The sequence below is a fragment of the Hippocampus bargibanti genome, linkage group LG10 (genome assembly GCF_051943395.1).
Source record: "Hippocampus bargibanti isolate YZ-2025 linkage group LG10, ASM5194339v1, whole genome shotgun sequence".
Lineage (NCBI taxonomy): Eukaryota > Metazoa > Chordata > Actinopteri > Syngnathiformes > Syngnathidae > Hippocampus > Hippocampus bargibanti.
In genome coordinates, this window is record NC_142743.1 from 5,677,413 (window position 1) to 5,821,591 (window position 144,179).

The window sequence follows — 144,179 nt, forward strand, 5'->3', positions numbered from 1 at the left end:
CTGCACAACATAGTGAAATTGACAAAAAAGAGAGGGGGGGGGGGGACACCAGATGAATTCGGCAAGCACATCATCCTATGCCATATTTCATCAACAAATCATGTGTTTTGATAGCATTTGGGTCGGCAGATGGTTTAATTGTTTTCTGATATAGTTTCATTTCATTTTGAAATATTACAAATAGGGGTTTCCTCCCACAAAATTTAGATTTATGAATATGATGTTTGGCAAGAAAAAGTAATAAATTAATAATAAAATATTTATCGTTGGTCTTGTTGTAATATCCAAACAGCATGTCTTTGTAATGAAATATGAACAGAGAAGTGACTTTACATTGAACGTATTTGACAAAGTGTTTCCAGAAGCGAGTAGTTTCGGGACAAGCCCAGAAGAGGTGAGTTGCAGTTTCAGGCTCAGCTTCACAAAATGTACAAGATATATCATGTAAGGACCGTATCTTATGTTTAACAGGATAGCAACGGTGCAAAAGTTTGTAGGTTATTTCTCTTTGTTTGTTTGTGATGAAAAATTTATATGGGAGGGTCCAAACCTTTTCCCATGGAATATTTGGGACATACGTTCTCCAGTGATGAACAACGTAGGGAACCGTCACAAAAGATTTTTGAAACAAATGTCGAATTGCACGGTTCCGATTTCGAGCAATTGATGAGAAACAGAGTTTCCCCAGGGCAGTTTCTGTCACTGGAATTGGCGGTGGTCTGTCGGGAGTAGCGGAGTGACCCTTGAACAGGCTTATGATACCACTTGGGATGGCATCCATAACGATGGCAAAATCCTTAGGGGTCACAGGGATTTGATGCGTATTGAGAAACTCAGCATAGTTCATTAAAACATTGTTTGTGTTAAAAAGTTGCTTTACATAAATGATACCCCAGTCAATCCATCTCGACAAAAACAGTGATTTGTTTTTGTCCAAAATATGACAGTTATTCCAGATCATACATGAATGCGGAGAGAAAGAATGGTTATACATTAGACACCAGGCTAATAAAACTTGTTTATGAAATTTTGATAGGTTAACAGGCAATTTTTCAACCTTATAATTACATTTCAGCAAGAAAGACAGACCACCAAGTCGGGAAAACATGGATTTTGGAATGAAATTCCAGATTGCATCAGGGCTACACAGATAATTACGCAGCCAGTTAATCTTAAACGTATAGTTTAGAGAAGTAAAGTCCAAAAAATTTAGGCCTCCCTCCTTTAACGTCCTGGTGATGGAGAATAATAATTTATCATGTTTAAAAGTGCCGTGCTTCGCTGACCAACTAAACAATGGGCCTACAGTCAAAAGCGCAGATGGCCACAGTAAATCTGAGTGAAACAGACATGGCAAGGTGAACTGTCGTCTCCATCTAGATTCTAGAAGGTCCGGCCTTGCACAGAATTTAGGGCTTTAGATACTCCTTTTTCCACCAAAGTTATTTACGGCTTAAACATCCTGCACAAGCGCCAGATTACAAACTTATCAGTTCTTGGAAAAGACAACCAATTAAAATGTCTTATGTTTTACTGCTTGCAGCTGTTGGTGCTCAGAACGCCCAGAGGCGTGGCATTATAATCAAGAAAACTGTGTTTTACTAATATATCACTGTAATTTGCATATACTCTCAATAAATAGCTTGGCAGAGGGGTGCACAATTCAGACGTATGTCATCTGATGACTGCGTCTCCTGCCGGCAGTGGGGACAATCTTTCTGGTTCTGAGTCTCTGTCCACGGTGTCTGTCTGTCATATCTCTGACACCTGGATATGACTGAGTTTCTTATATGAGTTTTATTTTTCCATACAAAGTTATACATTCCATTCCATTGTCCATTGTCTTACATGTGCTTGGATCCACATTTAAAGCCATTGTAGGATATACAAACCGAGAGATTCCCTCACTTTTTGCTAGCAGTATTCTTCCGTTTAGTGATAGATCCCTTTGTAACCAGTGATTAAAGCGCTTCTTGGTTTTATCAATTATTGGATCGAGGTTCAGATGACAACGCTCTTCGTCGTCTTTGGCTATGACAACACCGAGGTACGTCACTTGATTTTTAACAGGTATGTTGTATAGCATAGACTCATTACATGATTTCACAGCTAACAACTCACATTTATTTATATTAAGCGAAAGACCTGACGCTTTGGAAAACTCTTTAACCAGAGCTATGGCCCTTGGAATTTGCTCAGGATTTTTCAGGAAGAGTGTGGTGTCATCTGCCACCTGGCTAATCAAAACCTGCCTGCCCGCTACTTCAATCCCTTGGACCTCGCTTTCAGTGACCAACAGTGATAAGATTTGTGCTGAAAGTAAGAATAAATAGGGAGAAATGGGACAACCTTGACGGATGCCACGGGAGACGTTGAAGCGAGTCTGAAAATGAAAATGGCTCTGCTACAAACTCGCGTAACAAACTCACGTGACCAAGTCACATGACCAAGTCGACCAATGGCACGACCGATGGCGTGTATCGGTATAAACATAGCAAAATGGCCGGCGGCAGATGAAAAAGAGCACCGTAGTAACCGGATTATCGTAAAAACCACAAATCGTACTAAACGGAACTAATTATGCATAAAAAGACTAGAAATGTGCACGGGAAATGAAAATAGTGTCGTAATAAGCAGTATTATCAATATAAACGATATCGATATAACGAGACTTTACTGTACTTTGACTGGAAGATAAAGCATCTTAAAGGACTGAAGTTCTGTTTGTGATGTAATGTAAGGAAATTGATGCCCATTTCACGACAAGATCAGAGCGTTGTCATCAAATGGTGAGTATAGTTTCTGCTTTTTTGAATGTTGCTGTGCCGATTACCACTTTGTGTTTGGGAGCCTTTTCCTGAGCGAGTTGCTTGTTCTGTAGCCACAAAGGGACGTATGTCTTCTTGTGCCGGTCCCAAGCCTGGATAAATACAGAGGGTTGTGTCAGGAAGGGCATCCGACGTAAAAGCTTGGCCAAAACAAACATGCGACTCAAACCTCTAAAGATGGAGGACACTGATTTGCTGTGGCGACCCCTTGAAGGGAAAAGCCGCAAGGAAAAGAAGAAGTCTTTCATTTATGAAGACCAGTTTGACTAAGACATTGAAGCATTACTATTAATTACTTACTCATATATTTTTTTATTTATAAGCGCCTTACAAAGCTCTCAAAGACACTTCACAATCCCAAAACAAGCACATAAAATTATAAAGAGATAAAACCACACAGAGAATGCAATTTTAAATTGGTGGGTTTTGAGATGGGATTTGAAGGTGGGAAAAGAATCAATATTACGAATGTTGGGAGGAAGTGAGTTCCAGAGTATGGTGGAAGAGCGCCATGATGCTGAGATGGGCAGAGGGCACACAGGCAGAGGGAGGATGAGAATCTTTGGGAACAAGAGGGAACAGAAATTTGAAGGTCCCCCATACAGGTACTGTATGGGGGGAAAGGTTATGGATAGCTTTAAATGTCCATCCATCTTCTGCCGCGGGTCGCGGGGGCAGCAGCTTCAGTAGGAAGCCCAGACTTCCCTCTCTCCAGCCACTTCCTCCAGCTCGTCATGGCGGATCCCGAGGAGTTCCCAGGCCAGCTGGGAGACATAGTCTCTCCAGCGTGTCCTGGGTCGACTCTGGGGTCTTCTGCCAGTGGAGCATGCTCGGAACACCTTACCAGGGAGGCATCCAGGGGCATACAAATCAGATGCCCGAGCCACCTCATCTGGCTCCTCTCTATGTGGAAAAGAAGCGGCTCGACTCTGAGGGCCCCCCCCCCAGATGACTGAGCTTCTCACCTTATCTCTAAGGCAGAGCCCGGACACCCTACGGAGAAAGCTCATTTCGGCCGCTTGTATCTCCGTCTCGTTCTTTTGGTCACAACACATAGCTTGTGACCATAGATGAGGGTTGGGATGTAGATCGACGGGTAAATTGAGAACTTTGCTTTTTGGCTCAGCCCCTTCTTCACAGCAACAGATCGGTACAAAGTCCACAGCAGACGCCGCACCAATCCGCCTGTCGATCTTTCGCCCCCTCATACCCTAATTCGTGAACAAGACTCCCAGATACCTAAACTCCTCCACGTGAGACAAGATCTCCTCCCCGACCCAGAGACGGCACTCCACCCTTTTCCGACTGAGAACCATTGTCTCAGATTTGGAAGTGCTGATTCTGATCCAACCGCTTCACATTCGGCTGCGAAACGCTCCAGAGAAAGTTGGAGAGCTCCGCTTGAAGGCCTCAACAGTAGCACATCATCTGCAAAAAGCAGAGATGCTATACTGAGGCCACCAAAACGGAACCCTTCAACGCTTCGGATGTGCCTAAAAATTCTGTCCATAAAGGTTATGAACAGAATCGGTGACAAAGGGCAGGCTTGGCGGAGCCCAACCCGCACTGGAAACGATTCCGACTTACTGCCGTCAATGCGAACCAGACTCTGACATCGGTCGTATAGGGATGTATCAGGCGTTACTGTACCCCATACTCCCGAAGCACCCTCCACAGAACTCCCTGAGGGACATGGTCCATGATTTCACCACTCTAGATGTGGTCCTGACATATCTTATCCTGCAGCCAACCTTAATTGTGCTACCTGCAACACATATATTTTGAATATTTTCGAATCAACTCTTCAGGTTATTCAATGCATGTACCGGTAATATAACTAAGACCAACTTTCACAGTGGAAATGTTTTTCTCGTCACCTTCATCGAACAGTGAATTCTTAACAATGCAAAGAACCCACCACGGAAAAGCAGAGTGGGAAGAAAAAGAATGGAGAGGACATTCTGTGACCCACACCACACAACAGGATTCATGCACCTGTGTTGTGATTGTTACTTTGGCAAGCTTAACTCTTCGACAAATATAGAATGGTCACTGCTTGTGTATTATCTGTAGCTGCATGTGTTGTTCAAAATAAAGGTAACACAATATGACCTTCTATCATCTGTGTTTTTAAATTGTCCCTCCAATCAATTTTGTTACTTCCACAAGACAACAACTCTTTGTGTTTCAGATTGTCCCTGAACTGATGAAAACGTTACCAAAGATTCATTTTCAGTTCAAAACCACAAGTAAAGAAATGGTCAGAGAGAAAAACTTGGATTAGAAGAACTGGCAGCATCAGGTTTGTTATTTTATATTGCTCACATATGAAAAAAAAAACTCTTTAATTGTAGCCTCCAGAAATGGATGACCGAAAATATTAACAATAAAAAGACTTCTGTTGTTTATGCAATGTCCTACAACGGAATAATTAAACATATAATTTATTATTCACTGCTGTATTTAAAGAAAACAAAAAAGGTACATAGCATTTTGACACAGATGTGAATATTAAACTGAATTCAGTTTAATGGGAACTGATTTTTCATGTTGTAGCTTTTGATAACAACCTACACCGTGCCATGTGCTCGCCAAACCACAAGGAAAAGTCCGTCTTTGACTAAATGGGTGAGTTTGACATTGCAATAACACACAATCAATTTATCTTCATATATTATCATCATCATGAAAGGAATTTAGAAGTATAGTGGGACCTTGGCTTACGCACTTAATTGGTTCCCAGACAGTGTGTAAGGCGAAAAGTGTGTATCCCAAAAATTAATTTCTCATAGGAAACCATTAAAATGAGAATACTCCCATCCCAGGTCTCCATAAAATCAAAATTTCACACAATATACCTTATTCTATGTATAATAAATGTGCTATTGTATTGTAATGAAAGAAATACGCTGCACTGTATAATAGTCATTTTATTTACATTTGTTATGGTCGTTGATGGCCTGATGGAATGGCGTTGGAGGTCGAAGGGAATTGCTGTTGGGAAGGAGTCTCATTCCATAAGGACTATATTAAAGAAATAAACTGTACTTTATAATAACGTTTTATTTACCTTTGTGATGGTTGTTGATGGCTTATGGAAGGAGAGTCACCTTCCATGAGGACTGTTGGTAACTCAACCTCTAATGTGGCATCTCTTCGGACACTATCATTTTTGCTAACTAAGAACCTCTTAATTGACACCTGTTGCTTTTTTACTTGTAAGGTCTTACGAAACTGAGGCATCACATTATCATTCATCATGTTGATGATTCTCATAGCCACAGTCTTTTTTGAATGGAACTGTTCAATAAAAGCCTGCACATCATTCCACTTAGCCAACATTGCCTTGATGCTGCAGCCATCTCCTCCTCCTTCCCCTCAGATGACAACTCCTGAATGGCTTGCTTCTACTTGTCTTCTTGAAGGCGAATCAAATCCTCTGTGTTGAGGACCTCATTATGGTCAGCAACAAGCTCCTCGATCCATGACGAGTAACACACAGAATCCCTGTACGGCGTTTAAACTTCTCGAACTATCCGTTGCTGGCTTTAAAATCATCAATAAGCGCTGAACTTCCAGGTTGCCGCATGGCGATATCAGAGTGAATTTGTCATGCTTTCTCACATTTAATTGCTTTATTCATGCTGTCGCCGGATAGCTGCTTTTCGTTAATCCAAATTCACATAAGTTTTTCAACTTCTTCTATTGCCCAAGACCGTTGCTTTGACAGCACGGAAACACACGCACCTTTAAAGGACAACCAACATCACTTTTTTGTTTCCGAACAGACATCAGAAAAACATAGCATCTAAAATACTCAAAACACGCAGTATTTTATTTTTAGTCAAATGCAAAACACCAATAAAAATGACAAAGTGTCCAAAAACTACTTCTAATTGAACCCGGAAGTGGCCAGTTTCAGAAGGTCCCGCCCCCTTGTTCGTGGTGTAACGCCAAGACGTCTTGCCTTGCTCGAGAATCAAAACAATGGCTTCAGATTCGGAAAATATGCTTTCTTGTTACTCATCCAGTTATGAATATGATTCAAATATTTATGAAGAGGAAAGCATACAAGTTTGCAATCGATTAAAGAATTTATTCCGGTCATTTTGATGCATCTGGAGAGAAATGTAGTGACAAACTCTTTAGTACTCACAGTACCCAAAAAAAGCAGAAGAGGGTGACAACTCAGTAGAAATTGTCTCCTGGGACGTTTTGTAAGCGAACATCAAATACACTGTCAAGGTCTTGGCGCAACACACAACGATTCACCATCGTGTTATTTGTGTTTTCCTTCTAATTTTGCCATCAACACGGATCAACAAGAAGTTTTCAGACCAAACAAAGTACCGCAAAATGCATTGAGGTGATGCAATGTATGTCCTTTCTCGGTTAGGGGCGTTCCTTCAGTGACGTAGGGTGAGGACTTGTCACCAACTCAAAAACAAGACTTCCGGAATATTCAGCGCGAGTCTTGAAACGTAAAATATAGCTATATGCTGTGGAATCTTTGTAAAATACGCTCAGTAGAAGTCATTTGAAGCGATTTTACAAATTGTGGACACAACTTGTCCGGAGACGTGCAATGTCCTACAACGGAATAATTAAACATATAATTTATTATTCACTGCTGTATTTAAAGAAAACAAAAAAGGTACATAGCATTTTGACACAGATGTGAATATTAAACTGAATTCAGTTTAATGGGAACTGATTTTTCATGTTGTAGCTTTTGATAACAACCTACACCGTGCCATGTGCTCGCCAAACCACAAGGAAAAGTCCGTCTTTGACTAAATGGGTGAGTTTGACATTGCAATAACACACAATCAATTTATCTTCATATATTATCATCATCATGAAAGGAATTTAGAAGTATAGTGGGACCTTGGCTTACGCTCTTAATTGGTTCCCAGACAGTGTGTAAGGTGAAAAGTGTGTATCCCAAAAATTAATTTCTCACAGGAAACCATTAAAATGAGAATACTCCCATCCCAGGTCTCCATAAAATCAAAATTTCACACAATATACCTTATTCTATGTATAATAAATGTGCTATTGTATTGTAATGAAAGAAATACGCTGCACTGTATAATAGTCATTTTATTTACATTTGTGATGGTCGTTGATGGCCTGATGGAATGGCGTTGGAGGTCGAAGGGAATTGCTGTTTGGAAGGAGTCTCATTCCATAAGGACTATATTAAAGAAATAAACTGTACTTTATAATAACGTTTTATTTACCTTTGTGATGGTTGTTGATGGCTTATGGAAGGAGAGTCACCTTCCATGAGGACTGTTGGTAACTCAACCTCTAATGTGGCATCTCTTCGGACACTATCATTTTTGCTAACTAAGAACCTCTTAATTGACACCTGTTGCTTTTTTACTTGTAAGGTCTTACGAAACTGAGGCATCACATTATCATTCATCATGTTGATGATTCTCATAGCCACAGTCTTTTTTGAATGGAACTGTTCAATAAAAGCCTGCACATCATTCCACTTAGCCAACATTGCCTTGATGCTGCAGCCATCTCCTCCTCCTTCCCCTCAGATGACAACTCCTGAATGGCTTGCTTCTACTTGTCTTCTTGAAGGCGAATCAAATCCTCTGTGTTGAGGACCTCATTATGGTCAGCAACAAGCTCCTCGATCCATGACGAGTAACACAGAGAATCCCTGTACGGCGTTTAAACTTCTCGAACTATCCGTTGCTGGCTTTAAAATCATCAATAAGCGCTGAACTTCCAGGTTGCCGCATGGCGATATCAGAGTGAATTTGTCATGCTTTCTCACATTTAATTGCTTTATTCATGCTGTCGCCGGATAGCTGCTTTTCGTTAATCCAAATTCACATAAGTTTTTCAACTTCTTCTATTGCCCAAGACCGTTGCTTTGACAGCACGGAAACACACGCACCTTTAAAGGACAACCAACATCACTTTTTTGTTTCCGAACAGACATCAGAAAAACATTTTATAGCATCTAAAATACTCAAAACACGCAGTATGATATTTTTTGTCAAATGCAAAACACCAATAAAAATGACAAAGTGTCCAAAAACTACTTCTAATTGAACCCGGAAGTGGCCAGTTTCAGAAGGTCCCGCCCCCTTGTTCGTGGTGTAACGCCAAGACGTCTTGCCTTGCTCGAGAATCAAAACAATGGCTTCAGATTCGGAAAATATGCTTTCTTGTTACTCATATGATTCAAATATTTCTGAAGAGGAAAGCATACAAGTTTGCAATCGATTAAAGAATTTATTCCGGTCATTTTGATGCATCTGGAGAGAAATGTAGTGACAAACTCTTTAGTACTCACAGTACCCAAAAAAAAGCAGAAGAGGGTGACAACTCAGTAGAAATTGTCTCCTGGGACGTTTTGTAAGCGAACATCAAATACACTGTCAAGGTCTTGGCGCAACACACAACGATTCACCATCGTGTTATTTATGTGTTTTCCTTCTAATTTTGCCATCAACACGGATCAACAAGAAGTTTTCAGACCAAACAAAGTACCGCAAAATGCATTGAGGTGATGCAATGTATGTCCTTTCTCGGTTAGGGGCGTTCCTTCAGTGACGTAGGGTGAGGACTCGTCACCAACTCAAAAACAAGACTTCCGGAATATTCAGCGTGAGTCTTGAAACGTAAAATATAGCTATATGCTGTGGAATCTTTGTAAAATACGCTCAGTAGAAGTCATTTGAAGCGATTTTACAAATTGTGGACACAACTTGTCCGGAGACGTCGGTTGTCCTTTAACGGCTTCTTTGTTGTGAAGGATGGTAGCAATGGTGGACTTAGCATATCGGTACTGGGCTGTTAAATCAGACAAACGCACACCTCATTCGTGTTTCTCAATGATCTCCTTCTTCTCCTCGACTGTAATTTAGCTTTGTGTCTTCTTCGGCTGAAAACGAGCCTGTGGTGGGGACTATGTGATTGTCCGTCAAAAGAACATACAGGATGTCCTCATCACCCGTGCCATGCGTGGAGCCGAGTGTTGGACTGACCACCATATGGCCAGATCCAAACTCCTTATACGCGTACATTCCCGTCACCCAAGGATAGCTTCCAATGGAAAGCTGGACCAACCCCCCCCCCCCCAACCCCCCATCAATGCCACCCGTCAACGACTCTTTACTGAAAACCCCGACAAGATCCCAGAGGACCCGGTTGACTGGCAAGTTCTAGGTCAGGCTATTTACAGCACAGCCTCAGAAGTGCTTGGGCAGTCAAGGAGACGACACCAGGATTAGTTCAATTCAAACTCTGATGAGATTCGGTCCCTTCTAAAGGCAAAACATGACGCCAACAAAGCTCTCCTTCCCTGCCCCAAATCTCACACCCGGAAAGCAATCTTTACTGCAGCAAGGGCAGCAACCCAGCGGGCACTCAGTGTCACGGAGTACATACACCTGGTGGTTGCAGAAGGCACATGAGATCCAATATCGGTCATACTGTAACAACACCCAGGGATTTTACAATGCCATCCTAGCACTTTATGGCCCGAGAAAGTGAACACTTGCTCCAGTGCAATCTGCTGATGGCTTTGCGCTCCTTAAGGACTGCCGCTGGGCAAACTATTTTGAGTCTCTTCTCAACACCATCAACCCTGTCAACTCACAAATTCTGGACAATCTTTCAGACCTTCCGCCAATCACGGGCCTCGACACCCCACCATCTTTTTCTAGGACCCGGCAAGCCATCATGAGCCTTAACAACAACAAAAGTGCTGGACATCCCTGCGGAAGTTTACAAACACGGATGTTATCTCCCCACGCGCCGTCTGCACCTCCTCATACATAACATCTAGGAACATAGGAAGCTCCCACAGGACTGGAAGAATGCCAACATCATTGTAGTGTACAAAAAGAAGGGACAAAACAGCCTGTGGGAATAGCCGAGGAATCTCTCTCCTCTCCACCGCAGGGAAAATTTTGGCCAAAATCATGCTCAGCAGGCTGGTCAAGCATGTTTTAGAGTCTGCTTCCAGAAACGCAGCGTGGCTTCTGGAAGACAAGATTAACCACAGATATGATTTTTGTATTAAGGCAGCTTATGGAGAAGAGCAGAGAACATCGCCTGGACCTCTACATAGCCTTCATAGATCTTAACAAACCCTTTGACAACGTCAATCGTGAGTTACTATGGAAACATCTCTCCAAACTTGGGGTACCACCCAAGTTTCTCTGAATCCTCCAGCAGATGCATGATGGGATGCAAGCCAGAGTACTCTTCGGAGAGCTCCAGTCGGAGCTCTTCGGGGTGAACGCTGGGGTGAAGCAGGGCTTGTCTTTGGGTGTCTGGAGCACTGGAGCGTGTCTTGGCTCCAGTGCTCTTTAACATCCTCCACTCTACCGTCACATGCCTCTTTCACAAAGGCATCGGACATGAAGATGGCATCCGTGTGCAGTATCGCCTCAATGGAAACCTCTTCAACATCAGACGGCTCCAGGCCTACACAAAGACACATATCTGCCACATCTGTGAACTTCAGTATGCTGATGACTGTGCTGTACTAGCTCACAGCTCACAATCTATGCAGCATGCCCTCAACACCATTTCTAGCTTGTACCAGTCTTTTAGTCTCCAGATCAACATAAAAAGAAACTTGTGTTCCGACCTGTGTCTCCAACTCCCACACCACATCACATCAATGGCATTTCACTAAATATCGTAGATCACTTTACCTTCCTTAGCTCCACTTTGTCTTCCAATTGCTCCATTGTCATTGAAGTACACAAACGTATAAATAAAGCCTTGTTATCCTTTGGTCGTCTACGCAGCAGAGTGTTTGCGAACCGAAACCTATGAGTTGCGCAGGTTGGCCGACATGGCCGAGGAAGACACCTCTGTCTGTTGCCAGGAACATTTCAAACGTCGGGGTCACCGCAGTGACGCAGTTGAGGAACGAGCATACACGACTGACTGGAGCACATCTTTATTCCAACTGCTAACAAGTAGATCTAACTGAAACATGGAAAATGCAGTAGAACATTCTTAACTTAAGATACGCCTCCTGCTGTATACTTGCTGGGTGAGATGCATGGTCCTAGTGCCCGCCACATGATATTGTTAGTAACTTCAAATATGCACATCTAACTGCTTTTTTTTGCAGTTTAACAGCAAACTGTTGGATTTGCCAGCACAAGACACAGCGATGTACTTACGTCGTAATAATGTCACTGGTGAGGTGACAGTGACTCGTTGAAATGAAATGAAATTGAAGTGTCGCGAGAGGCAGCCCCGCCCCAGCTGTCAACTGACCATTTTGCGTGACTATTGACACGGTGTTCCGGTGTGTGTGAAAACACTAGCTCTGATTGGCTTACCATGACACATGACTCTACCCTTTAGCCAATCACAATCACTTCTATCGCATCTTGCCAGGGGGTGCGTTCAAGTGTAGCAACACAGAAACGTTGGCAAGTGTTTGTCCCAGCTCATTCAGTTAGACCAGGCATGGGCAAACTACGGCCCGCGGGCCACATACGGCCCGTTAGGCTTTTCAATCCGGCCCGCCGATCTTGCACAAATTATAGTACAAACAGTGACTAAAACTCATGACAAAAAGCTAGCGAACAACAGGGCAGATAACTGAAAAGTTGCCTGCCCCATTTTTCCCAACTTGAAGCAATATGAGACCAATCCCAATAAGAAACATTGTCACAAAGTATAAAGTTTTTTTTAAATCAAGAATGCACCAACTTCAAATGCTACCTTGCTTAATTTACATCAAATGCGCATGGCTGTAAATTTTGCTGCAGTAGTCGATTGTCATCGTGGTGCACAATGCAACGTTTGCATTGATTCCTACGAGCCATTAAGCCCCTTTCATAAGTCTCACGTACACTTTACAGTCACGGTTTAATGTAAATTTACGTTTTGTAGCGTCACATATGTTGTTAGCTTCTTTTGAATCTTTCTTCTAGTTTGAGGTTCTGTGCATCTATTTTGGAAAATGACATGCAATTGCACGACTTTGTAACGCTTGCGAAAGTCCGGAAGAAAGAAGCAGGCTTCTGATTGGCTGCCGAGCCGAGTATGCAAATTTCAACTGCAGGTAGTCTATGTTTGTGTGCTCGGCGACGGTACACGTGTATTGTTTGCGCGTGACGGCGAGAGCGTCAGTGAGGAGTTTGTTGAGCGCGCGGTCAGGACAAACCATCTATGATTTTGCGGAATTTAACACAAGTAGGTATTATTGAGCTTGAATATTTCGTTGTGTAATAATATGTTTTGAATGTTGAAAGTGATTCCATTTTTCAATAAATGTTGATTTCTTTGCCCCTTCGATGGAAACTTAAAAACAGACGCAATCTTGATAAATCACAGTGCATATGTTATTTTAATCTATTTCAATTTCCTCCTCCAAGTATCTGCGAAATAGTCTGTAAATGCCATATCTTGCAAATTCCTTGAGACAAATTTATTAACTGATCAGGGATATTTTTCACATTTGAAAGACAGTTAATAAATTGGGTTGTAGTGTTTTTACTGTGCTATGAGGTTTGTACATACTACATTTAAAGGACAACCGGCACCATTTTTTGTTTTTGTTTCCCACTGACATCAGAAAAACGTTCATAGCATCTAAAATACCCAAATCAGGCAGGCTGATATTTTTAGTTAAATGAAAAACACCAATAAAAATGACTTCAAAATGAATCCGGAAATGGTCAGTTTCAGAAGGTCCCACCCCTGTGTTCGTGACGTCACGTCAAGACGTCTTGCCTTGCTCGAGAATCAAAACAATGGCTTCAGATTCGGAGAAGATGTTTTCTTGTTCGTGTTCTTCTGAAGAGGAAAGCATAAATGTTTGCAATTGATTCAAGGAGTCCTCCCATATCAATTCGAGCCGTCAATGACAGCAATGTAGCACCCAGAAAAAGCAGAAGATTGCGCCCAAGCTCCGTTGGAAATGGGCTGATTTGTCAGCTGGGAATTTGTGTCAGCGAATATCAAATAGTTGTCTTGGTGCAACACACAACGATTCACCATGGCGTTATTTATGTGTTTTCCTTCTAATTTCGCCATCAACACGAAGTTTTCAGACCAAACAAAGTACCCAAAATGCATTGTGTGTCGCTTTCTCGGTCAGGGGCGGTCCAAACGTGACGTCACATGGGGATCGTCATCAACTCGAAAACAAGACTTCATATATTCAGCGCAAGTCTTAAAACGTAAACTATAGCTATATGCTGTGGAATCGTTGTAAAATACGCTCAGTCCAAGTCATTTGAAGTGATTTTATAAATTATGGACATAACTTGTCCGGAGGCGTCGGTTGTCCTTCAATGCTTTAGGTTTAGTATTTCCGGCCCAAACACTCCCTCCAAATGCTCCTGGCCTCTGTCAAATTTTAGAACCCAATGCGGCCCGCGAGTCAAAAAGTTTGCCCACCCCTGAGTTAGACAATGCTTTCCAAACAGCCTAGAGTCATAAGAAGTTGTGCGCTATTCTCGAACCAGAACGCACCCCAACTTGGATGACAAATAAACAGAGCAGAGTAGATGAGTATGGCTGGTAGTTTCTTCAATTTATTCATAGTAACACACCACATTTGACTGTCGGTATACGAAATGCCGACCAAAAAATAAGTGGGTATACGCAATATACCGGCGTATACCCTCGACTACACCTCTGGGTCGTAGAAAGTTACTCTCAGGGAAGTGACACACAGCGTGAGAGATGTGTCAGGCTGAGATTCACATTCATTCATTCCGGTCCCATAATAGTGAAATTATCTGCAAAAAGCTCCTCGGGGGCGATGGACGTGTGAATTCAGAGAGAGGGGGTGTGGAAAGTAGCGCCGGCTGGAGCGCTGTTCGGTCGTGTGCTTCCGCCAAAGATCACTCCGCCAGATCCGAGCGTCCTGTGCTTTGGTGTTCCAGCCGTGGTGGGTGTGAATTATGAAAATAGTGCTTATTATAAGGTTTAATTTCCATAAATTTGACGTTCGTAAGACGAAAAGTTCGTAAATTGAGGTCTCACTGTATAATTAAAGAAAAACTGTACTGTATTATAAAATCGTTTTATTTACCTTTGTGAGAGTCGTTGATGGCTTGATGGAATGGAGTGGCCGGTTTCATCAGCATTAAACACTTGAGGAATGTAGCCTTCTTTCACCATCTTGAGGAATGATCCCTTGGAGGTGCTTTCTCTGCGATAATTTTACCTTTTTCCTCATCAATTGTGTTCTGTTTAGCTGGGTTGATAGCTTTTTGCAGAAAGTGTACAAATGGCTTGTGCGGTTTGTTTGTGGAGCCTGATTGATGGGATATTTTAACCTTCCAGTCTACACTCTGCTTTTTATCAAAGTTGAAACGAGTCCAAATTTCACTGTTTGCCTATTCATTTTCTCAGCATTTCACTTTTGTTTTTTTTTTCACTTTTATTTTTTGTTTCCAGTTGTCGTCTCCCATTTGCGCACGCATTTTCTCACTCTTTCGTCTGCCTGTTTCTTTAATGTTTAACCCCCCTGACCCCTGACTGCTGCGTTCTTGACCAATCACGTGGCTTTAACCGAAGACTGGGGGCGGGGAATAGAGGACAAAACAGTCAGCCACCGTTTTCTTGATAGAACGACACATCACTCATTGTGGCAGCTCCGTGTGTATCCCGAAAAATAGTTCGTATGGTAAAATTTTCATAAATGTAACGTTCGTAAACGGAAAAGTTCGGAAGCCAAGGGGTGCGTAAACCGAGCTATCACTGTAGTTGGAATGTATTCAAATACAAAACATAAGAGCAAAATTATGTAGATGGACAACGGACGTTTTTGTTGAACCAAATAGCAAGCCTTCTAGCGTTAGAGCATTTCCAAGAGTGCTTTAAGTGGAAAAAATAAGTCTTCTGCACAGCCGCAACCCCAATAAATATGTAAAAAAAAACGCATGAATCAATAGATTACAGTAGGAGTCGACAAAGTTAAACTATTACAAAAACCTGGCATTTCAACTGCAGTGTTGATACTTCCTTTAATACATCACATTGATAACAAATCACAACTAAAAATGATCTTAGGTCTTCAATTTAATCTAAAACGCATGCGATAGATTAAAAATCTGACTGCTACTGTGCTGCTCAAATCTGTCACATCACAGAATAAAAGCCCCAGCTTCTGTTTATTTATTTTGTTTCAACAACAGTAAATGTTGCTCTGTGCCCTTCTTTTGAGTTGTGTTGAACTCCTTGGCTGGGTCATGAATCCCACGACATGAGTTGGTATGCTGATTTCAGTGTTCCAGAATATCTGCTATAATGTTATACTCCTAAACTAAGTAAATTCATGTCTGGTAAAATTGTATCGTAAAAAATTGAAAATTAAACACACGAAGAGAAAAGTAGCTTTCTAAAATTGTCGTGTGATGTATTTGCTGTCCTTCACCACAAGTGTTCATACTCACTTATTTCTGCTCAGAGGAATTTTGAAATGAACACACCAACAACACAATTTTCATATTTTCATGTATTTATGTACAAAAACCCTGGGATGTTCACATATCAAGTATACAGTACCAAGTGACCGGTAATATGAAACTTTTGAACATAAAATGGGTATTAAAGTACTAAATTATGTAGCCATAAAAAAATGCCAAAGCTAGTTATGAAGCAAAAGCCAGTGTTGTCAAAAACAATTAAAAAAACCTGGAACTGACAAAACTGTAAAAATGTTTAAAATCGAACAAATGGTTCCAAGCGGCAAAATGGTTTCAAGACAAAAATTAAATAAGAATCATCATGATCTCCCCATAAAATGTAGATTCTATGTGTCTTTCCAAAAGGCTTCTAATTGTTATTTGCCTGTAACAAAGCAAAAAGAAATACAATAATTAGTTTTCACACACTGTAGATACAGTATCAGACAGTGAATGTGAATAAAGCGAGTGTCAAATCAGTGCATACTGTACCATTGCATTGTAAGCATCCAACTGAGCATCCAATTCTTTGGCTGACAACTGAGGTCTGTTTCCTCTTCCTCTCCCTCTTCCCCAACCTCTTGAGCCTCCACTGCTGCCACCTTGCCTCCTTTCACTTCGGTCACTTCTGTCAAACGTAGGCTGACCAAGCCTACTCCTGTCAAAGCCTCTGTTGGAACTGTGGACAGAATAAATTTGTCATGGAGGATCAACAAGAATACAACTTGAGCTACACAGATGTTTCAAGGACAACCGACGCCTCCGGACAAGTTTTGTCCATAAATTGTAAAATTACTTCAAATGACTTCTACTGAGCGTATTTTACAAAGATTCCACCGCACATAGCTATATTTTACATTTTAAGACATGCGCTGAATTATTCAGGAAGTCTTGTTTGGGTACTTTGTTTGGTCTGAAAACTTCATGTTGATCCGTGTTGATGGTGAAATTAGAATGAAAACACATAAATAACGCAATGGTGAATCATGCTCAGACGAAGACGGAAGTAGACGCCGAAACATGTCAGGTATTTGAACACCGACAATACACTGTCTGTAAGATAAGAATCTGTTTTAAATTATTTATGCTTTCCTCTTCAGAACTATTTGAATCATATTAATAACTGGATGAGTAACGAGAAAGCATCTTCTCCGAATCTGAAGCCATTGTTTTGATTCTCGAGCAAGGCAAGACGTCTTGGCGTGACGTCACGAACAAGGGGGGCGAAACTGCCCACTTCCGGGTTCAATTTGAAATTGTTTGTGGACACTAAGTCATTTTTATTGGTGTTTTGCATTTGACTAAAAATATCATCCTGCGTGTTTTGGGCATTTTAGATGCTATAAAACGTTTTTCTGATGTCAGTTAGGAAACAAAAAAGTGGTGTTGTTTGTCCTTTAAGGCTTATTTAGTAGTGAATTATGTTTTATGGGGACCTGGGAACAGATTATTCTCATTTTAATGGTTTCCTATGGGAAATTAATGTTTGGGATACACACTTTTCGCCTTACACACACTTTCTGGGAACCAATTAAGTTCGTAAGCCAGGGTATCACTGTATACATTTTGTACTTTCATCTGAAGACTTGATTATTGAATACACATTTTAGTAGGATATCAAAATACAGTGGAACCTCGGTTTTCGAACGACCCACAGTTCGAACAAATCGGAGTCCGAACAAAATATTCAAGAAATTCTTGCTTCATAGTTCGAACAACAATCGGAGTTCGAACGCCGGTATGACGCGTGAGTGCGTACGCGAGGGTGGGATCCTGAGCGGCGTACAGGTGTATCGCTCTCTTCGTGACCAACTGTTGTCACTTACAGACGTGCTGCGTTTTGCTCTCGCGTTTAATATAGGTGTACGAAGAGTTTTAGCCCCTAATCATGCCTCCAAAGAAAGTAAGTGCTGCTAGAAGTGAAAAAAAGAAAAGTAGTGCGTACAACTATTGCATTTAAGAAAGAAATAATAGCAAAATATGAAGGTGTGTGAGTGTCTGATCTGGCTAGGGCAGAGGTGCTCACACTTTTTTCAGCAAGGGAGCTACTTTTGAAATGACCAAGTCAAAATGATCTACTCGTTATATTTATTGAACAATATAGTGAAGATTATTGCAATTTATGTTGATGTATATCCGCATATGTTGCACAACACAACATAATTATGTCAATTGTTTGCCATTACCTGAGTTCACTCTGATAACTGGCAGACGAAGACAACCGCACTTGAAAATGTCATTGTGAAAAAGTCATCCTCTCATTCCATATGAAAGTGATATGTTTTCTTTGTTCTTACTTGGTCCAGCTCTCCCACTTTTTTATACTCTCTTATGTTTAAGGGGGAAAACCGAGCGAAAAATTAGGATGTAACTAACGACATCATTGTTCACTTTGCAACAAAGGGGCGTTGTTTGAGCTCGCAATGAGATGTCATTTGATTGGTTCTCCGGTGTATCAATCAAATAAAGGGATGGCTGACTGGCTGACGTCGAGTTTTTTTCAAAAGAACTCCACTTGATTTGTTAAGCGTCAGTTCCTGACAATGTCACATCACCTTGTCTTGCGATCTACCAATAGTACCATGGAGGTACAAAGGTAAAAAATCCAATTCATAATTCTTTTCTTTACGAACGTACAATTAGCCTGGGTTACATTTATGTTGATGTTATTTGTGTCTTTGCCATTTTGCTTAACATTTTCTGAGATATACATTGCTTTTTAATTTAATGTGTAATTTCATGCATGAAATAATGTATAAAATACTGTACTATAAAGGTAAACATTCAGGGTGTTGGAACGGATTAAAACGATTTACATTATTTGTAATGGGAAAAATGGTTTCGGTGTTCGAACAGGGTTCTGGAAAGGATTATGGTCGAGAACCGAGGTATCACTGTATCTGATATTGCAACAGAAGATCCAATGACAATGTACAACTCTTACCTCTGTGTAAATAGTCTACTTTGCGAGTCATCATCTTGTACAATCTTCATTGGGCGACCTGAAAGAGTGACAATATAACTCCAGTGCACTTACAGATCAATTGGCATTATGAGGACAAGGGGTTGGATTAATGGATGGAGGTTGCTGTCTGAGAGGCAGATTGTCACCATCAAGAGGGACTCCATTATAGTGCTTCATGGCTTTCAATGCGTCTGCCGGATTTTCAAAGCAAATATCTGCACTTCCTTTACTGCGACCAGATCGGTCATAGTGGACCGCTACTTTCCTCAGAGGGCCGAAGTCTTCAAATAGCTCCTGGGGGGACAAGTTCAATGTTAGTCATTGTCACCGTCACACCGGCTCCGTGGAGATTAAGTGTTGTCAAAATTACTTGAATGTCTGTATCGGACACTCCAAAATCCAGATTGGAGATGAGCAGTTTAGTGCTATTTTCTGCTCTTCTTTCTTTTCTTGAGCTCTGTCCTCTGTATTCGCCAGAGTGCTGCTCAAACAGGTCGTGCTGCCATTTGTCTGGCAGCTCTCTGGGCTGGGAAGACATTGGCAGTTAAAACACAATAAAAACTCACACTACAGTCAATGGATGAACAACTACACTGAGCATGAACAAGTATGGCGCTCCTCGCCTCACATCACCCGGCCAGGGAGGGTCTGAAGCGGCCCTTTCCCGCATTTTTATCAGTTATGTCCAAAAAATTCCTTTGTCACATCGGCAAACCTGCTTCAATTCAAGTTGGAAGCGAAATGGGATGATTTGTAAATGGGATATGTCACTCACTGATGATTTGTGCTGTGATTTAATCTCATGACGATTGATTTTTGTCAACAATCAACAAACAACCCCCCCAAAAAAATGAATCAAAACCCCTGCGAAATCCAAATGTATTATGAGCTATCTAGGTCCGTGTAAGCTCTCAGTCGTACAGTAGTCCATCGATGAAAAGGTTTCTTCAGCCGTCAGCTGTACTTCTTTGAAGGTGTTGGACGTTTCGCTTCTTATCCAAGAAACTTCGTTCTTTAGGCCCTATATATATCCCTACCGTCCAGACATGGCGGTGCCAGACTCTGCTATGACAGGTCCCTGCTCTCAGGTTGGGGGGGAGCAGAGGACTACTCCCTGCAGCTCCACTGACTGTTCCTATTGTTCTGACTAACGACTGGCCTGATTGCCCCACTTGTTCGCTTTTTTATGAAAATCCCTTATTTTACTCCCCTTTCAAACTATCTATGTTCTTTCACTAAGATTTTAACCTCATTGTCGTCAAATGAGTGGTTGCTAGCTTTTAGGTGCATATGTACTGCCGATTGAGGCCCACTAGTATTATCACTGCGATGTTGATAGTCTTTTTTTGAGAATTTGTTTAGTCTCCCCAATGTACTGCTCTTTATAGTTTTCATTCTTACAATGTATTGAATAAACTATATTACTTTGTTTTTCATTTGCCAAAGGACTCCTGCAAGGAACTCCTGCAATGCAAGGTACTCCTCTCCTTTTTTGAGCTATCTAGCTAGCTATCTTGCTAAATATTTGCTATCTATCTCCCTGGCCGGATATCTAGCCATTAGCTATATAGCTATCTAGCTAGCTAACTATTAGGTATTTATTGGCCAGCAAGATAGCTTTCTATCGATTTGAGTTACTTCTGGGTTGAATGAACGCTGGCGCGTGTGGCTGCCGCAGCTCACCCACAGAAAAACTTATCCTGTGACTGTTAAGTGACCTTGAGAGTTTTGTAAGGCGCTTATAAATGAAATGTATTATTATCATTATTTAAGAATACATTTTGAAAAAAAAAAACTAAACCAAACCAAAATAAGGGGGAAGACACAATCCTTACATCGCACTCTTATTCTTACGAAGCAGTCATATTCGTGTACGCAAGGTGCAGATATTATTCTCCACTTGAGGATCACATCCTCAAAAGTACTGAATTGACATTTAGTTCCTATTGAAAATACAATTACATTTTTAATAAATAATAATATCTATCAATCGAATTATCCCTCACCGGAATAAAAACCCACACATTAAAGTGTTGACTGCCTTATTCCATTATATTGGAACTTACTTGAGCGGAAGTTATCGTATGCATAAACTGGAAGCAGACAGAAGCCGCAGTGCTTAAATTTAAGAGTGCAGCTCAACTCAACGGAAGACTCGACGGAAGAAACATGTTTGCTTCACCATTTTCCATTATCCGATCTGAAAGTACGACGTGTCAATGACTCTTGGCCTGCGTTTTACTGTAATTGCAACATACAGTAAAGTCTCGTTATATCGATATTCAAGGGAGACCGAAAAAATATCGATATAACCGGGACTATCGATATATCCAACCCTGTTTGCATGTAATTTTCTCCGTGCGTGCATAGAAATAGTATCGATATAACCGGGACTATCGATATATCCGATATCGATATAACGAGACTTTACTGTATATATAAATTAAACTTTATCCACTTATACCCTGTAGATTATGGCATCGAAACGACTATCTGCGATCACTGTGGAGCGAGTGAAATGCATCCGTGAATGCTTAAGAATCACCTGACATCAGTGATATATATATATATATATATATATATATATATATATATATATATATATATATATATATATATATATACACATGTGTATATATACACATAAAAGGATAAGTCCGGCCCGCCACATCCTTTTATTCGGCCCGCGAAAGCAAATCAAACTTGTTAAATTCCATGATGATTGCTAAAATCTGAGCCAAAATTTCATATTTTTGGATGTCAACCACAATAAAAGTCATTATTCTTGACTTCAGATTTGAAAACGAGTTATTCATTAATTTGCTGTGTGCTCTATATGTAATAATTGAAGGGATTTAAACATTCTAATGGGTTCCCCAAATTCATAACGGCCCTCAAGAGGAAACCATAACTACAATGTGGCCCGCGGCAAAAAATGACTTTGACACCCCTGAAATAATTGGTTTTCATTCAAAGGTGCATCCCTGGCAGCAACATGTGGAAAGGGGCAATCTTGAAACGTTCCCACTCACCAATAAATGGCAAGATGTCAATACTACTGCACTGTGTGAGTTAATAGTGAAACATCTCAAAACTCTTAAGGAGAAGATGACATTTTATTTCTCTTCAGCCTCCATGAAGCACCTTGGCTTTACAGGAGCAGGAGGAACTAACTGAACTGAGACAAGATCGTGGCCTCAAGCTAACCTTTGCTGATCTACCTTTGGACAGTTTTTGGTTGGCAGCTGCCAAGGAGTTCTCCGTGCTGGCTAACAAAGCTATTTTGACATTGCTCCCATTTTCCACAACATATCTGTGTGAGGTGAGCTTTTGAAGCCTGACTGCAGTAAAAACAAGACAGAGAAAGACTGAGTGCTGTGGTGGAAGAGGTTCGTGTGTGTCTTTCATCCATCCCGGCCAGGATATCAGCTCTCTCTTCGTCCAAACAGGCCCAGGTTTCACACTGAGTAAATATAAATATAAAAGATTATAAAATACTTTTTTCTTTGTGTTTAGTTAAATCCTCTCTTATAATAGAACATCATTCTTCAACGTTTAAAAAAAAGCTTGTATTACCAATACAGTAAAGTCTCGTTATATCGATATTGGTTATATCGATAGTACCGCTTATTACGATACTATTTTCATTTCCCTTGCACATTTCTAGTCTTTTTATGTATAATTAGTACCGTTTAGTACGATACCCGGTTATTACGATAATCCGGTTATTACGGTGCTCCTTTTCATCGCCCGCTACATCGGTCGCGCCATTGGTCGACTTGGTCACGTGTCTTGGTCACGTGACACGTCATCGGTCACGCCATTAGTTGACTTGGTCACGTGTCTTGGTTACGTGACACGCCATCTGTCGCGCCATTGATCGACTTGGTTACGTGACACGCCATCTGTCGCGCCATTGATCGACTTGGTTACGTGACACGCCATCGGTCGCGCCATTGGTCGACTTGGTCACGTGAGTTTGTTACGTGACCAGCACCTGTTGAGCAGAGCCATTTTCATTTTCAGACGCTAGCTCGTGTGTAGCAGACGAGATTGAAGTGTTTGTGTTAAAAGGTAAAAATGGGAAGCAGAAGAAGATTGATGACTTTTTTAAATTGTATACATAATACAGTAAGATGTAAGCGTTGCAGTTGCCCTGTTGTCTTATGTACATGCCCACTGTACTGTATATGAATGCAATCGTTTTTTGCAACAATGTTTCTTGTTTTGTCTGCTGAAGCGTGATGATTTTGAAAATTATTAACATTCCATACTGTGTATTAAAGGACAACCGATGTTACTTTTTATTCAAATGCAAAACACCAATAAAAATGACTTCACGCCAAGACGTCTTGTATTGCTTGTGAATCCAAAAATGGCTTCAGATTCGGATAATATGCTTTATTGTTACAAATCCAGTTAAGAATATGATTCAAATACACTGTAGTTCTGAAGATGAAAGCATCCATGTTTGCAATCATTAAAGAATTATATGTGCCATTTTGAGGCAACGTTGGGGGAACATCTCTCACCCCCCCCACCCAAAAAAAAAAAGAGGCACAAAATGGGAGCTCATGGCCAGCTCTGTTTCTTATATGGCGCTTGGCTGCCCTCTTTTGGCGGCTTTTGTTAATGCAGTTCGGGGCAGGATCGGATATATCGATAGTCCGGTTATATCGACATTTTTTCCAACTCCTGAGAATATCGATATAACGACTTTACTGTATAACATATTGTTTTATATATATATATATATATATATAATTGTTATTAACAATATGTTATGACCTGTCATATTGTGTTGCACATTATGTGTTTTGTGTATGCTGTGGCTGGGATATTGTTAATTATTAATAATATAATAAAAAAATGTGAAAAAAGCACACATTAACAGTTAATACTTTTTTCCCCACATTTTCAGCTGAGGGTGTACCCCGAGATAATTTCAACAGAAGAAATGTGCTTTGGCTTGAAAAAGGTTGAAAAACACTGCCCTAGCCAGATCACTCGCACACCTCCTTCATATTTTGCGATTATTTCTTTCTTAAATGCAATAGTTGTACGCACTGCTTTTCTTTTGTCACTTTTAGCAGCACTTACTTTCTTTGGAGGCATGATTAGAGGCTAAAACTCTTCGTACACCTATATTAAACGCTAGAGCAAAACGCAGCACGTCCGCAAGCGACAAGTTGGTCACGGAGAGAGCGATACACCCGTACGCCGCTCAGCACGCCACCCTCGCGTATGCACTCACGACGCGTATTGGCGTTCGAACTACGAAGCAAGAATATCTCGAATATTTTGTTCGAACTCCGATTTGTTCGAACTGTGAGGCGTTCGAGAACCGAGGTACCACTGGATATCTATATAGATAGATATCTATTTCTATAGATATATACAGATATATATGTAAACACACACACACACACATGTATATATATATATATATATATATATATATATATATATATATATATATATATATATACAGTGAGACCTCAACTTACGAACTTAATTGGTTCCCAGACAGTGTGGAAGGCGAAAAGTGTGTATCTCAAAAACAAAATTCCCATAGGAAACCATTAAAATGGGAATAATCTGTTCCCGGGTTTCCATAAAATATACTTTTCAACTAAATAAGTCTTAAAACTACACACAACATACCTTATTCTGTGTATAATACACGTGCTATTGTATTGTAATGAAAGAAATACACTGCATTGTATCATAAAGTCATTTTATTTGCATTTGTGATGGTCATTGATGGCTTGATGGAATGGCGTTGGAGGTCGAAGGTCGGATATATATATATATATATATATATATATATATATATATATATATATATATATATATATATATATATATATACATACACACACACACACACACACACACATATATATATATATATATATATATATATATATATATATATATATATATATATATATACACACACACACACACACACACACACACACACACACACACACACATATATATATACACACACATGTGTATATACACACACACACATATATATATATATACACACATATACAGTAAAGTCTCGTTATATCGATATTCAAGGGAGTCCGAAAAAATATTGATATAACCGGGACTATCGATATATCCGACCCTGTTTGCATGTAATTTTCTCAGTGCATGCATAGAAATAGTATCGATATAACCGGGACTATCGATATATCCGATATCGATATAACGAGACTTTACTGTATATATACAGGGCGGGAGATGAAAAAGAGCACCGTAGTAACCGGATTATCGTAATAACCATGAATCGTACTAAATGGAACTAATTATACATAAAAAGACTAGAAATGTGCACGGGAAATGAAAATAGTGTCATAATAAGCAGTATTATCAATATAAACGATATCGATATAACGAGACTTTACTGTACAATAAAGTGTCGTTATAGCGATATTCTCAGGAAAAAAAAATATCGATATAACTGGACTATCGATATATCCGATCCTGCGGCATGTAAATTTTCTCCTTGCGTTCATAGAAATAGTATCATAATAAGCAGTACTATCGATATAACCAGTATCGATATAACGAGACTTTTACTGTGTATATATATATATAGCCATGATTATGGAAATATTTTTACAGCCCCGATATGTGTTAGCCAGTGGTGGTGAGGTTGAACATGTTGCCCACTGTCTCCCGCGAGCTACACTACTACTATAATGACGTGATGAAAGGAATGACGTGAATGGGCGCCAGTTGACAAGGTAACGTGCGACCGAAAATCAAATAAAAAAAGAACTGTGGTCGTTCTCCTCCAATGACATTTTCCTAGCTCACGTCGACCACTTTTGAATCCTTGGTGACTACGCTTGTTTAGTCGGAAATTGACCACGAAGCACATGAGCACGAAAGTCTTTGCAAGATCTCGCTGTTTATTAACCTCCATCATTTGTTTCCCTTACCACGTCGCCTTGGGTGCACCGTACAGAAGCGTATACGATCTTCAATGAAGGTATATAAATTCATTCTTACTCTGGTGTACGGTGTGGGCCTGTTGACTCTCTCGCGGTTGAAATGATTCGGCCGACTCCGCTCCGACCTCGAGGACCCAACGGTGAAACCAGAACGTTCACCTCGGCCACGGCTTCCCTTGTTGTTCAGCTTGATAATGTCGTCCAGAGACATGCTCATTTTGTCAACCATGGTAGAACGTAAACGTGTTTCGGGAAACACGAGAGAACAAAGAAGCTTGTACAGAACAGCTCCAAATTAGTGATCAAGTTCCCCTGGTCTAGCTGTGTTACAATTAGCGGAATTACGTGCAGTTTACGGAAATGACGCACAAACGTAAAACGCAGCGATATTCCCCATTGGCTGTCTTCTCTACAGAAAACTTTAATTAAATTGTAAACGTACACATTGGTTTTCTTTTCCGACGGGGAAGATTCCCACATTGGTATCCATCATTTTCGGCACCCTTGTCGGGTCGCTAGCGCATCGGTTTTTTTTCCAATTCCTGCACAAAGCACTAAGGAGTTTAATCTTGTGAGTAAAAATACTGTAAAATGCATACAATTGGGGCCAGCTATTGGAAGTCAGCTACTATTTTGATGCGTCCCTTTATCTATAATCCACGTGAATCTTAATATATCAACTATAGTGTACTGTAAAACGTCACAGCCAGTGCTTCCAACAAATATGAATATTAAAGCTAATTTGAAGTGTTCCATGAACCTTTTTTAATGTGGGGTGGGAGGAAACTGGAGTACTCAGATTTTCAATTTAAAGCAGATTCTTTACTTAGTGTATTGCAGGTGTTCAAATACCTGACATGTTTTTGCGTATACTACCGCCTTCGTCAGAGTGGAGTACTCAGAGTTGAGAAAACAAAAACACTGCGATGATGATGATAATAATAATAATAATAATAATAATAATAATAATAATAATAATACATTTTATCTTAAGTGCCTTTCAAAGCTCTCAAGAACACTTTACAGTCACAGACAAGCATAGATGCTATAATAAGTAAAATACAATTACAAATAGAATACAATAAATAAAATACAATTATAACAAGAGATAGAGTTACACAGAAAAATCAATTTTAATTAGGTGGGTTTTGTGATGGGATTTGAAAGTGGGAAGAGAATCAATGTTACGAATGTTGGAAGAAAGTGAGTTCCAGAGTTTGGGGGCAGAGCAGCTGAAAGCTCTGTCCCCCATTGTGCTGAGATGGGCAGGGGGCACACAGAGGTGGAGGGAGGAGGAGGACCTGAGGAAACGAGAGGGAATATAAATTTGAAGAAGGTCAGATAGGTATTGGGGGAGGTAAGGTTATGGATAGCTTTAAATGTATAAAGGAGACTTTTAAAGTTGATTCTACATACACAATAATACACAAACTTTACACATGAGGGCCAGAGCTTAACGATGCCAACAAAATTGGGTTACTAAACTAGTAACTTACCTCTTATGCCAACAAGGGGAATTGGACGGGTGAATCGAGTGGTTTGCGCCTCAACCTCATAGTGCAGAGGTACAGTGGGGCCTTGACTTACAAACTTAATTGGTTCCCAGAGTGTGTAAGGCGAAAAGTGTGTATCCCAAAAATTAATTTCCCATAGGAAACCATTATGAGAATAATCCGTTCCAGGTCTCCATAAAATATAATTTTCAACTAAATAAGCCTTAAAACTACACACAATATACCTTAGTCTATGTTTAATAAATGTGCTATTGTATTGTAATGAAAGAAATACACTGCACTGTATAATAAAGTTACTTTATTTACATTTGTGATGGTTGTTGATGGCTCTTAATTGACACCTCTTGCTTTCTGACTTGTAAGGTCTTACGAAACTGAGGCATCACATTATTATTCATCATGTTGATGATTCTCATAGCCACAGTCTTTTGTGGATGGAACTGTTCAATAAAAGCCTGCACATAATTCCACTTAGCAGCCATCTCCTCCTCCTCGCCCTCATGTAACATCTCCTGAATGGCTTGCTTCTGCCTGTCCTCTTGAAGGCAAATCAAATCCTCTGTGTTGAGGACCTCATTATGGTCAGCAACAAGCTCCTCGATGCATCCACTTCGAGTCCCGTAGGTGCTGGCAGAGATTTTATGACAACAAAAGGCGTGAGTCCGATGATTCCACGGACCTGGAATAACGTGACAAAAGAAGGCCGGCGGGGGCGATCCGTCCAACCTATCAAGCTAGGCAAAATAAAATGGGACATGGGGGTGCAAAAACTCGTGATCCTGGAAACGTTTAACTAATGTCGTTTAACAAATGTCAGAAAGAAAGAATAGGGAATGAAACCAAAAATTCTGAAGACACAAAAAGGAGAGCAGTAGCAGTACCTTACATTGCAGGAGTTTCTGAAAAACTACAAAGAGTCCTTTGGCAACACAAAATTCCTACTTATTTAAAACCGATAAACACTTTCAGGCAAAAATTAGTGCATCCAAAAGATAGGCTGCCAAATGAAAAACAAAGTAATGTCGTTTATTCAATACATTGTATTGAATGAAAATTGTAAAGAGCAATACATTGGGGAGACTAAACAAATTCTAAAAAAAAGACTATCAACATCGCAGGGATAATACCAGTGGGCCTCAATCGGCAGTACATATGCACCTAAAAGGTAGCAACCACTCATTTGACGACAATGAGGTTAAAATCTTCGCGAAAGAACATTGTTTGAAAGGGGAGTAAAAGAAGCGATTTTCATAAAACAGCTAAATCCTTCACTAAACCGATATGGTGGGGTGAGGTTCAATTTGGATCGTTCGTATAACAGCCTGCTTCGGCATCATAGGATTAGTAATGCTGCTGAGCTCATACGGGAGGAAGTGGGGCAATCAGGCCAGTCGTTAGTCAGGACAATAAGAACAATCAGTGGAGCCGCAGGGAGTAGCCCTCTGCTCCCCTCAACCTGAGAGCAGGGACCTGTCATAGCAGTGTGCGGCCCCGCCATGTCTGGACAGTAGGGATATATATATAGGGCCGATACTACCAGTAAGACTTTAGTTCGCTGAAGTAGCATCTTGGATAAGAAGCGAAACGTCCGACACCTTCAAAGAAGTACAGATGAAGTCTGAAGAAACCTTTTCATCGATAGACAATTCCTGTAAGACTGAAAGCTTACACAGACGTTCGGTGTCATTAGTCACGTGAAAGCATCGAGGAAAGAACGCCTTTGTGTAAAGCTTTGTTTGCGAAGGATGGTAGCAATGGTGGACTTAGCATATCGGTACCGGGCTCTTTATTTGTAGAATGGTAGTAGAAAGTTGCTCTCAGGGAAATGACACACAGATGTCTCGCAGAGCTTGATCGTGGCGTGGAGTCAAGCAAGTCGTACTGTGAAACTCCATCCGATGCTGGGCAGGTCTCTGGGAGTTGTGTGTGTGTTTGAGTCCGAGATGATCTGATATTCTGTGCCGCGACGGCTGCGCCTTTTTACTATTTCCAAGCATGGCAAATGTGTCAGGCTGAGATTCACATGAAAGCCGTGGTGCGCACCTGTGACGCCACAAACGCATACTTCGTTCGTGTTTCTCAATGATCTCCTTCTCCTCAACGGTAATTTTGTTTTGTGTCTTCTTCGGCTGAACAGGAGCCTGTGGTGGGGTCTTTTTCGGTCCCATAACACCAAAAGTATCGTTGAAGTCGATCGATGTGTGCACTCATTAAAAGGGGGTGTCGAAAGGTAGGCCGGCTGGGGCGCTGTTCGGTCGTGTGCTTTGGTGTTCTTTCACCGAACATTACTCCACCAGCCGTGGTGGGACGGCGCTCCTTGTGTATCCTGAAAAGTAGTGCTTAATCCAAGGTTTAATTTTCATAAATTTAACGTTCGTAAACCGAAAATTTCGTAAGGCAAGGTGTTCGTAAACCGAGGCCCCACTGCACTGGGTTCAATTCCAGATCCGGCCTGTATGGAGTTTGAATGTTCTCCCCGAGCCTGCGTTGGGTTCCGCCCACACTCCAAAAACATGCAATACAGACTGACTGAAAGCTAAATTGTCCCAAGGTGTCCCAAGGTGAGAGCTGCCCAAAGACAGCTGGGATAGGCTCCAGCACACCCCACAGCAAAAATAGATGGATTGGAAACTAACTAAAAGAGAGGTTCAACAAAAATGCACATGGACAGCTAATATTTAGTATGACATGCAAAACATTCCTGCTGTGTGCACACAAATGCCGAAATATGTATTGTGTGATATTGTTGTAGCTTTTGTAGCTTCCTGGGTTATACCATTTCATTCTTTGTCACTCATCTGTTCCAAGAACAAAATGCTTGACAGCATCACAAGTTGTGGCACCCATATTCATGTGTCATTTTGCTGATTATCCTTCTGAACATGTGTGTCGAGCGTTGGGCTTGGTAGAGCTGCAGAAAGGAGCAGAACCTTATCGTGTATGTACATAGTCAGGTTTGGGAAGGGGAACAAAAATGTTTCATTAACATCCACCTGTCTGTCCCGTGTCACACCTCGGCATGGAACTGTTGAATGTTTGTTGGTTTTATGCTGGTAAACTTAGGTAACTGAATCCCAGTCACACGATCACCTGCTTGAAATAAATACACAACTGTTTTAATTTGAATGTATAAAGGAAGCACTTGATTGTATGTCATCTAAAACTTTGACATGTGGAAAGAAATTACCAGTCTTGATTCGGCTATTTCAATCATAAAAGTTGGACGTGTCAAATTCTGCCAGAGCCATCTCCCATTTGGTTGGTAATTGTTGCACCACTGTGATAGAATCTGGAACTTTCATGCACAAGTACAAAATCACACGCCTAGGGGCAGGACTGCCTCTTTGCACGTGTTACAGATGTGGGGCCGAAAAGAGGTTCGCCTCATCATGTGTTCACATGAGTCATGTATTAAAGACACATCACATGATCGGTTTTCCGTCGCCGCTTCATGTCAGATGATGTATAAAGTTTGACCCAGCTGATCTTTCTGCTAAAAGCCTGTTTTTCGTAGACTCTAGTGCAAGAGAAGAAACGAGCTGACTATTGCATGAACCAATGTGTAGTGCAGGGGTGGCCAACCAGTCAGAGACTAAGAGCCACATTTTTTACTATGTTACTGCAAAGAGCCACATCAAGATGGCAGTGCGTGAACACGCACCGCCAAGTTGGAGCAGCGGCTCCCCTCTCTCTCCCAGAAAATTGGCGTTTTTGTGTTTGTTTGTTAAAGTCATTTATAAGTGCCTTCCTTGTACGCTGGGTCCGAGAGGACAGTCATTTCATCTGTGCTGTATGTCATGCATATGAGCATATTTGACAAGAACGCTGACTTTGATAAACACGGGCACACATGAACACCCCATCACCCCATCTCTCACACACACAGACCTCTGGTCAGACAGATTTATTATAAGTATCACATTTTAAATACAAAATCAACAAATATCGGAAATTGACTCCGAGAGTACTAAAGGCAACAAAGAACAATGTCTTTACACACAAACTCAGTTCAACCAAGTTTACAAACAAAAATATGTATAATAATTTACAATAGTGTGCATGTTGCTTAGTGGGGCTTCTGGCATTCTTTGTCTTGGACAATCCTCATTAAATCTGGCTTGCATTCTGTTGTTGCCACTCGAAGCAATTCTTTTACATGAGTGTCAGTCAGAACCGATCGATGCTTTGATTTCACGTTTCAGGGTAGAAAAACAGACTTGCAGACGTATGCTGACCCAAACATTGACAGTATTTTAAGCGCAGCCGGTTTGACATTGGGGTATCTTTCCATTGGCACGCGTTTCCAGAACTCAATGGTCCCTTCCCTTAAAGCAGGTTTCAATTGATCTTCCTCACAAAGATCGATCATCTCTAACTCAGCCGCAGCTTCATCTGTGACTTGCGGGGCTTTCAAACAGTCCATCTCCGTATTAAACGGGTCGACAAGGAACGTAGACCACGGAATCGGGTCACAAAGTTTTCGTGCAAGTTTTCAACCAGTGTTGCATATCTGGCTCTGTGCTTATTCAGGGCGGCGCTGATGACTTGCCCGCTGGCTTTTAGCAGAGTGGAAAAATGTGTTAAATCTCCCTTTTGAATATGCGCCCTGAACAGCTTCAGTTTGTTGACAAACGCAAACACACTTTTCACCAAGTCAGGCAGAATTTTTGACTTACCCTGCAGGGTAAGGTTCAGTTTGTCCAAGTGACACAGCATGTCGACCAAAAAAGCCAGATCCATAATCCACTCGTGGTCCGAGAGCACGGGATAGTCCTTGTCTTTCTCTTCCATGAACAGTTTCACGGCATGATGCAGGCATTACGGTCTTTGGGTGCTTGGTAAATTTTCGGAAAAAAAATATCTGCTTTTCAGTCTGAGTTTTTAAGAGTTTGAGTTTGGGGAATTCTTGGTCGATGTTCGCGTGGAGTAAGCTGAAGTGGCGCTGAAAATTTGATGCTTTGAAATGCGCCAATGACGCCTGACATATAAGGCAGAATGGCTTGCCCTTACGCTCACAAAAAATATAAACTCTCCCACTCTGTTAAAAACGTCCTGTGTACGTCTTCATATTTTCATTTAGCTGTGCATTTTTTCCCTGCCATTTTGAGAGCAAACTTGACTGTTGTCAAGTTTGTCAAATGATTTGTTTGTTGTCAAGTTTGTCAAATGAATTGTTTATGTCGTAAACAATTTGTGTCGAGTCTCTGACTGGTTGGCCACACGTAGTTTACGACATAAATGATTGATTTTCATCTCACGCACATGCGTGTTAACATCACATGGTCAGCTTGATACCGTAATTTCACGACTATGAGGTGCACTTAAAAGTCTTCACGACTCTCAGGTGCCCTTAAAAGTCGTACATTTTCTCCAAAACGCGCAGCGCGCGCTATGATCGCGAAATTACGGTACATAGAGGATGAATGGCAGCGCCAGCGCCAAACATTTTTTACGCTTGTCATGTGGACGCCCCTTAAGAGCCGGCCCCTTAAGAGCCGCATGAAATCAGCCAAAGAGCCGCATGCGGCTCGGGAGCCGCGGGTTGGCCAGGCCTGGTGTAGTGTATAGTTTCAGATGCTAAGAGTTTTTATTTTGTTCATATATCATATAGGAAGTGCAAGCAAAATTGTTTTGAAATCTGCTTAATGGAGGCGCAAAGGTTTGACATTTCTGAATGATTTATGTAGGTATTTGTTTGTTTGTTTATTCATTCTAATAATGAAAGAACTTCCGGATTGAGTGAACGCTGGCGCATGTGGCTTCTGCTGATCACCCGCAGAAAAAATATCCTGTGACTGTAAAGCAGGGGTGTCCAAAGTCGGTCCTCGAGGGCCGCCGTCCTGCCTGTTTTCCAGCTCTCCCAGTAGCAACGCACCTGATTCAAATCATCAGGACCATTTTGATGCTGCTTCAGAGCTGGCTGATGAGCTGATCATTTGAATCAGGTGTGTTGCTCCTGGGAGAGCTGGAAAACAGGCAGGACAGCGGCCCTCGAGGACCGACTTTGGACACCCCTGCTGTAAAGTGTCCTTGAGAGTTTTTACTTAGAAATGAAATGTATTATTATTATTATTATTATTATTATTTAATAAAACCCTCCAAAAGTATACAAACACAGACGTATTAGATATACAGTACAAAATAATTTTCAAGTTATCATGAAATATAAAGACAGTCATCAAGTGGCAAAAATGGTAGCACAGCAACATTTTCGAGAACATGAATGTCCCTCTACAACTGATAAAAAGAAAACCACCAGGAAGGCTTCTAAGAAATTGACAACACGGAATAAGCATCAGGGATTTCTGGCAGGTATTTTTTGTTTTGTACATCTGACAATCACCATCCTCCACATGTCCTTTATTTGGCTTATTTTACATAATAAATGCACTCAAGCCCAGCTACACTTTGCAACAGTGCTCCACACGTGAAAAAAAATCTGGTAAATTAACAGTCCTAAAAATTGCTGTCGGTAAATAAAATTGATTGCATTTTAATTAATTGTTGGCTTGCCGTTATTTTGGCTTGAGCCTAACCTTCATGTACTAGGTCACTATCAATTAAGGTCCTGAAGATTAAGCACGTAAAAGGACTTTCCGAATCAGAACCATCTTTATTGCCAAGTATGTAGAACACACAAGGCCTAAGCAGGCTATTGTATGAACGATCCAAGTTGAACCTCATGTTCATACAATAGCCTGCTTAAGCAACAATAGCCTGCTTAGGCAATATAGGATTAGTAATACTGATGAGGTGATACCGGTCGAAGTGGGGCAATCAGGCCAGTCGTTAGCCAGTACGATAGGAACTATCAGTGCAGCTGCAGGGAGTCGTCCTCTGCTCCCCCCAACCTGAGAGCAGGGACCTATCATAGCAGAGTCCGGCACCGCCATGTCTGGACAGTAGGGATATATATATATATAGGGCCAGTAACTACCAGTAAGACTTTAGTTTGCTGACGAAGTTTCTTGGATGAGAAGCGAAACATCCAACACCTTCAAAGAAGTACAGATGACGGCTGAAGAAACCTTTTCATCGATGGACCACTCCTGTACAACTGAGAGCTTACACAGACATATTCACATGAACAGTATTTTATTTGGCAAATAATATACAACATTAAAAATAAACAATGTTTGTGTCACATGCCCAATATAAGAAAAATTATAAATATTAGGCTGAAGAAACCTTTTCATCGATATAAATGTTGAAGTTTGTGTCTCCAAGCCAATACCTCCTCCCCACCCCCTGTTCACTCTTTCAGCAACAGTTCCACATTTCTTTCTCCTTTCTTTTGTGGAGTACTTGAAAAGATCCGCTGAATGTTGGGTTGTATGCTGCGGTGTGATTCTTCTGTCTCTTCAGTCTGGCACCAACAGCACCAGCAATGTCCTCCACTTTATCCTTCTGATAGGGCACCTCACTGACATATCGTGGTCGGCTTGGGCATTTGGCTGACGTCTCAAAAAACATCATGTTGTGAGTCTTGGCAAAGTTTTTCGCCTGGTCCTGGCTCACCAGGCCATCGGCTTGAATGACATCTCGGAGATCAGTTTTGTTCCCAACCAGGAACCTGTGTACAAATCGGCACAAATCCAGTCTTCTAAAATATTAGCTAAAATACCTGCAAACCATATTAGATTATCTATATATATCTATCTATATATATATATATCTATATATATCTATCTATATATATATATATATATATATATATATATATATATATATATATATATATATATATATATATATATATATATATATATAAAGGACAACCGACGTCTCCGGACAAGTTGTGTCCACAATTTGTAAAATGTCTTCAAATGACTTCTATTGAGCGTATTTTACAAAGATTCCACCGCATATAGCTATATTTTACGTTTTAAAACTCACGCTGAATATTCCGGAAGTCTTGTTTTTGAGTTGGTGACGAGTCCTCACCCTACGTCACTGAAGGAACGCCCCTGACCGAAAAAAGGACACATTGTAGTAGTCCTTCCACCACGTCAATGCATTTTGCTTTGGTCTGAAAACTTTGTGTAGGACCAAAAAGAGGCAGAAGAGGGCGACAAAGCTCCATGTAAGGAATTAATCAGTTTGTGGAAACGGGTTGATTAATTCCTTACACGGCTTTGTCGCCATTTTCTGCCTTTTTTGGGTTCCCACCACTGATGCCTCAAAATGACACGGAATAAATTCTTTAATCGATTGAAAACATGTATGCTTTCTTCTTCAGAACTATTTGAATCATATTATTCATAACTGGATGAGTAACAAGAAAGCATATTCTACGAATCTGAAGCTATTGTTTTGATTCTCCAGCAAGGCAAGACGTCTTGGGGTGACATCACGAACAAGGGGGCGGGACCTTCTGAAACTGGCCACTTCCGGGTTCTTTTTTTGTTGTTGCAGATTTTGGGCACTTTAAGTCATTTTTATTGGTGTTTTGCATTTAACTAAAACTATCATACTGCATGTTTTGGGTACTTTACGTTTACACAACAATGTTTTTCTGATGTCAGTTAAGAAACAAAAAAGTGATGTCAGTTGTCCTTTAAAATACAGTGACCTATGTGTTTACAATGGGGCAGTGGTTCTTAATCTTGTTGGAGGCAGCAAACCCCACCAGTTTCATATGCTCATTCACTGAAGCGTTCTTCCAATGACTGTGCCTACTAACTGCAGTCTAGACCAGGGGTGGGCAAACTTTTTGACTCGCGGGCCGCAATGGGTTCTAAAATTTGACAGAGGGGCCGCCAGGAGCATTTGGAGGAAGTGTTTGGGCCGGAAATACTAAACCTAAAGCATTAAAGGACAACAGACGCCTCCGGATGTTGTTATGTCCATAATTTGTAAAATCACTCCAAATGACTTCGACTGAGCGTATTTTACAAAGATTCCACAGCATATAGCTATTGTTTACGTTTTAAAACTCGCGCTGAATATTCATGGTCTTGTTTTCGAGTTGATGACGATCCCCATGTGATGTCACGTTTGGACCGCCCCTGACCGAGAAAGCGACACACAATGCATTTAGCGGTACTTTGTTTGGTCTGAAAACTTCGTGTTGATCCGTGTTGATGGCAAAATTAGAAGGAAAACACATAAATAACGCAATGGTGAATCGTTGTGTGTTGCACCAAGACAACTATTTGATATTAGCTGACACAAATTCCCAGCGGACAAATCAGCCCATTTCCAACGGAGGTTGGGCGCCATCTTCTGCATTTTCTGGGTGCTACATTGCTGTCATTGACGGCTCGAATTGATATGGGAGGACTCCTTTAATCAATTGCAAACATTTATGCTTTCCTCTTCAGAACTATCTGAATCATATTCATAACTGGATGAGTAACAAGAAAGCATCTTCTGCGAATCAGAAGCCATTGTTTTGATTCTCGAGCAAGGCAAGACGTCACGAACAAGGGGGTGGGACCTTCTGAAACTGGCCATTTCTGGATTCATTTTGAAGTCATTTTTATTGGTGTCTTTCATTTGACTAAAAATATCAGCCTGCGTGTTTTGGGTATTTTAGATGCCATAAAACGTTTTTCTGATGTCCGTAGGAAACAAAAAGAAATGGTGCCGGTTGTCCTTTAAATGTAGTGTGTACAAACCTCATAGCACAGTAAGAACACTACAACCCAATTTATTAACTGTCTTTCAAATGTGAAAAATATCCCTTATCAGTTAATAAATTTGTCTCAAGGAATATGCAAGATATGGCGTTTACATACTATTTTGCAGATAAAGTCTCGTTATATCGATATTCAAGGGAGTCCGAAAAAATATCGATATAACCGGGACTATCGATATATCCGACCCTGTTTGCATGTAATTTTCTCCGTGCGTGCATAGAAATAATATCGATATAACCGGGACTATCGATATATCCGATATCGATACAACGAGACTTTACTGTACTTGGAGGAGGAAATGGAAATAGATTAAAATAACATATCAAGAGCCATATGCCATATCAAGACTGCGACTGTTTTTAATATGTTTCAATCGAAGGTGCAAAGTTAAAGAAATCAACATTTATTGAAAAATGGAATCACTTTCAACATTCAAAACACATTATTCCACAACGAAATATTCAAGATCAATAATACCTACTTGTGTTAAATTCCGTATCATGGATGGATTGACCGGATGAACCACACGCTCTACTAACTCCACGGACGCCCTTCACGCGCAAATAGTACACGTGTACCGTCGCCAAGCACACAGACATAGGCTACCAGCAGTTGAAATTTGCATACTCGGCACGGCAGCCAATCAGAAGCCTGCTTCTTTCTTCCGGACTTTCGCAAGCGTTACAAGGTCGTGCATTTGCATATCATTTTCCAAAATAGATGCACAGAACCTCAACCCAGAAGACAGATTCAAAAGACAACATATGTGACGCTACAAAACGTAAATTTACATTAAACCGTGACTGTAAAGTGTACGTGAGACTTATGAAAGGGGCTTAGTGGCTTGTAGCAAGCAATGCAAATGTTGCATTGTGCACCATGATGACAAATGACGACTGCAGCAAAATCTACAGCCATGGACATTTACCGTAAATTAAGCAAGATAGCATATTTACTGTAAATTAAGCAAGATAGCATTTGTGGTAGATACATCCTTAATTAAAAAAACTTTATACTGTGACAATACGTCTGTGTAAGCTCTCAGTCGTACAGGAGTGGTCCATCGATGAGAAGGTTTCTTCAGCCGTCATCTGTACAAAAGTGAAGGTTTCGGACGTTTCGCCTCCTATCCAAGAGGCTTCGTCAGCGAACTAAAGTCTGACTGGTCGTATCGGCCCCATTTATATATCCCATTTATATAAATGGGGCCGATACGACCAGTCAGACTTTAGTTCGCTGACGAAGCCTCTTGGATAGGAGGCGAAACGTCCGAAACCTTCACTTTTGTACAGATGACGGCTGAAGAAACCTTCTCATCGATACTGTGACAATGTTTTTTTAAAGTGATTAGTCGTCTTATTGTGTTTCAAGTTGTGAAAAATGTGGCAGGCAAATTTTCAGAGTTATCTGCCCTGTTGTCCGCTAACTTTTTGTCATGAGTTTCAGACACTGTTTTTACTATAATTTGGACAAGTTCGGCGGGCCGGATTAAAAAGCCTAACGTATGTGGCCCGCGGGCCATAGTTTGCCCATGCCTGGTCTAGACTGAGGGGTGGACCTCTGTGGCGGAGGATCCACCGAACTCCTGAGAATGACTCACCGAACCCCTAGGGTTCGATCGAACCCAGGTTAAGAACCACTGCAATGGGGCATTGGTCTATTTGCAGATTTTTTTTCTCTCCCGTTTTTCACGAAGCCAACACATGGTATTGACATGTTGCTGAGTGCACTTATTGCTGTTATAGACCACAGCAAACAAAAACATCCCAGAGAATTGGGACTGTGTTGTTAAACTTGAGCATACCTCCGGTAAATTGCCACGGTAAACTTTGGCTCATGGAAAAATCTTTTCTATGGTTAGATCAGTTTCAAGCACTTGACTGCCATCTCGTGATATCTATAGGCAATTACAACCCACTTTTTGTGGGGGGCGGGGTGTCGTCAGAAAGTCTCGTTCTCGATCCCTCAATGATAGCAAAGGTCACGGGAATGCTTATCTTGCTCAGGGTCCAAGGCAAACTGTGGCCAATCTCAACTGACGCTGGTTTGAAGGCAAAGTGCACCCTTGACGGATCACCTGTCAGTTTACCTTGGGACTTCCTGGCCGAGAGAATTCCGTCTGCACTCTTCTACCCAGGTAGTCAGGCTGTTGAAGCTAGCCCGGCAGCTGATGTCATACACAAAGAGAACTGCGTGCACGTTACGGTAGAAATGTGGCACCATAGACTTCCGGAAGCGCTCTTGTCCTGCTGTGTCCCAAAGTTGGAGCTGGTGATACAGAGAACACAAAAACGAATGGAACAGGTTCATTTTGATTGCTCTCTAGTTTTGCTAATCCAGAACAAAAGACATTAGGCATAAAGAGGATTTCCTGATTTCCAGCGAGAGGGTGGAAAAAGTGCAGAAAAGCATGTGTTGAAATACCCACTGCCTAGAAACTTGCATGACCAATGAAATTAATGAGTCACCATGATGGAACAAAGAAAAACAATAGTTTGTCGTTTCTTCTTAATAAGGAGACACCTATCCCGACTTTTGAAATCTGATCAGTTTTTTTTTAATGTGCAAGAGCCCACACATGGTGGTGGTGGTGTGGATGTTAAGAATTTGACTTGACTTTTACAATGTGAAATAAAACTAGTCTGTCATGGTGCTGAGTCTGAACTGTGAGAAACAGAATAAAAAACAGGACATAGACTCCAGGAAAATACAGAAAAGATCAAACTGTTGTAGTAGTAGTAGTAGTAGTAGTAGTAGTAGTAGTAGAAGAAGAAATAGAAGCAGGTACTGTGGGTTGATAACCAACGATTGGCTTATGCTGAAAGCTTTTTTTGTCATAATTTCTCCAGCAATGCCAATTTGTGAATATGTTTGGGTTCAGTCTACCCCACTTAAAACAACTTCCATTTAACTTTCCATAGAATTGAAAGTGGGATTATGTTGATGTCAGTGGTTGCTCGTTTTATACCAAGAACCTGCATGGCAGTTCATCAACCCACGCACCCTTTATCCAAAACTCTTGGTCTTCACAAGGATTGCGGGCGTGCAGGGGCCGAGCCTCGCTGTCTCCGGGCAGTGGACTGGGTACACAATTAACTGTTTGCCAACAAATCACAGGCATGTCAATTCAGTTGCCAGGTAAACTGATCTTCCTCAATTCACATTAGATTGGTTTTAGTCATGTTCCAAGGACGTAGCATATCTATTCTGTTGACTTTACATTAGGGAATCACTCATAGACGGAGCTGGAGCATATCCCTGCTGTGTTAGGGCAGGGGACACACTGAACCGGTTTCCAGCCAATCGCAGGGTACAGAAAGACAAACAATCATCACTGCCAGTGATAGTGTACAAAATATGCCTTTGGTCTAAGATCTGGATAACGACCCATCAAGTAATGTAATAGAATGTTTAATAGGTTAATTATGGTCACCGCCTTGTCCATCTCTTGCTTTTGTTATCATTATTTGATTCTCTCGGAGAAAAAGCATACTCACAGCCCTATCAAACTTTGCGATTATTGGTCAGTTACGTATAAGCATTTATTAAATGCGGGTGGCAACAAAGTGGTCTTGGTCTATTCAGGTAGTATTGTTTGTTCAATGGGTGACTGACAGTGTGACAGTACCAAACGCAAAACAAGGCATTTAAAACCATGTTTCCGTGCCATTTGGTGAACAACAACAAGAACCTACATATTGAATTTCCACCATGTAGTCGAAAGCTTGGCCAAAACAAACATGCGAATCAAACCTCTGAAGATTGAAGACACTGATTCGCCGTGGCGACCCTTTCGAGGGAAAAGCCGAAACGAAAAGAAGAGTCGTGTGTTGAGATGGCATTAGAGAAGTTTTAAATAATGTCGACCAACAACAAATCCGCACGTAAAAGTGGAAACTTACTCCTAAGGCAGCCAACTTCCTTCGCTTAACGGTTTTTTTGTCACGTTTTCGATAGGTAAAGACACACAAACAACTTCATCACACGTGTTGTTGAGTGAAATAACCCTGGCATAAAGCTGAATCGATGTTGCGTTCAGTTTGGCTTTTGTCGTCTTCAACTTTTATGATATGGACTTTTAGCCAGTATTTCATATAGTCCGTTTGGTCTTAAATTACCATATTAATGACAATGATTAATTTGACTTCGTACCTTGATCATCTCCCCGTCGATATCAAGGACTCTCTCTCGGAAGTCGACTCCGATCGTGGCCTCAACGCAGGTGGGGAAATGGGCAGCGCAGAGTCGGTGAGTAAGGCACGTCTTGCCCACCGCCGAGTCCCCAATCACAAGTACTTTGAAGGTCCTCCAGCCGCTCAACATAGACGATACACTACCCAAAGAGTTGGACAGCTCAAGAGAGGACTCCATTCCTCTGACGCTCCCTCGCTCTCACTGGAGTGGACTGCTCCCACGCCTTCTTTGCCTGCATTGTGCGCCCGCAAATTATGGCAATGGGATGCCGCCCTCAAAGAAATCCAAATTGAATACACTCCGGACACTTCCTCCAACACACTTGAGAGAGAGTGGAGGTCGCGACAGTGGCGACCTCTCTGCAGTGGAAGTACACAAATCTAAATAATTCGATAATAAGAATAATCACAACATGATGTATTACAGAAACCCAATTACAACGGAAAAACACACGAAAACTCAACACTCAAAAATGGGTGTTCGTTTAACAAAATTCGTATAGGTCTGCCATGTTGAAAATACTAGCAGATTCAAAGTGTAAAAATCGTATACATTTTTTATTATTTTTTTTCCCATACAACGTTTGTCATCGTAAAAGCTTGATCAAAATGTTTCGGATTAAACAAAATATTTTATGTATCTGCAAATTGAAAATGACCGCCATCCAGTACTGTACCAAAAAAACGGGCCACAATCTGAAAGATTGTTGCGACGGACAATTCATTGTTAAAAAAAGTAATTTCGATAGGAACATCCACGATGTTTTTCATTTTCCGTTTTGGGCACAATGATTAGAAATATTTAGTGTCTAAAATGTATTTCTAAAAATTTTAAGGCCAAATTATTCAGCGAAAAGGAACATAAAAATGTAAAAGAAGATTGGTAATCTCTGCAAATGAGATTTATTATTGTAATGTGATAAATTGATAACACACTGGAATGTTTTTGAGCTCATAAAATGCAGAAAATACCACACATTATACTATTCTGCAATTTCTATTTTCGTGTTTGACATCAAAAAAGAAAAAATATGGCAAACTTCTCACATGGAAAAATGTTTTAAAATGTCATCCATGGAAGGCGCACTTTAGAATCCGGTGCACCTTTATGGAAAAAAAGTCTTAAAATACCACATTCATTGTGAAGATGTGCTTTATAATCCAGTGTAAATGCTCTAAATGCTTTTCATACAACTGCTTTTAAGTGTTCCGCCATCAATTTCTTGCTGTGGTACCTTCGGTTGGCGCTCTTCAGGGTACCTGTATGCAGTTACAATATCTAAAACGTTTCCACATGATGACCACTAAAAATAAAAATAACATTGCGATCAATTGTAAGACTCATACTTTTATTAACATGTAGAGTGTTTATCCCTCGATCCTCAAACAAACCCAAAAACCTTTCAAACCATTGAGTTTTACACATTCTGTTGTGTAACAACAGATGATGTAAATTATGCACACAGAAACGGGACAGAGACAAAATGAGCTTTTATGTTACACTTAAAAGTTTGTAAAGTCATAAAATGTCATTTGTTCTTACGCCTGGTATACAGATGCAAGACAATGTATATTATTTCTCAATCTGCATACATTGGTCATTAAAAGTGATGCCATTTCAATTTAAGTCACTCATAATACAGTCTGCTTTAAGTAATATCACACAAGCAATATGCTCCAATGTATTTTTACTGAACACATTGTGTTAACACTCATCACTGAGCTTTTGTTAGTTCTATGCTTTTCTGGGTCATTGTCCTGTTGCATTACCCATCTACTATTACGTTTCAATTGGTGGAGAGATGACCTTGAGTTTCTGTCCAAAATGTCTTGTTAAACTCAGGAATTAATTATTCCTTCAACGATCACAATCTGATCAGGTCCTGAGGTATGGGTTTCAACCTAAACCATGATTCTCCCTCCACCATACTTCACAGTTAGAGTGAAGTTTTGATGTTTGTGTGTGCTGCTTGCTTTTGCTCCGGACAGTGTTGTGTGCTCCTTTCAAAAGACTCAATTTTGATTTCATCATTGATTAGTGCTGTGGAACAGATGATCTTTTGTAAACTTCAAATGTGCAGTTTTTTTTGGGGGGAGGGACATCGGTGACTTCCTTTGTGGTGTCCCCTCCCATGAAGTCCACTCTTGTTCAGTGTTTTGTCTCAATTAATGTTGGCATGTGCCAGAGACTCTGATAAGTCTAAGCTGACTCTCAAGGATTCTTCAGTTCTCTGAGCATTCTGCATTGTGCTCTTGCAGCCATCTTCACAGAACGGACTCTCCTTGTTAGAAGAGCAAGTGTGCTGAGCTTGTATCATTTATAGACAGAGTGTTTCACAAGGGACTGATGGACATTAAGGCTTTTAGAGATACTTGACCATACCAGGTTTATGCATTTCAATAATTCTTCTGAGAGCTCTTTTGTGTGAGACAATACATATTAATAGCCAAACTGGTGTTTTTGACAGGCCAGATCAGCTTTACCCAAAACCTTCAATCTCATCTCATTAAATGAACTCCAGGTTGCTTACTTCTGACCCCAATTAGCTCATTAGCCCAAGGGTTCATTCTTTTTACACCTCACACTGCAAATGTTTACACTGTGCTCAAATAACAGAAGAAAATTTAGAACATGCAATTGTTTGGATAGTATTAGTTTAAGCAGACCGTTTTGTCGATTGTTGCGACGTAGATAAAGATCACAACACATTTTATGTTCAATTTATGCAGAAATCCAGGTAATTCAAAAGGGTTCACATACCACTTTCTTGCAACTAACTCTTTATTAGAAAACTATGTTATTTGACAACGATGAGGATACCATCAGTCTGACTACATCAACAGATGTGATTACCGGTAATTGAAAAAGGAAAAAAAAAAAACAAGTTTACTTTTGTTTGGTTTTAATACAAAAACCCAGATATCTTACATTGCCATCTCAGATTTCATCTTTCACATTAACCCAAATTAGAGAGAAGGGCAAGAAATAAATGACATCGGTAATAAAACAAAATTGATCAACTTTAGGCTGCTGAAATAATGGCATCTTCTTAATGTTTGACCCGAGGGAATAGGTTTGGATGACAAATTATAACCTCCCAAAGAGCCATTTGGATTTTGATGGAAGACCCTTCCTGTATGAGTTAGAGTGTAGATGCACACAGAAAAAAATGATGAGACCACTTGACCCAAATGTAAAATCATGAATGTCAAATAATGGACAGGAGTCATCTATGATATTGCTTAGATCCAATACTTTCTCCTAAATGTGGACGATGTTGAGTAGTAGTAGTAGTAGCAGTGTATTTGAAACCAGACAAAACAACCTTGCAGTTCCCATTTTATGCTACGAGCTACTCTGTAGTAACAGACCATAATATTAAAACGACAAGGGGAATAGGGGCCTTCTTCCAGGTTGTGTTGTCGCACTATGCTGTACGGTGGTGAGTCGAAGGACTGTCCATTGGTGCTCAAATGATTGTTGCGGCAGATCCAAATTCAGCCGTGCTTGATAGATGTCCTTAGCATCTACTTCACGTCTTCATCAACTCTTTCTGCTTAGATTACTGGTGACCAGTTGAATCAAACTCACAGAGTGCATGATTGCTCCCAAGTGATAGCTGCGTCCCATTTTTATTATTTAAATTACCTTTGCTTGTAAAAGAAACAACCAATGGGCTGGTGGGAGCGGCAGAGTCAAACACCAGTGGTTGTCATCTCAGAGAAACCAGTCAGGTCAGTTTCACTCAAACATTTGCCAATAACTGTTCCCCCTCCTACTCAATTAATTAATATTCAGTGTGGTCGGTTGCGCTATTAAAAAAGTAAAATGGCCATTTTTAAATCTTCCTCCCCTTTATCACAAATAAACAAAAACGCATACATGCTCAAGACTCATTCAATCCCATGACACGCACACACACCCACACGAACACACACACACAGTCCTGATTTTCAGCATTTGGGAAAGAGCCAAGCCATGCCGGGTCAGACCCAATTTAAGCTGAGCCAAAGAACGAAACATCAATTTCGCTTCCCATGTGTCTGGCTCTATAAAAATTTGCCAGGCGTACCACAAGGCTCTGTGCAAGGCCCTATTTCTGTTCTCATCCCACTTTGTCTGGTCACGCTCACATCTCATTGGCTAGCTCTTCTGTTTCTGTAGAAACATCTCCATTAGCAATTTTGGTGTTCTCCTCGTATCCAGGGGGCATGAAAGCTAATGTGTAGGGGTAAAGCTTGTGACACTCTACACGATACGACTCAGCACACTCCTTCGAGTCACTCAAGTAGCCACTCCGAAGATTCTCAAGGATCTCTGTACAGATCTGAAAAAAGAAAACACCGATGTCAAACTCTGTTCATTGAGGGCATTAAATTGACACACAATCATAATTAGGGGACAGAACTCCATCAAGGCTTGAAAAAAAAAAGTATTTTTCTTGGAGGACCAATTTTAAAAATCAATGACTAATAAGTAATTTTTCTAATTTTGAGGTTACATTTGAAGTTAATAACAGGGACTAGGAGCTATGTTTTTAAATAATAAACAAATAAAGCAACAAAGGGGTTGAAATATGGCTTGAGTTATCAAATGTTTTAGTACTTGTGTATTATACTGAAAGTTAACACTAAATTAAACATTTTTGTATTTGTATAAACAAAATTATTTACCTCATACATTTCACTTAAAAACAACCAATGTTTGCTTTTTTTAACATAATCAACAAGTTTTCCTTAAATATACAGTATATTTGCTATGATGGCCTTCTGCTCAGCCAGTGATGTCACGAGCCAGTTGACAAAGTATGTATGATTTGTGGTTCGTTGACAAATAATAGTTCATATGTACGATGTGGTAATATGTTTCAGTTTGGTGTGAAGACAGGCTGACAAAAAATGGGGCTCTCTTCCCGTGGACCCATCAGGTCTTCTACAATCCCCACCTAACAGAGTCCCACACAGAGGAAAAACTAAAGTTTTCAGTAACAGTCGCCAATTTGACGGTAAAAAGAATAAAATATTCAGAACATTCACAACATTGATTTCCCTCGCATTTGGGACCTCTGCGTTTTGCCAAATAAACACACCTTACAGTTTTATGTTTTAAAGTGTTTGATTAAAATGCAAAAAGCGAATCAACTTTTAAAGTGCAAATTCAGTTGATTATCCACATATTTCAAGCTTTGTCCAATGAATTAACATACCTGAATAGATCTGTTGTTGAGAGACTCTTCAAGCGCGGTGGCCAATTCAACTGCTTTAGACAATGTCGACGAATCCATATACACCATCATCTTAGCAGCTGCAGGAAGAACAGGAGGTTGCTTTGTCAGCTGATTATGTCCATGTTAGTGTTACCGAAGCGCGATATAAAAACATCTACTGTACAATGCAATCCTCTATTACAGGGGCCGGGAACCTATGGCTCGCGAGCCATATATGATGATTGCATATGGCTCGCCGATGAATCTAAATACATATTCTCGCTTTTTTTCTGTTGGGGCTGTAGTTGGCGGAAAGTTGCCGCAATTTTGATTGGATGACACTGACCTAGGTTGGTAGAAAGCGCAATTTTGATTGAATGATACTGGCCGTCAGTTGAAACAGGTAAACGCCCCATTAAAGGAAAACGGACATCTCCGGACAAGTTGTGTCCATAATTTGTAAAATGGCTTCAAATGATTTCTACTGAGCATATTTTACAAAGATTCCACCGCTAATGAGCCGTGTGCAGGCTAGCTAGCAGTAACTTTGTGTATGGACCCGGCAAGTTGACTTTCATTCTGATCGTTTAGCTGGATTTTTACCAATCATGAGGAACGGAAAACCATTGATGTCAACGGTGAATACGATCACAAAGTTATTTTAAATAATACATTCTGACATTTTGTTGAAAAGTGGCCGCGCGTGCGTCTGTATACGTGTGCGTGTGTGCGAGCGCGCGTGTTGTGGCTCTCACTGAAAAACATTTCTAAATATTTCACTTTTATGGCTCTCTTCGTCAAAAAGGTTCCCGTCCCCTGCTCTATTATTTATTCAAGTCATTTCCCAAACCTAAGTCCACGGCCCCTTGACCGACACTACCTCTCTCACCCTTTTCTTTTTGCTGTGCACCACCCCTCATCCATTACTTTTTAATGCGCAATGTGATTTGGGCTGGATGAATATATAATTGAGAATCAGGTGCAGCGGAATAACAAAACAACACTATGCTGTCAGTTCAAATCAATTGAAACAAGATATTTTTTATCGCCAAATAATTGCGGCACCACATCACACCGGGTATTACGTTGCTTGAAAAGACTGGGAAATAAAACAACGAGTGCACCGCACAGATCCACACGCATGTCTGTTTGGCCAATCACAGTTTGAGCAGATGGCAGCACGAGACACTGAAAACGGAAACTTGAAAAAAGTTGTACTTCCCTATTCCCGCCTTGTTTATGACATTTGTAAAAACCATGCTTTGTACTTCTTAGACAAATCAACGCTCAGACACCGTAAAAGCAAGTACAATATTGGAGACTGGACTGCCTTGGAAAAATGTTGCAACTCCAAATCAAAAAGTGCTGTTGTGTTGGTTCTTTTTAAAACAAAGAGAGAGAGAGATCGCACGCATGTCAGCTTGCATGTTGTTGCATGCATAATCAGTCAGGACAATAGATGTAATCAGTGTAGCCTCAGGAAATAGTCCTCTGCTCCCCCCAACCATAGAGCAGGGACCTATCATAGTAGAGGTCTGGCACCGCCACCTCTGGACAGTGTGTGTATATATATATATATATATATATATATATATATATACACACACACACACACACACACACACACACACACACACACACACACACACACACACACACACACACACACACACACACACACACACACACACACACACACACACACACACACACACACACAGTCCAGTAAAAACAGTCCAAAGGACAACAGCTAATCAGCATGTCTGTGAGATTCTCATCATTTGTTTGCTACAGAACAACGTTGTCTAAAAGCGATCCTATTTGGACAGTGTATATATATATATATATATACACAGTAAAGTCTCATTATATCGATATTCTCGGGAGTCCGAAAAATATCGATATAACCAGGACTATCGATATATCCGACCCTGCGCGCATGTAATTTTCTCCTTGCGCGCATAGAAATAGTATCGATATAACCATCTATATAACCACTATCGATATATCCGATATCGATACTTTACTATACGAGACTTTACTATACAGTAAAGTCTCGTTATATCGATATCGGATATATCGATAGTCCCGGTTATATCGATACTATTTCTATGCACGCACGGAGAAAATTACATGCAAACAGGGTCGGATATATCGATAGTCCCGGTTATATCGATATTTTTTCGGACTCCCTTGAATATCGATATAACGAGACTTTACTGTATATAGGCAAAACTACCAGTAAATTTTAGTTCGCTGACGAAGCCTCTTGGATGAGAAGCGAAACGTCGGACACCTTCAAAGAAGTATAGATGACGGCTGAAGAAACCTTTTCATCGACGTTCTTTTAATGTTGTCAACGAATATCCGCATTAATTGTAGGCAATTTTTCCTCAATTTTCTGGGGGAATGTTCATGAAAATTTGACTACATAATTCGAGGAAAATACAGAGGACTTTCATGTCTGAGTAGATCAAGTTTTGTGTACATCGCATACATTAGATGCACATCTCCCCCCTTTTCTACCCCTTTTGGGAAGAGGGGAAAAAAAAACATACCAGCCAATCGGTGCGGTATGGAGTTTGAGTGTTTGGAGAGGTAGGCCTGGTTGAAGCTGTTTGCATTGCTGTCGCCAAACAGCCGGGTGACTTCTTGCTTCAAGACTGTCCGAACCACGTCAGGCAGCTCTTTGCTCTCAGAGACTGAAAAGAGGGAAGAAAGCAGTATGTAAGATTTGATGGAAGTTAAATCAAGAAGGGACACAATCTCCAACTAAAATATTGGAAGATGTTGTATGATGGAGACATTTGGCTTTCTGATAAAAAAGATGAAGAATATTAGACAAAAGTCCTGCTTTTATTTCATGTTATTTACATACAGTGAAGAAAAGTATTTGAACGCCCTGCTATTTTACTATTTCTCCTTCTTAGAAATCAAGGAGGGCTCTGTAATTTTCATCGTACGTGCATGTCCACTGTGAGATAAAATAAAAATAAAAATCCAGAAATCACAATGCATGATTTTTTTTAAGATTTATTTGTGTGATATAGCTGCAGCTGCAAATAATTATTGAACGCCTGAGAAAATGAATGTTAATACAGTAAAGTCTCGTTATATCGATATCGGATATATCGATATTCCTGGTTATATCGATGCTATTTCTATGCACGCACGGAGAAAATTACATGCAAACAGGGTCGGATATATCGATAGTCCCGGTTATATCGATATTTTTTCGGACTCCCTGGAATATCGATATAACGAGACTTTACTGTATTTGGTACAGTAGCCTTTGTTGCGCTTTCAGAGTTCAAACATTTCCTGTAGTTTTTCACCAGGTTTGCACACACTGCAGGAGGGATCTTGGCCCACTCCTCCACACAGATCTTTTCTAGATCAGTCAGGTTTCTGGGCTGTCGCTGAGAAATAGAGTTTGAGCTCCTTCCAAAGATTTTCGTTTAGGTTCAGGTCTGGAGACTGGCTGGGCCATGCTAGAACCTTGGATTGGATTTGCCTTTATTAGTCCCGCAGTGGAGAAATTTACATTTCACAGCAGCAAAGTTATGAAAGTTACGGTGCCACTCCTTGGTTTTCCTGGCTATGTGCTTTTGGTCGTTGTCGTGTTGGAAGACCCAGCCATGACCTATCTTCAACGCTCTAAGGCAGGGGTGTCAAAGTCATTTTTTGTCGCAGGCCACATTGTAGTTATGGTTTCCTCTCGAGGGCCGTTATGAATTTGGGGAACCCATTAGAATGTTTAAATCCCTTCAAATATTACATATAGAGCACACAGCAAATTAATGAATAACTCATTTTCAAATCTGAAGTCAAGAATAATGACTTTTATTGTGGTTGACATCCAAAAAAATGACATTTTGGCTCAGATTTAGCAATCATCATGGAATTTAACAAGTTTGATTTGCTTTCGCGGGACGAAAAAAAATGATGTGGCGGGCCGGATTTGGCCCGCGGGCCTTGACTTTGACACCTGTGCTCTAAGGGAAGGAGGTTGTTTCCCAAAATCTCACAATACACGGCCCCAGTATTCCTCTCTTGAATGCAGTGCACTCATCCTTTCCCATGTGCAGAAAAACACACCCAAAGCATGATGCTACCACCCCCATGCTTCACAGTAGGCATGGGGTAGGTATGGGGTGGACAGGTGTCTTTAGGCAGCTAACGACCTCAAACAGGTGTATCTGATTCAGGATGATACATGGAGTGCAGGTGGACTTCTAATGGGTGGACTAACAGGTCTTTCAGGGTCAGAATTCTGGATCATAGACAGGTGTTCAAATACTTATTTGCATAAATTGTTAAAAAAAAATCACGTTTAGTAATTTCTGGATTTTTCTTTTTAGTTTCTCTCTCACAGTGGACATGCACCTACGATGAAAATTTCTGACTCCTCCATGATTTCTCAATGGGAGAAATAGCAAAATAGCAGGGTGTTCAAATACTTTTTTTCTTCACTGTATGTAATGTCAATAGATGTGTTCAACAACTTGGGACTGAGCACCTTGTGTTTGATGCCCCCCTGTCAATAAAAAAAAGACATTACTAAAGCATGTGAAGTAAATCTCATTTAATATAGCCCTTACCTGCAATAACTGCATCAAACTTACAACTCATTGAGTTCACCAAAATGCGGCTTTCTTAATTGCAAAGGCTTTTCCAGGCCTTAACTCCAGCCTCTTTCGGTTCAATTTTTTCCCTGAGGGTTATTTTCTTCAGTGTGGGATTTGGAAGGTAAAATGCATGGGCTGTTGGGTTATGGTACGATTACAGATTAATCGGATGATTAATTAAAAAATAATAAGATGAAGGGCCAAAATCAGCTGAATTTTCGGCCATTTGATTAATTGTTGAGACCTAGGAATTGACCTTCCCGTTCTCATACTTGTGAAGGGGACTTTATAGACAGCTTAAACAGTTGGACAGAAATGTACCAGAATTGTTAATTGACTGATCTTACCTCCTTTAAAGAAGCGCACGAGACACTGATGTAACCATGGGTGATCTGGGTTGATAGCTAACGCCCTCTTCACTGATTGGAGCATCAACAGGTACTTTTCTGGAAAAAAAAAAACAACAACAACAAAAAAAATCATTCATATGTGCAACCAATGAAAAGAAATCTAAATATTGTGGCATAAACAACAGTATAATCTCTTTTGATAAGTTCAACGATCTTCCAAATACACCATAAATACAAAACAATTACGGTGAAATCACAAACCTTTTCTGAAATAGATTTCAAATGCCAGTAGATGTGTGTCAATCTTATCTTTGACAAGGTGTTTGAGAGGTATCAGAAACTTGACTGCTTCTTCCAGTGGATTTTCTACCTGCACAGATGATGTCATCACGACAGTCAATATTGTATCATCATGGCTTGCTGAGATGTCTTTAAATTCCTATTCTATAACGCTAACACCAACTTTAACCAATTTGTCAGGAATGAGCTCCTCTTTGGGGCCCCCAATCTCTTCGTCGTCATCCTCCTTCTTCTTTTTCTGATTCTTCAACTGCTTCTCCTTTTCTGCATTCTTCTTCTCCTCCTCCAGCTGGGCCTTCTTCTGAGCTCTCCGCTGCTTGTTCCTGAGCTTCTTCAGCTCTTTGTCTGACAGGTTAGCTGGAGGACAGAAACAACGACAAATCCTTGCACAGTTGTCAAAGCAGGATTTGTAACATTTGAGTTCACCAATGTAACACACATTTTGCTGATTTTCCACAAATGTACTATTTTTATTCAGTCCAAAATGACTGTGAAAATATCATGTGGACTTCAATCTCTCTGCATTTGTGCCTCACCCACTCCTTGTCAGTATTGCTTCTTTGTAAAAATTCAAACCGGGAATAAGAATTTCCCTGAGCCCTTTATTGCAGGGGTCAGCAACCTTGTTGAAACTGAACACTATTTCTTAGATACTGATCAATGCCAAGAGCTACCAGTTGGATCCATCCTTCTCAAATCACAAATCACTCTCACTAATTTTCATATTCTTGTGTGCCACTGATGACAAATTACATTCATTCATTTATGTAAAGACATATCAGTAAAATACTTTCAACAATTACAAGAAATAAATATTTTTATATGCCTCAAATGTGCGCACATGTTCAATGTTCACTTGTATGACATTCCTCAAGAAAAAAGATGGTGGTTTGTTCTTCGTTCTTGCTTTCAAGTTTGTACGGTCATTGCTGGATGTTTTGTTCTAAATTATGCTACGTAATGTTGTTTTTTGTGGGTTTTTGACCATTTAAATATATGTATATACCAGGTACACACAATCCACAGATAGAGTTAGTTACTTATGAAGAGTCATAATTGTCCTTTTGTAGAAGAATAATAATAAAGAAGAAAAAATAAAGAAGAAAAAAAATCCAGTTTTCTTTACCGGTGTCGGCCTGCAACTCTTTATTGTCATCAGTCAAGGGATTGTCATGAAGGCTCAGGTATATCTGGATGGCAGTGACGGCAGCCTTGTAATAAAAGGGATGCATCCGGAGCACATCCTCAAGTTTCAGCAGGTCTACATAAGAGCGCAGCGTCATCTTCCTCATGCAGTAGGTATGGAAATCAAACTGGTCATCTGTAATCTCCACAAAATGCTGGACAAACACAGGCAAGATGAATCAATGTGACATTGAATGGATAAGAACAGAGATGACAAAATGTCATTATCCTTGTTTAATCAAACCTACCCTTTCGATTTCATGGCACTTCTTGAGTGCCTCCCCATATTTGTTCATAGACTTATAAGCAAGTGCACACTCTGTCTGGAACCACATACACTGCATCTCATTCAGGTTCTCTACTGCTGATGCCCCTTCCTGAACAAATACCAAACACTGGAATGAATGACACATTTTGTGACCATGTCGAAGCCACAAGAAACAAGACATGCAGGTATTAGAGAGCCGTCCGGTGTATCTTATTTACAATTTATACTTTGAAATCACATATACATCTAAAAAAATAGTGACGTGTATGATTATAATTAGTTTCGATTAATAATTTAATGCCAGTATTAGATTGTGTGTTGGATTGGGATATATTTTTGTTTATTCTCAAAGCTTTTTTGTGTGATATGCAATGTAAAACCGACAATTGAATATAAGTCAGCTTTGCTTATGATGTTCTGCATTTTACACACAACAAAAGTGCATCACTGTCTCCCACAAAGTTCGCAAAGAATTTCATTTTTACAACCTGAGAGGTTTACATGCCATGCACATTTGTGAATGCAAGTGTAAAATGGCAGATCACGGCAAAAAATGTCAGGCACCCCAACGTAGAAGTATCACCAGAAAGCACAGTTGACTGAACAAGCATTTGTTCATGTAAGACGAAATGTTTATTGGTCTATCCCAAATATCTGTGTTTGTCCCAACACACGCGAGCGTGGTACATTTGTCACATTGAGGTTACTGAAGGGACGACTGGATGTTTTTCCTTTCATCAAGAGAGGGGGACTAACAACTTTGTCCGTGTGTAAAAGAAGTACTGTATTCTATAAAGCAATCGCAAAGCTGCTTTCAGCATGTACTTGAAAATGATTGCTCACCCGTGTGAACTTGGAGCACATCTCCTCCGCCTCTTTGATCATACCAGCCTTCAGCATGTACTTGGCACACTTTGAGTTGATGAATCTGTCAGCAGTGTCCAGGGCCTGTGCCTCATCCATCCACTGGGCTGCCTCTCGGATATTCCCAGCATGCTGCCAGAAGATAAACATTCAGCACCGTAACTTTATACAGGACCATGATACTCACAAACACAGAGGACAAATTGGCATTGCAGCAAAGGTTACCTTGTAAATCTTGGCTTTGATAAGGAAGAGTTCGATTAGGGTTGGAGTGCTCTCAATGGCTGTGTTGATGTATTCCAGAGCCATAGTCTGTTGGCCAACCATGTCGTAGTGTTGAGCCAGGAAGTACTGTACCCAAAGCAATGTGGTTGGTGGCTCCTCTTTACCATAATCTACGACACAGCAAGAAGATTTAAGTACACACAAGTAAGCATTAGACATCAAGGAGAAATTTCCATTGGCAATTACCAATTTTACCATTGGTAGAGCCATGCAACTCCAAAAGTAGCATCTCTCATTCGAGTACTGTTTCCAGATTGTTGTTGTAGTGCATTCATCGCCTAAATCCCACAAGATAAAAAATAAAATAAAACCAGCATATCTATGCCCAATAACTGCAGTCACACTGACTTGCAAATTCCTGTCTCTGATGGGAGGCATTTGCAAATTCCACACACAAAAAAAACCAACAAAAAACTAATTTTGGCCAACCAGCCAGCATCTCACTCTCGCACAGCAATCGACTGTGTGATGGCACCAGAGGGGGATGTTTGCGAGTCATTTAGCCTCTGAGTCTCTATTCAACATTTTGAATGGACTTCGAAATACGACCAATTTGACTTATGACCGTTTGGTCGGAAAAGAACCTGGTCTTAAGTCGGATGTTACCTGTACAAGTGTAAACCAAACACCATATTTAATTTGTTTTTTTAAGAAACCACCATGTGTTAGAACTACCCCATCAGACACGATGTCAGGCCGAAAAGGTGGAATTTGCCTGACAATCATGGGAAAACCCCTCTCACTTTTCATGAACTTGCAGGAAAAACATCAGAGCTGCCAGTGCCATTTAAGGCAGGGGTCTTCAATACGTCGACCGCGATCGACAAGTCGATCTCCAAGGTACTATTGGTAGATCGCACGGACAAGGTGATTGCTACTGTCATGAAGTGACGCCATACAAATAAAGGTTGAGTTGTTTTGGAAAAAAAGCTAGATGTCAGCATTCTTTCACTTGATTGATACACCGGACAGCCAATCAGGTGACATCTCTATTGGGTACACTGCGTGCTCAAACAACGCCCCTAAGTGTTGCAAAGTAAACAAGCTCTTTTCCACTTAAACACAAGATATAGAATAAAAATGAGTGGGGGAGCTGGACCAAGTATGAAAAAATGGATCATTTTCATGCAGAATGGGAGTAGGATTTTTTTTCTCATGATCCATCCATCCATCCATCTTCTGCCGCTTATACGGGGTCGGGTCGCGGGGGCAGCAGCTTCAACAGGGAAGCCCAGACTTCCCTCTCCCCAGCCACTTCTTCTAGCTCGTCCTGGCGATTCCCGAGGCGTTCCCAGGCCAGCTGGGAGACATAGTCTCTCGAGCGTGTCCTGGGTCGTCCCCGGGGTCTCCTGCCAGTGGGGCATGCTCGGAACATGTCACCAGGGAGGCGTCCTGGGGGCATCCTAATCAGATGCCCGAGCCACCTCATCTGGCTCCTCTCGATGTGTAGGAGAAGCGGCTCGACTTTGAGCCCCTCCTGGATGACCAAGCTTCTCACCTTATCCCTAAGGGAGAGCCCGGACACCCTACGGAGAAAGCTCATTTCGGCCGCTTGCATCCGGGATCTCGTTCTTTCGGACACAACCCATAGCTCGTGACCATAGATGAGGGTTGGGACGTAGATCGACCGGTAGATTGAGAGCTTTGCTTTTTGGCTCAGCCCATTCTTCACTGCGACGGATCGGTACAAAGTCCGCATCACAGCAGACGCCGCACCAATCCGCCTGTCGATCTTTCGCTCCCTCATACCCTCATTCGTGAAATCCCAGATACCTAAACTCCTTCACGTGAGAGAAGATCTCCTCCCCGACCCAGAGAGGGCACTCCACCCTTTTCTGACTGAGAACCATTGTCTCAGATATGGAGGTGCTGATTCTCATCCCAGCCGCTTTACATTCGGCTGCGAAACGCTCAAGAGAGGGTTGGAGAGCTCTACTTGAAGGCCCCAACAGTACCACATCATCTGCAAAAAGCAGAGATGCTATACTGAGGCCACCAAAACGGAAACCTTCAACACTTCGGCTGCGCCAAGAAATTCTGTGCATAAAGGTTATGAACAGAATCAGTGACAAAGGGCAGCCTTGACGGAGCCCAACCCTCACTGGAAACGATTTTGACTTATTGTCGGCAATGCGAACCAGACTCTGACATCGGTCGTATAGGGACGTATCAGGCGTTCCTGTACCCCATAGTCCCGAAGCACCCTCCACAGAATTCTACGAGGGACACGGTCAAACGCTTTCTCCAAGTCCACAAAGCACATGTAGACTGGTTGGGCGAATTCCCATGCACCCTCGAGGACCCTGCTAAGGGTGTAGAGCTGGTCCACTGTTCCGCGGCCGGGACGAAAACCACACTGTTCCTCCTCAATCTGAGGCTCGACTTTCCGACAGACCCGCCCCTCTAGAACCCCTGAATAGACCTTTCCAGGGAGGCTGAGGAATGTGATCCCACTGTAGTTGGAACACACCCTCCGGTCCCCCTTTTTAAAACCCACCACCCCGGTCTTTTTCATGATGACATTTTCAAAGTGCGAAGTGCAAAGTTGCAAGAATGATCAATATATTTCTCAATAAATATAATGGGTAGATCATTTTGACTTGGTAATTTAAAAAGTAGTTCAGACTTCCGGTATGCCAGTGAGACGGTAAGCAGCAAACAGACGGAGCTCCCGGCCAACGAGCAAAAAAACGGATAAAAGGCTGCAAAAAAACGAAAACAACTCGAACAAAATGGATATGAATCAAACTCAGACTGGAAAAGGAAAGGACAAAAAGAAGAAGAATGAGAAACAGAGTGAAAACACGTACGACAAAGTTGACATGATGACATTTTCAAAGTGCGAAGTGCAAAGTTGCAAGAATGATCAATATATTTCTCAATAAATATAACGGGTAGATCATTTTGACTTGGTAATTTAAAAAGTAGTTCAGACTTCCGGTATGCCAGTGAGACGGTAAGCAGCAAACAGACGGAGCTCCCGGCCAACGAGCAAAAAAACGGATAAAAGGCTGCAAAAAAACGAAAACAAACTCGAACAAAATGGAAATGAATCAAACTCAGACTGGAAAAGGAAAGGACAAAAAGAAGAAGAATGAGAAACAGAGTGAAAACACGTACGACGAAGTTGAAGGGGGGCGGCTGTTAGCGATTAAAGCTAACACAGCTCTGCCATGCGGAACCGACAAATCACCTGGCTGGACGACGGCACTCCAAGCTAATCTACAGAGTGGACTCGGAGACGTAAGAGCCAGAATGGACACGGGACAACACTGTTTGGATGCCAAGTTAGACAAGATTACAAGAGTAATAAAAGTTAGACAAGAAACAAATGGAGGAGATGAAACACGGACTTGAAAGCTTACGAGAGGAAACGAATAGAAAGCTCGAATCCGTAAACGCGGACATGCGGGCGCAAAAGAAGGACATCGAAATGCTGGAGGGAAGAGCCGTTGAAGTGGAGGAATGGAACACAGAGATACAAGAAATTCTCGCCGTCTCACTTGAACAACAAAGAAAATCAAGAGAAAGTGTCAAGTCAAGAAGGAATAACGTTTGGATTTGGGGACTGAAAGAGGGGGTCGAGGGTGACTCCGCAGCAAACTATGTGGATAAATTTATCCATAAAGAACTGGGAATATCCGAAGATGTTCATCTTGAGATTCAGAGGGTGCAAAGAACGCTGGCCCCAAAGCCACAACCGAATAAACCACCACGAGCGATGATCGTAAACGTCCTCAGATTCAACACCAAAGAGGACATTCTCAAGACGGCCTGGCGATCGCAGATTCAAGTGGAGGGAAACAGGGTGAGTTTTGACCACGACTATGTGATAGAGTGTTTATGCACATTAGTAAACATATTACGTTATTTCATGTTTAGATTAAGTAAACATATGTTTTTTCATGTTTAGCTTAGTATATATTATGAATTGTGCACGTTTAATTTCAGTCTAATTTAGTTAAATAAAACTATCAGTCTTATTAGTCAATAGTCGTGGAGAAAAAGCAACAGCTCCAACTTCAATCTGAGACCCGCCCAACGCTGAATTGCTCGTAACCGATTGGACGGGAAAGGTCGACTTGTTCGCAACTGATTGGACAACAGATCGCCACTCTGTATGTTTAAAAACTTGTCAGAGCGGGAGCTCTTTCTCTTTGTTCTTTTTGCTCGTGTGCTCATGTCTTCGTCCCACCGAGACGAGAAGTGCTTTCTCTGTCTCATTAGAATAAAGTAGTTTTTTGTTCACCATCTATTGTACTTGCTGATATTTTTATCAAGTGAACTCCAGACAATGCGCGAACCAGGAAAGACAAACGAAGTTTTAACCGGACATTAATTGGTGCCAAGAAACCCGTGCAAGTCAACCAGTCTTTGCGTGAGGACTACACTGGGCGACCAATCGAGGCGAGACGGGAACTAAAGAAGCTCCTGGTGGTTGACCCGTTTTATGATTTTTGACGGGAGGCGCGCATTGAGAGGCGCGTCAAACCTGCTCTTTGATTGGCTTCGACCTACGGAAGAAACAAAGATTTTTTTCGTTCTTCACTGAAGCCTGCTCGTGCAATCCTCCGCGCGAGAGACGGAAAGAATCACAACTTTCTGGTGGCGTTGTGGCTCCTCGCGTTCTGGCTGAAGGACTACACGGCAGCATTCAAAAGTTCACTAAGTAAGTAGCGCGCTAGCTAGCAGCCATTGTTTGAATGCATTGTGAGACCTCTTCTTGGCCAGAGACGGTCTATTCCACTTGACTCACGTACGGACCGGTGTGAAGCGATTTTCGTTAGGCAAGGTGGCCAAATGAGAATACGTATGCCGGTGGAGGAGTGCATATTAATGTGCACGAAATATCCACACGCCGAATTGTGAATCGGAAGTTTTCCAGCGAAAGAATATTGTTCACAAGGTGGTGATAGCTGGGATTCAGTTTGTGTGGTGGACCGCTTTTATTCTGAAGAGCGGAAGTGTTTTAGAGCAGCTGCTATAGTACTGAGTCGAGAGGAAAGAAATAAGATCAAAAATACATTCTTAACTTGGTTTGTCTATGCTAGCATGGTGGCACAGAGAAAGTTCTTTGTCTCGGAGAGAAAGACGGGTGGGGGCGAAGTCATTTGAGCCGTTGGTGTGTGTGTGTGTGCGTGTGTGCGTAAGAGCATTCCTTGTGTGTGTGCGTGAACGCGCATCCTGGCTGAGGATTGGCGCGAATCACGGCCTTTGTTCTTGGGTTTGAATCAACATCGCGAGGTGTGCTTCCTTTCTTGTGATAGCTAAAGAAGGAATTTGTTGTTGCAATCGTGAAAATGGGTGCTTTTTTTTCTAAAAAGACCCCAATTCATAGGGACGTAGAGTTTATGTCCAAAAAGTTCCCAGGTAGCGAACTTTATTGCAAGAAGTGGATGGACTGTAGTACGTTCTCTGGTGCATTGCAACTACAGCCTTTGACAGAAGTCATGTTTCGATTGAAACTTCAGGAAGCATCCGCGATGAAAAAATCTCTTGGAAAGATACGTGCCGAGATAATTGCCTGCGAAGCTTGGATTGCGCAAGCAAAAATCAGAGAGAGAGAAATGGAAGCCAAACGGATGAAAAAAGAGGAGAAAGCGATAGTTGCAATGTCTTCCAAAGTGGGCTCTGACGATGAAACTGTGGCTTCGTCTGTTGCACGTCCCAATGAAAAGTTGGTGGAAAATGGAAAGCAGCCATTGTTCCAATCCCCAGAGCTCCCCCACGGGAGGCGAGGGGGTGGGGCGGGGGCCTGCGCCGCCGAGCAGGCGCCACGACCCCCCTCCTCCGCAGGGCTGAAGAAAGGGGAGGACGCCATTTGTTCAACCCCTGTGGGGCGGGTGGGCCCCCCTGGGTGGGCCCCCCAGGTGATGACTCCAAATGTCTGTTGGGCAGACCAGCAGAATGGAGCGCTTATGACCCCTACTGGAGGAATACGAGGATTGCAACCTGATATTAAAAATCAGATTGCTGCTGATTGTGTCTCTTCGCGTACGAGGAGCAAAGCAAAGAGTGTCCTATAAATTTGTTGGGGAGAGACCTGTTACAAAAATTGCAAATAGCGTTAATACCAACAGAAGAAGGGTATAAACCCAAAAAAGTGAATTTTCTGGAGTCCTTCGTAGCTGACGCTATGGGGGACCCAGTAAAGGTCGATTCACTAGAATTATGACTGATGGCCACTTTAGGGGCGGAGGACTTTCCAGACGTCCCTGCCACCCTTTGGTCATCGGGAAAAACTGATGTGGGCTTACTTAAAACAGCGAAACCAGTTGAAGTATTGCCTAAAACGACTTATCGACCAAGACTTAAACAATATCCATTAAAACAGGACGCTATTATTGGCATCACCCCTGTAATACGGGATATGGTGAAAGCTGGTATTTTGATTGAAGACCCAACTTGTGAATGTAATACACCGATATTTCCTGTTAAAAAAGTGGAATCTGGAGTTTGGAGAATGGTGCATGATTTACGACAGGTAAATAAATCCATATAATCACGTGCTCCGTGTGTGCCAGACCCGCACACATTATTGAACAGTTTAAAACCTGACAAAAAATGGTTTACAGTGATTGATTTGAGCAATGCCTTTTTCTCCATTCCGTTACACAAAAATTCACGTCATTGGTTCGGATTTACATTTAATGGAAAAAATATACATATACAAGATTACCACAAGGGTTTACAGATAGTCCTACAATTTTTTTCACAGGAAATGTCTTCGTGTATTGCTGATTTTAAACATCCTGAATCTTCTCAGATTCTTTTGTATGTTGACGACATCTTAATTGCTTCACCGACTGAAGATGAGAACAAGACTGTATCAATAGCTTTGTTCCAATATTTAGCGAATACAGGTAACAAAGCTTCTTTGGATAAATTGCAGTTCTGTCAACAAGAAGTAGTTTTCTTAGGACATCTTTTGTCAAGAAAGGGAAGAGAGTTGACAACTAAGAGAAAACAGACAATTTTGCAGGTTCCTCGACCTAAGACGAAAAAACAGATGATGACGTTTTTGGGACTGTGCAATTATTGCAGAACTTGGATTCCGCATTATGCACAAGTTACCCAACCATTATTGACACTTATATACCAAGACGAAATGGCACTGAAAGACTCTATTCAGTGGACCGAAGAGGGCAGTAAAGCATTTACAGAATTAAAAAATTTGATAGCAAACACTAGCGTCTTAGCTTTACCTGACTATGACAAACCTTTTGTTCAAACAGTTGACTGCAAAGACAAATACATGACTTCAGTCCTGTTACAAAAGCATGGACAAAAGCTGAGACCAGTTGCATTTTATTCTAAAAGAATAATTCAGATCCAGGCGCTTTGTTGGCAAAATGGTTGTGTGAAATGTTGTACAACAACAAAGAGGTCCACAGCACGTGTACTGCCGCAGTCCTGTGTTCCCTTTGCAGGAACAGAGAGGCTGCTGGGCTCCCCGAAGGCGCTGATCAAGGTCTGCACCAAAGTCGGAGGGGCCATTCACCGTGCTGATAACCACGCCAACTGCCATCAAAATCGCCGAGAGGTCCACCTGGGTGCATCAAAGCCACTGCAAAATCGTTCACCAACCAGATCCGGAGCAGGTGGAAGAGAGACGGAGCCAAACCACTCAATAGCCATGGGTTTGGTCCACATCATCTTGCTGTATGAATTAGTGGAGGCAATCCAGATGACGCACGTAAAGCCTCCCATTCCATCAGCCTGCCAAACTCCACCATTGCAACCAACGATGACAGAAAAGTGCCCTAGCATGGCACATCCTGTAGCCTGCTTGCCACTACAAGATGCAGGAATCATCTCATTTCCTCTTAACATCCTCAGGAACGAAGCACGACAAACGGGAAGTGATTACCCTCATGGTTCTTGGTACGCTCGTATCAAGTCAGGGAAGACTTGGACCACTGGTTGGGACTCCGTTGTGGTCCATTCTGAGCCCAAAACAAAATGGGTTCAAAATAGCTGTGCCCAAGAAGCAAAACGAATTGTCAGAAAGGTAACTCAAGGGAACTGGTTAGGAACTGGAACTGGCACAATGACAGATATCCAACTCGTTATCGTAACCCACAAGGTTGCAGGATGCATGGACTTGAGACTCTGTCCTGATTTTCGTGAACATCACACTGGTTTTCCTGTAACTATATGCATGATGTCATCTTTGACAACACCAGTCGTGACATCGCCGTTCAAAAATAAACCACACATCAAACCGACAGCCTGGATGGAAACACCTGACAAAAAAGCCCAAAATTCAGATGTCATGGACGCATTATATCAACCATTTGCAGGAGAAAAACATGACTGGAATCCGTTGTTATCAAACACGTGGTATCGTTATGCTACATTAATTGCTAAACAAAATAGGAAAAGTAATTGCTTTGTTTGTTCTTTTATGCCACATTCTGTAACGCAACAAAGAGTGCATTCAAAGATATTTGGAGATAAAATGGCTCGAGCTGCGTATATGTTAATATCTTCGCATAAACCTGATCAACATTTTCCAGTTCTTCGCAATGCTTCGAGAGGAGAGATTGTTCCAAGTTTGGATACCATTTTGGAAACTGAAAATCAGGTTATGACCAAGAGCGGATTGCGATTACCAGTATGCGTTGCAATGTACGGTACAGGTCAAAATCTAGGTTTTATAGATGAGAATAGATGTTTATACATGCTACCGTTAAACACCAATGTCACTATTTTACCTGTATCTTCACATCTTTGGTGGTTATGTGGTTGGAAAGTATATTCTTTTATTCCTCCGAAAGCCTACGGTATGTGCGCACCTGTTACTGTGACTGACAATACTTTCATCGTTACCAGTCGTCCAGCACACCATCATGTGAAAAGAAGAGTGTCGTTTAAGCCCCACGATTCGATCTGGGGAACTGATGTTCCAGAACAATTCAAACACCATAGCACGGGAAGTAAGGTAATGTTAGCTCTTTTTCCACAAATTGGAGTAGCTAAAAACATGCTACGAATTGAAACAATTGACTACAGGTTTCAAGTGTTTGTAAACGCCAGTTTGGAAGTAGATGAAATGCAAAACACTGAAATTGCAGCAATTAGACAAATGGTGCTGCAAAATAGAATGGTTTTGGACCTTTTGACCGCGCCACAAGGGGGCGTCTGTGCTATGGTGGGTGATACTTGTTGTACGTACATACCCGAAGAAGCGAATTCCATAAACATGACTGATGCTCTGTCTGTTGTCAGGGATCTCAGAGATGCCATGGCCAAAGATCACCGGCCTGATCAACCGTGGATCTTTGACGGGCTCTTTGGGGGCTCTTGGTATAAGACTTTGCTCAGAATGTTTATCCCATTCGCAATTGTGATTGTACTTATTTTCTTAGTCATTGGTTGTATTATTCCATGCTTAAGAACAATGCTAATGAATATGATAACTAATTCCCAGGTGAATTACGCAAAGGTTTTGTATCAACAAATGCGTGAAGGGGACCCAGTGTTGTAGCTAGGGATAGTACACCATGGCCAGAGAGTGGTTGCTCCAAAGAACAAAAGCAAAAAAAGAAAACGGAGAGCCGAGAAGGAGTTTTCCTCATTAAAAACCCTAAAAAATGGAGAGGTTATATATCACAGCAGCAAAATTGTGATAGAGGTTTTTCGCCTTCTCCATGGTAAGTTAAATAATATTAGACGTTGGATAGATGAGATTAGAATGGCTCCCTGTGCAATTAGTATGACGTGCATGCATGAAATCTTTTGGAAATGTATGAACTGATGTTTAAATGTACAACAGGAGGGAATGATAGAGTGTTTATGCACATTAGTAAACATATTACGTTATTTCATGTTTAGATTAAGTAAACATATGTTTTTTCATGTTTAGCTTAGTATATATTATGAATTGTGCACGTTTAATTTCAGTCTAATTTAGTTAAATAAAACTATCAGTCTTATTAGTCAATAGTCGTGGAGAAAAAGCAACAGCTCCAACTTCAATCTGAGACCCGCCCAACGCTGAATTGCTCGTAACCGATTGGACGGGAAAGGTCGACTTGTTCGCAACTGATTGGACAACAGATCGCCACTCTGTATGTTTAAAAACTTGTCAGAGCGGGAGCTCTTTCTCTTTGTTCTTTTTGCTCGTGTGCTCATGTCTTCGTCCCACCGAGACGAGAAGTGCTTTCTCTGTCTCATTAGAATAAAGTAGTTTTTTGTTCACCATCTATTGTACTTGCTGATATTTTTATCAAGTGAACTCCAGACAATGCGCGAACCAGGAAAGACAAACGAAGTTTTAACCGGACACTATGCAACAGAAGAGGCGGCTAAACGCAAAGAATACATTGGACTAAAAAAATTACTGAAAGAGAAAGGCATTCGATTCCCATCCCCGATGGACACACTGAGGGTCCACTGGACCGAAGGAGTAAAAACATAACAGCGCACAGGACGCAGCAAAAACGATGAGGCTGAAAGGATGGCGGGTGCCAAACCCTGGAGAAGAGAGTCCGACAGCACAACAAAGATTGGAGTCAGCGCGCAAGTGGACAAATACTAAGAGATAAAGTCGAGAACACATGTAAAGACACGAGGAGAATGAAAGACAAAGAACTCGGACAGAAAGACAATTGCCTACAAAGGACAAGTGAAATCCACATAACTTGCTTTGAGAACATTTGCTTTAGATCTACTGTTGGTGAGTAAGAAATTAATCCACTGTGGGAATATTGTCTAAGGAATTTAAAGGGGGTTAACTGATTCATAATTGGCAATGTGTTGATCTTCTTCTTCTTTTCCTTTCGGCTTTTCCCCTCAGGGGTCGCCACAGCGAATCAATGTCTCCCATCTATCCCGGTTTTGTGTATCCTCTTCTCTCACACCAGCTACCTTCATGTCCTCTTTGACCACATCCATAAACCTCCTCTTTGGTCTTCCTCTCGGTCTCCTGTCTGGCAGTTCAAGACTCAGCATCCTTCTCCCGATATAGTCACTCTCTCTCCTGAGACATGTCCAAACCATCTCAGTCTGGCCTCTCTGACTTTCTCTCCAAAGCCTCTAATATGAGTTGTCCCTCTAATGTACTCATTCTTGATCCTATCCAACCTGGTCACTCCCAAAGAAAACCTCAACATCTTCAGCTCTGCTACCTCCAGCTCTGCTTCCTGTCTTTTCTTCAGTGGCACTGTCTCCAGTCCAAACATCATGGCTGGTCTCACCATGGCTTTATACACTTTTCCTTTCATCGTAGCTGAAACCCTTCTATCACACATCACACCTGACATTTTTCTCCAGCCGCTCCAGCCTGCCTGGACACGCTTCTTCACCTCTTTTCCACACTCTCCAGTGCTCTGGACAGTTGACCCCAAGTACTTAAAATCCTCCACCTTCTTTATCTCTTCTCCCTGTAGCATCACTCTTGCACTTGGATCCCTCTCATTCACACACATATATTCCGTCTTGCTGCGACTGATCTTCATTCCTCTCCTTTCTAGGGCATATCTCCACAGCTCTAGTTTCTCCGCCACCTGTTCCCTGTTCTCGCTACAGATCACAATGTCATCTGCAAACATCATGGTCCAAGGAGATTCTTGTCTAATATCGTCTGTCAGCCTGTCCCTCACCATAGCAAACAAGAAGGGGCTCAGAGCTGACCCCTGGTGGAGCCCCACCTCCACCTTGAATTCCTCAGTCATACCGACAGCACACCTCACAACTGTCTTACAGTCATGATACATGTCTAGTACCGCTCTAACATACTTTTCCGTCACTCCAGACTTCCTCATGCAATGCCACAGCTCTTCTCTGGGCACCCTGTCATACGCTTTCTCCAGATCTAGAAAGACACAATGCAATTCCTTCTGACCTTCTCTGTACTTCTCTATCAGCATTCTTAAAGCAAACATTGCATCTGTCGTACTCTTTTTTGGCATGAAGCCATACTGCTGCTCACAAATGTTCACTTCTGCTCTTAGTCTAGCTTCAACTACTCTTTCCCAGAGTTTCATTGTATGGGTCATCAACTTTATTCCTCTGTAATTAGTACAACTCTGCACATCTCCTTTGTTCTTAAAAATGGGCACGAGTACACTTCCTCTCTATTCTTCAGTCATCTGTTCACCATCTAAGATCTTGTTGAATAACCCAGTCAGGAACACCACCAAGACACTTCCATACCTCGATTGGTAAATCGAGGTATGGAAATACCTCGATATAAACCCGAGTGCCTTTCACCCCTTCATCCTCTTCAGCACCCTCCTCACTTCATCCTTGCTAATGCTTGCTACGTCTTGGTCCACAACATTCACATCTTCTACTCTTTGTTCCTTCTCATTTTCCTCATTCATCAATTCTTCAAAGTACTCTTTCCATCTTGCCATCACACTACTGGCACCTGTTAATACATTGCCATCTCTATCCTTAATCACACGAACCTGCTGCAGGTCCTTACCATCTTTGTCTGTCTCGCCAGCCTGTAAAGATCAGTCTCACCTTCCTTGCTGTCAGCCGAGCATACAAGTCATCATAGGCCTCTTGTTTGGCCTTCCACCTTTACTTTAACCGTGCGCTGCATCTCCTTGTACTGCTGTCTACTCTCGTCCGTCCTCTCAGTGTTCCACTTCTTCTTTGCTAACCTCTTTCTCTGTATACACTCCTGTACTTCCCCATTCCACCACCAAGTCTCCTTATCTACCCTTCTTCCACTCGATACACCAAGTATTTTCCGACCTGTGTCTCTGATTATGTTCGCTGTAGTTTGCCAGTCATCTGGAAGGACCTCTTGCCCACCCAGTGCTTGTCTTACCTCCTTCCTAAATGTCATGCAACACTCTTCCTTTTTCAACTTCCACCATTTTGTCCTCACTTCAGCCTTTGGGTTCTTCATCTTCCTCACTGCCAGTGTCATCCTACACACCACCAACCTATGCTGTCTGGCTACACTCTCACCAACCACTACTTTGCAGTCACTGATTTCCTTTAGATGGCGCCGTTGACACAAAATGTAGTCTACCTGTGTACTTCTGCCTCCACTCTTATAGGTCACCCTATGTTCCTGTCTCTTCTGAAAGAAAGTATTCACAATAGCCATTTGCATTCTCTTAGACAAGTCAACCACCATCTGTCCTTCAGCGCTCCTCATCTGGAATCCAAACGTACCCATCACCTCCTCATCATCTTTGTTTCCTGCGCCAACATGTACATTGAAGTCTCCACCAATTACAACCCTCTCACTTCTCGGGATGTTCTGTATGACTTCATCAAAGTCCAACCAAAATTCCTCCTTCTCCGCCAGCTCACATCCTACTTGTAGGGCATACCCACAAACAACATTGAACATCACACCTTCAATTTCTAGCTTCAGACTCATCATTCTATCTGATACTCTTTTTACTTCTAAGACATTACTAACAAACTCGTCTTTTAAGATAACCCCAACTCCATTTCTCTTTCTGTCTTCAACAGGCAATGTGTTGATAGATTTGGGATATTGTTGTACAACTAGGAATCACTGTCTCTCAACTGCAAGCCATTCTACTCGCCACGTGAGTTCGCTTCCTTTATTCTCGTTGCCGTGTACATCGCGCCACAAGCTAATGCTAACGCGTGTATACAAACGCTAGCGGACCATGTAAACCATCTCAAACTAAAATATCCAGAATCACCCCTGATCATTTTGGGCGATTTTAATCAAACACGTTTAAACCGTGAACTTCCCAAATATAAGCAGCATATTGACTGTTTCACCAGAGGAGAAAACATTCTAGATCATTGTTACACAGCACTCAAAGGCGCATACCGGTCTGTTGCGCATGCAGCATTGGGTCTTTCTGACCACTACTTAATCCACTTAATTCCCACATACAAACAGAAACTCAAATGTGTAAAACCGGTAGTCAAGACAGTTAAAACATGGACAGATGAAGCAAAGTTATCGCTACAAGAATGCTTAGACTGCACTGATTGGAGCGTCTTTGAAACTTCAACAGGCACATTGGATGAATACACAGACACTGTAACATCATACATCAGTTTCTGTGAGGACATGTGTGTACCAACAAAGTCCTTCCGCTCATTCAACAACAACAAACCATGGTTCACTCCCAAACTCAGGCAGCTTAGGAAAGAGAAAGAGTCCGCATTTAAAAGCGGCGATCGAGCAGTTTACAAACTCGCCCGAAACAGGCTGACAAAGGAAATTAACATCGCAAAGAAACGTTATGCGGACAGGCTTAACAAACAGTTCTCCGCTAACGACTCTGCATCGGTGTGGAATGGCCTGAAAGCAATAACAAATTATCGTTTACCTTCCCCCAAGCTGTGTACAACAATGGTATGGCTAATGAGTTAAATACATACTTTTGCCAATTTGAAAAGGACACCCCCATTTCCCCGGTCTGCCCACCATTACCAGAAACTACCGTATCTCCGCCCTCTGCCCTACAGATCCACGAACTGGACGAACGCCTCGTGCTGAACCACCTAAAGAACATCACCGGACCTCTGCGAGATCCTCTTCAGTTTGCCTACCGGGCAAACAGGTCTGTGGAGGATGCAGTCAACATCGGACTGCACCACATCCTCGACCACCTTGACAACACAGGAACCTACGCAAGGATCCTGTTTGTGGACTACAGCTCTGCGTTCAATACCATCATCCCAGAACTCCTCATCCCCAAACTTCTCCAGCTTGGTGTGTCCCCCACGATCTGCCAGTGGACCCTCAGCTTCCTGACAGGACGGACACAACAGGTCAGACTGGGGAATATATCATCCACAACACGAACCACGAGCACTGGAGCCCCGCAGGGATGCGTCCTCTCTCCATTGCTCTTCTCTCTGTACACGAACGACTGCACCTCAACGCACCCAGCTGTCAAATTCATATAGTTCGCAGACAACACCACGGTCATCGGTCTCATCAAAGACGGCGACGAGTCTGCGTACCGACAACAAGTGGAGCAGCTGGAGCTCTGGTGCAGCCGTCACAACCTGGAGCTGAACACGCTCAAGACAGTTGAGATGATCGTGGACTTCGGGAAACATCCATCACCACAGCTACCCCTCACACTATCCAACTGCCTGGTGTCAACCGTTGAGACCTTCAAGTTCCTGGGAATCACAGTCTCCCAGGACATGAAGTGGGAGGTCAACACCAACTCTATCCTGAAAAAGGCCCAACAGAGAATGTACTTCCTGAGGCTGCTAAATAAGCATGGCCTGCCACAGGAGGTGCTGCAACATTTCTACACGGACTTGCACACTGCAAGAATCCAAACTAGGGCGCGGAAAATCCTACTGGACCCTCCGCACCCTGCCCACCACCTTTTCCAGCTACTTCCCTCAGGCAGGCGCTACCGATCCATGCGCACCAAATCCAGCAGACATTTAAACAGCTTCTTCCCCCAAGCCATTAACTCTTTGAACTCTTTGAACTCTTTCAACAGTAGCCAAAATGGAACTGAATAGTACCACTTAGCAGTTTTTTTTTTTTGACGACGATACTAGTGCAGCGTGTTCTACCGGAAACAAATTCCTTGTGTGTTCTACATACTTGGCAATAAAGATGATTCTGATTCTGATATATAGAGAAACAATTCAACAGATAAGAGGGGTTTTTTTCTCTTAACTTAAACGGGGAACCCCTAAATGCTTTGGAAGTTCATGTTTGGAATGAAATATATATTAGTTTGTGTTTTACTGTTATTATTGTTTGTATTTGTATTGTGATCAGTGACACATGGGTAACAAAAGAAAAAGCTAAGAGTTACTATATGTGGTGGTGTCATTAAATGTGAATGGCATCAACAACCCAGTAAAAAGGGGAAAAGTGTTGACAACACTAAGAAAGGAAGAGTTACAAGTCATTTTGCTACAAGAAACATTTTGCTACATTTAAAAGACATGGATACATTAATACATTCTATAGTTCATTTAAAGAAAGCCACAGGAGACGGGTGGCTATAATAATAAAAATACAGTGAAATTTGAAATTGACAAAGAACTAAAAGATAAAGGAGGCAGGTATATTGTGGTCAAAGGGACGATGGAAGGAGAGAGTGTGACATGAATCAATGTATATGCTCCACCAGATAGTGACAAAAGCTTTTTTGTGAATCTTTTCAATGTTATCACGGTGGAAATGGATGGGATCGTGATATGTGGAGGAGAGTTCAACGTGGTGCTCAACCATAACTTAGATACAAGTACAAAGAAATCTAGATTACACATAACCAAATACATTAACACGCAAATAAAATAAAAACTCAGGATAACAGATGTATGGAGGGACTCACACACGTTGCATAGAGATTACACACATTACTCCCATCCTCACGCAATCTAGGCTAGAATCGACTATTTTTTCATGAACATCGAAGACAAACACAGAGTGGGAGAATGTAGGATTGGTGTCACAGACTTATCAGACCACAGTGCCGTTTATATGACAGTGATATTGAGCAGTAGAAGGAAATACACAACTTGGAGATTGAACACAGGGTTATTAAATGACAAGGAACTAGTACAAGAACTAAAGGGGGATATAATCAAATATAAGGAAGAAAATGACAATGGAGAAGTGAATACAAATATTGTGTGGGATGCGCTGAAAGCAGCTATAAGAGAGAAATGTATAGCACATGCAATACATCGTAAAAAGACAAGAGAAAAATTATATAAAACCTTAACAAGACAATTGAAAAAGAACTAGAAGACCAACATAAAACAACAAATAATACCGAGATATTAACAAAGATTACAGAAACCAAAAGGGAAATAAATCAAATATTATTAACAGAAGTAGAAAAAAGAGCACATTTTGTAAAACAGATTTACTATGAAGGAGGACCCAAAGCAAATAAATTACTGTCAAGAAGGTCGAGGACACAACAAGCGCTAAACACAATACACAAGATTCGGTGCCCCAAAACTAATACAATATTAAAAGAACCAAAGGAAATAGAAGAAGCATTTGAGCAATATTATGAAACTTTATATACACAACCGAAGGCAGCAGATGAGGAGAGAATTGCAAAATTTTTGGACGGTCTGAAATTACCATCGATAAGGGAAGAAGATAATGAATTCCTGAACTCTGAGATAACGGAAAAAGAATTGGAGGTGGCGATCAATGGAACAAAAAATGGTAAAGCTGCAGGTAGCGATGGCTTCCCCTCAGAGTTCTACAAGATATTTAGACAAGAACTAGGCCCACTTTTGTTATCTTCACTCAGATATACCATGAAGGAGGGTAAAATTCCCCCATTATGGAAAGAGGCAATCATCTCTATAATACCAAAAGAGGGTACAAATAAAGAGTTATGTAGTAGCTTCAGACCAATATCCATACTTAATGTCGACTATAAAATATATACTTCGATTATGTCAAAAAGATATGAGTCAGTCATGCCTGATATTATCAATAGAGAACAGACGGGTTTTATTAAAAATAGACAGGCCCAGGATAATATAAGAAAAACTATACACATAGTGGAGGCGATCCATAAGGCGGGAACAAGTGCAATGTTGGTGAGCACGGATGCAGAAAAGGCATTTGATAGTGTCCGCTGGTGCCATCTATACAAAGTCATGGGAAAATTCCGCTTTAACAAAGATTCAATTTGAAATATACAAACACTATATAATGGGCCAACTGCAAGAGTGAAAGTGAATGGCAGCCTGACAGACCGTATAATACTAGAAAGATCGACAAGACAAGGATGTTGCCTCTCACCAACATTATTCAATATCTTCATTGAACCCCTAGCCCAAGCAATCAGACAGAACAACAACATCAAGGGCGTGGAGATGAGAGAGACTGAACATAAACTCAGCGTGTTTGCTGATGATCTGATAATATATTTGACACAACCGGAAGATAGCCTCCCGATACTGATGCAACAACTAGAAGAATATGAACATTACTCAGGATATAGACTGAATGTGAGTAAAACACAAATCTTAGCATAAAATTACACTCCATCAAAATCAATTAAGGGAATATACAAATTAAGGTGGGATGCTGAAAGAGTAAAGTATCCCGGCGTGTACATCACAAAGCACATAGACAAACTGTTTGAACCAAACTATACAAAGATTAACCAAGCCATCAAAGCAGACAGGGGGAGATGGTCAACACCCATCCTAGATTTAAGCTCCAGGATTGAAATAGTGAAAATGAATATTCTTCCGAGGTTGCTATACCTCTACCAGTCGCTACCAATACCCATACCACAAAAACAATTTGTGGAATGGGACAAATTTATCACAAGATTTATCTGGGGAGGTAAGCGACCAAGGATTAGACTGACGACACTACAGTTACCAAAGGAAAAGGGTGGATTGGGGACACCAAATTTTAAAGATTACTACCGGGCAGCACAGCTCAGAGCAGTGACGTGTTGGTGTGATGGCGAGTATCAAGCTAAATGGAAAGAAATGGAGGTACCAAAAGATGTTACCCAATTCAAACACTGCTGATCAAGCTAAATGGAGGTACCAAAAGATGTTACCCAATTCAAACACTGCTGGGAGACAGACGACTGTTCCGGAAAATGGAGGACTCGATTGACCCATTAACAAAATTCACATTGAATATCTGGTATACCATCATAAAAGAAAATAAACTAGAAAAAGAGGCAAAAATTCTGAGGTGGCTATAATATGACGAGGACTTTCAACCAGGAAAAAACGAGAGCTTCAAGAGTTGGGAAAGGAGAGGTATCACAACAATGAGTATGATAATAGAAAAAGGGGAAATACCGACCTTCCATAAAAAAATACAGAGGTTTAACTTAGAAAGGTGCGACCACTTCCGATATCTACAAGTAAGGGATTACTATACAAAAGCAATAAAAATGGATATGCCAATTAAAAGAAATGACATAATAGAGATAATGATGGATGCGTATGAAGGAGGGAAAAACAAAGTAATCTCATCTCTTTACAAAGGGCTCCTGTTGAACAGAGGGAACTCAACCCACAATCAACAACCACTTTGAGACATTGGAGAGAATTTGGATGGAAGAATATCGTGAGATTTTTTACAACCCCGGAGATGACCGGGAAATACAAATCGGGACAGTACGAGTGCTGGCGGCTATGCGGACAGGAAAGAAATGTAGATCATGCACATATATTTTGGAATTGTCAACAGTTGAAAGGTTATTGGGAAGAAGTTTGGAGGGAACTGAAAAAGATAATTGGCTACGAAATACCAAAGACCGACTTGGTGATGTATCTAGCTGACCTAAATCAAGAAAATGTGCAAACAAGAGATGAGTACTTGATAAATGTGTTGCTGATAGCCGGCAAGAAAGCCATAACAAGAAAATGGTTTAAAACAGACCCACCAACAAAGAACCAATGGATCGGAATAGTGGAAGAGATATTTGAGCTGGATAGATTCACACACATATTGAGGGCCCAAGCAGGGAAGTTTAAAACAAGATGGGAAAAATGGGATGAATATCAAAAACAATCAAACAAATGAATGAACGAACGACACCACAAACCAGACAGTCAAGATAGCTAACAAATATAAATCCAAAAAAAGGGAAACTTGTCATTATCGATCACTTTTTTTCTTTGCTATATTGTTATTGCTGTGTTTTACTTTTGTTGATTGGTTGTTTTCATTGTTGAATAGTTTGCAGTTACAAAAGGATGTTGTTATACAATTTGGCCACAAGGCATTCTGTATTCAACTGTTCAATTTCAAATGTTTTTAAATGTTATAAAAATAATAAAGATGCAAGTTACAACAAAAAAAGTTGTGCTGCTGAAAAAGTGTGACCACCCCTGATTTCAAGCATCAGGGGAGCGAGGATCACATACTTATCCAGCACTTTTGCTTGCCTCAATTACATGTCATTGATGAATGGCAGCTTAGACGTTTCAGAAGAGATGCAGAACCAGCAACTTTGTTTGACAGGAAAGTTTACAATAAGTTTTAATTTCAATCTTTAAAACTAATACTCATCATATAGGGGGCATTATAGAAACAGCCCAACGCAAGTAATTAATGCTCCCAACAAAGCAGCCATGACTGCTCTAAAATTGACTTCTTTGCAGTGCACTTCACACAGTGCATGTTCTTGTGAATGTTCATGTTATTGAGGGGCGTGCCTTTCGTCAGAGATTGGAGAGGGGAGAGAAAGTAGCGAAGTGAGAAACACCATTCAAATGGTGCTAACAGTTGTAAAATTGCACACCGCATCCTTTATGTTGCTGATTAACTGAATATAATCAATCTGAAAGTTGGACAATTCCTATCAACACATCTCCATTTCAAATTCGCTCATGTGTTTGTTCTTACCGTTTTGGCTAAACAGTCTGGAGCTTTTTAAGGAGGTCTCAAAGCCGACCACCAATTCTTCTATAATTGACACCTGCAATTAAGGAGTTATAACTTTTAAAACAGAAAAATATTCAATAAAGATAAGACATGTTTGCTTGTTTTAAACTTTAGTGTAATATGTATGCTACGAGTCAACAGTTGCTATGCCTTTCTCAAGGTGTGTCAAAACGTTTGATTGGTAGTGTGTGTATGTGTAACAAGAGGAAGAAATGTGTCCTTTCAATATTTTGAGTTGTCATTGCTGAACTATTGTTATCACCTTTTCTTTGTCGTTGTAAAGAGATTTCAGGGTGGTGAAGACAGGTGGACATCCCTTACTGAAGTTCAGTCTCAGATATCTGTCAAGACACTCTCTAAACTTCTCACCTGCAAGATAAAGCATTGGTGTGAAGAAATAGATTATACAAGTGCAATATCTCAATCTACTAGCCTGTTTCCATAAATCTCATCGAGTTACAATTATAGTTACAATTAGTCTTTTACAAGAAAAGCGATTATTTGTCACACCAGAAAGAAAGTTGAGGGGGAGCCGGCGAGGAACAAGGCCTTTTGGAAACTTTTCCCAGGCATCCTCGTAGACCTTGAATCTCTCCTCCACACTGCCTAAAAGTTGCACAAAAAGAAATGGAGACTTATGGCATTGGCAATACAACTTTAAACGGTTTCAATTGCAGAATAATTATTTTATTGTTGACTATTTACATGGGGAAAATATCTTACTTGGTTTTAGTGCTTTTTCCAGACCATAATAATATGACCAATTCTCTGGGTTCCTCTTCTGCATGCGATGGTAGACATCTGTCGCCTCATCCAGACGTTCCAACTTTAATAGCAACTCCCCTAAAGGAGTAACACATACGCAGCAGAGCCCAGAAGTGAACTAATTCTAAATGAAGGTTTTTATAATAAAAACAAAAACAAACAAAAAAAAACACACCCACTGCAGCCACGAATGACATAGCCAGTACATACATTTAGCTCAAAGTACTAGAGCAAAAAGGTCAACAATTTCAATTGATGAAACTACAGATCAGCTGGAGGAGCATCAACTGTCCAGTCAGCGTGACATTGAGAGGCATGACTCACCCCTTGTCTCTTCCACAGCCAGTTTGTCACAAATCTGCTTTTCATAGTTTGACAAATGCTCCAAAGCCTCCTTGTAAAGACCCGCTTCTCTCAGCACCTGGTTCTGGTAAAGCAGCAGCTCACTGTACTCGTAGTCCACTTTGTCAGGAGATGTCTACATAGAGCAACATACAAAGAAAAGGAGAAAAGATACTGCTGAGTAACGTGCACAAGCCATGGTGAGCAGGGGGGTCGAATCATTTGAGAAAATGAAGCTGGAATTGCAAGCGAGCTCTCAAGCTTTAATTTCAAACCTCAATGAAGCCCAGTTATTGCTGACCTCTCAGAGCAGTATAAGCTAATTCATTATTATGGGGGGTAATTTTGCTATTCCTATCTAGTGACACAGTACACTGAAAGGTGGTGCACAGCAATGTTCATTTGAGCCACCCTGCAGTATGACTTGAATTTTAATGATATTCAATCATATTTTGAGCCGGTCAAAACACTCAATTTCTGTCCGTTCCTGCTATTGTGATTGGAGCAATATATGGAAAGCCATTTGACAATCACTGGCATGATTGAAAGTATGCAACGGAGCTGATACCACAAAATTGTTCTATCGACCCAAAGAAAAAGCTGACGGTACTGTGAGCATGTTTGTAATAGTGTATGTATGTTCGTAATAAGACGCCACTACTTTCATTCCTTTCATCACTTTGCTGCTGTGAAATGTAAATTTCTCCACTGTGAGACTAATAAAGGCATATCCAATCCAATCCAATCCAAACCTGCTGTGTTTTTCTGAACTCCTCAATGATCTTTGCTGCCATCTCATAGTCTTCCAGGAGATGATAAGCAATGGCATAGCCGATCCAGGAAGCTCGCTGAGCGGGGCGCAATTGCAACAGCTGGTACCGTGTCTCCTACAGGAACAATGAGCAACACAGGTTTACCGATCTTCATAGCAGAACTAGCAATGTAGTGTTTTGTTACTTCAAGCAACTCAAGTCATTAAACCTGGTGGGAAATTCTATTGAAGCTCTTGTTCTGAGTTACTTACCCGGTAGCCTTCCAGGTCTCTCATCTGAATCTGCAGCAAGGACAGATCTCTCAGGATCTGGAGGTTGTCCTTGTCCCACTTCAGTGCGTTTCGGTAACACTTAATGGCTTCATCGTATTTCTTATCAGAGCGCTGTAATAAACCGTATACGTGCCAGCCTGACAGGCACAGTGAGTTAAGGAATATAAATGTATATCAGAACACACACAACAGCTTTACATCGCAGCCATTTTCAAGGAGCAGCCATCGTCGTGAACTCAGCACCAAAAGCTGTGTGTTCAGATTTTGTTGGAATCCCAACATTTGATTGCAAAAACGTGGTTTCAATTTTATTTTTCACTGGGAGGTTCGGAGGAGTGTCTGATGCGGTTCTACTGTTAATTCTAAGCTTGAGAATAATAATAACAATACATTTGATTTATAAGCGCCTTTCAAAAACTCTCAAAGACACTTTACACTTTACAGTCACAGGATATTTTTTTCTGTGGGTTAGCAAAATTTGAGATCCGTTCTGTTTGGGACAATATAACAGGCTAGTGAGAACATTCTGTAATGTGCTCTCAAATGAGTTGCACTTGTATATTGCTAAGCATGATTATTTTGCAATCAAAAGCCATTGCAAAATATTGCTTAGTTGGCTTCGAGGCTAAAATCAGAATCAGAATCAGAATCAGAATACCTTTATTCGTCCCGCAATGGGGAAATTTGCAGTCCACAGCAGCAATTGAAGAGGGATGGGGTTGGGGTGGGAGTGAAAGGATAGAAAACAAGATATTCTAAGCATAACAAAATAAAAATGTCAACTGTATACTGTGCAAATGTAGATGTGCAAAAACCGTTCTATAAACAAGACTGTACATAGTGCAGAATCAAGAGATGCATTTAGATATATTGCAACAACCCATATTTACAAGTGTCCAGTTTTTTTTTTGTTTTTTTTTTTTTTTCACATGTGATCATTGGGAATTGTGAAGCCTGACAGCAGTCGGTAGGAACGAGCGGCGGTACCTCTCCTTCTTGCAGCGCGGGTGTAATAGTCTCTGGCTAAAGGAGCTACCCAGAGCTGTCAGGATGGGCAGGAGGGGGTGGGAGGGGCTGTCCGTCATAGCTTTTAGTTTAGCTAGCGTCCGTCTGTTGCCCACCTCCTCAAGAGAGTCCAGCGAGCAGCCCACGACAGAACTGGCCCGCTTGACAAAGCGCTCCAGTCTTTTTCTGTCCCGGGTGGTGATGCTGCCTGACCAGCAGACAATGCCATAGTGGATGGCTGATGCCACCACAGAGTCATAGAAAGTCTTTAGGAGTGACCCCTGAACTCCAAAAGACCTCAGTTTCCTGAGGAGGAAGAGGCGACTCTGTCCCTTTTTGATTAGGGCATCCGTGTTTGTTGTCCAGTCCAGTTTATTGTTGAGAGTAACACCCAGGTACTTGTAGGAGGTCACCCTCTCAATGTCCGAACCCTGGATGTTCAATGGTGCAGGTGACGATTGTTTCCTGCAGAAATCCACCACCAGCTCCTTGGTTTTGCCAGTGTTGATCTGGAGGTGATTCTGCTGGCACCAGTCCACAAAGTCCTTTGTCAGTCCCCTGTACTCCCTATCGTCTCCCTCTGTAATGAGGCCGACAATAGCTGAGTCGTCAGAGAACTTCTGAAGGTGGCAGGTTGGGGTGTTGTAGTTGAAGTCCGAGGTGTAGAGGGTGAAGAGGAATGGAGCCAGGACTGTTCCCTGCGGCGCTCCGGTGCTGCAGAGAAGCCTGTCCGACTCACAGTTCTTTACCCTCACGTACTGTGGCCTGTTTGTGAGGTAGTCTGTAATCCAGGATGTGAGGTGATGGTCGACTCCGGCATGCTGCAGCTTGTCCCCCAGTAGACTGGGCTGGATGGTGTTGAAGGCACTGGAGAAATCGAAGAATGTGATCCTCACCGTGCTCCCAGCATTCTCCAGGTGCAGCAACGCCGTATGGAGGAGGTAGATGATGGCATCCTCCACACCGATGCTGGGCTGGTAGGCAAACTGCAGCGGGTCCAGCGATGAGCTTGCCAGCGGTCGCAGGTGGGCGAGGACGAGTCTCTCCAGCGTCTTCATCAGGTGAGACGTCAGCGCCACCGGTCTGTAGCTGTTGAGCTCTTTGGGGTTGGCAATCTTGGGCACTGGGACCAGGCATGACGTTTTCCACAGCTGTGGAACTCTGCCCAGCTTCAGGCTCAGGTTGAACAAGTGCTGGACAATGTCACACAGCTGGTCGGAGCAGGTCTTGAGGAGTCGGGAACTGATGTCATCCGGACCTGCTGCCTTCCTCACCTTCATCCTCCTCAGTTGGTTCCTCACCTGCGCAGTTGTGACAGACAGGCAGGAACCAGGAGGCAGAGTGGCGGCTGAGGGTGTGGCAACGGTTGGGAGGGCAGTTGTTGGTTGCGGAAAGCTGGTCGTGAGAGGGGGCAGGGAGGGTAAGGCCACAGTGAGAGTTGGTGCAGGTGCAGCTACAGGTGAAGTTGACGGTGGGCCGGGGGCGGCTGGCGTCTTGTCAAACCGATTGAAAAAGCGGTTGATTTCATCTGCCCAGTCCTTGTCTTTTTCGTTCAATGTCACTGGGCTTTTGTGGCCTGAGATGTTTTTCAGGCCCTTCCAGACACCAGCGACATTGCTGGCTTGCAGCTGCTCCTCCATTTTCATCCTGTAGGCCCTCTTCCCCTCTCTGATCTTCCTCCTCAGTTGGATCTGCACGGCCTTCAGTTCCTCTCTGTTGCCCGACACAAAAGCCCTTTTCTTCTCCTTCAGGAGGACTTTTATGTCGGGATTAATCCATGGTTTGTTGTTGGCAAAACACCGCACAGTCCTGGTGGGTACGGTGTTTTGTTCACAAAAGTTAATGTAGTCTGTGATGGTGTTGGTGAGTGAGTCAATGTCTTCCCCATGAATCTCAGTAAAGAGCTCCCACCTGGTTGAATCAAAACAGTCCCGCAGAGCTTCTTCAGCTTCTGTGGACCATCTTTTGATCGTGCGGGTCACAGCTGGTTGCCTCTGGACAAGGGGTTTGTACACAGGCTGGAGATAAACCATATTGTGGTCTGCTCTTCCGAGAGGGGGGAGGGGGGAGGGTTTGTATGCATCCTTGGCGTTTGAATAAAATAGGTCCAATATGTTATTGTCTCTGGTGGCACAAGTTACATACTGTGTGAATGTTGGGAGGGAGAATTTCAGGGAAATGTGATTGAAGTCCCCTGAGATGATAAACAAGGCGTTGGGGGACTGGGTTTGCAGCTTGTTTACAACAGATATGAGGGCATCGGAGGCAGCGCCGCCATTTGCCGTAGGGGGAATGTACGTCGTCACGGCTATGACGTGTGAGAATTCCCGTGGCAGGTAATGCGGCCGAAGGCTAACGGCTAGCAGCTCGATGTCCCGAGTGCAAAGTTTTTCCTTCACCGTGATGTGCCCAGGATTGCACCATTTGTCATTCACAAATACAGCAATCCCCCCTCCTTTCTGCTTACCGCTGCCTTCATTTCTGTCCGCTCGTACGAGTTGGAAGCCCTCCAACTCTGCGTGGGCGTCCGGAGTGATTGCCGAAAGCCATGTCTCCGTGACGAGTAGCAAGCTGGCTTCCCGGTACTCCCTCTGATGTCGCGTTAGCGCCGCCAGCTCGTCCATTTTATTTGGGAGCGATCTCACGTTCCCCATGATGACGGACGGGAGAACGTGTCGGTATTTCCTCGTTCTTTTGCGGCGATCTTTCCCGGCCCGACATCCTCGTTTCCTCCTCTTCAATTCATCGGGGATGTCTGGTGCGGCGGCCGCTAGTCCGCTATTAGCCCGCCACGCTAGTAGCTGGTCTCGACTGTAAACAATGGGATTCCGCGTGCGCGTGGATTCCCCGTTCACAGGAGCGATGAAAAAGTAAAAAATAACGGCGATGAGCAAAAGAAAAGATGCCCATCTCCTCTCCGGAGGTTTATGGAGCGAGATCAGGCAAAACAAAAACGGAAAAGTAAAGAAGTGAAAAAGTAGACAAGAAAGGGAAAGAGCTGCTGTGGAGGCAGCCACACAGGGGGGCGCCATCTTACGAAAACGATGGTTAGAAGAATTGCCACAAAATTCACAAATCAATACATAGCATCTGTTCAACTGATTTGAAAATGGCAACTTTGTAAAGGTTGCGGGTGGGCATACAAACCTGATTGTGTTCTCGTTCGTGTTTACACAATGTCCCAAATTCAGTGCAATTGTGTTTGTACAATAACAGGGTGAATTCATTCCTATGTTTAATGACATTACAGACAAAGGAGAAGATGGAACAGCATTGGAGGATACAGACATGGCTCTTCAGGTCATTGCGCAATCCTCTTCTCACCAGGTCATAAGCATCTTCCTTCTTCCCCAAACAGTTGAGGGTCAAGCCCTTCATAGCCAAAGTTTCTGGAAAGGACAACGGGATGCTGAACAACAATAGCTACCACCCGTTAAAGGACAACCGACGTCACTTTTTTGTTTCCTGACATCAGAAAAACGTTTTATAGCATCTAAAATATCCAAAACACGCAGTATATTTTTATTCAAATACTAAACACCAATAAAAATGACATGACTGTCCAAAATCTGCAAAAAATTGAGCTGCGAATTGGGCATTCTCAGAAAGTCCCGCCCCCAGTTTGTGACGTCACGCTAAGACGTCTTGCATTGCTAGAGAATCAAAACAACGGCTTCAGTTTCGGAGAATATGCTTTCTTGTTACACATTCAGTTATGAATATGATTCAAATAGTTCTGAAGAGGAAAGCATACATATTTGCAATCGATTAAAGAATTTATTCCGTGCCATTGAGGCAACATTGGGGGTAAATGTCTCACCCAAAAAGAGGCAGAAGAAAATGGCGACCTCTTGTAGACATGACAGTGTATTGCGTTTCCACAGGCTGATAAATTCCTTATAGGGAGCTTGGACGCCCTCTTCTGGCGCAACACGAGGTTTTCAGACCAAACAAGCATTGACTGGATGATGATTGGAAGGACTGCTACAATGTGTCCTTTTTTTCGGTCAGGGGCATTCCTTCAGTGACGTCACGTACGGACTTGTCACCAACTCAAAAAGAAGACTTCCGGAATATTCAGCACGAGTCTTAAAACGTAAAATATAGCTATATGTGGTGGAATCTTTGTAAAATACGCTCAGTAGAAGTCATTTGAAGGCATTTTACCAATTATGGACACAACTTGTCCGGAGACGTCGGTTGTCTTTTAAAGAATCATGTTTTGATGTAGGCATCTGACAGCCACACATGCACTTTGACTACCAACCTCCATGCTCTGCAAACTTGGGGTTCGACAGGATTTGTTTGCAGAACTTGAGTCCATTTCTGTACTGCTTGCGCTCATAACATCGCTGGTGAAGAAGCAAAGAAAAAAACATGAAATTGAAAGCGAATGAGCACAGAAAAATCTTCAAGCGAGAAGTGCATTGCTTTTTGTTCCTTTTTTGACTAAATTGTATTGTCAATAGAATGAAAACAACAGAAATGCTCAGTCCACTTGACTCCAGCGTCTGAATTTCCCTCAGAGTTTGTCCAGCTATCTGTCAATTTGCACCCACCCACTGAGGGCCCAACTCAAAACTCTGAATGCCAGACCGTGCAGGAACAGGAAAGATAAGCTCTAGCCTGCTGCGATAATTTTATGTCAAAACCCTGACAAATATGCTCAATTTACTTTTGACCTTATGCTATCACCGATGACTAACATCCTTTTACATACTTGATGGCCCTATCCATTCAAATCAAAGACAAAGAGTACAATAATCCGCATTAATCCTTCACAATTCTAAACATTGTTACTTATGTATTACTTTGCTTTGTTCCCGTTTGTATTATGAGTGTGCATTGTATTCCATGAAACCATGACTGTGGATTGTATGTTAAACAATTATTTATTTGCCTTGTTGTGGAAGTCACATAGTGTTAACTAACAATAGATTCTTTAAGAGTTTACACCAGTATACATTGAGAACTAAGAGAATGCTGCAGGCAGTTGAAGGTCGCAGGAATATTGCAGATATCAAAATGTTACCCAAGATTTCAGATGGCTCCGCCCCAAGCTAGGTGAAAGTCAGTCAGTCGCAGTATAACTGTATATGTGCATAACACTGAAATTACACATTTATAGCCATAATAATAAGCATGGAATACGCAATAACCGTTCCACCGGAACCCAAATGACTTGCAGCTTATCCAGGTATCAAATATTTTTTGAATACTGTACAATGTACACACACAATCAAATCACTGTCAAAAACAGAATACAGTGGTACCTCGGTTCTCGAACGCCTCACAGTTCGAACAAAATATTCGAGATATTCTTGCTTCGTAGTTCAAACACCAATCGGTGTTCGAACGGCAATACGGCGCGTGAGTGCGTACGCGAGGGTGGGGTGCTGAGCGGCGTACGGGTGTATCGCTCTCTCCATGACCAACTGTTGTTGCTTGCGGACGTGCTGCGTTTAATATCACCTATATATAGGGGCTAAAACGAAGAGTTTTAGCCCCTAATCATGCCTCAAAAGAAAGTAAGTGCTGCTAAAAGTGACAAAAGAAAAGTAGTCCGTACAACTATTGCATTTAAGAAAGAAATAATCGCAAAATATGAAGGTGTGCGAGTGGCTGATCTGGCTAGGGAATACAGCATGGCGAAATCTACGATCAGTACGATATTAAAGAATAAGGAGGCTGTGAAATCTAGTGATATGGCTGTGGGAGTGAGAGCAAGTGTCATTATATTATATTTGAAGAGAAAATAACATCCTGTAGCCGAGTCATCCGTAGCTGTCACGTTCCGAGCGAGAGTGACGGCAGCTGACTCATCTGAACGTAGTGGAATGTTTGGGATCCCAAAGCAGACACGAACTAACCATGCAGGATGTTTATTCACAAATAAAAGAAAACACAGCGAGTAGGAAGGCGTGATCCGACCCGCTTACTACGCCAAAAAGCAAATGGCACACGAGGGTGCCAAATGACCCAATCCCGAAAGATGACATAAATTTACGGGACGCAGGGAAAATACCTCGGACCGGATACACTCACGCATCGAAGGAAGAGTGCAGGTCCGGTGGTGAGGTGAGTCAATCATCGGGCATTGGCGAGGTGATCGCGAACCGTATAAATGCCCCGTGTCCGTGATTAGAGAATTGACAGCAGGTGGAGAATGGCCGGGAGAGGCAGCCTGGCTGTCAACTCGCAAGTGACAGGAGCAAAGAGATGGTTTCGCTTTTCGAACAAGGTCCTGGAACGAATTATGGTCGAGAACCGAGGTATCACTGTATTGTCATTTTTAAAGTGTTTCATCTTTTCAAAGTTTGGAAAAAAGTCTCAACTAAGTGCATCACTGTTGGTCCAACACACAAGGAAAAGAAGAACAAACAAAAAAACTTCAGCACACCATTGCTTATGACAAGCACAAGTCAATGTGTCATACAGTGCATGCTAGCGGGTCGGCATTCATTCATTCATAGCCTTGAGAAACCATTATGTGCCTCGTCCCTCTGACTGGCAGATGGGGGGTTTCCACCCAAATCGAACATGAGGGGCATTGGAATAGAGGAAAAAAAGTGCAGTGTGTGGCTTCATTATATTTTCGGTGAGTATATGCTCCATTTTGGTACACTGAATTGTTTTTTTTTTTTGTAAATTAGGAGGGGGGAGTATTTGTAAAACATTAACTGGCCATCACTTCGAATATGGTACTGAGCCGAGGTGGCAGTCGGCAATTTTAGCTCTCTGGCCAGCGCTCTGTGCTCTCAAAACGGAAACGTGTTGGTGGCGCGGGTTCGATACCTGAATTAGGTTGAGACTGCAAGAGTAACACACAAACGGGTACGCATTTGCACATCTGCTGCAATCTCCCATAAATGAACGATTACTGATGGTTGGCTGCTTAAAAATCGCAGCCTCAGTCTGTAAAAATTAGATTCTCGGGTTCCCCCTCAAAAAATTCACAATCAGAATTTTGGAGCAGAGTAAATAAAATAAAAAAAATCAATACATCAAAAATAAAAATAATTAGAAAAAAGGAAAAACATGTTATCACCAGGTGGACCAGCCTAATTGATCCATTTCAACAAATCATTTACTGTACACTTGATCGCCGCTATTCACAAGAGATTGGGGCCGAACCGACAGATAAATGGGCAAAATTTGCTTTGAATTGACATGGAGTTAAATGCATTGGGTTGGACGGGTGTGTGTATAATTACGAACTACAAATCATCAATCAAAAAAATCATAACACTGACATTGGGGGAAGAAAAAACATTTAAAAGCTTTAAAAAAATCCCGACTGCAAACCTGACTACTGTAAAATGTAAATGTCTCCACTGTGAGACGAATAAAGGCAATCCAATCCAATGAGAGACCTTTGATTTTTCACCATTGCAGCCAACGATAGTGAAGGAGATGTTTGCTTAAAGGACAACCGAGACCATTTTCTTGTTTCCTAACTGACATCAGGAAAACGTTTTATAGCATCTAAAATATCCAAAACACGCAGGCTGATATTTTTAGTCAAATGCAAAACACCAGATGGCGAGTTTCAGGAGGTCCCGCCCCCTCGTTCGTGACGTCACGCTGGGACGTCTTGCCTTGCTCTAGATTCAAAACAATGGCTTCAGATTCGGAGAAGATGCTTTCTTGTTAGTCATCCAGTTATTAATATGATTCAAAGAGTTCTGAAGAGGAAAGCATAAATGTTTCCAATCGATTAAAGAAGTCCTTCCGTATCAATTCGAGCCGTCAGGACTGCAATGTAGCGTCGAAAGCGTAGAAAATGCACAAGATGGCGCCCAAGCTCCGTAGGATATGGGCTGATTTGTCTGCTGGGAATTTGTGTCAACTAGTATCAAATAGTAGTCCTTGTGCAACACACAACGATTCATCAACACGAAGTTTTCAGACCAAACAAAGTACCCAAAATGCATTGTGTGTCACTTTCTCGGTCAGGGGCGTTCCTGACGCGACGTCAGGCATCGTTACCAACTCTAAAACAAGACTTCCTGACGATTTAGCGCGAGTCTTAAAACGTAAAATATAGCTATATGCTGTGGAATCTTTGTACAATATGGTCAATAGAGGTCATTTGAAGTGAATTTACAAATTATGGACACAACTTGTCCGAGAGCGTCGGTTGTCCTTGAATGTCTTTCACGGGCCAGTGGGGGTTTAAACCTGAAAGAGACGGGCAGTCGACAGAGAGTGACAACATGGATAGAAAACAGCGACATTTGGACTCGTTTCAACTTTGAGGCAGAGTGTAGAATGCAAGGTTGAAATATCCCATCAATCAGGCTCCACAAATAACCCACACAAGCCATCCGCACACTTGATGCAAGAAGCTATCAACCCAGCTAAACAGAACACAATTGATGAGGAACAAGGTAAATTATCGTAAAGAAAGGACCTACAAGGGCTCATTCATCAAGATAGTGAAAGAAGAAGGCTGCGTTCCTTCCTCATCAAGTGATAGCAAAAAGCTGTCAACCCAGCTAAACAGATCACAATTGATGAAGAACTAGATACAATTATCACAGAGAAAGCACCTACAAGGGATAATTCCTCAAGCTGGTGAAAGAAGCCTATGTCCCTCATCAAGTGTTTAATGCTGATGAAACTGGTCACTCCATTCCATCAAGCCATCAACGACCACCACAAAGGTAAATAAAACGACTTTATTATGGAGTACAGTTTATTTCTTTAATTATAATACCACAGCACATTTATTATACATCAAATAAAGTATACAGTAAAGTCTCGTATTATCGATATTCTTGGGAGTCAGAAAATGTCGATATAACCGTAGTATCGATATGTCCGATCCTGTGCCGTACTGTATGAAGCGGGGCAATAAATGGGGGATCTTTGATATGGCATGTAATTTTCTCATTGGGTTGATGGATTGCATATCTAGCATGCTTTTGTACTGTAGTGAAAAATAAACTTATACATTAAGTAAAAACGTCATTTATTATTTTTATAACGCACTCTTGCAATCGTGACTGCGTATCACTTGACATTGTACACACGAGAGAAACCACGAACGCCAGCATGTACAAACATGAAAAACAGTGAATATTGCAAGCGATAAAGATATATGAATACAACACAATTAAATGCATGTATGGAAAACGAGAACTGCAACGTTTACATTAGTTACGTTGATGAAATATTCTGCAGCACGTCGAAATATTTCGCGATGAAGGAGTTGATTGTTGGATTGTCCCCCACAGCCATAATTGACTTGTACGTTGTTCGGATATCACAATTCGTTTCCCCGTGGTTGAAATTGGTGTCAAACAACAGTATACTGCAGTGGTAACCAAACTACGGCCCACACTTGGCCCCCTGAACAATACCAGAGATGCTATCAGATTTTTTTCCTTTTGGCCTCCAGAAAAATAAAAAAATCCTTTTACAAGTCAAAGGTCGGTTTTCGATCATTATCTGTTCCAATTTTAATCAATGTAATCAATGTATGTTGTTTATAATCGTAATTGAACAATACAAACACGCCTGCTCACAATAGAACGCTAAAGGAGTCGGTCACAATGCGACGCGACACAAGAAAGTGACATATGAGGAAGTGGAGGAGAGTCCGGTGGTACATTCAGGTGCGCTCAGTTTGGCGCTCTATTTGGTCCAAGACCCGTTTTCTCTTGTAAACCTTCCTGTCAAAGAGTGAAAGGAATAATGGTGAAAAGGTTAGGTAAGAGGAAAAATTTATTCAGAATGCAGGGTATTTAACCTGCAGTGGACAAACGATTATTTTTATATTCAATGCAAAGAAAAGGCTGTTTGTCTCATCTGTCAAGAGGCGGTGGCGGTATTCAAAGAATACAATCTTCGCCGACACTATGAATCCCATCACAAAGATAAGTACGATAGCTTGCAAGGCCAAATACGAGCAGACAAACTCTCAAAGCGAAAAGTGGACTACTATCTCAGCGGAATACATTTGTACGCCAAGCTCAGCTGAAGAAGGCATCCTTTCGGGCCAGCTTTCGGATTGCTAAACTGATCGCAAGCAGTGGTAAGCCTTTCTCAGATGGAGAGTTTGTTAAGAAATTTATGGATGCTGTCGCGGAGGAGTTGAGTCCTGAGAAGAAAGATGCATATAATGCTGTCGGTCTGTCGCCGAGTACAATCACCAGACGCGGTGAAGAAATCGGGATGAATGTATATGCCCAGCTGCAGCAGAAGACGAAAGAATGCGACTTTTTTTCATTAGCACTGGAAGAGATCACGGACGTGCAAGACACAAAGTGTACCAAAATCATGGAGAAGTTGGACCTGAGTTACAGAACTGTGATGGTCTGAAAGACACATTCAAGCCCAACAGTCTCATTTACTTCTATGCCGCCCTCCCAAACGACACATATCCAAACATAAAAAAAACGCAATGAAAATGTCCGCAGTTTTTGGCAGCACGTATATCTGCGAGAAAAGCTTTTCTCGCATGAAACTGCTGAAATCTCCGATGAGATCAAGATTCACAGAAGAACATTTGCATCAGTGCTTGAGACTGGCTGTAACTAGAATGGAACCTGATATTCAACTTCTCACCAGCCAGATGCAGACCCACAGTTCACACTGATGAACATACATAGGTAAGCTCACTTTTCTGACTTGAATGAGTCATTCTGAGCATGAACAAATATAATCATAATAAAATCTACTGGGATAAAATCCATCTTTACGGCCATACTGGTAGTGAAATGTATTGTGCTGTGTAGGTGCTGTATCACTTAGTTCATGTTCTCAACCTGCTTCCTTTGTGGTTTTCACAGGGAAGTTGAGAGAGAGCTGCAAAAAGCGGTGTCTCCAAGCCTACTGGAACCTACAAAAGGATTATAAGGAAGGAACACAAGAACTTTAAAGGACAACCGATGTCTCCGGACAAGTTGTGTCCATAATTTGTAAAATGGCTTCAAATGACTTCTACTGAGCATATTTTAATAAGATTCCACCGCATATAGCTATAATTTACGTTTTAAGACTCGCTCTGAATATTCAGGAAGTCTTGTTTTTGAGTTGGTGACGAGTCAGTACATGACGTCACGAAAGGACCGCCCCCTGACCGAAAAAAGACATTGTAGCAGTCCATCCATCATGTCAACATATTTTGCTGTACATGTTTGGTCTGAGAACCATGTTGCACCCAAAAGCCACCAGAAGAGGGCTCCATATAAGGAATTTATCAGCCTGTGGAAGCGGAGGTGGCCACTGGAGGTCGCCATTTTATGCCTCTTTTTTTTGGGTGACAGATTTCCCCCCAATGTTGCCTCAAAATGGCACATATAATTCTTTAATCGATTGCAAACATGTATGCTTTCCTCTTCAGAACTATTTGAATCATATTCATAACTGGATGTGTAACAAGAAAACATTCTCCGAATCTGAAGCCACTGTTTTGATTCACAAGCAATGCAAGACGTCTTGGCGTGACATTCACGAACTGGGGGCGGGACTTTCTGAAAATGCCCAATTCGCAGCTCAATTTTTTTGCAGATTTTGGACACTTTAAGTCATTTTTATTGGTGTTTTGCATTTGACTAAAAATATCATACTGCGTGTTTTGGGTATTTTAGATGCTATAAAAGGTTTTTCTGATGTCAGTTAAAAAACAAAAAAGTGACGTCGGTTGTCCTTTAAGAGACTGCTCATATGTGTCAGAGAGATTCTGCTCTGACAACTGAGCCGAACTTTTATCTGTTAAGATTGTGCATGGCACAACAGAAAGTTAATGTTGCATGGCTTTTTTTCTATGAAGAACACAGAGAGAGTTATTTAGTCATTATTTATTTAATAGTGTTATTTATGTCCTGTTTTTCTATGAAGAACCCAGAGAGTTATTCAGTTATTATTCGTTTCATAAATCGTGTTATTTATTTCCTGATTTTTTTTCCTGTGAAGAACTCAGAGAGGGTTATTTAGTTATTATTAATTTCATTAATAGTGTTATTTGTTTCCTGACTTTTTTCGGTAAAGGACCTGGAAAGGGTTATTTGGTTATGTATGGCTTTCTGGAAAACAATTTTTTTTAGCTCCCCTACCATCGTCACACTTTTCTGTTACAAACCAATACCGACCCCCCCATCACAGAAGAGAAACGTTCCAATATACAAATTCAGAAATTAAACTGCTGAGTAATGGGTACTAGGTATCTTTTTTTTTCTTTTGCCAAACGAAGGAACCAGTATCAACCTTATCAGCCAGTACAATGCACTGCATTTGATGAGGCAGGTGTTATTTGTAGATAAACGGCTGCATCGTCTCATTCTTTTGAGTTACGTCTAAATAATGAGTGGGATTGTCAATGTACTATTTACCACTTCAGAAATCACACGTGCTCAATTACAAACACACACATATATGCACAACTATCGGCACAAATACTATATCAGCTTGGATGTTTGTTTCCACACATCAACATTCAGTCTTGGTGCATCATCCCTTTTCCTCTCGGTCAACTTTCTCACTGCTGAGCGGGTTGGCACTCAAATGCACACATACACACTAAGGATGGAAAAGCTCTTGATAACTTTTAAACTGTTCCGTTTGCATCTGTCCTGTAGGGCCACAGACATGTGCATCTCTCTTTTCTTCCTTTTTCTTATTTATATATAGAGGCGCAGCTGTGGAGAGTAGCCCTAATGCTAGCCAAGATGGCAGCTTGCATGGTTGCGCCAGCTAACGTCTCACAATAACCACCAAATGAAATATCGTCGCGAGTATGAATACAGTAAGATTACTCTCAGTTCAGTTACAAACGTATTTAGTGTGAAATCTAGGATTGTTTTACCAAACACAAATCTGACATAGATGCTGTAGAAATGGCTAAAGTTGGATCCACAGGTTCATCTTTTGACGTCTGTTACTACACACCGGTGGTATAGATAGAAAAATACAAATATTTCTGATTTCTTGAAAATATTCAAAGGAAATTCAATACCACAAATAACAATAATAGCAATAATGGGTCATTATAATACTGTGAACATACTTCCAGTGTTTATTTTTTCCTCTTTGAAACAAACTGCAAACTTTTGATCGTATAAACTGCCCCCCCACTCCGCAAAAATTTGTGGATACCGCAAACAGCCACTGTCACCTTGTGAATTAGGGCATTCAGAAGTGCAATTCAAGAAACAGGTTTGTTTTACATGTTTGCGGAATGGTGATGTCATATTGGGTTATGAGATCAAGACTGAACAAACGACAATTGGCTCTATTTTTTTTCAATGAAGGGTAATTGTGATCGTATCAGTCTTCAAAAACAAGAAGTTATCAGTATTGGTTTGAAAACGATGTCTTCTATCCCTAATTGATGTGAACCAGTTTGTTGTTCCATCGACAAGTGAAGGTTTCTACGCCACCATGCAAAGTGAAAGAATGACAGATTAACAATCAGAAACCCTGCAGATTCTATGGAATTGAGCACATCAATGAGAGACTTACACAAAGTGGCAAAATGTGTGTGGTCTGATGAGTCCATGTCAAATTGTTTTTGGAAATCATGGACGTCATGTGCTCAGACCCAAAGGGTTGGCGCGGGTAGCATAAAGCTCTACTTTTACGTACTTTTTTTATGGTTTTGTTTTCAGTATATGTTCATCTACTTTTGTATAGAGTGTGAGTACTTTAGCAACTTCTCAAAATCAAGTCATAGCTTCGCCAACGACAACTACAATTGGTAAGTCGTAAAAGAAGAGCTTTCATGTGAGGATAAAATAAAAATCTAGTCTATTGGAAGAATAGACCAATCGTTTTCAAAGTGAAGTCCAAGTTATTCATTCATCTTCTGAGTTTTTTTATATCACAGCTTTGTTTTGGAAAAAAAGCTGGTTACTTTGAAGAAAACCTCAAAGTTGTCTGCGTTTCCTACTGGGTGTGAATACAGTGAGTTGAACTGTGAGATGGAGGTCAAACTGGAACGTGCCGACAGTTCAAACCCAAGCAGCATGCAGTCCAGCTCTCAACCCATGCTGTTAGGCAACGCTAGTCATTTAGCGAATAACAATATACCACATTGAATACAAGAAAACATTTGTTATGACTTCACAGAACAAAGTCGTGTACGTTCCGCAAAAGACGAGCGTACAACAGACAGTTCGAAACGTGCACCGGGGCCGAAGGCATGGGTGGCAGCTTGCTAGCAAGGCACTACAGGCAGGCCCATTGGTGCTCCGGATTTGCTGACACTATAATGCCTGAGATAAATCAACTAACCCTTAACATAACCACACTCAAACCGAAAGGGAGATAACATTAGCCACCACGCAGTGATCCTTTGACTCAAAAGCGAAGCATTGCAATTAGGCGATAGGAGAAGAATAGCCCAATTGTTGAAATAAGATATATCTGGCTATTGTGCTAACATTAGCCTGTTAGCGAACGTCACGTTTTTGTGGCGGTTAAAATCCTTACAAGTTAACCACTCCACCGCTAAAACAAACCAAGAAAGTAAGTTCAATGTGGCCACCGCGCACAACGAACAAGTCAGAAAAAGTGCGAGTCCACACAGTTTGTACCTCGAGCCCAACTCTCAGCTTTAGTTAGCTCGTTAGCCATTCCTAGACAAATAGACCATTCCCAACTAGTGATGCCTGATACAAAACAGTTCTACGTTGTGTGCACTTGAGCAACGCGTTTAGATAGTTATACCGAAATGGTCACTAATCGGCAGCCACAATCACAACAAGGCAAAGGCCAACCATTTTGGCTACGTTCAAGTGACAGCGATGTTCAGGGCCGGGTTAGCGTTCCCATTCAATATGATTGCATTTCGCTAGCTCATGTGCTAACACAACGAGTACCGCCGGTGACTCTGTAAACTGACCAAGAGTCCTGCTCACCATAATGCCACCTACAAGAGAGCAACTCACCAAAATCCTCTTAAAGAGAGCGTTCTCTTTTGGTGGTAAAGTAACTGTCGGCATTATAGCAGCAGTTGAGATGCGTCCCCCCTCGACCTCAGCACATGTAACGTTAGCTAATGCTAGCGCGAACAGGCAAGACGAGTAGAGCCAAGTGACGGACAGGCCCGGCTTGCTCACCCCCTCAGTTCGATTGCTCGGCTTTCTGCCTTCGTCGATTTTCCCCTGACGCACTGACGGAGAGCCGACACATTCAAACTGGCGGACACTGCTACCTGTTATTGAAAGAGGGGGTTTGACACGCCGTTGTAAACACCAGCATAGCCTGGCAGTGAACGCACAACCGAAATGAACGCGGGCATGGTTGGTTGATGTTTACACATTTCCAACGCTGGACTCCTGGCTTATTGTGGCATACATTCACCGTTGGAAAAAAACATCAAGGGGATCTTTTTGCTATTGTAAAAATGCATTGTATTGTTTGTTTCTTAGAAATTGGTACTAAACTGTCAGTGATTAAACTGTTTGCATGCTTATTCGAACATATTCGGACGAATAGCACAATCATACTAGCAACAGATACTTTCGTCGTGATCTTTTCCTACCCCATTCCCTGAGCTATATAATAGAGAGTGACGTTGTCGAACTAAAGTAAAATGAGATTCAAATTCATAAAATAAAGAGATTCAAAGTCACATTGAAAGTGATGGAACGACTGTACAGTAAACGACTGAGACCATAATTGACAGTTGCTCCTTGCAACCTCGAGATGGCGTTACCGCGACAAAAAAAACGCTGATCATGTGCCAGAAGGTCAACGGTGCACGACAATAGGCATGTGTTAAGTCTCAGGATTTGGTCGGGAGATTTCCGATTTTGACCACAATACTTAGAATATTCACTTTATAAAGCAACTATTGACACAATATAGACAGTTCATTTGTAAGGCGAAACAAAAGAAAATGTAAAAAAAAATACATTTTATACTAATTCAGTGACGTGCGGTGAGGTTCATGACTGGTGAGGCACTGACGTCATCAGTCAGATTTACAAACATGACCTCTACAGAGTAGCTTATTCACCATTTGATTGGCAACAGTTAACGTGTTTTGTTTAAAATGTCATGTCAGCATTCTTTATATATACAAACTGTAGCATAGAAAAAAATAATTTAAAAAAACGTTATTATCGTGTTACTTTACTTGTAAATGAAGTCTACGCGCCGCTCCTTCTGAAGAAAGCCATCGATAACTTCTTTGTAGAAGCCTTCCTTATCTTTCTTCAGTTTTAAAAGTCTCTCTGTCTCAATGGAGATCACTGCTAGTGAAAAAGTCGTCCTTGATCAGTCCTCTTCCGACTGTATGTTTTCAGTATTTTCAGTGCTGAGAATGACAATCTCATCTACTTCTACAGCAACAAATGGGGCTGCACCGATCTCCTTTTTAATGTCATTTCTAATGATATCACCAACTGCTTCAATTAAATCGTTCTGTATTCTGTTTGACAGGCCAGAAAATACAGTGGATGTCTTCAAATGTCTCGCTAGCCCGTCATCTTTCTCAGCGATAGCATGTAAATAGTTCAACATAGTTGCCACGATTAGCAGAGCCTTTACTTTCATCGTTTCCACGAAATGCCAGCTGTTGTTTGGCAAGGAAGCAGGTGGCATTGATGAGATCTTTTAAAATCTCCCGGTTGTCCTTTACCTTAGCATTGTGGATGCTGATGTTGAGTCTTCGCTGTTCATCCAAAGCCAAGTCGATCCTGTTTTTAGCGCGATTTGACGTTGGATGTGCGCGGTCGACCGCTCATGTTTGATGAGGCTCTGTTGTAAATTTTTTAGGTCACAATATCCCATTTGGGGCGGCCCGGTAGTCGAGTGGTTAGTACATCGGCTTCACAGTGCAGAGGTCGCCGGTTCGCGTCCTGGTTCGGCCTCCCTGTGTGGAGTTTGCATGTTGTCCCCGGACCTGCGTGGGTTTTCTCCGGGTCCTCCGGTTTCCTGCCACACTCCAAAAACATGCACGGCAGGCAGATTGATCACTACAAATTGTCCCGAGGTGTGAGTGTGAGAGTGACTGTTGTATGTCTTTGTGTGCCCTGCGATTGGCTGCCAACCAATTCAGGGTGTCCCCCGCCTCATGCCCGAAGACAGCTGAGATAGGCTCCAGCAACCCCCGCGACCCTAATGAGGAATAAGCGGTACGGAAAATGAGATGAGAGATGAGAATATCCCATTTGAGTCCAGACATTGTCATAAGTTGAGAACAGAACGCAGGAAAAGCAGGAAAGGCGGTTTCTTGCTGGACATCCACACAGCCGGCCTTTTCGTGTGTACCAGTCCGTCTGAAAAGAGCGAGTATTCCGTCCCGTTGTCCGAAGCAAACCTTTTAGCTCCGGTGTTGGTCTTCCTTTAATTATTATCTCCTGCTTCGATTGAAAGTCCAGTTTAGAAAATTCTTTCCATTTAGATATGTAACCCTCCATTCTGAAAATGAGGCCAAGCAACACGAAAAAATGACTGGAGGGTTTCACTTTACTGTAGCTTGCTGTCCCTAATTCTATTATACTGCAGCCGTGGAGTCGCAAGTATCTCTGGAATCACAAGCGCCCCCTGTCATGAGGCGGGAGAACTGTGTGCCTCACCTACGCACAGTTTTGATACAAACAAAACAAAATAAACACTGTAGTACGGTGTTTATAATGTACAGTGACTGTACATTATATACACCAGCTAAACTGTAGAAATTTAGTTCATATACTAAACGTGTTTGAACGCTTTAACAGCGATATGCAGAAGGACAGCAATGCGGTCTCACTGCAGAGCCAGCCAGCACAGTTAGCATAGTGATTGTGCAATCCATGTTGAGGCTCAGCCGGCTGCTGCCTCACCGCTCGTCTCTACTTAGTATTTGAACAGTAAATGTGAAAATTCAGCGATTTTGAAAAAAATCCAAAAACGGTGAAATTAAATGGACAAGAACTTTAAAGTACAAATCACTAAATACATATAACTATTTAATTTATTTTTTCATTTGATATTTCCATGACAGGTTTCCATGATGACAGGTGAGGCACTGCCTCACCTGCCTCCCCTGACTGCACGTCACTGTACTAATTGAACATATTGTAATGCCCCTCAGCGTGACAAATGATGCGCACAGTCGCTCGTATAGCGCAGGGGTCGGGAACCTATGGCTCGCGAGCCATATATGGCTCTTTTGATGATTGCATATGGCTCGCCGATACATATTACATATTATAATACATATTGTCGTTTTTTTCATCGTTCATTTCGCGTTGGGGCTGCAGTTGGCGGAAAGCGCCATTTTGATTGGAGGACACTGACCTAGAATGGCAGAAAGCGCCATGTTGATTGGATGATAGTTGCCGTCATGTTGAAACAGGTAAACGCCCAACAAGTGCACTTCACGCCCAAATAGTGCACTTCAGCGTGAAAGCACCGGAGCATTAGAGGAGAGAAAATGTTCTGATTCTAATTTGCAATGAAACAATACCATCGGCCACTATCATCCAATCAACATGGCGCTTTCTGCCATGTTGAAACAGGTAAACGCCCAACTAGTGCACTTCACGCCCAACTAGTGCACTTCAGCGTGAAAGCACCGGAGCATTAGAGGAGAGAAAATGTTCTGATTCTAATTTGCAATGAAACAATACCATCGATGAAACAGTCGAATGTCATGACATTTTAACAAGCCCCATGTTAACGTAGTAGATTGCAGATAGCAAATGTGGAAGCTTATGAGCCGTGTGCAGGCTAGCTAGCAGTAACTTCTCCTCTGGACCGACAAATTGAATTTCATTCCGATCGTTTTCCTGTTTTTTTACCAAACACGAGGAAGGGAAAACCATCCATGTTAACGGTGAGTACTATCACAAAGTTATTTTAAATAATACATTCTGATATTTTGTTGAAAAGTGGCCGCGCGTGCGCGTGTGTGTGTGCGCGCGCACGCGAACGTTTGTATGTGCGCGCGTGCGTGCGTGTGGCTCTCGCTGAAAAACATTTCTAAATATTTTACTTTTATGGCTCTCTTAGTCAAAAAGGTTCCCGACCCCTGGTATAGCGGGTCGGTCTTTTAATAACAAAACTTAGCGGTTATCAGAAACAAACAGGAGCTGTTCGTCTGTGTAAGCTCTCAGTCGTACAGGAGTGGTCCATCGATGAAAAGGTTTCTTCAGCCATCATCTGTACTTTTTTGAAGGTGTCAGACGTTTCGCTTCTTATCCAAGATGCTTCTTCAGCGAACTAAAGTCTTACTGGTAACCTATCATAGCTGGACTCAAAATTTCTGCCTTGGTAACTGTGGATGATATCCGCAGTTCCAAACCGGCAGAACATGCCCTCCAGTAGCGCATCAGCCACTGTTTCCGACTCTTGGTCTGGCAGTGTGTATGCCTCTGGCCACTTGGTAAAATAGTCCATCGCACACAGCACGTAGCGATTCCCTCTGTCTGTCACAGGGAAAGGGCCCACAATGTCCACAGCAACTCATCTCTTTTGTTGCTGAAGTGGTGCGTGCGATTGGGCTTGAGGTTTTGTAGGCCACGCACTCATCACAGCGCCGACAGAAGTCTTCTATGTCCCGCTGGTGCTGCCCCCAATAGAACCCTTGGCGTAGCTGTCGGAGGGTCTTTGTGCTGCCAAAGTGTCCCGAGCTCGTGCCCCCATGACATGCTCTCAGCACCGTCTCTCTGAGAGCTCTTGGCACAACCACCTGCCATTTCTCTTCCCCGGTGGAAGGTTCTTTCCAGGGTCGCTGCAGCACGCCGTCCTTGGTGCATAACCCATCAAACTTGCTCCAAAGGCCTTTGGAAGCAACAGAGAATCCCATCACGTTTCCCAGGGCGGCCTCCTGCCACTCTGGATCCACTTCCGCACGGGGTTGAGATCGTGGTCCTCCCCTTGTTTTGAAGCCCACTCTGCAGTGTCCACAGCCTCTAGGGTGCAGCATGTCGGCACAGCAGCAGCCGCTTCCCCGCAAAGCTCCAACTCCCTGGCATCTTGCCGGTCACAATGGCTGCAGCAACTAACCGGGAAAGGGCATCTGCATAGGCATGCTGAGCCCCAACCCGATGCACCACAGTGAAGTGGAATGCTTGCAGCTCCTCGAGCCACCATGCTACTTGGCCTTCTGGTTCCCTGAACGACATCAACCACTACAGTGTGGCATGATCTGTTCTGATGATGAAGGGCACGCCACACAGGTAATACTTGAAGTGGCGTGTCACCAGAACAACTGCGAGCTGTTCACGTCTTGTAATGCAGTAGCATCGTTCACTTTTATTGAAAGTGCGGCTGAAATAGGCGACCTGTGACAACACTGCCCCCATGCCAACATCGCTTGCGTCCATGTACAGCAAAAAAGGCAGGGATGGATCAGGAGGGGTTAGACGGGAGCGTTCATGAGGGCTTAGTTATCGTTAGTTGCTAGCGTTCATTGTCTTTCAGGAGACGGAACAAGGGTGCTCCAATACAAGAAAATCCTTTAACAAACCGCCTGTAGTACAAGGCTAGTCCCAAAAAGCTTTTTAACTGCTTCTGGTCCTTTGATACTGGCCAGTCTTTGATTGTGCGGACTTACTCCTCCAGCGTGCTGATGCCTTTACCGTCCACTAGATGGCCCAAGAACTCCACCTTCTGCTGCATGAAGTGGCAATTATCTGGGCGCAGTTTCAGCCCAGCTGCTGCAATCTTCCCCAGCACCAGTCTCAGAGATTCCATTGATGCTTGAAAAGAATTACCATGGACGACGACATCATCCAAAAACACCAGGCACTTTTGCCTTGGAATGTTTGTGAGTACTGTGTCCATCAAACGCTCCCTGGTGCATTGCATAGGCCAAAACTCATGACCTTAAACTGCCAGTGTCCTCGGGTGCAGTGGTGCAGAATGCCGTCTTGGGTTTGGACTCTGTGGTGAGAGGGACTTGCCAGTAGCCACTCCGCAGATCAAGTGACGAGAACCACGCAGAACCAGAGACCAGGTCCAGGGTCTCGTCAACGCGTGGTAGTGGGTAGCAGTCTTTCTTTGTGACCTTATTGAGCGGTCTGTAGTCCACACAAAACCGCGATTTGGTGCTCTTTTTCTTGGGGACAATGACCACGCCAGGCGCCCACGGACTGCCGAAGGGCTCGATGATCCCTGCCTTGAGCATGGCACGGATCTCTTGATCTACACCCTCCTGCTGGGCTAGAGGCAGGCGTCGAGGACGAACCTTCACTGGTCGCGCGTCACCCGTGTCGATGTGGTGCTCGATCAAGTGAGTGAGGCGCCGCTCATTCTCACTGAGAGCAAAAATGTCATTAAATTCCGACAGTACCTGCCATAACTGCTACTGCTGCTTGACACCTAAGCCATCACAGTTCTCCCAAATGGACTGGATAGCCCCGGTCCGGCTCTTTGCTGATTGGATGTAGTTGGCCCCCCCGGTGGGCAGTCCATCACAGGGCGAGCGAACTCTACCCGATCTATCGTCAAAAGCTGAGGAGTCAGCACTGCTGCTGTCTTTGTTTGGCTGGTTTGGGTCTTCAGTGCATCCGTGCTCTCTGCTGACGGTTCTGCCGGGTTGATGGCCACCTCTGGTGCACTCTGCCGAGACGCCGTGATCAGCTCCACATGCTGACCGCTCGGCAGGGTGAGCACTCCAGCTCCCAAGTCCACCACGCATTTTGCGGCTCTTAAAAAGTCCCGTCCCAAGATACAGGGGTCACTCACGTCAGCTACCCAAGCTGAGTGGGTTGACGACAAACCCCCCAGAGTGAAAACAAATGTCCCTTCACCTTGCATCATGCCCGTTTCGCCGGTCACGGTCCTCAGCTTTGTGAGGGTCGATTTTAAGACAGTTCCCACTGGATTAACGTCAGGCTTTGTGGCTGAGGACCCAGCGCACGCGCGCACATGCAAACGCTCGCGTGCGCGCGCACACACACACGCGCACGCACGGCCACTTTTCAACAAAATATCAGAATGTATTATTTAAAATAACTTTGTGATAGTACTCACCGTTAACATGGATGGTTTTCCGTTCCTCGTGTTTGGTAAAAAAACAGGAAAACGATCGGAATGAAATTCAATTTGCCGGTCCAGAGGAGAAGTTACTGCTAGCTAGCCTGCACACGGCTCATAAGCTTCCACACTTGCTATCTGCAATCTACTACGTTAACATGGGGCTTGTTAAAATGTCACTGACATTCGACTGTTTCATCGATGGTATTGTTTCATTGCAAATTAGAATCAGAACATTTTCTCTCCTCTAATGCTCCGGTGCACTAGTTGGGCGTGAAGTGCACTAGTTGGGCGTTTACCTGTTTCAACATGACGGCCACTATCATCCAATCAACATGGCGCTTTCTGCCATTCTAGGTCAGTGTCCTCCAATCAAAATGGCGCATTCCGCCAACTGCAACCCCAACGCGAAATGAACGATGAAAAAAACGACAATATGTATTATAATATGTACACTGTAAAACCCAACAAGTTGAAAGTACTCAAAATTTATATGGCAACTGATTACGTCAAAATTTTTGAGTAGTTAACTCAAAATGTTTGAGTAGAGTTAACTCAAAATGATTGAGTACAGTTAACTCAAAATGTTCAAGTAGTTTACTCAAAATGTTTGAGTAGTGTATAAATAAATTTTGAGTTTGTCTGAACTTAAAAGTTATGAGTTTGATTGAGCTTAAATGTTATGAGTTTGCCTGAACTTAAAAGATGTACTTTCAGTTTAATGTTTTCTTAATTTTTAAATTAAAATTAGGTTTCATATTTAAGCTTAACCAACTCAAATTTATAATGTTCCATGAAAACATATATTCATGTATACTGTACTTACATTTGCCTTCTATGTCTAAAAACAAAAACACACCTCACGTCTGTTTTAGTTCACATTTTTTTATTAAGGTTTAAAACAACCTTTGATAAAACAAATGATAACAGTACCAAAATGCACAGCATGTCCACGTACCAAAACAACAAATAAACCCCTGAGCAGAAGATGTGAAATAAACACAACAAAACAGAAAAAAACAACAAATTATACTCTGCTGTTCTGTTAAAAAAATAAATTCTTTGAAAAGCATATACTTGAATAAATACAACCGAATACATTTCAATGTACTCGTTATAAGGTGCAAATCAAGGTAAAACTTACTAAAAACAAACACAGTATTCCTGAAACGAAAAAAGACATTCTGGTGGAATCCAAGTTTACGTATCAAAGTATTAATATAAAATCAGTCACAAACATGTATACAAAGCAGAGTAAAACTAAAGTTACTTGTCGAGTGTTGCTTTGTTCCGTAATATTGGAGGCACTGGTGCCTTCAATATTGCGGAACAAAGCATTTTTCAAACTTAGCAAGCATGGTTTGAGTGGTCTGTTATCATGAAGACACAGCAGTATTTTCTGAATGAAGGTGAATGTGAGGATTAATTTTCTTGGATAATCTAAATGCAATGCATACATTAAACCAAACAAGAGGAGGTGTGCATCAGCCAACCTGGGGAGACATCTCACAATAATACCATCTTCTATCACAACAGAAATGCTGTCGGGGTTAAACAAGATGGCACCAGTGAGGTTGTCAGTTGTTACGGAGAGAAGTGCGACAGGAGTGTTTTCAATGTCTGGATCCTCTTCCCACTGCAAAATACACACAAACGTACACATACATAATAAAGTCAAAGGTTATGGCATATATTGTGGCCATAGATAGACATTTGTGTTAAGTCAGGTAATACATACATTGCATGTCTTGAAGAACTCGGAGTCATCTTCGCCTCAGTATCCAGGGATGTAGAACACAGTTTGCATCTCCAGTCCATGTTAGGCCTGCAATTACATTAAACATTTTTCAAGAATGAGTACGTGTTTGGATAAGCAAAGTAAAGTTGGTGTGATTCTAGTGGGTCCAAATTAAAGACAGTTACGGATTATTATAGCTCAAATCCAAGCATATCCTTCGTAATAGTTTGGAACCTCCGCACTATCCCTATTGCAATTTAACAACTGCATCACTGTAATGATTAATGAACATCAGTTGTTGGTAAGAGCAGAGGAGAATGTGAGACTTGAGATTGTTTTAAAGAAAGAACAATCAGTGAAGTCTCAACTAATGGTGTAAAATACTCCAATATATGTTAAAAAGGTAAAATTCTGTTCAATATAAAAAATACCTACATGTAGTATGATATTCATCAGGTAATTAAGAATATAGCACACGGGGCTGAAAGGTTGAAGAGAAAAAAACATGACAATGAATGTAATCCTTTAATTTAATAAAACACATTTATCCATGTTAACTTTTTAAGTTTAATAAATCTAATGTACCAGATTAAATGATGCAATCAAACCAGTCAGGCGTTTGCAGTTTGATGACTTGGCCTCCAGCAGCTCTCTCGGTATCCTTAAAATGCCAAAAATACATTTTAAAAAAAGTTCATGTTTAATTTACACATGCATAACCATTTAAACTGCATCAATTGTACATATTCCAATCCACTGTACATTTTTTGGCTATCATTATATTTACTTAGTGCATTCTTAAAACTGCAGCTACCGCTGCACGTGTATAGATATCTTAAGCCTATAGCTTGTGCTGGACAATGACACGCGGTCCTGTCGTTTGCAAACAAAGTTAACTCAAGGCATTAACCTGCTGGGCATTGCAGCCACGGCGTGGAGGATTTCGTGTGACCCTTTTATATAAACCTTAATTTTACACCCATTTGACGATTACTCTCGGACCTTCGCGGACACAAACATAACCTGCAACAGATATTACTCGGCCACCGCCCAACTAAACCTGCGCGGTACTATTCTCTAAATAACACTTCTGTGCCTTTCAACAGACAAGAGACGTTTAAGAAAAATTCATACATATATCGCCACAGCGCTTAACATAGGAGAAGTCCCGGGCTCAAGACAACGCAGCTGAAAGAGTGGATGAGAAGGCCTCAGTCGCAAGCACGAACACGGACTAGCATCTTTGCTAACTTGTGAAAGGCGGCAAGTTCCACAAACTGACTTTCCAATTTTGCCGTCGACACAACAAAATATCCTTTTTCTGTGCACCGACTACAACATTGATACACTGGGTCCTCGTAATATTAAATAATGTTGTTTGTCTTCTCACCTGAATTCGTGGGTCTCTGCACGCTTCAGCCGTCGAGAAGTAAAAATGGCCCCGGTGAGACCGCGCCCGGTGAGACCACGCTTGCGGTGACGTCATCACGCAGCGTTCTGCCATTTACTCAAAATATATAAGTATACGACAGCCATGAACTCAAAAGTATTGATTTACTGCAAATTAAAAACGCATGACTATTCAGAAAACTCAAAACGTTTAAGTTTTTGAAACAAAAAATCGGCTTTTGAGTTGACTGACCGCAATGACTTTGAGTCAGTAGTACTGTTCGGGTTTACAGTGTAATATGTATCGGCGAGCCATATGCAATCATCAAAAGAGCCATATATGGCTCGCGAGCCATAGGTTCCCGACCCCTGCGCTATACGAGCGACTGTGCGCATCATTTGTCACGCTGAGGGGCATTACAATATGTTCAATTAGTACAGTGACGTGCAGTCAGGGGAGGCAGGTGAGGCAGTGCCTCACCTGTCATCATGGAAACCTGTCATGGAAATATCAAATGAAAAAATAAATTAAACAGTTATATGTATTTAGTGATTTGTACTTTAAAGTTCTTGTCCATTTAATTTCACCGTTTTTGGATTTTGATGCTGAGATGCCAAAGGACATCCAAGATGAACTTATCCGTGACCAGTTCATCCAAGCACTCAGACCGGATGAACTGCGCCTGCACGTCCAGCTTGCCCATGCAGCGGCGCGCGGGGAAGCACTCTATCTTGCTACGGAGAGGGAGATCGCAGCCAGAGGAGTACTACCGACGGCAGCTTGCCCCGTTTTGGCGGCCTCGCTGTCAGGAGGTGAGGAGTGCAGGCCAGCGTGGGTGGATGAGCTGGTGTGTGTAATAAATACCAGCCCAGCACAACAGGAGGAAGGAAGTGGTCGACGTGCTCGCCCTGCAGGTCTGCTGAGGCTGTGGCCAGCCAGGTCATCTGCTGCGACGTTGCCTAAAGATGTTGAACCATCAGGGAAACGTGAAAGGGTCTACGTAGCCTGTCAACGCGGACCCCTTCAGTGAGTAGCCGGAAATTGCAATCTGCACACGGAGAGAAAGCGATCATGGTGGGGTGGACAGACGTGGGGGACCCCAGTCATGTTCGCGTGCAAATCGGGGACATTTCCTGTACAGCCTTGGTGGACACTGGGTCCTCAGCCATAAAGCCTGACGTTGTTCCAGTGGGAACTGTCTTAAAATCGACCCTCACAAAGCTGAGGACCGTGACCGGCGAAACGGGCATGATGCAAGGTGAAGGGACATTTGTTTTCACTCTGGGGAGTTTGTCGACAACCCACTCAGCTTGGGTAGCTGACGTGAGTGACCCGTGTATCTTGGGACGGGACTTTTTAAGAGCCACAAAATGCGTGGTGGACTTGGGAGCTGGAGTGCTCACCCTGCCGAGCGGTCAGCATGTGGAGCTGATCACGGCATCTCGGCAGAGTGCACCAGAGGTGGCCATCAACCCGGCAGAACCGTCAGCAGAGAGCACGGATGCACTGAAGACCCAAACCAGCCAAACAAAGACAGCAGCAGTGCTGACTCCTCAGCTTTTGACGATAGATCGGGTAGAGTTCGTTCGCCCTGTGATGGACTGCCCACCGGGGGGGCCAACTACATCCAATCAGCAAAGAGCCGGACCGGGGCTATCCAGTCCATTTGGGAGAACTGTGATGGCTTAGGTGTCAAGCAGCAGTAGCAGTTATGGCAGGCACTGTCGGAATTTAATGACATTTTTGCTCTCAGTGAGAATGAGCGGCGCCTCACTCACTTGATCGAGCACCACATCGACACGAGTGACGCGCGACCAGTGAAGGTTCGTCCTCGACGCCTGCCTCTAGCCCAGCAGGAGGGTGTAGATCAAGAGATCCGTGCCATGCTCAAGGCAGGGATCATCGAGCCCTTCGGCAGTCCGTGGGCGCCTGGCGTGGTCATTGTCCCCAAGAAAAAGAGCACCAAATCGCGGTTTTGTGTGGACTACAGACCGCTCAATAAGGTCACAAAGAAAGACTGCTACCACTACCGCAAAGTTCATCTTGGATGTCCTTTGGCATCTCAGCATATGTCCGCCGGCCGAGGCTCTCGATCTCATGGGCAAGACAAGGCAGCGGCTCCCGAGGATGTCGATCACGCTGTTTTAGCGCCGTAATGGTGGGCTCGCGCTCACCTCGGCATGGATTGTCAGCATAATCATCATAAACATGACCTTGCTCTGTGCCACTTGACACTGGCCGATCTATCACGCATGACACTGCTTCTTCTTTTACCTTTATAGCATCCAGGTCGCCGTACTGAACGGCCTCCTCCTTTACCGTAGCAAAGTTGCCGAACATTTTTTTTTAACAGTTGGACGTACGATGGGAAATCCGGAGCTTCTGACACCAATGTAATGCCCCTCAGCGTGACAAATGATGCGCACAGAAGCTGGTATAGCGGGTCGGTCTTTTAATAACAAAACTTAGCGGTTGTCACAAACAAACAGGAGCTGTTGTTACGCCACAACTCATGCGCAGACATTCTTCTCAGGCACTCTCCCCAACCCCCGTTGTCAGGTCCTTCCTTCTCTCCGTGTGTGTCGTCACGCAACCCCAACAAGCCCAGTCCCCAAACATGCACAACACAAGCACTGAATGTTACAGTATAAATAACCAATGAAATCATTTTTGTGTTTTATTTACTGCTAATTTACACTTTTGTAACGCCCACATTATTTTAACACGCACCACAGAGTCGCAAGTATGAAAATCTCCCGATTTATGATTTCTGAAACTTGACATGTATGAATAAGACTATTGTCAGAATCAGAATCATCTTTATTTTCCAAGTATGTAGTACACACAAGGAATTTGAATCTTGTAGCGTGTATACAAACGCTAGCGGACCATGTAAACCATCTCGAACTAAAATATCCAGAATCACCCCTGATCATTTTGGGCGATTTTAATCAAACACGTTTAAACCGTGAACTTCCCAAATATAAGCAGCATATTGACTGTTTCACCAGAGGAGAAAACATTCTAGATCATTGTTACACAGCACTCAAAGGCGCATACCGGTCTGTTGCGCATGCAGCATTGGGTCTTTCTGACCACTATTTAATCCACTTAATTCCCACATACAAACAGAAACTCAAATGTGTAAAACCGGTAGTCAAGACAGTTAAAACATGGACAGATGAAGCAAAGTTATCGCTACAAGAATGCTTAGACTGCACTGATTGGAGCGTCTTTGAAACTTCAACAGGCACATTGGATGAATACACAGACACTGTAACATCATACATCAGTTTCTGTGAGGACATGTGTGTACCAACAAAGTCCTTCCGCTCATTCAACAACAACAAACCATGGTTCACTCCCAAACTCAGGCAGCTTAGGAAAGAGAAAGAGTCCGCATTTAAAAGCGGCGATCGAGCAGTTTACAAACTCGCCCGAAACAGGCTGACGAAGGAAATTAACATCGCAAAGAAACGTTATGCGGACAGGCTTAACAAACAGTTCTCCGCTAACGACTCTGCATCGGTGTGGAATGGCCTGAAAGCAATAACAAATTATCGTTTACCTTCCCCCAAGCAGTGTACAACAATGGTATGGCTAATGAGTTAAATACATACTTTTGCCAATTTGAAAAGGACACCCCCATTTCCCCGGTCTGCCCACCATTACCAGAAACTACCGTATCTCCGCCCTCTGCCCTACAGATCCACGAACTGGATGAACGCCTCGTGCTGAACCACCTAAAGAACATCACCAGACCTCTGCGAGATCCTCTTCAGTTTGCCTACCGGGCAAACAGGTCTGTGGAGGATGCAGTCAACATCGGACTGCACCACATCCTCGACCACCTTGACAACACAGGAACCTACGCAAGGATCCTGTTTGTGGACTACAGCTCTGCGTTCAATACCATCATCCCAGAACTCCTCATCCCCAAACTTCTCCAGCTTGGTGTGTCCCCCACGATCTGCCAGTGGACCCTCAGCTTCCTGACAGGACAGACACAACAGGTCAGACTGGGAAATATATCATCCACAACACGAACCACGAGCACTGGAGCCCCGCAGGGATGCGTCCTCTCTCCATTGCTCTTCTCTCTCTATACGAACGACTGCACCTCAACGCACCCAGCTGTCAAATTCATAAAGTTCGCAGACGACACCACGGTCATCGGTCTCATCAAAGACGGCGACGAGTCTGCGTACCGACAACAAGTGGAGCAGCTGGAGCTCTGGTGCAGCCGTCACAACCTGGAGCTGAACACGCTCAAGACAGTTGAAATGATCGTGGACTTCAGGAAACATCCATCACCACAGCTACCCCTCACACTATCCTACTGCCTGGTGTCAACCGTTGAGACGTTCAAGTTCCTGGGAATCACAGTCTCCCAGGACATGAAGTGGGAGGTCAACACCAACTCTATCCTGAAAAAGGCCCAACAGAGAATGTACTTCCTGAGGCTGCTAAAGAAGCATGGCCTGCCATAGGAGGTGCTGCAACATTTCTACACGGCTGTCATCGAATCCATCCTGTGTTCTTCCATCACCGTTTGGTTCGGGGCCGCCACAAAAATGGACAAAATCCGACTTCAACGGAGAGTTAGGACGGCGGAAAAAAACATTGGCACCGCCCTACCCACTCTCGAGGACTTGCACACTGCAAGAATCCAAACTAGGGCGCGGAAAATCCTACTGGACCCTCCACACCCTGCCCACCACCTTTTCCAGCTACTCCCCTCAGACAGGCGCTACCGATCCATGCGCACCAAATCCAGCAGACATTTAAACAGCTTCTTCCCCCAAGCCATTAACTCTTTGAACTCTTTGAACTCTTTCAACAGTAGCCAAAATGGAACTGTATAGTGCCACTTACCAGTTTTTTTTTGACGACGATACTAGTGCAGCGTGTTCTACCGGAAACAAATTCCTTGTGTGTTCTACATACTTGGCAATATAGATGATTCTGATTCTGATTGTAGAACATGCTGCACTAGAATCGTCATGAACAATGACAAATATGTATGGAAGGGCATTCCTTAATGTGAGCGAACTATTGTGCTGTAGTATCTCAGTGACAACTGTGAGACAATGTGCAAAGTATCAAGCAGAGATAAAGTGATCAATGGCAAAACAAAATACAATTGCACTTGTACAGTTGGTGCAGAAAATCATCGAATCATTTTAAAGTGACCAATGGCTGTATTTGTAGCACAACAATGGTGCAATTATGCAGATGTCTTCAAGTACTTCAAAGTGTCTGGATACAGTTAGATTAGGGTTACTGTTTTGAGAGTTAATGGCTAGAGGGAAGAAACCCTGTGTTAGTTCTCAGTCGTACAGGAGTGGTCCATCGATGAAAAGGTTCCTTCAGCCGTCATCTGTACTTTTTTTTGGAGGTGTCGGACGTTTCGCTTCTTATTGAATAAACTACATTACTTCGTTTTTCATTTGGCAGCCTTTACAACACAAACTAGGAGTTATCAGGACCCTCCAGCATAGGGCTAAACTAATACCAACAAGCGTCGAAGGCAGAGAAAAGGAGTCCAAACATGTCAGGAGAGCACTCACTAACCGTGGGTACCCTCAGTGGTCGTTTAACAAATGTCAGAAATAAAGAATAGTGAATGAAACCAAAAATTCTGAAGATACAAAAAGGAGAGGAGTAGCAGTACCTTACATAGCAGGAGTTTCTGAAAAACTACAGAGTCCTTTGGCAACACAAAATTCCTAATGCAAAACACTTTAAGGCAAAAATTAGTACATCCAAAAGATAGGCTGCCAAATGAAACAAAGTAATGTAGTTTATTCAATACATTGTAAGAATGATAATTGTAAAGAGCAGTACATTGGTGAAACAAAACAAATTCTCAAAAAAAGACTATCAACATCGCAGGGATAATACTAGTGGGCCTCAATCGGCAGTACATATGCACCTAAAAGCTAGCAACCACTCATTTGACGACAATGAGGTTAAAATTTTTAGCGAAAAAACAGATGGTTTGAAAGGGGAGTAAAAGAAGCGATTTTCATAAAACAACTAAATCCTTCATTAAACCGGTTTGGTGGGGTGAGGTTCAATTTGGATCGTTCATACAATAGCCTGCTTATGCAACATAGTGTAGGCAACATTCGCAATGCTGATGAGGGGATATCGGAGGGAGTGGAGCAATCAGGAATGTAGGAACAATCGGTGGGGCCGCAGGGTGTGGTCCTCTGCTCCCCCCAACCTGAGAGTAGGGACCTATCATAGCAGTGTCCGGCGCCGCTATGTCTGGACATTCGGGATATATATATAGGGCCGATACTACTAGTAAGACTAGTTCGCTGAAGAAGCCTCTTGGATAAGAAGCGAAACGTCTGACACCTTCAAAAAAAGTACAGATGACGGCTGAAGAAACCTTTTCATTGTTAGAGGGAAGAAACTTTTCACGTCTTCTTTTCCCTTTGGCCTTGTCCCTTCAGGGGTCGCCACAGCAAATCAGTGTCCTCCATCTTCAGAGGTTTCATTTGCATGTTTGTTTTGGCCAAGCTTTTATGTCGTATGCCCTTCCTGAAACAACCCTCTGAATTTATCTGAGCTTGGGACCGGCATAATAAGACACTGGGTTGTGTCTCCTTGTGGCTACAGGACAAGCAATTCTATGAACTTTAAATAAAGATGAAGATGCTCAATAAAAGGCCACCCAAAATACAAAATGCATGTCACCGGCACAACAACATTCAATAAAGTAAAATTACTCCCCATTTGATGACAATGCTCTGTATCTGCAGGATTTGGTGCGCATGGATCAATGTGAAGATATGTATGTATGTAAGGGTTAAAGGACAACCGACGCCTCCGGAGAAGTTGTGTGTAATTTGTAAAATCACTTCAAATGACTTCTACTGAGTGTATTTTACAAAGATTCCACAGCATATAGCTATATTTTACGTTTTAAGACTCGCGCTGAATATTCAGAAAGTCTTGCTTTTGAGTTGGTGACCTACCGTGACGTCACGGTAGGTATCGTCACTGACCGAGAAAGCGACACACAATTTTGTTTGTTTGTTTGGTCTGGAAACTTCGTGTTGATCCGTGTTGATGGCGAAATTAGAAGGAAAACACATAACGCGATGGTGAATCGTGTGTTGCACCAAGACTACTATTTGATACTAGTTGACACATATTCCCAGCAGTCAAATCAGCCCATTTCCAACGGAGTTTGGGTGCCATCTTGTGCATTTTCTGGGACGCTACAATGAATTCCAGACGCCTCAAAATGACACGGAAGGACTTCTTTAATCAATTGCAAACATTTATGCTTTCCTCTTCAGAACTATTTGAATCATATTCATAACTGGATGAGTAACAAGAAAGCGTCTTCTCCGAATCTGTAGCCATTGTTTTGATTCTCGAGCAAGGCAAGACGTCTTGGCGTGACGTCACGAACAAGGGAGCGGGACCTTCTGAAACTCGGTATCCCGAGGTGATTTTGAAGTAGTTTTGGGACACTGAAGCTCATTTTTATTGGTGTTTTGCATTTAACTAAAAATATCAGCCTGCATGTTTTGGGTATTTTAGATGCTATAAAACGTTTTTCTGATGTCAGTTGGGAAACAAAAAAATGGTGTCGGTTGTCCTTCAATAAAAAAATTCCTTAATACTTTGCAACAATGTTTTGTTTTTTTAGTTGTCTTATTGAGTTTCAAGTTGTGAAAAATGGGGCAGGCAACATGATGGCAGCCACTTTTCAGAGTTGTCTGCCCTGGTGTCCAGTAACTTTTGTCATGAGTTTCAGACACTGCTTATATATGGAAAAAGTTTAAATATACTCCATTCATTGGGGGTGTGCCTTATACTCCGGTGCGCCTTATACACCGGAAAATACGTTACTTTATGTGATTACTCTATATGTGAACATATAGAGATTGGGTTAAAACAGGCAAACAACATGCTTGTCTGACATTCAGATCAATGTTTACTAATCAATGAGAGAAAGATAAACTCATCTACTAACTAAGTCAATTTCAAACTAGGTGACTGTAGTAGAGGAAGGTTAAGGAAGAGACAGAGACACTTTTGTGTTATTTTATTTATGGTTGGAGATACCTTGGGTCTTGCTCTGCTGTTATCTCGTGGCCTCCAACTCTTCAACCACAATGTCCCCTGCTACCACATTAATCACCTTGACACCACACACACACACACACACACACACACACGCACGCACGCACACGCACACACACACACACACACACACACACACACACACACACACACACACGCACGCGCGCACACGCACACACGCACGCGCGCACACGCACACACGCACACACACACACACACACACACACACACACACACACACACACACACACACACTATCCCACCATCATCAGCATGTGCTGATCCGTTTTGATCCACCTATACAGTACACATTTCCTTACCTTATTAGCCTGTGAGAGAGGGAGTGAGAGAGAATGATCTCCTAACTTATCTCTGTTTCTTTGGGAGATATTTGTTGTTCTCTATAGAACTCATAACCGTGCCCCTGGAGTGAGGGTTGAGCTGATGGCCTGCATTAGAAGCGTTTGCCTGCAGAAAGATAGTGGCTCTCATTAGTTTGGATTCACCACCGCCTCCATGTCTGGATTGCTGACGGTCCACTGAGTTGCCAGCTGAAATTCACTGCAGGATGACATCCTTGACCCCCAGCAGTTGCCTATAATTCCCTCAGAAAAATGACACATTATTACTAAATCAAACAATCCATGCATTCGCTTTTTACCGTCATTAAGGTCACATGTGAGTTCGAGTCAATCTTCGCTGATATGGGTTGCTGGGCGAGTTAGACCCTGGACTGGTCAGTGGTCACAACCTAATCACACACCGTAGTGCACATATGTCAAGTCAAGGCCCAGGGTCCAAATCCGGCCCTCCACATCCTTTTTTTCAGCCCGCGAAAGCAAATCAAACTTGAGAAATTCCATGATGCTTGCTAAAATCCAAACAAAAATTTCACATTTTTGGATGTAAACCACAATAACAGTCATTATTTTTGACTTCAGATTTGAAAACTAGTTACTCATTAATTTGTTGTGCTCTCTATATGTAATATGTGAAGGGGATTAAACATTCTGATTGCTTCCTCAAATTCACCCGCAACGGCCCTCGAGAGGAAACCATAACTACAATGTGGCCCGCGGCAAAAAAAATGACTTTGACACCCCTGCCGTAGTGCATACAGTGGTCATTTTGTGACCACCAAACGAGAGCATTTTGTTGAGATTTTATGTGACCGTCCAACAAACGAGCTCATAATTGTGAAATGGAATGACAATTCTGGAGGATTTTCGCATTTTAAAGTAAATATGAATCTGAAATGCATGGAGAGCATTTGTATGCGGCCTACTGTACTGTGATAACCCGAATTACAACCCTAGTGCAATCAATTACCACTAGAAGTCACTTAATTAGTAAATAGAATGCAATCACTTTTCATACATTTGTTCTGTGAAGGCCTGTTTTTTTTTGGAGAGATCACTTAAAGGACAACCGACACCATTTTTATATTTCCTAACTGACATCAGAAAAACGTTTTATAGCATCTAAAATACCCAAAACACGCTGGCTGATATTTTAGGCAAATGCAAAACACCAATAAAAATGACTTAAAGTGTCCCTGTCCCAAAACTGCTTCAAAATGACCTCGGAAATAGCGAGTTTCAGAAGGTCCCGCCCCCTTGTTCGTGACGTCACTATTGGTCACACACTGCCTTACTCCAGAATATAAACAATGGCTTCAGAGAGTTCAGGTTTGGAGAAGACACTTTCTTGTTACTCATCCAGTTATGAATATGATTCAAATAGTTCTGAAGAGGAAAGCATAAATGTTTGCAATCGATTAAAGAAGTCATTCCGTGTCATTTTGAGGCGTTTGGAATGCAATGTCGCGTCCCAGAATATGCACTAGATGGCACCGAAGCTTTGTTGGAAATGGGCTGATTTGTCCGCTGGGTGTTTGTTTAAACTTATACCTTCTTTATGCGTGTTACCGTAATTGACTGCGACACACAACGATTCACCATCGAGTTATTTATTTACTTTTTGTTCTAATTTTGCAATCAACTCAGTGTTTTCAGATGAAAAAAAGTACCCAAAATGCATTGTGTGTCGCTTTCTCGGTCAGGGGCGTTCCAGACGTGACGTCACTTCGGGCATCGTCATCAACTCGAAAACAAGACTTCCTGAATATTCAACGTGAGTCTAAAAATGTAAAATATAGCTATATGCGGTGGAATCTTTGTAAAATGCGCTCAGTAGAAGTCATTTCAAGTGATTTTACAAATTATGGACGCAACTCGTCCGAGGCGTCGGTTGTCCTTTAAAGACTAACAAACTCACCAAACAGGTCAGCAATTACATAGTTAAGATATTTCAAGCATAGATTATACAAAAGAAGAAAATCTCAAGATTCACCCACCGTTCAATCCATCATCCAAAAATGGGAAAGGTATGGCGCAAATACAAGTTAGGACCGAACAGATTAATCCGCCTGTCCATCAACGGTCAGTATTGTCTCATTTAATATCGTCTACATTAAGTCAATTATCTTTTCACAAATAATTATGCTGATTATTTTTTAAACACATTGACAGAGTACAATATACAACCAATATTGAATGACCCCAAAAATAAAAGGCAAAAAAAATGGCTGATTTTTGCCCATTTTTCTCACTGTTTCAAAACGCAATGAAAGTTACCTGCCCAGCCTTCTGTGCCAGTTTGATTGTAAGCCCCACCCTGATTGTTTCCAACTGTTGCCCCATACCTTTGGTTGAAATACACCGTGTCTCCCTTTTTCCTTGTTCCAGTGTGTTTTGTCTTAGTATGCACACTTCATCCTCTTGCCACAGATCTGATCATCCTCGAGTTTATCTCCCCTTTACTCTGAACACAGCAACTTTGTCCTTCGTTGAAGCCTGGTGCGTGCGGACAGTGCACACTGGCCAGTATGGACACCATGGTGACAGAGCAGCGAGCAGCTTGGTGTGCAGAAGGAGGAACAGGTGCTACATTGCACCAGGGAGAAAAGGGTCTCGTCAACAACCAGGAGAGCTTCAACAAACTCATTACAGCCCAGGGCCCATGGAGGACCCTATTCAAGTACAGTTGATGTCATTCCATCTACTTTCAGACCTGGACTTTCTCATTGAACCAAGACAAGGGAATGGAAAAAATCCTATTACACTCCAACCACATTTCCCCAAACCATGGCCACCACCTTTTCATGCGACTCTCTTCTGTTAAGAGCCATTGAACTATTTGCACCAAAACCAGCAGACATTAAAACAGCCTGTTCCAACTATCTTAAACAATCTCTCTCAACAATTCACAATTTCATTTAAGACAGAATTTCATTTGAATTCAAGCCAAGCAAAAAAAAAAAAAAAAAAAAAAAGCCAGGCCAATCAATTTTATTTCAAGGCAGTCCCCCAGCGGTCCCCAACAGTTTTTGTCCCACGGACCGGGTTAATCTCAGACAATATTTTCAGGGACCAGCCTTTAACGTGTGATGGGCAAACAACAAAATAATATATGACCTGCAAAAAAACTATGGCTATTATCAAAGCATAATAATAAGAGAAACGTTTTACCTGGCCGGAACATCCTCTGGTCATGATGGTTACGTTTAAATGTGCCTTCAAAATAAGATCGAAATGGCAATCTCTGTCGACATAATTCCACATTTTAAGTAGGACTCCTGATACCACAGGGGTTGGGAACCTATGACTCTCGAGCCATATATGGCTCTTTTGATGGTTGCATCTGGCTCACAGATAAAACTAAATATTCTAGCTTTTTCGCTGTTCATTTCCTGTTTGGGCTGCAGTTGGCTGAAAGACCAATTTTGATTGGATGATACTGACCTAGGTGGCCGTTGATGTTGAAACCGAAGGATTCGTTTTGTGGAAAGAACAGGTGCTGCCGTGATTCTAATTTAAAATGAAACAATATCATCGATGCAAGAGTAAAATGTCAGGGGTACTTTGACACGCCCCATACTACGTTCGCATCAATATACTTGTGCGAGAGATAGCAGAAAGCAAGCATGCGAGCTAATGAGCAGTGTGCAGGCTAGCTGGCAGAAACTACGCTGAGTGGAATGCCTGCAGAAGCGACGGGTCCAGAATCCAGGAGCGGGGGACCCACTGGCGATCCTCTGGTCTGTAACCTTCCCAGTTGACCAGGTACTGGAGGGCCCTACCCATGCGCCGCGAGTCCAGGATCTCCCACACGGTGTACAACGGTCCGCAGTCGACTAACAGCGGAGGGGGAGGCTCGGCAGGGGGGGCCAAGGGGTTGGTCTCCACTGACTTGATCAGGGAGACGTGGAACACTGGATGGATCTTCATTGAGGCGGGAAGACGGAGCTGGACCGCGACCAGGCTGATGATGGACTCCACGGTGAAAGGGCCCGCGAACCGCGGACCCAACTTAGGTGAAGTCCCGGCCTGCCGCACGTCCCTCGTAGACAGCCATACCTTCTGCCCGACCTGGTAGGCCGGCGCAGGGTGTCGACAACGAGCTGCAACGCGCTGGTTTCGGGCCGCCGTGCATGACAGGGCTGCCCCAGTCTCCCTCCACACACGATGGGGCTGCCGGAAATGGTGCTGGACTGACGGGACCTCCACCTGGCCCTCTTGTGTGGGGAACAACGGCGGCTGGTAGCCGTAGGCCGACATGAAGGGGGACCGACCTGTGGCTGATGGGTCGAGGGTGTTGTGGGCGTATTCAACCCATGGCAGATGGACAGCCCACGTCGAAGGACGGTGGAGGCATACGCAGTGCAGAGCCGCCTCCAGGTCCTGGTTCTTGCCGTTGAACTGAGGATGGTACCCCGACGACAGGTTGGCCGACGGCCCCATGGCCCTGCAGAAACGCTTCCACACCCTGACCGCCCGGCTCTTGTGGTCCGTAAACTCGGTGAAGGCTCCTTCGCCGCCTCGAGCCAGTGCCTCCATTCCTGTAGGTCCAACACGACTGCGAGAAGCTCTCGATTGCCCACGTCGTAGTTCGCTTCTGCAGGACCGAGACGATGTGAGAAGAAAGCGCAAGGGTGGAGCCTCCGGTCGACTGGGGAACGTTGCGACCGCACTGCCCCACTTCTGCGCGTCCACCTCTACAATGAAAGCAGAGTTAGGGTCAGGGTGATGGACTGGAGGGTTGGTGAATGCCCGTTTAAGCGCTCGAAACATCGCGTCAGCCTCTTCCGACCACCTAAACGGGGTTTTGGTGGATGTTAACTGAGTCAGGGGGAGCGACGTCACACCGTAATTCCAGATGAAGCGGCGGCAGGAGTTCACGAAGTCCAAGAAATGCTGATGTTGTTTGCGCGTCGTGGGCGTCGGCCACTCTACCACCGCTTCGGTCTTGGCAGGGTGTGCCCTGATCTGACCCCGCTCTACGATGAACAAAGAAAGGGGATGGACGAGACGTGGAAGTTGCACTTTTCGGCCTTGTTGAAGAGATAGTTCTGCAGCAGCCGCTGTGTGAACGCAGTGGCGAATTGGAGGGACGCAAAGGCTGAGTCGATCAATGGGAGCTGAGGTTTGTTCTTCATGGTAATGTTGTTTAGTCCATGCACGGACGCAGCAACGTCTTCTTTTTCTCAATAAAGAAAAACCCGGCTCCCAGGAGGAACCGAGCCGGGCGGATGAGTCCGGCCGCGTGGGAGGTGTTGATGTAGTATCTCATGGCCTTCTGTTCCAGTTGTGAGATGTTAAATAGCTCGATGGCACAATCGTAGGGACAGTGTGGTGGCAGGGATTGAGCGCTGTCCTTGCTGAACGCCTGCCACAGATCGTGGTAGCAGGGAGGGAGGGACCCACTCAAGGCAAATAACCTCAGCCGGCTCGCAGTGGGAGTGGTTGCGCCTGCCGGCGGCCGATATGAGGCAGTGTGCATACCAGAGGGGACTCCAGCTTTGTATAGCTGGACTCTCGCATGAAATCCCCGGATTCCGTCTCCTTCGGGCCGATCGTGACACGGAGCAATCGGGGAAATCCAAAGGCGGTGGACTATGCTTCTACATCAACGAAGAATGGTGCACCGATGTCACGATGCTCAACGCACACTGCAGCCCTGGTTTGGAATCGCTGTCTCTCAACTGCAAGCCCTTCTACTCGCCACGTGAGTTCGCTTCCTTTATTCTCGTTGCCGTGTACATCGTGCCACAAGCTAATGCTAACGCGTGTATACAAACGCTAGCGGACCATGTAAACCATCTCGAGCTCAAATATCCAGAATCACCCCTGATCATTTTGGGCGATTTTAATCAAACACGCTTCAACCGTGAACTCCCCAAATATAAGCAGCATATTGACTGTTTCACCTGAGGAGAAAACATTCTAGATCATTGTTACACAGCACTCAAAGGCGCATACCGGTCTGTTGCGCATGCAGCATTGGGTCTTTCTGACCACTATTTAATCCACTTAATTCCCACATACAAACAGAAACTCAAATGTGTAAAACCGGTAGTCAAGACAGTTAAAACATGGACAGATGAAGCAAAGTTATCGCTACAAGAATGCTTAGACTGCACTGATTGGAGCGTCTTTGAAACTTCAACGGGCACATTGGATGAATACACAGACACTGTAACATCATACATCAGTTTCTGTGAGGACATGTGTGTACCAACAAAGTCCTTCCGCTCATTCAACAACAACAAGCCATGGTTCACTCCCAAACTCAGGCAACTTCGGAAAGAGAAAGAATCCGCATTTAAAAGCGGCGATCGAGCAGTTTACAAACTCGCCCGAAACAGGCTGACGAAGGAAATTAACATCGCAAAGAAAAGTTATGCGGAGAGGCTTAACAAACAGTTCTCCGCTAAGGACTCTGCATCGGTGTGGAATGGCCTGAAAGCAATAACAAATTATCGTTTACCTTCCCCCCAAGCAGTGTACAACAATGGTATGGCTGATGAGTTAAATACATACTTTTGCCGATTTGAAAAGGACACCACCATTTCCCCGGTCTGCCCACCATTACCAGAAACTACCGTATCTCCGCCCTCTGCCCTACAGATCCACGAACTGGACGTTAGACGGCTCTTCAAGCAGCAGAAGATCAAGAAAGCTGCAGGACCTGACAGAGTGTCCCCCTCCTGCCTGAGAGTCTGCGCTGACCAGCTGGCTCCGGTCTTCACACATATCTTTAACAGATCCCTGGAGCAGTGTGAAGTCCCATCCTGCTTCAAACAGTCTACTATCGTCCCAGTTCCAAAGAATCCAGCACCCTCGGGATTGAACGACTATAGACCTGTCGCTCTGACGTCTGTGGTCATGAAGTCCTTTGAACGCCTCGTGCTGAACCACCCAAAGAACATCACCGGACCTCTGCTAGATCCTCTTCAGTTTGCCTACCGGGCAAACAGGTCTGTGGAGGATGCAGTCAACATCGGACTGCACCACATCCTCGACCACCTTGACAACACAGGAACCTACGCAAGGATCCTGTTTGTGGACTACAGCTCTGCGTTCAATACCATCATCCCAGAACTCCTCATCCCCAAACTTCTTCAGCTTGGTGCGTCCCCCACGATCTGCCAGTGGACCCTCAGCTTCCTGACAGGACAGGATGAAGTGGGAGGTCAAGACCAACTCTATTCTGAAAAAGGCCCAACAGAGAATGTACTTCCTGAGGCTGCTAAAGAAGCATGGCCTGCCACAGGAGGTGCTGCAACATTTCTACACGGCTGTCATCGAATCCATCCTGTGTTCTTCCATCACCGTTTGGTTCGGGGCCGCCACAAAAATGGACAAAATCCGACTTCAACGGACAGGTAGGACTGCGGAAAAAATCATTGGCACCGCCCTACCCACTCTCGAGGACTTGCACACTGCAAGAATCCGAACAAGGGCGCGGAAAATCCTACTGGACCCTCCGCACCCTGCCCACCACCTTTTCCAGGTACTCCCCTCAGGCAGGCGCTACCGATCCATGCGCACCAAATCCAGCAGACATTTAAACAGCTTCTTCCCCCAAGCCATTAACTCTTTGAACTCTTCAACAGTAGCCAAAATGGAACTGTATAGTGCCACTTAGCAGTTTTTTTTTGACGACGATACTAGTGCAGCGTGTTCTACCGGAAACAAATTCCTTGTGTGTCCTACATACTTGGCAATAAAGATGATTCTGATTCTGATTCTGATTCTGATGTATGTACAGCCTGTACAGCATGTATGTACAGCGTGTATGTACAGCGTGTACAGCGTGTATGTACACCGTGTATGTACAGCATTGTACAGCGTGTATGTACAGCGTGTACAGCGTGTATGTGTGGCGTCACACGTGTGTATGATTTTGAAGTGCGCCTTTCAACCATTTCATGTCTTTCAATTCCTTGATCTCCTTGATGTGCGTCTCACCCTGACGCTGTCGCGGGACAGAGAGATTGGGCGAACCACGGGGCAGAATCATGTCAGACTCATCTCGGACTCGCAGACTCAAGGAGGCTTGCAAAGCCCCGCACAGGAGCCCGGCTCACGCCGGGCGTCGGACGGACATCACGGCACGACTTGCTCGACTCCACGCCACGATCAAGCTCTGCGCGTCACCTGCCTGGGAGATCTGACAACGAACCTACTTACAAATAAAGAGAACCACCAAACTCTTTATATGTACAGCGTGTGCGTGTGTGTGCGTGTGTGTGTGTGCGCATGTGCGTATCTGTTTATGTATATGTATCTGTATATGTATATACACATGAATATGTATATGTATATACACCTTTATATATTATATGTACACATTTATCTATTATATATACACATTTATATATTATATATACACATCTGTATATTATATAGACAGATATATATATTGTTGAGAGCACTGCTGCTGACCTCATTGCATTTGTGTGTATCATTGCTCTTTCATCTTTTTTTCCCTGTTGAGGTGAGTTTTTTAAATGCAGCAGCAATAAACACCTCTGGTTTGCATGTAGATTTTAAGGTCTAGTTTTGGGGTGGGGGGCGGCCCGGTAGTCGAGTGGTTAGCACACCGGCTTCACAGTGCAGAGGTCGCCGGTTCGCGTACCGGTCCGGCCTCCCTGTGTGGAGTTTGCATGTTCTCCCCGGACCTGCGTGGGTTTTCTCCGGGTCTTCCGGTTTCCTCCCACACTCCAAAAACATGCATGGCAGGCAGATTGACCACTCCAAATTGTCCCTAGGTGTGAGTGTGAGAGTGACTGTTGTACGTCTTTGTGTGCCCTGCGATTGGCTGGCAACCAATTCAGGGTGTCCCCCGCCTCGTGCCCGAAGACAGCTGAGATGGGCTCCAGCAACCCCCGCGACCCTAATGAGGAATAAGCGGTACGGAAAATGAGATGAGATGAGATGAGAGGTTTTGGGGTGGGTGGGAATGCAATAAACAGCTTTGTGAGCAAACCCCAACCACCAACTACCACCTCACTGTTGTCCTTCAGCATCCCTCCTCATCCCGTTTTTCTCTGTCCATGATGGTGTCTGTATCGAGGATGAGTAATGCCGTTGTCCCCGCTGCAGGTCTCCATTTATCAAATTCAGATGGGAGACGGCGGATACGACAACGACAAGGTGTATGTGTGAGGAAAAGACAGATGCAGCAGTGATTTGAGGAGGGAAGGGAGTGGAAGGTGCTCGCTGTGAAGAGGTGAGATGGCTGTCATGGAGAGAAAAACGGGGGGAGTTGCAAAAGTTGGATCACAGCAGCAAGGTCCTCATCCTGCATGCGGTTCTTCAAATACTAATTACACAGTCACAGCTTGATTGTTGCGATGACTAACAAACATAATTGTTGAGGCTTGCTCCTTTACTGACAAATCCCTATACTGTATGCTGTTACTGGTTTGAGGAAACAAGTGCAATCGATGCTGAAATTTGGGATTGTGCGACGTCTGCAGGGAAGCACGCCGGCACATTGGTTAGCACAAAATCGTTACATTTCCCAAGTTCGATGTTTGAATCTCAGCTTCTGCCTCCCTGTTTGCATGTTAGTTTTAATTCATTTTCAGAATGCATCTGTTTGTTTTAACTTGACTAAAATACTTTGTTTTACTTGAGTTCATTTTATTTAAGAAATACACCATATTTAAAAAAAAAAAGAAAATGTCAACATGGGGCGGCCCAGTAGTCGGTGGTTAACACACCGGCTTCACAGTGCAGAGGTCGCCGGTTTGCATCCCGCTGCGGCCTCCCTGTTTGGAGTTTGCATGTTCTCCCTGGGCCCGCGTGGGTTTTCTCCCCTGGTTTCAGACGCAGAATGTGAAAACCTTTATTCGTCCCACAATGGGGAAATTCACATTTCCTCCCACATTCCAAAAATATGTGTGGTGGGCTGATTGAACACCCCAAATTGACCCTAGGTGTGAGTGTGAGAGTGGCTGTGATATGTTTTTGTGTGCCCTGCGATTGGCTGGAGACCAATTCAGGGTGTCCCTCGCCTCGTGCCCGAAGACAGCTGGTATAGGCTCCAGCAACCCCCGCGGCCCTGATGAGAAATCAGCAGTACGGAAGATGGATGGATGGATGTCAACATGTTTTGTTGAAGTAAAAACTCAACTATTTTTCAACACAATCATCCACAAGCGACCAAGTAGTTGAGAGGTTAGCATATTGACTTTACAGTGCTGAAGTTACTGTACCTGGTTCAATTCGAATCTGGCCTCCCAGCGTGGACCTGAATGGCAGGTGTATTGCACAGTCCAAATTTTCCCTAGATTTGAGTGTGAGCGTGAATGGTTGTTCATTTCTGTGTGCCTTGCGATTGGCTGGCAATGGTTCAGGGTGATGTAGGGATAGGCTCCAGCACCCCTCACGACCATAGTGAGGATTAAGCGGTTCGGATAATGGATGGATGGAACCAGCCAGTACAAACACTGCTTTTAAAAATGGATGCATTACAATGCTAACGTCTTGAATAAAGACCTCATTCCATTGCCATGTTGCCATGTGTTTCGGGCTGAATTGACATTTGTGGCTGAATTGGCATTGAGTATTATACACAAAAGTATTTTACACTTCACACGACAAGCCACTTGTCCACTCAATTAAATCTCATCTCATCTCATTTTCCGTACCGCTTATTCCTCATTAGGGTCACGGGGGTTGCTGGAGGCTATCTCAGCTGTCTTCGGGCACGAGGCGGGGGACACCCTGAATTGGTTGCCAGCCAATCGCAGGGCACACAAAGACATACAACAGTCACTCTCACACCTAGGGACAATTTGGAGTTGTCAATCTGCCTGCCATGCATGTTTTTGGAGTGTGGGAGGAAACCAGAGGACCCGGAGAAAACCCACGCGGGTCATGCAAACATGCAAACTCCACACAGGGAGGCCGGACCGGGACGCGAACCGGCGACCTCTGCACTGTGAAGCCGGTGTGCTAACCACTCGACTACCGGGCCGCCCCCAATCAATTCAATAAAATGTGTTATTTTTATTAATTTTATCTTGGAGTCAGTCAAATTGTCTGGATAGCTGAGAAAATGCAGGGTGATTCAGTGGGTTCCCTGACTTATTTTTTGGAAATGTGTGTGTTCCGTTAAATCTCATTAAAATGTAGCACAGCATTTCGGAAATATAAAATCATACCAACAGTCAAACATGGTGGAGAGAGAGTGATGGTATGGGCCCGCTCCTACAGGACCTGTATGACTTCCTGTGATTCATGGAACTCCAAAGAAGAATGTTTGGCCTTTAATTTGTGAACACATGCTGACGTGCATTTGGATTTTGCAACATGATATAACCATCAGTTAACTTCTGAAGGGCTTAAAAAAATTGGATTGGAACATGATCCAAGACTGTCATCAAAGTCACAAAGGTCAAAGTGAGGTTACGAGTAAACCTTCAGCCCCCCGTCCGCCCAAAAAAAAAAAAATATATATATAAAAAAAAAAATATATATATATATATATATATATATATATATATATATATATATATATATATATATATATATATATATATATATATATATATTTCCTGTTGGAAAAACATTTATTCATGTTTGTCTTTTGAAGGAGCACATTCCTTTTGAGGAATAAAAAACTGTTGAATTTGATTGAGGAGATTAACATATTTTGCAAGATCAATGGATAATTATTAAGTTGAGGGGAAAGTACTTTGTATGTATCAGTGGCGGTCCGTGCATTTCACACCTAGGCCTTCAGTGAAGTCCTGCTTAGTCCGACTTGAACAAATATCCCTCGTAATACCATAATTTATGACACAAAGGCTGGAGATATCATTTACAAAAGCACACGCACGCAGTACTAGGCGTGGCATCACCTTAATCGTCTACAACACAGGCTATTTTCCGGAGCAATTACACATCAATAAATCTGCATCAGCAATTAGAACTTGTCACTATACGTGATGAGTCGTCACCTTATCATGGTGGAGGGGTTTGTGTGTCCCAATGATCCTAGGAGCTAGGTTGTCTGGGGCTTTACGCCCCTGGTAGGGTCACCCATGGCAAACAGGTCCTGGGTGAGAGACCAGACAAAGTATGACTCAGAAGACCCCGTATGAAGAAAAAGAAAAATGGACCTAATTTGCCCTTGCCCGGACGTGGGTCACCGGGGCCCCTCTCTGGAGCCAGGCCTGGAGATGGGGCTCGTTGGCGAGCGCCTGGTGGCCGGGCCTACACCCATGGGGCCCGATCGGGCTCAGCCCGAAGAGGAAACGTGGGTCCCCCTTCTCAAGGACTCACCACCCATGGGAGGGGCCAGAGGGGTCGGGTGCATTGTGAGCTGGGCAGCAGCCAAAGGCGGGGACCCTGGCGGTCCGACCCTCGACTGCAGAAGCTAGCTCTTGGGACGTGGAATATCACCTCTCTTACAGGGAAGGAGCCTGAGCTGGTGCACGAGGTCGAAAAGTTCCGACTAGACATAGTTGGGCTTGCCTCCACACACAGCCTGGGTTCCGGTACCAGCCCTCTCGAAAGGGGTTGGACTCTCTTCCACTCCGGAGTTGCCCACGGTGAGAGGCGTAGAGCAGGTGTCGGCATACTTATTGCCCCCCGACTCGCCGCCTGTACGTTGGGATTCACCCCGGTAGATGAAAGGGTTGCTTCCCTCCGCCTTCGGGTGGGGGGACGGGTTCTGACTGTTGTCTGTGCATATGCACCAAACAGCAGTTCAGTGTACCCATCCTTTTTGGAGACCTTAGGGGGTGTGCTGGAGAGCGCTCCCCCTGGGGACTCCCTTGTTCTGCTGGGCGATTTCAATGCTCATGTGGGCAATGACAGTGTGACCTGGAGGGGCGTGATTGGGAGGAACGCCCCCCCCGATCAGAACAGGAGTGGTGTTTTGTTATTGGACTTCTGTGCTCGACACGGATTGTCTATAACAAACAGTTTATTCAAACATAAGGGTGTCCATATGTGCACGTGGCACCAGGACACCCTTGGTCGCAGTTCGATGATCGACTTGTATCATCGGATTTGCGGCCTCATGTTTTGGACACTCGAGTGAAGAGAGGGGCGGAGCTGTCAACTGATCACCACCTGGTGGTGAGTAGGCTCCGTTGGTGGGGAAAGATGCCAGTCCGACCTGGAAGACCCAAACGTGTTGTGAGGGTTTGTTGGGAACGTCTGGCTGAATCCCCTGTCAGAAGGAGTTTCAACTCCCACCTCCGGCAGAACTATACACATGTCCCGGGGGAGGTGGGAGACATTGAGTCAGAATGGACCATGTTCCGTACCTCCCTTGCTGAGGCGGCAAATCAGAGTTGTGGCCGTAAGGTGGTTGGTGCCTGTCGTGGCGGCAACCCCCGTACTCGCTGGTGGACACCAGTAGTAAGGGATGCCGTAAAGCTGAAGAAGGAGTCCTATCGGGCCTATATAGCCTGTGGCACTCCTGAGACAGCTGACAGGTATCGATTAGCCAAGCGGAATGCAGCCTCGGTGGGCACCGAGGCAAAAACACGGGCATGGGAAGAGTTTGGTGAGGCCATGGAAGCCGACTTCCGGACCGCTTCGAGGAGATTCTGGTCCACCATCCGGCGTCTCAGGAGGGGATAGCAGTGCACCACTAACACTGTGTACAGTGAGAGTGGGGCGCTGCTGACCTCTACTCGAGACATCGTGAACCGGTGGACAGAGTACTTCGAAGACCTCCTCAACTCCACCAACACGCCTTCCTTAGAGGAAGCAGTGTCTGGGGACGCCGAGGTGGGCTCTCCGATCCTTGTGACTGAAGTCACCGAGGTGGTTAAAAAGCTCCTCGGTGGCAAGGCCCGGGGGGTGGATGAGATCCGACCGGAGTTCCTAAAGGCTCTGGATGTTGTGGGGCTGTCCTGGCTTACATGCCTCTGCAACATTGCATGGTCATCGGGGAGAGTGCCTCTGGATTGGCATACCGGGGTGGTGGTCCCCCTTTTTAAAAAGGGGGACCGGAGGGTGTGTTCCAGCTATAGAGGGATCACACTCCTCAGCCTCCCTGGAAAGGTCTATTCAGGGGTCCTAGAGGGGCGGGTCCGTTGGAAAGTCGAGCCTCAGATTGAGGAGGAACAGTGTGGTTTTCGTCCTGGCCGCGGAACAGTGGACCAGCTCTACACCCTTAGCAGGGTCCTCGAGGGTGCTTGGGAATTCGCCCAAAGTCTACATGTGCTTTATGGATTTGGAGAAAGCGTTTGACCGTGTCCCTCGTGGAGTTCTGTGGGGGTTGCTTCGGGAATATGGGGTACAGGAGCGCCTGATATAGGCCGTTCGGTCCCTATACGACCGATGTCAGAGTCTGGTTCGCATTGCCGGCAATAAGTCGGAATTGTTTCCAGTGAGGGTTGGGCTCCGCTAAGGCTGCCCTTTGTCACCGATTCTGTTCATAACCTTTATGGATAGGATTTCTAGGCGCAGCCGAAGCGTTGAAGGTTTCCGTTTTGGTGGCCTCAGTATAACATCTCTGCTTTTTGTAGATGATGTTGTACTGTTCGGGCCTTCAAGTGGAGCTCTCCAACTCTCGCTTGAGCGTTTCGCAGCCGAATGTGAAGCGGTTGGGATCAGAATCAGCACCTCCAAATCTGAGACAATAGTTCTCAGTCGGAAAAGGGTGGAGTGCCCTCTCCGGGTCGGGGAGGAGATTTTGCCTCAAGTGGAGGAGTTTAAGTATCTGGGTGTCTTGTTCACGAATGAGGGTGTAAGGGAGCGAGAGGTCGACAGGCGGATCGGTGCGGCGTCTGCTGTGATGCGGACTTTGTACCGATCTGTCGTGGTGAAGAAGGAGCTGAGCCACAAAGCAAAGCTCTCAATCTACCGGTCGATCTACGTCCCAACCCTCATCTATGGTCATGAGCTATGGGTCGTGTCTGAAAGAACGAGATCCCGGATGCAAGCGGCCGAAATGAGCTTTCTCCGTCGGGTGTCCGGGCTCTCCTTTAGAGATAAGGTGAGAAGACGCCTCCCTCGTGAGGTGTTCCGAGCATGCCCCACTGGCAGGAGACCCCGGGGACGACCCAGAACACGCTGGAGAGACTATGTCTCCCAGCTGGCATGGGAACGCCTCGGGATCCGCCAGGACGAGCTAGAAGAAGTGGCTGGGGAGAGGGAAGTCTGGGCTTCCCTACTGAAGCTGCTGCCCCCGCGACCCGACCCCGGATAAGCGGCATAAGATGGATGGATGGATGGACTATACGTGATACTGCAAACACTTAAAAATAAAAGGAAATTTAAAATCATTTGTCCACAAAGTTTTATGAAGTCCACCAAGAATATGCAATCTTTAACAAGATTTTACGCTAAATTACAAAATGTCAGTTTAATATAAGAAAAACAACAAGAGGTTCACAAAACGAACTATTTGTTGAAAACAAAAGTAAACAAATCTTTTTCATTTGTTCTTGAGAATAGGCTTGCCTACATGCGACAGCGAGTTGTCCTCTCCTTCAGCCATTGTGGGTTAAAAAAGCGAGTAGATATACTTGTTTTTTTTGCTAAAGTTTCCGGGTCTGATCTGTTGTCAGCTTGGTTGATTTGCATAGCGCCGCCTCCGCTGAGGGCTGAGGTAAAGTGAGTATCCAATCACAGGACGCGTACGTCATGTTCAACGGAGGCCTTCTAGCTGGCCTTACTGTGCCAACTCATGATCTGATTGGGTATCGCAACTGTATATCAACTACATGTGCCCGTTACATGTGCGCTGTACTACATGTACAGCGCACAGACGCCCTCACTGTTGATTCTGAAGGCGTCGGTCTGATTTCATACAGCCTGGCGACACAAACTAGCTGAATTCTGATTGGATTAAAAACTCTGACCTAAAACTACAACTGTTGGTTTCAAATTCTTGTTTCTCTACTGGTTCGGTGTTCAACGAAGTTCTGTGATCAAAATATCAGTGACGACGATAGATGGTGAACAAAAACTACTTTATTCTAGTGAGACAGAAAAAGTACATACTTCTCTCGTCTAGGCAGGAGCGAAGTCAGGAGCACAGGAACAAAGATCACAAAGAGAAGTGAAGAGCTCCCGCTCTGACTAGTTTTTGAATGTCCACAGCAGCGATCTGTTGTCCAATCAGCTACGGACAACTCAGTGTTGGAAGAACATAGGCTGAAACTTGATACTCGTTACATCCTGCTTTTCACAACGGTTCGACTAATACTTTATTCCATGTAGTCTAAATTGAAAATGCAATAACATAATATGTACTAAACTAACATGAAATAACGTAATATGTTTACTAATGTGCATAAGCACTCTATCAACAACAGGAGCAACGAAAGGAGCATAACCAAATGGATATAATATAACATCGAGAAAACGGTATGTAGAATAATTATATATATACATATTTAGAAATAATACTTTTTTTAATGAAATTGACTTTTATTATAATTATGATAATGATGTCTGATTATGTTAGGCCAGCAGAGAAGGCCTTGCTGGCCCTGACGGCCCACCACTGGTATGTATCACCATTAAAAATATTCACATTGTGTGATATTTGTTGCACATAAAAAAAAATTAAGACTTCTCCATTGACCACCATATACTGTAAATGTTTCCATGGTGAGGCCAAAGAAAACATATAATCTCTTGCGTTATTTTAGTTTAAGCAGACTTGGCTCATGTATTACTGTGATAATCAGATCATCTTTTATGACCAATTGAACAGTTGCATGCATTTACAAGGTGCTAACTTGTTTTTCTTTCAACCGTATGCAACTTGATGCCAATGTCAAGCAGTACTGACGTTACAGACCAAGAAACGAACAACAACAAAAAAAACAGATTAGGATCAGTGAGAACATTTTCTTTATTGTTTATGTTTGAAAAACATAACAAGCTTTTGTAATTCTCTTTTGTTACAGTTTCTGCATTTTTCTTTACAGGATAAAAAGAAACAAGCACTGCTTCAGAACAGTCAACTCTCAAACAGGATAAACAAAAAGACGGAGTTTTACAAAAGAAATTAGTAGTAAGACATTGTCTGAAGTGCAATGGCATAGCTCAGATGGGTTAAACGTAAAAAAAGCTAAACTAAAAATACTTCTCTATTTTCCCTAACAAACAGTAAGTAATTATTCACAGAGTAGACTGCTGTATTATCTGGTGTATTTAAACCTGTAGAAACATCTTTACAAATACCCATTATATATATATATATATATATATATATATATATATATATATATATATATATATATATATATATATATATATATATATATATATATATATATATATATATATATATATATACACACACACACACACACACACACATATATATACTCATCATCATATACTGTATGTATGTTTTGTTTTGTTAAAATGTTGTTGGTCCCAGAACACAATGAAAGTTGCAGGAAGTTTGTCTTTCTGAAGAATAAAAAAAAAATATGTCAGGATGACCCTTCACTTGAAGGAAGACAGGACTAACCCTAACGCTGATGCAGAATGATTTTCATCACATCACAAACTCCAAATCTATTTTGGCTGCTCTGACCGTGTTTCCGGCATTTGTCACTGGAGCCTACTTGGAGTTCTCAGCAAAGCGTTACTAACATTGGAGTTTAGCTACTTTTCACAAGAAAGGCTTAAAAATAAAGGCTTTGTTTTAATGTCCATGTAAAACTGCTACAAAAAAATAAAACCAACTGTCAAATGGAGGACTTGAACCCCCCTACAATAAAACAAATAAAGCAACCTCGCTTGCCGCCGCTAAAAATTTAACAAAAGAAAAAAAAAAGCTTTTCAAGGGTGATGGTGCTTATGTTTCTTTTTAAAGGGCTGGATTACAATATACCATTTCTAAAGAAATGCATTGATGGCACGCGAGTTGCTTTCCAGGGAAAAAGGCTTACTGGTATGTGAAATACAGCTTCAACCTTCAAAGGTTCACACAGATGAGCGGATGACACAGTGTCACAAATGATACAATTATGGAAGGGGGAGGTGCTATACCTAAAAGCAGAGACGAGTTCACATGTTCAGAATTAGAATAAGAATCAGAAAGCCTTTAATCGTCCAACAATGGGGAAATTTAGATTACTAATTTTCAAACCCTTTCAGGGATGGTAACCTGTTGAGCCTATTTGATGGCCTTTACACTTGGGACAAAGAAGCAATCGCAGAGTCTAATGAATAAATCGCAATGTTTTAGCAGTGGATGATTTTCCTCGGAAAGTGTGGGACAGGTTGTATTTCTACACAGTCGGTCTACAGTTAGAACACCATATGGTTTAAGTTGGAACAAAAATGATTGTTTCATTGCCGGGCTATTGAGAAAAAAGCCAACGAGGAAGCAAGGGAAGCAAGGGGGACATAAAGGAAGAGGAAGCTGTGCTAGGACAGGAGGACAAATAGATTTGGAAAAAGACAATGAAAATCAAATAATGCCAATTTAAATTTGGTTGTGTGTTTTTTTTTTGGGGGGGGGGGGGGGACAAGACACAAACAACGTCATTCTGAGGGATCAAATGCAGCAACTAAGATAGAATGGCTAAAATGAGAGTATTTTCTTTTTTTCATGTATATTTTTTAAATAAAAGAAGTCACTTGTGGTGCTTGGATACATTCAGCGCCCAGCTGTCTATACACCTTCGGTCCACCTGACGAATGTGCTGTGCTTTGTGCCACGCAGGCAGAGGCCTTCACATCATCTTACTCTCAACTATGCTCCCATATTGCCAATTGTCTGTCGATGTGTCTGCAATTTATACAAGTCAAGGTGGGTGTGAATGCTTGATCTGCCTATTTGCTTCATTCTCTGTGTGTTCTTCGAATGTTGATGGACATTCGTCATCCCCAGACACACACAGAGACAAGACCTCACCCGCTCCCTCCCATGGAAAAAAAGCCAGTTGCCTAGCAAAAGTGGGCGAGGGCCGAGATGCTCACAATTTCAACAGTGGAATGATTCCCTGGAGAAAGGGTGGCAATGACGGAAGGGGTCGGTGGAGGATGAGGGAAATAGATGAAATGGAAAAGAGTGAGCGTGAGGTGGAGGCAGAATTATTTGTGTGTTGCAAGGCGGGGGGCATAACTAAGACAAGAAATGGGAGATTTGAGAGTACTTTTGACTCCATCTCAGTTCCTCACACAGTAAATAGCGGTGAAGCACCGAGTTGCGTGGCACAAACACAAACAAACTGCTGTCTTGAGGGCAACTTTTTCTCCCCGTTCATCAGTCTGCTGTGTTCAATCAAATCCTAGTGAAACTGCACCTCAAAAGCAAGGCTAGCATTAAAAACACTGGGAAAGAATTCTGGAAGGGGTCTCGCAAAAACACATTTGTTCGACTCACTCAATATGGGTTTTTCATAACTGTGCACGAGAACTAATGGTGTCTCAGTGCTCATACGCACGCTGAAGACATGAAATCTGATTTTGTGAAATCGTCTCACAAACATGCTGACCACCTGCTGACATTTTGCACAAGTTGGCTAGTGTCTGGCTTCTTGGTTGTGGAAGAAACTTTCACCTTGAATTCAAAAGCATGCCTCCATTCTCAATCTGAGGTGCAGAGTGCCCATATTTGTTGCGGTCGTTAAATTTTAATGTGGTGTGGTGTAGAGCTGTGACGGAAACGTGTGACCAAACGCACGCCAGCCACGGCTTTGGAAGGCAGCTTTTGAGGGTCCAGAGTCTGTGGTTCAAAGTCAAATGTTGAACAAAACCACGGTTCAGTCCAACCAGAAAGTCATCGACTGAACAACGTCTGAGCATTTTTCACCCAAAGCTCGTGTCACACACTGGCTCCATTGACCAACAAGCCTGTCGCCATGCAAAACGTTCATTCAACAGCTACACCTGAAAATCAAAGCTGCACCTTCCAGAGACATCAATATGGGAAGTCTTGCACCTCAGATTTTGAACGGGAAAATACTTTTGGAAAATGAATGTGAAACAAGTGAGACGAGTCAAAGTTGCCACCATTGCCCTTCTGCAGTTTAGCACGGCCATGATGACTGAGAATTGAGATAGACATTGGACGCCGTTTGTGTCATAAAATGTTGAGTTCATCCAGTCAAAACTCATATCCAGTTTTCTTTCAGGTTATTGGCTGGGGAAAAACTCCTCCATCCAACTGTCACTTGAGTCCAGCTCTGCTACTGATCCATCGGCCAATCCAAAGGCTCCTCCACTAGAGGGCCCGCCCCCATATCCATAGGATGACATGTCTTGATTGGCCGTCCTTTGGTAGCCCTGCGTCTGACTCCCAACCCCAACCCCAGCGGGTCCATAAGGTCCAGCTGCCCCCCCAGGCCAAAGAAAACATATAATCTCTTGCGTTATTTTAGTTTAAGCAGACTTGGCTCATGTATTACTGTGATAATCAGATCATCTTTTATGACCAATTGAACAGTTGCATGCATTTACAAGGTGCTAACTTGTTTTTCTTTCAACCGTATGCAACTTGATGCCAATGTCAAGCAGTACTGACGTTACAGACCAAGAAACGAACAACAACAAAAAAAACAGATTAGGATCAGTGAGAACATTTTCTTTATTGTTTATGTTTGAAAAACATAACAAGCTTTTGTAATTCTCTTTTGTTACAGTTTCTGCATTTTTCTTTACAGGATAAAAAGAAACAAGCACTGCTTCAGAACAGTCAACTCTCAAACAGGATAAACAAAAAGACGGAGTTTTACAAAAGAAATTAGTAGTAAGACATTGTCTGAAGTGCAATGGCATAGCTCAGATGGGTTAAACGTAAAAAAAGCTAAACTAAAAATACTTCTCTATTTTCCCTAACAAACAGTAAGTAATTATTCACAGAGTAGACTGCTGTATTATCTGGTGTATTTAAACCTGTAGAAACATCTTTACAAATACCCATTATATATATATATATATATATATATATATATATATATATATATATATATATATATATATATATATATATATATATATATATATATATATATATATATATATATATATATATACACACACACACACACACACACACATATATATACTCATCATCATATACTGTATGTATGTTTTGTTTTGTTAAAATGTTGTTGGTCCCAGAACACAATGAAAGTTGCAGGAAGTTTGTCTTTCTGAAGAATAAAAAAAAAATATGTCAGGATGACCCTTCACTTGAAGGAAGACAGGACTAACCCTAACGCTGATGCAGAATGATTTTCATCACATCACAAACTCCAAATCTATTTTGGCTGCTCTGACCGTGTTTCCGGCATTTGTCACTGGAGCCTACTTGGAGTTCTCAGCAAAGCGTTACTAACATTGGAGTTTAGCTACTTTTCACAAGAAAGGCTTAAAAATAAAGGCTTTGTTTTAATGTCCATGTAAAACTGCTACAAAAAAATAAAACCAACTGTCAAATGGAGGACTTGAACCCCCCTACAATAAAACAAATAAAGCAACCTCGCTTGCCGCCGCTAAAAATTTAACAAAAGAAAAAAAAAAGCTTTTCAAGGGTGATGGTGCTTATGTTTCTTTTTAAAGGGCTGGATTACAATATACCATTTCTAAAGAAATGCATTGATGGCACGCGAGTTGCTTTCCAGGGAAAAAGGCTTACTGGTATGTGAAATACAGCTTCAACCTTCAAAGGTTCACACAGATGAGCGGATGACACAGTGTCACAAATGATACAATTATGGAAGGGGGAGGTGCTATACCTAAAAGCAGAGACGAGTTCACATGTTCAGAATTAGAATAAGAATCAGAAAGCCTTTAATCGTCCAACAATGGGGAAATTTAGATTACTAATTTTCAAACCCTTTCAGGGATGGTAACCTGTTGAGCCTATTTGATGGCCTTTACACTTGGGACAAAGAAGCAATCGCAGAGTCTAATGAATAAATCGCAATGTTTTAGCAGTGGATGATTTTCCTCGGAAAGTGTGGGACAGGTTGTATTTCTACACAGTCGGTCTACAGTTAGAACACCATATGGTTTAAGTTGGAACAAAAATGATTGTTTCATTGCCGGGCTATTGAGAAAAAAGCCAACGAGGAAGCAAGGGAAGCAAGGGGGACATAAAGGAAGAGGAAGCTGTGCTAGGACAGGAGGACAAATAGATTTGGAAAAAGACAATGAAAATCAAATAATGCCAATTTAAATTTGGTTGTGTGTGTTTTTTTTGGGGGGGGGGGGGGACAAGACACAAACAACGTCATTCTGAGGGATCAAATGCAGCAACTAAGATAGAATGGCTAAAATGAGAGTATTTTCTTTTTTTCATGTATATTTTTTAAATAAAAGAAGTCACTTGTGGTGCTTGGATACATTCAGCGCCCAGCTGTCTATACACCTTCGGTCCACCTGACGAATGTGCTGTGCTTTGTGCCAAGCAGGCAGAGGCCTTCACATCATCTTACTCTCAACTATGCTCCCATATTGCCAATTGTCTGTCGATGTGTCTGCAATTTATACAAGTCAAGGTGGGTGTGAATGCTTGATCTGCCTATTTGCTTCATTCTCTGTGTGTTCTTCGAATGTTGATGGACATTCGTCATCCCCAGACACACACAGAGACAAGACCTCACCCGCTCCCTCCCATGGAAAAAAAGCCAGTTGCCTAGCAAAAGTGGGCGAGGGCCGAGATGCTCACAATTTCAACAGTGGAATGATTCCCTGGAGAAAGGGTGGCAATGACGGAAGGGGTCGGTGGAGGATGAGGGAAATAGATGAAATGGAAAAGAGTGAGCGTGAGGTGGAGGCAGAATTATTTGTGTGTTGCAAGGCGGGGGGCATAACTAAGACAAGAAATGGGAGATTTGAGAGTACTTTTGACTCCATCTCAGTTCCTCACACAGTAAATAGCGGTGAAGCACCGAGTTGCGTGGCACAAACACAAACAAACTGCTGTCTTGAGGGCAACTTTTTCTCCCCGTTCATCAGTCTGCTGTGTTCAATCAAATCCTAGTGAAACTGCACCTCAAAAGCAAGGCTAGCATTAAAAACACTGGGAAAGAATTCTGGAAGGGGTCTCGCAAAAACACATTTGTTCGACTCACTCAATATGGGTTTTTCATAACTGTGCACGAGAACTAATGGTGTCTCAGTGCTCATACGCACGCTGAAGACATGAAATCTGATTTTGTGAAATCGTCTCACAAACATGCTGACCACCTGCTGACATTTTGCACAAGTTGGCTAGTGTCTGGCTTCTTGGTTGTGGAAGAAACTTTCACCTTGAATTCAAAAGCATGCCTCCATTCTCAATCTGAGGTGCAGAGTGCCCATATTTGTTGCGGTCGTTAAATTTTAATGTGGTGTGGTGTAGAGCTGTGACGGAAACGTGTGACCAAACGCACGCCAGCCACGGCTTTGGAAGGCAGCTTTTGAGGGTCCAGAGTCTGTGGTTCAAAGTCAAATGTTGAACAAAACCATGGTTCAGTCCAACCAGAAAGTCATCGACTGAACAACGTCTGAGCATTTTTCACCCAAAGCTCGTGTCACACACTGGCTCCATTGACCAACAAGCCTGTCGCCATGCAAAACGTTCATTCAACAGCTACACCTGAAAATCAAAGCTGCACCTTCCAGAGACATCAATATGGGAAGTCTTGCACCTCAGATTTTGAACGGGAAAATACTTTTGGAAAATGAATGTGAAACAAGTGAGACGAGTCAAAGTTGCCACCATTGCCCTTCTGCAGTTTAGCACGGCCATGATGACTGAGAATTGAGATAGACATTGGACGCCGTTTGTGTCATAAAATGTTGAGTTCATCCAGTCAAAACTCATATCCAGTTTTCTTTCAGGTTATTGGCTGGGGAAAAACTCCTCCATCCAACTGTCACTTGAGTCCAGCTCTGCTACTGATCCATCGGCCAATCCAAAGGCTCCTCCACTAGAGGGCCCGCCCCCATATCCATAGGATGACATGTCTTGATTGGCCGTCCTTTGGTAGCCCTGCGTCTGACTCCCAACCCCAACCCCAGCGGGTCCATAAGGTCCAGCTGCCCCCCCGGTCCCTAATCCCGGCCCAAAACCCCCCATTCCAGTCAACCCCGGGCCCATGACGACCTGGTTTATGACGCCCTGGCTCATGACCATGGGCCGAGACTGGTTGGTCCTGGGCTGAGTGCCCATGTGAGTGCCCATCGGGCCACCCATACTCGCTGCCGGGTTGCCCACCCTGGGGTCCATCCCCTGGGTCACTCCCTGGCCCGGCCCCTGAAAGTGTTGCTTGGCCACGCGTTGAGGCTGACCCGGCTGCATTCCATAGCCCTGAGTAGAGCTGAACCCCACCCTGTCGGCTCCCGCTCCCGTTGTCCTTACCACGCCGGCCCCCATGCCTTGCAGGCTCTGTCCTTGTTGCTGCGGCCAACCTGTCCTGGCCATCGGTCCGCTGCCTCCTGGTCCCAGCATACTTTGCAGTCTTTGTGCTTGGGCTTTGGCATTCGTTGGACCTTTGAGGGGCTGCTGCGCCATGGGGTTCATGAAGATCCCTTGTCCACCGTAGCCTCCAGCGCCTCCGGCTCCGGGTCCCCCAGGCATAGCTCCAACCACGGGACCTGCACCCACCTGCCGGTTTTGCCCACCGACCAGGTTGTGCTGCTGCGGAAGACCGAGGGAGGCTTGTACACTTTGGCTCTGGTGCTGTTGCTGGTGGATCATTTGGTTCGTGGAGGGGTTGAGCCCATAGAGGGAACCCTGGTTAGACCCTTGGGTGGTGTAAGGTAAGCCCATGTCAGCTGGCGGTCCCACTGAGCTCGCCTGGCCTTGGCCAGAGCTCATCTGGACCATTTGCTGCTGGTTCTGCTGCTGCTGTTGGAGAAGACGTGCGGCCCGGATGCTCTGGAGAGCTTGACTCCTGGACGCCAGATCTTGAGGAGGACCTGAAATCAAGTCAACGACAGCAGTCAACACTTGACACACAGCGTAAATTCCACAACTTAGTCACACTTTGTAAAAGGCAATACAGTAGACAGAACAATTGAAAACAGTCAAGTGAAACACCACAATGAAAAACTCCAAATTAGTGAGTATCAGATGAGATATGAACCCATTGAATTGATTCTGAACTCATGAAAAGCAACATTCACTCAACATACAGATTCAGATGTTACACACATGAAGAATAATACTTTGGTTTTAAGTTTTGTGTTTTACTCACCACATTGATGGGAAAAATGTTGTTCCACGTTAAGATGTCCTTCATAAAAACACTCCAAATTCAATTAAATCAGACCCTGCTTAAAAGTGTTAAAACAATACTCAGTCGAGCCATAACTGTCAAGGTCTTGTCGGGTGGCAATTGCTCTAAATCCTGTCATAAACCCACTTCTGACATCATTCCACTAATCCCTCACCTCACAGCTTGCCGTTCAACAGTTGTTTAGCTCGAGAACACGCCACACACAGGATTTGTTCAGTGAGTTTACTTTGAGTCACGAATAATTGCAGATATACTAAAAGTGAGTATAATTGCAATTATAGGCTCGACAAGAGAGACTGACTGCTTTTATGGAGTTCTGAAGATAAATGGCAAGAAAACAACACATGCGTGGCCCCGCGTCCTCCTTCATCGCTTTTCGACTCTCGATTCGAGAGTCTCTGATGGCTACAAAAGCCTTTCAACTTAAATTTCCACCTCCTTCACTCAATCTTCTTCATCTTCATCTTCATCTTCATCTTCATGGTCACACCCACTCTCTGTCACTTTCTGTCGTTCACGCCAGCCTCTCCACGTTCCAGATCATCTCCCTATTCTTCTTGCTGAAACCCCCCACAGCCCCTCACACCCCATTCTCTCTCCCACTTCACTCCTCTCATCCATCTCTCTGACTTCACCGGAACTCTGGGGGATCCAGGACACACAAGTTGCCTTGGTAACAGGCAGAGGAGGAGAGATCTGTTTAAAAAAAGCATACGCACGTACGCATGCGAGGAGAGGAACAAGAATCTTATCTGAATGCCGAAGGGTATATGTGACAGAAACAGATAAAGAGGACAAGATTTGGATTCACCGTGATATTCAGAAAGTAAAGCACATTGTATCCTGTATCGATGAGAAGGTTTCTTCAGCCGTCATCTGTACGAATTTGAAGGTTTCGGACGTTTCGCCTCCTATCCAAGAGACTTCGTCAGCGAACTAAAGTCTGACTGTCGATGAGAAGGTTTCTTCAGCCGTCATCTGTACAAAAGTGAAGGTTTCGGACGTTTCGCCTCCTATCCAAGAGGCTTCGTCAGCGAACTAAAGTCTGACTGGTCGTATCGGCCCCATTTATATATCCCTAATGTCCAGACCTGGTGGCGCCGGACACATCTATGATAGGTCCCTACTCTCAGGTTGGGGGGGGCGTGGGACCCCCCCCCCTGTGGCCCCACTGATTGTTCCTACATTCCTGACTAACGATTGGCCTATTACACCCACTCCCCCCGGTATCACCTCATCAGCATAACGACCCTCATCAGCATTGCGAAAGTTGCCTAACCTGTTTTGCCTGAGCAGGCTATTGTATGAACGATCCAAATTGAACCTCACACCACCAGACCGGTTTAATGAAGGATTTTGTTGTTTTATAAGAATCGCCTCAAAACAAACAGTCAGAAATAGAAACTTATTATCAGCGATTACAAACTAATCTTACCCACAAAATCTATCAGGAAGTGTGTGAATTTACTAAATCCGGTTATATGAGGCACCACAGCAAAACCAAAGAGAGACAAAAGGGTAAATTTCAAAAATTACTTTTACTGAAACAATCTCAGCTACTGGTAAACACGCGGAAAATTAGGTATGAACAGTTTGCAAGGGAGAATTGGATCAAAAATTTGTCAGACAGAGATCTCTCAGAGACAGAAAAGGCGGTACTTACCAAAGGTTTAAATTTCTCAGTGACTCCTAAAACTATACCTACAATAGATTATATCACAGCTACTGAATCGGCTATTAAAAATAACAAACTTTCGTATGCAGAGGCAGATGATCTACGTATTAAAATATCAGCTCTTCTCAGTAGTGCCAAACTTCCTCCGTCCAACATAACATTAGAAGAGAGAAAGGCGTTAACTACTCTACAAAAAGACAAAAATATTACTATTTTGCCAGCAGACAAGGGCAGATGCACAGTGCTGCTCAACACATTGGATTATGAAGACAAAATAAATAGGTTAATCAGTGATTCTAACACGTATGAGCAACTAAAAAGGGACCCTTCCAATAGATACAAGAAAGAAATGATTGACTGTCTCCAAAAGCAAGAGAAAGGAAAACATATAGATAAACAGATGTATTTTAGATTATACCCGGGAGAGGCCACGCCATGTATCTATGGCCTGCCAAAAATACATAAAGAAGGGTTCCCCCTCCGACCCATTGTTTGTAGCATTGACTCCTCTACATACAATGTAGCCAAATATTTAAAAACTATTTTAGCTCCGTTGGTTGGTAACACAGAATACCACGTAGAGAACACCACAGGGTTTGTAGAGAGGATCAAAGACCTCATATTGGAACCTGAGGAAACTTTGGCATCATACGATGTGACTTCTCTCTTTACATCTGTCCCAACCCCAGCAGCAGTCTCAGTGGTGAGGACGAGGCTGCTGGCGGATGTTTCTCTGCATGAAAGAACCAAACTGAAACCGGATCACATCTGCCAATTATTAGAAATCTGCCTTAATACTACGTATTTTCAATTTCGGGAAAAATTTTATAAACAAATCCATGGTTGTGCTATGGGCTCACCAGTTTCACCCATAGTGGCTAATCTTTACATGGAAGAGATGGAGAAACAGGCCCTCACATCCTTCCCAGGGACAAAACCTAGACACTGGTTTAGATATGTGGACGATACTTTTGTCATAATTAAGAAACAAGAAATTCAATCCTTCACAGATCATCTCAACTCTGTAGACTTCAACATTAAATTTACTCGTGAGGACATTCAAGAGAACCAACTAGCCTTCTTGGATTGTAAAGTAATTATAAAAGAGGACAGAGCGCTAAAAACAGAAGTCTTTAGGAAGGCTACGCACACTGACCAATACTTACTTTTTGACTCTAACCACCCTTTACAACATAAACTAGGAGTTATCAGAACCCTCCAGCATAGGGCTAAACTAATACCAACTAGCACTGAAGGTAGAGAAAAGGAGGCAAAACATATCAGGAGAGCACTCACTAACTGTGGGTACCCTCAGTGGTCATTCAACAAATGTCAGAAAGAAAGAATAGCGAACGAAACCAATAATTCTCAAGATTCTAAAAGGAGAGGAGTAGCAGTACCGTACATTGCAGGAGTTTCTGAAAAATTACAAAGAGTCCTTTGGCAACATAAAATTCGTACTTATTTCAAACCGATAAACACGTTAAGGCAAAAATTAGTGCATCCAAAAGATAGGCTACCAAATGAAAAACAAAGTAATGTAGTTTATTCCATACATTGTAAGAATGAAAATTGTAAAGAGCAGTACATTGGGGAGACTCAACAAATTCTCAAAAAAAGACTTTATCAACATCGCAGGGATAATACTAGTGGGCCTCAATCGGCAGTACATTTGCACCTAAAAGCTAGCAACCACTCATTTGACGACAATGAGGTTAAAATCTTAGCGAAAGAACATAGATGGTTTGAAAGGGGGGTGAAAGAGGCGATTCTTATAAAACAACAAAATCCTTCATTAAACCGGTCTGGTGGTGTGAGGTTCAATTTGGATCGTTCATACAATAGCCTGCTCAGGCAAAACAGGTTAGGCAACTTTCGCAATGCTGATGAGGGTCGTTATGCTGATGAGGTGATACCGGGGGGAGTGGGTGTAATAGGCCAATCGTTAGTCAGGAATGTAGGAACAATCAGTGGGGCCACAGGGGGGGGGTCCCACGCCCCCCCCCCCAACCTGAGAGTAGGGACCTATCATAGCTGTGTCCGGCGCCACCAGGTCTGGACATTAGGGATATATAAATGGGGCCGATACGACCAGTCAGACTTTAGTTCGCTGACGAAGCCTCTTGGATAGGAGGCGAAACGTCCGAAACCTTCACTTTTGTACAGATGACGGCTGAAGAAACCTTCTCATCGATGGACCACTCCTGTACGACTGAGAGCTTACACAGACGTAAAGTCTGACTGGTCGTATCGGCCCTAGTCAGACTTTAGTTCGCTGACGAAGCCTCTTGGATAGGAGGCGAAACGTCCGAAACCTTCAAATTTGTACAGATGACGGCTGAAGAAACCTTCTCATCGATGGACCACTCCTGTACGACTGAGAGCTTACACAGACGCATTGTATCCTATATGTTTTTCATTGAAACGAAAATGAATTAGGCTTATTTGTAAATTGTGAGTTGGGACCATTTACAAATACATATTGTATTTACAGTAAAGTCTCGTTATATCGATATCAGTTATATCGATAGTACCGCTTATTACGATACTATTTTCATTTCCCTTGCACATTTCTAGTCTTTTTATGTATAATTAGTACCGTTTAGTACGATACCCGGTTATTACGATAATCCGGTTATTACAGTGCTCCTTTTCATCCCCCGCCGGCCATTTTTGTTGTTTATATCGATATATCCGTCGCGCCATTGGTCAACTTGGTCACGTGTCTTGTTACGTGAGCCGCCATCGGTCGCGCCATTGGTCGACTTGGTCACATGAGCCGCCATCGGTCGCGCTATTGGTTGACTTGGCCGTGTGACTTTGTCACGTGACACGCCATCGGTCGCGCCATTGGTCAACTTGGTCACGTGTCTTGGTTACGTGTCACGCCATCAGTCGCGCCATTGGTCGACTTGGTCAGGTGACTTGGTTACGTGCCCAGCACCCGTGTAGCAGAGCCATTTTCATTTTCAGACGCGAGCTCGTGTGTAGCAGACGAGATTGAAGTGTTTGTGTTAAAAGGTAAAAATGGGAAGCAGAAGAAGATTGATGACTTTTTTAAATTGTATACATAATACAGTAAGATGTAAGCGTTGCAGTTTCCCTGTTGTGTTATGTACATGCCCACTGTACTGTATATGAATGCAATCGTTTTTTGCAACAATGTTTCTTGTTTTGTCTGCTGAAGCGCGATGATTTTGAAAATTATTAACATTCCATACTGTGTATTAAAGGACAGCCGATGTCACTTTTTATTCAAATGCAAATAAAAATGACTTCATGCCAAGACGTCTTGCATTGCTTGTGAATCCAAACAATGGCTTCAGATTCGGATAATATGCTTTCTTGTTACACATCCAGTTATGAATATGTTTCAAATACACTGTAGTTCTGAAGATTAAAGCATACATGTTTACAATCATTAAAGAATTATATGTGCCATTTTGAGGCAACATTGGGGGAACATCTCCCAAAAAAAGGGGAGCTAATGGCCAGCTCCGTTTCTTATATGGCGCTTGGCTGCCCTCTTTTGGCGGCTTTTGTTTAATGCAGTTCGGCGCAGGATCGGATATATCGATAGTCCCTGTTATATTGATATTTTTTCGGACTCCCTTGAATATCGATATAACGAGACTTTACTGTATTTATTTACTTATTTATTTTATTTAATTTTATTTAATTTATTTTATTTAATGGGTGGGCAAGTGGCATACTATGTCATTAAATACACATCAACATGCTCATATTGGTTTTTCACCTTGATACTGACTGACTTGAGAGAAGGGATTCCTCTGGCCTTGGCACATCTGTCTTGGGAGATGTTGCTGTTGGAGCTACGAAAACACACACAGGCACACACCCAAATGTTATACAATATCATGCAAATATCAATCAAAAGACAAATTAGTAGAGCTGTTTAACTCATTCTCTGCTAGACGTGCAAAAATGTGTCCACTCCAGTGCCATGGTTTTTGTCACTTGAATTCCAGGACCCACAGAATATTGAGTTTTAGGACGACATAAACATTCAAGACTTGGTTAGAAAACTTAGACTCTCTTCTTTCATCAGAAAAAAGAGTTAATTCCTAAATTATATGGGTCTGGAGTTATATCAGCTTGAAATGAGGGTGGCTGTCCAAAATACAATGCAATACATTCATATTGGTTTATATAGAGCTTTAACAACAGCTGAAGCTGGAACAAAGCGCTAACATGGAAAAAAGGGAAATGATGCCCCTTGTGGAAACGTAAAACTTTGCCAGAGGCCATGGCCAGCGCTTTATTGGCACTCAAGCATGAAAAAAACAAAACCTGAACAAATTCAGGAATGGCACTCCACATCATATTTTCAATTCCCGAATAAATTCGTTAATGGCAGCGATTGAGTTAAAAGCAGATGTGGTGCAGTATATTTTCAAGACTTTCTGAAATTTCATCAAAAGGTTGACACTTGCGGAGTTAGGTACAGTGCTACAAAATACAGTTAGCTACAATCCCGTTGTGTATTTGGGCTTGTTTCATGTGCACATGTGAAGAGAGAGTCCCCAATTTTAAAATCATAACATTCGGAATTCTTGAGATGTTTGATACAGCTACATTTTGTGTGATTGATGAGTGCATGGCTAAGAAAGTAGAAGTTGCAGCCCCGTCCTTTTGTGTGGGTCGCAATAGCTACTGTAATTCAGAGGAGACACCAAACCTCAGCGGGGTGTTCCTTCCAGACCGCAATTTAAGTACATCTGTGTATGTTTATTCAGATCCAATTGAAAACCAACATGGTGGGTGGTGACTTCTGAGCGCAAGACTGTTTAACATTTACTTCAGTCACAAAGAGAGCAAGAGAGAGAGGAAGAGGGAGAGAGAGAAAGAGAGAGAGAGAGAGAGAGAGAGAGAGAGAGAGAGAGAGAGAGAGAGAGAGAGAGAGAGAGAGAGAGAGAGAGAGAGAGAGAGAGAGAGAGAGAGAGAGAGAGAGTAAAAAGAAAACAGCACATTATCACAGCAGGTGGAATATGGCCAGTAACATGAACATACGTGTGCACACATGCTGGAGAGATGAAAGGCAAGTGGTGAAGAGGGCAATTAGACATACAACCATGAAAAAGCAGGGAACATCATGGGGATGAGCTGCTCTTATTTGTGGACAAAAATACGTGATGTACAAATGAACCAAAATCCCTCCATCCATTTCTAATCACTTTCTAATCCGCGTTTCCTAGTGAGGGTTGCAGGCATGCTGGAGCCTATCCCACTTGTCTTTGGGCAGTAGGTGGGCATCACCCTGAACCGGTTGCCAGCTAATTGCAGTGCACACAGACAAAACAACCGCCTGCACTCACACCTCGAGACAATTTACAATGTTCTATTAACCCGCCATGCATGTTTTTGGAATGTGGGAGGATACCGGAGTCTCCGGAGAAAACCTATGCTGGTATGGAGAGAACATGAAAACCAAACATAGGAAGGCCAAAGTCTGAATCGAACCCCACACTTTTGCCATATGAGGCCGACGGGCTACCCAGTTATTCAAGAGTTGTTAATGAACAAACAAAATGGGAATAAATAATGATAATACCGTATTTATTTCAGTATAAGGCGCAACATTTTCTACCTAAAAATAACTCAAAGTTTAGGTGCACGTTATAAACGAGGCCTGGGAGAAAATTCTCATATATATGTAATGCTTTATCCCTTCCAGGAGGG

At 42.8% G+C, this 144,179-nt stretch overlaps 4 protein-coding genes and 1 long non-coding RNA gene across 7 annotated transcripts in view; all 5 read right to left on the minus strand.

Moving 5' to 3' along the window:
- Positions 1-16,287: 16,287 nt before the first annotated feature.
- On the minus strand, positions 16,288-26,534 carry LOC148892209 (THO complex subunit 4-like). Its single transcript, XM_089006355.1, has 6 exons — positions 26,253-26,534; positions 19,591-19,746; positions 19,367-19,514; positions 19,200-19,257; positions 16,748-16,934; positions 16,288-16,640 (listed from the first exon to the last, which is right to left on the minus strand). Exons 1-6 carry the CDS (start codon positions 26,421-26,423, stop codon positions 16,626-16,628), a joined length of 735 nt encoding a protein of 244 aa, XP_088862481.1. The 5' UTR covers positions 26,424-26,534; the 3' UTR covers positions 16,288-16,625.
- An 8,250-nt stretch (positions 26,535-34,784) lies between these two features.
- Positions 34,785-41,798, minus strand: LOC148892210 (ras-related protein Rab-33B-like). Its single transcript, XM_089006356.1, has 3 exons — positions 41,502-41,798; positions 39,439-39,617; positions 34,785-35,281 (listed from the first exon to the last, which is right to left on the minus strand). Exons 1-3 carry the CDS (start codon positions 41,718-41,720, stop codon positions 34,969-34,971), a joined length of 711 nt encoding a protein of 236 aa, XP_088862482.1. The 5' UTR covers positions 41,721-41,798; the 3' UTR covers positions 34,785-34,968.
- A 2,453-nt stretch (positions 41,799-44,251) lies between these two features.
- Positions 44,252-93,168, minus strand: naa15b (N-alpha-acetyltransferase 15, NatA auxiliary subunit b). The gene is made up of 20 exons (XM_089006347.1): positions 93,019-93,168; positions 82,392-82,476; positions 81,409-81,513; positions 77,099-77,256; positions 76,827-76,961; positions 76,057-76,210; positions 75,691-75,810; positions 75,478-75,573; positions 75,230-75,336; positions 74,929-75,001; positions 54,570-54,739; positions 54,324-54,476; positions 53,461-53,589; positions 53,154-53,367; positions 52,191-52,384; positions 51,989-52,097; positions 51,725-51,823; positions 49,308-49,451; positions 46,750-46,847; positions 44,252-45,870 (listed from the first exon to the last, which is right to left on the minus strand). The coding sequence occupies exons 1-20, from the start codon at positions 93,070-93,072 to the stop codon at positions 45,673-45,675; spliced, it is 2,595 nt and encodes an 864-aa protein (XP_088862473.1). The 5' UTR covers positions 93,073-93,168; the 3' UTR covers positions 44,252-45,672.
- A 7,868-nt stretch (positions 93,169-101,036) lies between these two features.
- LOC148892212 (uncharacterized) lies at positions 101,037-104,787 on the minus strand. Of its 2 annotated transcripts, XR_016116226.1 has the most exons (5): positions 103,171-104,787; positions 102,366-102,441; positions 102,216-102,261; positions 101,781-101,867; positions 101,037-101,678 (listed from the first exon to the last, which is right to left on the minus strand). It is a non-coding gene; the product is annotated as an uncharacterized LOC148892212 (long non-coding RNA). The 2 variants fall into 2 exon arrangements; XR_016116225.1 differs by lacking the exon at positions 102,216-102,261 and having other exon boundaries at positions 103,171-104,779.
- Positions 104,788-132,576: 27,789 nt separating this feature from the next.
- Positions 132,577-144,179, minus strand: part of maml3 (mastermind-like transcriptional coactivator 3) — a 203,623-nt gene continuing 192,020 nt past the window's right edge. For both annotated transcript variants that reach the window (XM_089006344.1, XM_089006343.1), the window contains 2 exons: positions 142,237-142,312; positions 132,577-136,484 (listed from right to left, as the gene is read on the minus strand). In XM_089006344.1, the coding sequence (XP_088862470.1) occupies positions 135,406-136,484; positions 142,237-142,312 (1,155 nt within the window). In that variant the 3' untranslated portion in view covers positions 132,577-135,405. The remainder of the gene's footprint in view (positions 136,485-142,236; positions 142,313-144,179) is intronic.

What these genes read in the sequence shown, in the direction of transcription:
- LOC148892209 (XM_089006355.1), bottom strand. Translation starts at nt 26,423, where the DNA reads ATGGTTGACAAAATGAGCATGTCTCTGGACGACATTATCAAGCTGAAC. An exon ending in TGTCCGATACAGACATTCAA is followed by an intron (nt 19,515 to 19,590) that starts GTAATTTTGACA and finishes TTGTCCCCCCAG; the next exon opens with GAGCTATTTGAAGACTTCGG. An exon ending in TAATGGAGTCCCTCTTGATG is followed by an intron (nt 19,258 to 19,366) that starts GTGACAATCTGC and finishes TCACTCTTTCAG; the next exon opens with GTCGCCCAATGAAGATTGTA.
- LOC148892210 (XM_089006356.1), bottom strand. Translation starts at nt 41,720, where the DNA reads ATGGAGTCCTCTCTTGAGCTGTCCAACTCTTTGGGTAGTGTATCGTCT. An exon ending in TCGACGGGGAGATGATCAAG is followed by an intron (nt 39,618 to 41,501) that starts GTACGAAGTCAA and finishes CTGTATCACCAG; the next exon opens with CTCCAACTTTGGGACACAGC. An exon ending in CTCGGCCAGGAAGTCCCAAG is followed by an intron (nt 35,282 to 39,438) that starts GTAAACTGACAG and finishes ATTTGTACACAG; the next exon opens with GTTCCTGGTTGGGAACAAAA.
- naa15b (XM_089006347.1), bottom strand. Translation starts at nt 93,072, where the DNA reads ATGCCGACAGTTACTTTACCACCAAAAGAGAACGCTCTCTTTAAGAGG. An exon ending in GAGACCTGGAAGGCTACCGG is followed by an intron (nt 76,962 to 77,098) that starts GTAAGTAACTCA and finishes TTGTTCCTGTAG; the next exon opens with GAGACACGGTACCAGCTGTT. An exon ending in AGTTCAGAAAAACACAGCAG is followed by an intron (nt 76,211 to 76,826) that starts GTTTGGATTGGA and finishes TGCTCTATGTAG; the next exon opens with ACATCTCCTGACAAAGTGGA.